Source organism: Macaca mulatta, chromosome 6 (genome assembly GCF_049350105.2).
Source record: "Macaca mulatta isolate MMU2019108-1 chromosome 6, T2T-MMU8v2.0, whole genome shotgun sequence".
NCBI lineage: Eukaryota > Metazoa > Chordata > Mammalia > Primates > Cercopithecidae > Macaca > Macaca mulatta.
This window is the reverse complement of record NC_133411.1, coordinates 143210127-143354305: the sequence shown is the minus strand read 5'-3', so window position 1 is coordinate 143354305 and position 144179 is coordinate 143210127. Positions and strand designations below refer to the sequence as shown.

General features: G+C 42.6%; 3 protein-coding genes and 1 long non-coding RNA gene across 8 annotated transcripts; 2 read left to right on the top strand and 2 right to left on the bottom strand.

Moving 5' to 3' along the window:
* Window positions 1–14355: 14355 nt before the first annotated feature.
* Window positions 14356–22918, bottom strand: LOC144341541 (uncharacterized). Of its 2 annotated transcripts, none has more exons than XR_013418539.1 (2): window positions 22564–22918; window positions 14356–14634 (listed from the first exon to the last, which is right to left on the bottom strand). It is a non-coding gene; the product is annotated as an uncharacterized LOC144341541 (long non-coding RNA). The 2 variants fall into 2 exon arrangements; XR_013418540.1 differs by having other exon boundaries at window positions 22380–22613.
* A 226-nt stretch (window positions 22919–23144) lies between these two features.
* On the top strand, window positions 23145–32603 carry CDKN2AIPNL (CDKN2A interacting protein N-terminal like). 3 transcript variants are annotated; one of them, XM_078005209.1, is made up of 4 exons: window positions 23145–23410; window positions 25038–25137; window positions 25544–25622; window positions 31760–32337. In XM_078005209.1, the coding sequence occupies exons 1-4, from the start codon at window positions 23172–23174 to the stop codon at window positions 31840–31842; spliced, it is 501 nt and encodes a 166-aa protein (XP_077861335.1). In that variant the 5' UTR covers window positions 23145–23171; the 3' UTR covers window positions 31843–32337. The 3 variants fall into 3 exon arrangements, with proteins under 3 accessions (XP_077861335.1, XP_014996415.1, XP_014996416.1); XM_015140929.3 differs by lacking the exon at window positions 25544–25622 and having other exon boundaries at window positions 25038–25120; window positions 31760–32603; XM_015140930.3 differs by lacking the exon at window positions 25544–25622 and having other exon boundaries at window positions 31760–32603.
* An 8575-nt stretch (window positions 32604–41178) lies between these two features.
* UBE2B (ubiquitin conjugating enzyme E2 B) lies at window positions 41179–62779 on the bottom strand. 2 transcript variants are annotated; one of them, NM_001194433.3, is given in 6 exon segments: window positions 41179–43479; window positions 45666–45754; window positions 54164–54253; window positions 57843–57868; window positions 60102–60182; window positions 62314–62779. In NM_001194433.3, coding segments are annotated over 6 exon segments (459 nt in total). In that variant the 5' UTR covers window positions 62358–62779; the 3' UTR covers window positions 41179–43350.
* Window positions 62453–138374, top strand: CDKL3 (cyclin dependent kinase like 3). The gene is given in 11 exon segments (XM_078005208.1): window positions 62453–62557; window positions 115177–115289; window positions 117287–117426; window positions 121774–121835; window positions 121837–121860; window positions 125841–125994; window positions 126097–126425; window positions 127863–127956; window positions 130009–130171; window positions 134079–134176; window positions 138087–138374. Coding segments are annotated over 10 exon segments (1209 nt in total). The 5' UTR covers window positions 62453–62557; window positions 115177–115204; the 3' UTR covers window positions 138147–138374.
* The last annotated feature ends 5805 nt before the right edge of the window (window positions 138375–144179 follow it).

Genomic DNA, 144179 nt, shown 5'->3' with positions numbered 1-144179 from the left:
TTAGATCAGGCTTGTCCAACCCGTGGATTGGGACCAGGATGACTTTAAATGCCGCCCAACACAAATTCGTAAACTTTCTTAAAACATGAGATCTGGTTTATGATTCTTTTTTTTTTTTTTTAGCTCATCAGCTATTGTTAATGTTATTATATTTTGTATGAGGCCCAAGGCAATTCTTCTTCCAGTGTGGCCCAGAGAAGCCAAAAGATTGGACACCCCTCATTTGGATATACTTGCCTTACACTATCTTGCCTTACATTGAATGAACATTTTCTTCTCAGGAGAGCCAAGTTATATGTATATATGTATACACACACACACACACACACACACATTTATCTGTGAAATCCGATCCGTTGCCTGGGAGACTCCCCATCAATTAATCATGATTGGCCATTTGCATAAAATCTTTTCTCCCAAAGCACTTTTCTTTTTTCTTTTTCTTTTCTTTTCTTTTTTTTTTTTTTTTTGAGACAGAGTTTCACTCTTGTTCCCCAGACTGGAATGCAATGGTGCGGTCTCGGCTCAGTGCAACCTCTGCCTCCCAGGTTCAAGAGATTCTCCCACCTCAGCCTCCTGAGTAGCTGGGATTACAGGCACCCACCACCATGCCTGGCTAATTTTTGTATTTTTAGTACAGATGGGGTTTCACCATGTTGGCCAGGCTGGTCTTGAACTCTAGACCTCAGGTGATCCAACACCTCAACCTCCCAAAATGCTGGGATTACAGGTGTGAGCCACCACGCCCAGCCCTTTTTTAAATTTATTTTTAAATTTTATATATATATATATATATACACACACACACACACATTGTTTGAGACAAAGCCTCACTCCGTCACCCAGGCTGGAGTGCAGTGGTGTGATCTCAGCTCACTGCAACCTCTGCCTCCTGGGTTCAAGCAATTATCCTGCCTCAGCCTCCCAAGTAGCTGGGACTACAGACTGGTGCCACCATGCCCGGCTAATTTTTATATCTTTAGTAGAGATGGGGTCTCACTATGTTGGCCAGGCTGGTCTTGAACTCCTGACCTCAGGTAATCCACCCATCTCAGCCTCCCAAAGTGCTGGGATTATAGGCATGAGCCATTGCGCCCAGCCCCAAAACACTTTTCACATCGAGCCAAGCTCTCCTGCCCTGACAGAACTGTGGGCTCAGCTCCTGCCTCAGGACTGGCCTTGGCAATAGACTCGCATCCATGGTTCTCACTGGGCTCCATGGGACCCTGAGAGGCAAGCTGGAAGGAGCATTGTCCCCCATTTTTAAGATGAAAAAACCTGTTCACAGGAGATGAGGTGAGTGTCCAACAGCATAGAGCAAGTCAGGTATTTGTTTTTTTTCTGCTGGGTCACAGACTACCCTGCCCCTGCCTTCTAGGGCTGATATAAGGCCCTGTGGTGCCAACGCAGATCCTGGGAGGGTTGAGATGTACACCTCAGCCCTGTAGGTCGTCATACATCTTGTACGTCAGCTATTCTCTCAGATAGGCAATTAGTGGGACAGACACCCACCCAAACTGATTCAGGCATAAAGGAGGACTCTCATGGAACCCAAATGCAGGAAGTCATCTCAGGAACTGCAAGCTCATTGGACAGGCACTCTGTCTTTCTCACTGGACCACAATTTTTTCTCTTTGTATTCCTAATCTGTTACCTTTTACAGAAAATGCTTGGTTATCTTTTACAAGGCCCATTATGACTACCAGCCCTGGGTGTGCCTGCCTGAATCTGCCTGCCTGAGTCTGACTATGTCAGTGCCCACCTCTGTAGAAGCAGCGTCCAAGCCTTGGGAGCACTTGTTTGGCTCAGCCTAGGTGATGAGTACGTTCTCCCAGGTTAGGCTTTGAGCCCTGGCTCATCACCATAACATGGGAGGAAGGTTGGGTCAGCTGGTTCAAACAGGGCAGTAGGAACGTGCAGAAGGGAAATTCTAGGAGGGAGGGAGGTAGGGAACCAATTACAAGTGTAGGAAGAAACTGTGAACGATGTTGAAACTTGGGGGGTGTCCTGAATAACTTATTCATCCAGCTTATCTCTCGCTTTTGTTGTCTTTGACTAGACTATTTCTCAACCCTCTCAAGATATATTTAAATTGTAGAAACGTCATAGCAATGCAAATAATTCCTGTTCACAGAAATGAAAATTGTGTCTGGTGAATTGCAACTGACTACTGCCTCATGGATATTGACCAGTTTTACATCCATTTCTAAAATCAACGTTCTTTATCTGACTATTATTTGTGATACTTTTGAGTTCTCCTTTAAATTGGTTGTAATATTTTACTGGCTCCCTCATGAATTAAATATTTTTTTCCTTTTCCTTTATTTTTTTTTTTTTTTTGAGACAGGGTCTCACTTTGTCACCCAGACTGGAGTGCAGTGGCACAGTCATAGCTCCTTGTAACCTCAAACTCCTGGACTCAAGTGATGCTCTCATCTCAGCCTCCTCAGAAGCTAGGCTCAGCCTCCTGAGTAGCTGGGACTACAGGTAAAGCACGCCACCACGCCCAGCTAATTTTTGTATTTTTAGTAGAGATGGGGCTTCGCCATGTTTGCCAGGTTGATCTCAAACTCCTGACCTCAGGTGATCCACTCCCTCGGCCTCCAAAAGTGCTGGGATTACAGGCGTGAGCCACCTCACCCGGTCTGTTTGCACTTTTCTGACCGTATCTTATATTTTATAATTTTTTAAAAACCCAGTACATGTTATTAACTTTTGTATATTTTAGAGGAAAAAGCAAACCAAATAGGCAAAACTACATCTTGGCATATTGCCCCAAACCAGCCATGGGCAGCCGGAGGTGGTTATGACATGCTGCCTAACCTCAGGGAAGAGGCTAAGTTCACGCTCCACCCACAGACATAGGGTTTCAGGCACCCACGACACCCCTCTTGCATTAGAAGCTGCTCAGGTGAGAGGACTTCATCACTGTTCAACACCTGCCCCCTGGCAGCCCAACTCAGGGAACACTTGATAGAAGATTCTGCCAGACTGGGAACATCCGCTCTACAAGCCACTCCTCCCCTGGCAACTGGAGAGGCATTCAGCCCTTGATGACTTGCAGCTGAAAGGGGAGAGTCACTGCCAAACCATTTCTTGCACAACAATGCACTTCTGAGGAGGGTACACAAATTTTTGTCAACTGAATCGTGTCTTCCTCTGAACTTACATGATGGTCCAGATATGCTCTGGCTTCCGTGCTCATGGGTGGCTCCTCCACTGGTAACGGCTCCCAACACTTACTATTCTTCTGTCTCCACTAACCAACCTGTAAGTCAGTATTTAAGTACATAAGGATAGAACCTTTCTTCTAGGAATTCCTCCATCAGGTAAGCTTGGATGTTTGCCTCTGCTGTTTCCTTAGTGGGAAGGGAGGCCACATCCACAGGCAGCGGGGTCATCTCTCAGTCCCAGGAGCCTCCCTGACCTTTGACCTGGGAGTGGTGCAGTCCTCTACATTTAGCACATCTGCACACAGGTGCTTCAGTAATGAACTCCTGGCCAAGAAGGACGGCAGAAGAGGGAAGGCATGAGCCTGGTGCTTTCCCTTGTTCACTGCGCACTCTCAGCTGTCCTGGCTGGGACTGGCCCTTCCCATGCTTTCCATATGAGCAGAGTCTCAGGCACCTTCTGAGTGTGGAACTCGTGCTCCACAGGGGTAAACACCTTCCCAAGCAGCAAGCCACTGCTTGCCAGCTGCTGTGGGGAGGGGGAACCTTGCCCTCAGTGCCATCCCTCAAGGAGGCTTGAGCCCAGAACTGCCACGTCCTCTGATCACATCACTTTCCCTATGTCCAGGATCAAGTCCAAGCTGCATGGCCTGGTCTTTGACTCCCTTGCTTCTCAGTCTGGTCCTAGCTATGTCTCTGGCACCATCTCCCTACACCATGTACCCCATGGTCTAACCACTCATTTACCCCACACACGATGGATTCTGACTTGTGCATAAGCCTGATGGCTGTTTTCCAAGTCCTCATAGCTGCCAACAATGCCTCATTTCAATGGCAGCCTCTCTGTTATTCATTGATGTCATCAGAATTGCATTACTGTAGATGCAGACACAGGCAACACCAGTGCCCGTTCTAATATAGGGCCTCACCCTGCTGCTCACACCACTCCTCGGACTGCACCTGGGTGCACTTCACACAGACCACTTTCCAGAATGGTTCTGTCCACGGGAGCAGCTGCAGATCCCTCCTACCTTCCAAAAGCTCACTGCCGTGGAGAGAGGACACATCATAGCATCTCGCTGCCAAAGTGACAACTACAATTATGTTTTGGCCGACAGCTGGAGATGGAGAATGTACAGATAGCCAAGGCCTCATGAGTCTCCATGAATCAGCAGTTTGTGCTGCAAGTGCAGCCCGTAGGTGAGGTGGGCCTATCCGGCCAGTCATCCAGGCCCTCCCTTGGTGGGCTGCCTGCTGGTCACAGACCTCAAGTTAGCACCTGGGACCCTCAGGTGAAACCCTCCACTGGATGGTGACCGTTAATACCCCCAAGGCCACCCCAGGACATAGAGGAGCAGAAGCATCGGGGTAGTCGACCCGGGCAAGGCCCAGCCCCAGGGGAAAGGCACTTGGTTCCTAGGCAAAGGCAGAGGCCTGTCAAGCATGCCCGGGGTGAAGTCCACTATGTTTGGCAGCTTGATATGGGGTGTGTTTGTTGGGCAGAGGGTCTCTATTGAGGCCTCAGGGCACCACCTCCGCAAGGAAGCTCAGTGCCATAGACTGTGTGCAAAGAAGTGCTATCAGTACAGGGACCAAAACCCAGTAGTAAAAACAACTTCAACAGCAAAAGCAGCAGCAGCAGTGTCCAGTATCAAGTCTGTCCATGTGCTGGACGCTGGGCTGACCGCTATCCACATGTCACCCTTCACCACAGCCCAGTGAGGTAGGTTCTCTAATTATCCTCATTTTACCAATGAGAAAAACCGAGTCTCAGAGGGCAATTTGACTGAAGCCACGTGGCTGCAAGTGTAGAAAAAGAATGTGAACCCAGACAATCTGGCTTCAGAGCTCAGCTGGCCTCCTTATCCTGGTTTGGCCCTTTAAGTTCAGTTTGGTTGTGGGAAACTGAGAGACCTCCAGGGCATTCCTCACATAGGGTGAGTTGAGTTGGGTCCTCCAAGAAGACTTTGGCCTGGAAGCCAAGATGTTACTGAGGAAAATAAACAAAAGCTATTTCAGGTGACAGGTACTGGGCTGTGGAATTGTAGGGGGGGAAATGTCAAGCTGCAGGGGTTTCCTCATTGTACACTTTTGTGTGTTCAGCAGAACAAGCGTCATCAGAAAGCTGTTCTGTTGCCAGCGTCGCCCCTGGAGACAGAGGGCAGGAGCAGGAAGTGTCCTTTCTCTGTGACCGCAGGTCCTCCTGGGGCTTGCCTCTTACTCAGCCCTGCCCTGCGTTCCAGCTGAGGCCTCTGGGGGGTGGGCGGAGGTTCTCAGAGTGCTCCCGGGGTGCTGTTGCCCTTTGCAGGCTCCTTGTCGGGGCAGAACCTGCCTGTCCTCACATCCTGCCCAAACACATGCAGACTAGGATGCAGCAGGCTAGCAACTCTGCTTAACACACCTCCAAATGGGTGTGAAAGGCCAGCGGGGCTGAGGACGCAGGAGTGTTCATATTTTCAAGTGGCTGCTGCCCATGAATCACCAATTTCATTTTGTGCTCTCAGCTCTGCGAAGGCATCATTTCCACCCAGCCTCACATGGAGCTGGCGGCCAGAGCCTCTTAGTGGGGCTATAAATAGCAGATCATCAACTCACCTCCTCTGAGCTCATCACAGGCTCCTCGGTTTACTGTGCGTCTTCCAGCTGCCTGCACGTCACTGTCACTCAGATTTCCCAGGTGAAACCTGGCTGAGATACTCAGGGCATGCTTTAGGTGGCTGCAGGGTTTTGGTTCCCAGAGCTGTTCAGGGTAACAGTGAGTGCAACAGCAGACTTTTGAAGCACTTGACATTTAAGACGTCATCATTATAATCTCAGGTCTCTGTGCTCCTTTCCGATTAAATGCAGCAGGAAGGGTCTGTCATTTCTCTGTGGGTCCTAGAAACCAAAGGCAAAGGACTCACCAAACACACACCCAGAGAAAGCCATACGGAATGGGTAGCAGCAAATGAAAGGCTTCATGCTGGCTGGGCATGGTGGCTCACACCTGTAATCCCAGCACTTTGGGAGGCAGAGGCCGGCAGATCACTTAAGGTCAGGAGTTCAAGACCAGCCTGGCCAGCATGGTGAAACCCCATCTCTACTAAAAATACAAAATATTAGCCAGGCATGGTGGCATGCACCTGTAAGCTCAGTTACTCAGGAGGCTGAAGCACAAGAATCGCTTGAACCTGGGAGGCAGAGGTTGCAGTGAGCCAAAATCATGCCACTGCACTCCAGCCTGGGCAACAGAGCAAAACTCTGTATCAAAAAAAAAAAAAAAAGGGTTCGTGTCTTCTTGTGGACTTGCCTCCTTGCACTCTGAATGAAATACTTTATGGCTCCCTGGCTTCAGAAGTGAGATTGCATTTTTTAGTATTACCCTTAGAGCTTCTATACAGAGTCTCCCCTTGTGTCAGGCACTGTGTCCAGCCTCTGCATGCAGCATCTCATCGAGTCATCACAAAGCCATATTGAGTTAATTGCTGGCAACATTTTCTTTCTATAGGTGAGGAGGCTGTTGCTCACAGGACAGGTGACTCAGCCAGAGCCACAGAGATAGGATTTCAATCCAGGGCTGCTGGATTACAGAGCCCAGTCTCTGAATCACCACCCTTTCTGACTCCTGCAGAAGAGGGCTATGTTTGTGTCCATGCATGTGCCTACGTATGTTTGACTGAGGGATGTGAATGACAGTTTCCTTTCCCAGTTCTACATACTCCATGACTGTAAGTAGGAGCCAGGTGCTCACAGATTCACCATCCCCCAAGTCCCAGGCCCCTTTGTCACCTGGAATGTCCCATGTCATCTCCCAAATCTGATTTTCTTCTAAAATCAGAAGGCTGGAGGCTGGGCCCCAGTCTCCAGGCAGCTCTCCTGGCCCAATTTGATGGTCTTCTTCATGTTTTCCTCCCCTCAGCCCCCTAAGCAGGCAGAGGCCAGGTGGGGCTCCCCTCAGGGCAGCCTCCCCCGTCTATTTCCCCTCTCTCTCCCTAGACTCCCAGCCTCATATTTGGGGTCTGATCCCCTTTAGCGGCCTGTCACAATGACCTCTGCAACTGTGGAATGTTTTGAGAATGCAGATTGCTAGTTCCCTCCCCAAACCTCCTGAAACAAAATATTGAAGGGCAGAGGCTGGCGTGTGGATTTTTACAAAGTTCTCCCAGTGATCTGATCTAGAGCCCCCTGGACTCTAGCCTCTCCCTCTCTGAACCTTCTGACCTACAGCTATCAACTTAATTTTCCTTTTTTTGTTGTTTTTTTTTTCTTTTGAGACAGAGTCTCACTCTTTTCCCCAGGCTGGAGTGCAGTGGCACAATCTCAGTTCACTGCAACCTCCGTTCCCTGCAACCTCCAGTCCTGTGTTCAAGCGATTCTCCTGCCTTGGCCTCCCAAGTAGCTGGGACTACATATGCCTGCCACCATACCCAGCTAATTTTTGTATTTTTATTTATTTATTTTCCTGAGACAGGGTCTCGCTCTGTTGCCCAGGCTGCAGTGCAGTGGTGCAATCTTGACTCACTGCAACCTCCACCTTGTGAGTTCAAGCAATTCTCCTGCTGCAGCCTCCCAAGTAACTGGGACTACAGGCGTCTGACACTATGCCTGACTAATTTTTGTATTTTTAGTAGAGGTGGGGTTCTGCTATGTTGGCCTGGCTGGTCTTGAACTCCTGACCTCAGGTGATCCACCTGTCTCGGCCTCCCAAAGTGTTGGTATAACAGCGTGAGCCACTGCTCCCGGCCAACTTAATTTTCTGAAAGCACAGTTTATCTCATGTTACTCTCCTGCTCAGAATCCTTGGGTGGCTCCCACTGCCTGCAGAAAAATCCAAAGACCTGGTGTGGCATTCAAAGCCCTATCCATCTGGTCCACTCACTCTCCTGCTAACTTTTCCCTGTCACGGGCTCCCAGCCCAGCTTTCCCGCCTTAGTTTGTCTGGACTTTCTGCAGCAGGGCACAGCAGAGCACACTGAAATGGCAGCAATCCTTCCCTAAGACTGTGAGCCCTTCAATAAGAGGAATGACTGCTAAAGTGTCCTCATCATTCAGGGGCCTTGTGTGCAGCTTTACATGAAGGAGGTTTTCTGTGGCCTGCAATGAAAGGAGATTCACCAGCAGATGCAATGCAATAGCAGTAATGTGTCAACACAGGAGAGCAGAGAAGTGGAGCTCATGGTGAATTCAAAGGAGATGATATTTCAGCGTTCCGCTTGCTTTTTATTCATGCATAGGAGATTGACCAGAATGTCAAGCACTGGGGCAAAGGCCGTGCTGCCAAGCACCTCTCCAGCTTTTCCATCCCCCATTCCAAGACAAAAGCAGAGAGACATATTTGGGTCTTGCTGCTATTGTTTAAAAGGTCAAGAGTGTTTTACCAATACCATTAAACAAAGTGTGTGTGCTGGGTGTAGTGGCTCACGCCTGTAATTCCAGCACTTTGGGAGGCCGAGGCAGGTGAATCACCTGAGGTCAGGAGATCGAGACCAGCCTGGCCAACATGGTGAAACCCCGTCTCTACTAAAAGTACAAAAATTAGCTAGATGTGGTGGCGCATGCCTGTAGTCCCAGCTACTCGGGAGGCTGAGGCAGGAGAATTGCTTGAACCCGAGAGGCAGAGGTTGCAGTGAGCCGAGATCGTGCCACTGCACTCTAGCCTGGCGACAAAGCAAGACTCTGTCTCAAAAAAACAAAAAACAAAAACAAAGTGTGTATTTAGACTTTGATCTGCTTCCCATAAAGAAACATCTACCACAAAGCAAAATAAAAACCAACTGTGTTGACTGAAAGCAAGATTTCAGAACAGGGCCTGGAAAGTGTCCCCTGAAAATGCTTCAGAGTGAAAACTTACACAAAAGAACTTCTGGTTAAACATGGCAGAGGAGTCTCTTGTGAATCTGTCTGCTCCCTCCCAAGCGCTACCAAAGATAGCAACACAGGAGTAAAAAGAGTTAAAAAAAAAAAAAAAAAAAACCCTGACAAGGTCTCTGAGAATAGAAGAGGAGGCAGCAGCAGACGTGGATGTCACCACATTTTCGGAAGGTGGGAAGCAGAGGAAGGAGTGGAGTGGTGAGTCACACAGAGGCGTGGAGGGAGCTGAGGCCTGATTCCACAGAGGGGAGGAGAGAGGCAGGTGTAGCTGCTGGGAGACAGAGGACGGCGCTGTGAATGGCAGGAGTGTGGTGCCTGCCTGAGAGCTAGGTGAGAGGAGGCCTAGGCGGGCAGTGGGCTGTCTGCTCCTGCCCACTCCTGAAGGAGACCTGAGGTTTACTCCCTGGGGAATTTGGATCAGCACATCAGGTACTATGAAGAGCAGGTACGGGATACAGAACTGGAAATATGGGGAACAAAAGAAAATCTAGATACTAAAAGGTAAATTCTCAGCCCCTTTTCCTCACCCTGCTGCTAGATAACCTAGGAGCCAGGCACATTTCTCACCCCTTCACCCCACCCCAACCTGGCCCCTACTCCACAACCACCACCTGAAAATGAAAGAACCCTTTTCTGTAGAAACTGAGCAGGCTCAAAGGGAAGACCTTTAGATACAGGCGTTTGGGGCCCTCAATGGAACAGCAGCTCAGGGACCACCACCCTGCACAGGGAAGTCCCCCATTAGTCAGGCTTTACCCAAGCAGGCTGGCCATCCATGTAGTCATCTCTTCAGCACATAGTCCTTTAATATGATCAGAGAGAAGAAGAAAACTTTTAAAAATGCTATAAAATCCTCAGGGAGATAAAATAAGATTTATATCTCAAGGTTCATTTCCATGAACTGGCAGAAAACCAGGGATAAAGAAAAGACCCTAAAAGGATCCAGAAAGAAAACAGGTGACTCCAAAGGATCAGGAATGAGAATGGGAGTAGGTTTCTCAGCAGCAGTGCTGGAAGCTGGAGCAGAATGGAGCGAGGCCCTTCCGAATTCTGAGTGAGAATGACTTACAGCCTAGAGATCTAAACCCAAACCATTAGTCAAGAGGAATGGTGCAGTAAAAAGATGTTTTCAGGCTGGGTGCAATGGCTCACACCTGTAATCCCAGCAGTTTGGGAGCCCGAGGCGGGCCAATCACGAGGTCAAGAGATTGAGACCATCTTGGCCAACATGGTGAAACCCCGTCTCTACTAAAAATACAAAAATTAGGCATGGTGGCACGTGCCTGTAGTCCCAGCTACTCGGGAGGCTGAGGCAGGAGAATTGCTTGAACCCGGGAGGCGGAGGTTGCCGTGAGCGGAGATGGTGCCACTGCACTCCAGCCTGGGCAACAGAGCAAGACTCGTCTCAAAAAAAAAGAAAAAGAAAGTAGGTAATGTCCAAAACTGACAAATCAACAAAATAGCAGTATAGGCATTTTTAGGAAGATGGGAGGCAGTTAAAACTGGGAAAAACAACGGAAAAGGATGAACTGGCTACCTCTGGCAATCAGAGGAAGGATGGGATTGAGTGGGATTGGGTAGAACGGTGCACTGCTATTTTTCATTATATACCTTTTAGTACTTTTGACTTTTTTTTTTAAGTTGGGTTCTCACTCTGTCACCCAGGCTAAAGTGCAGAGGTAGGATCATAGCTCACGGCAACCTTGAACATTTGGGCTCATATAATCCTCCCACCTCAGTCTCTGAAGTAGCTAAGCCTACAGGTGCACGGTGCCATGTCCAGCTAATTTTTTTTTTTGTAGAGACAAGATCTCACTATGTTGCCCAGGCTGGTCTAGAACCCTTGGCCTCAAGTGATCTTCCCTCCTTGGCCTCCCAAAGTGCTGGTATAACCCACATGAGCCACTGTGCCCAGTCCCTTTTGACTTTTTAATTTTTGTGCGTATTTACATTATTTTCACAAAAATAAAAGGTAATTTTTAAAAGAAAAAAATTTAAATTTAAATTGAGAAAAACAAAATAGCAAAAAATGTTAGTCATTGATTACTTACATCTCTGATTTATTTCCATTCTGCTGACTTTTCTCTTTCTCTTTATCTTTCTTTCTTTCTTTCTTTCTTTTTTTTTGAGACAGAGGCTCACTCTTTTGCCCTTTTGCCCAGGCTGGGGTGCAGTGGTGTGATCTCAGCTGACTGCAACCTCCTCCTCCTTGTTTAAGAAATTCTCCTGCCTCAGCCTCCTGAGTAGCTGGATTACAGGCATGTGCCACCATACCTGGCTAATTTTTTTGTGTGTATTTTTAGTAGAGAGGAGGTTTCACCATGTTGGCCAGACTGGTCCCGAACTCCTGACCTCAAGTGATCTGCCCACCTCAATCTTCCAAAAGTATTGGGATTACAGGCGTGTGCCACCATGCCTGGCCCCAAGGCTTAACTCTTGATTGGAAAATATGATAGAGTTGCCAGATGAAATATATTTAGGATATGCTTACACTAAAAAGTTATTTATTATTTTTCTGAGATTCAAATTTAACTCATCCTCTTGTATTTTTATATTCTATTTGTTTGCTAAATCTGGAACCCTAAAAAGTGGACTCTTTTTTCTCTAACCCCGCAAGCTAGGACTGTGACCAAAGAGAGACATAAAACCAGAAAGTTCTTCTGCAATTAATATTCACAACTAACTGACTAAATATTCTGGTCAAGGATGAGCAGTGATTTGGTACCTAGTACAGATGTGCATGGTGTGATGCCAACCAGCCCCTGGCCAGTCTCTGCGAGCCTAGAAGCATACATACTTAAGGGAGTGCAGGTCTTGCCCTGCCACCTGCAGCAGCGCACCCCGCCTCCCCCACCTCTTTCCCCTCCGTCTGGTCCTCCTTTCTCCATCTGTCCCTTAGGGCTTAGGAGCTGAGCCCAAGGCTTCTGTAGGCTATCACCATCCCTGGGCTGCATTCTTCCTTCTGAGAGGGGGCAGGGCAGGATGAGAAGTGACCTCAATTTAGCTAAATTCAGGAGTGAGATGACATCCATTTCACTATCTTTTGCTTTTTATGGAAAAAACTATCTCTTTAGGCAAATTTCTTACATAGTTGCTTAATCTTGTCTACAATGTGCTTTATTTAAGAGTTTCACTCCCAGAGGAGGATTTTGTTCTTCAGTTGTGGAGTGATCTCTATCACCAGTGACTAAAGGTAGGAATGGAATAATTTTCTCCCTTTTATGCTTAGGAAGCTATCCTTTGGTGTTAATAGAATTAAGACTAAGGAAACAGATGAGTCCTCCTGAAAGCTAAAATCATCTCTGGAATATATAAATATGTAATTTGGAAATACATAAATTTATACAGTAAAAGAGAAACCGTTAAAATCTGGGTATGTACAAATACAGAAGAATACAAATATAAAGCATTTTTATTGTTTTGACATTAATTATTCCTTTTTTTGAGCAGATGTTGGAGCACAGAAAGCCATACCGCAAAATATGATGCTTCGGCATGCTGAGTGCTTTGAAAATTGAAAGGCCTCGGAAATAAGCCTCAGTCTAAGGTCTCCCTCTGACCTCCCCCTACCTCCCTTTCTCTCTGATCCCGTCTCTCCCAAAGCACAGAATGAAGCTGTTCGCTGAAGTTCTCTTATCTACCTAGAAACTGGACCCCCAAAGAGGAACACAATTGCCTTTTATCCCTTCCCTGAAATTTCATTAACCAGAGAAAATTAAAACTTCTATCACAGAGGAAGAGACTGAACATTAAACACCATAGCTACAGCCCAGACAAACTTCTTCCCAAACCATTGTTTGTTCTTCCGCCCCATTAAATTGCCAGAGAATCATTCACAAGATAAAGTCTGCCTTTGGGTCCATTCATTTCCCACTAAAAATCTTTCACTCCTACACCCTCATCTCTCCTTCCTCCATGAAGAAGTGTCTATAAACCTCTAAGCCTCATTGGGTTATTGGGTAATCATTCTCATGCAGTTCCCCTGTGCTCTGCATTTTAAATAAATTTGTATGCCTTTTTCTCCTACCTGCCTTTTGTCATTTTCAGTGAACCTTAAGAAGGTAAAGGCGGAAGCTTTCCTTCTTTGCCCCTACACAGTGTCAACAACAGCCAGCCAGGCAAAGGGTTTCAAAAACCCAAGTGGGATTAAGATGATTAGCCACATGGCTCTATTCTACAAACTAGTGGTCAGAATAACAAGAGTTTGCTTATTAGGAGGGCGAGGTGGGAGGATTGCTTGAGTTCAGGAGTTTTGAGACCAGCCTGGGCAACACAGTGAGACCCTATTTAATAAAAATAAAATAAAAGTCTCTATTTAATAAAAATAAAATAAAAATGTTTAAGTTTGCTTAAACATTTTCAAAGCTTTCTAAAAACAAATGACTGTGTCCATATATATATATATTTAATTATAAAGTAATCATGTGGCCGGGCGCGGTGGCTCAAGCCTGTAATCCCAGCACTTTGGGAGGCCGAGACGGGCAGATCACGAGGTCAGGAGATCGAGACTAGCCTGGCTAACACGGTGAAACCCTGTCTCTACTAAAAAAATACAAAAAACTAGCAGGGCGAGGTGGCAGGCGCCTGTAGTCCCAGCTACTGGGGAGGCTGAGGCAGGAGAATGGCGTGAACCCGGGAGGCGGAGCTTGCAGTGAGCTGAGATCCGGCCACTGCACTCCAGCCTGGGCGACAGAGCAAGACTCCGTCTCAAAATAAATAAATAAATAAAGTAATCATGTAAAATATTCAATCATGTTCAATCATTCATTTATTGTAGACCTGTGAGATGACCATTCTTTTGAATTCTCCCAATGAATTAGGAGCTCAGTTCAATCCAAGAAAGTTTTTGTATCTTTCACACAGCTCTAATTGTTTAAAGGTCTTCCATTTAAAGATGAAATCTAGCTTTATATAGCTCTCATTCTTTGGCCCTATGCTTGCCTTGAAAATTAAGGAAGAACAAGCCATCTTCTACAAAACAGCCTTCAAAGGTCTGAAGACATTACAGGGCTTCTGGAAATGCATTCTCTGCTCCTCCAGTAACCTGATCTGCAGTTCTCCTCCTCCATCTTCCTGTGAGCACTTTAGTTCACTGATGATAGGCTTAAAATAAGACACTCACACTGAAGTTCTCCTGGTATGGCCTGAGGCTAGCAAATAGTGAAGGACTGACTTTCTGTGATCTGAACACTGAATATCCATCCAGTAAAGTAAAAGCAGATAGTAGAGTACTGTTTTAAGAATACCAGTTTTAAGGTTTCTGGCAGAGGAAAGACTTGTCTGATTGAACAGAAAAAAAAAGCTTGTATTTACAACAGATTAAAACATTCACACATTTTGATATAGAAATGCCATTTTATATGAATACAAGTAATGGATTAACAGACAAGCTTTGCAAGACAGAAGCTAACCAACCTAATTTTAATCGTCACTACCTTTTCAGTCAGGCGCTGGGTAACTTCCTGCCGTAAGAAGCCTTAGGGGGATGCAATTTCCATTGCTTTGTGATGTTAATTTAAGGCAATTATCATAAGTAGACTCCTAAAAAGTTTTGCATATTATTTGTCCTTGTGAAAGCCCAGTGCTGTTGGAGAGTCAGGATGCTGGAGAAGCCCTAGGAAAGGAATAGTCAGAATTTATGTTTTGTTTTGTTTTTGTTTTTGTTGAGACAGAGATTCACTCTGTTGCCCAGGCTGGAACGCAGTGGCACAATCTCTGCTCACTGCAGCTCCCCACCCCCAGGGTTAAAGTGATTCTCCCACTTTAGCCTCCTAAGTAGCTGGGATTATAGGTGCGCACCACCATGTCCCGCTAATTTTTGTATTTTTGGTAGAGAGGGGGTTTCACCATGTTGGCCAGGTTGGTCTCGAACCCCTGACCTCAAGTGATCCACCTGCCTTGGTCTTCCAAAGTGCTGGCATTACAGGCGTGAGCCACCGCACCCAACCTACAATTTTTTTTTTTTTTTTTTAAGAGACAAGTCTTGCCACGTTGCCTAGGCTTGACCTTGGACTTCTGGGCTCAAGAGATCCTCCCAAGTAGCTGGGATTACAGGTGTGCACCACCACACCTGACTTAGATACTTCTGTAAGAGCTGAAGATCCCAAAGTTTGAAAGCTTTCAGTGTTTTGCAGCTTTCCTCTGAAAGGCTGGAAACCCTTCTCCAAGAGCACTCTCCACTTAGGTTTTTTTTTTTTTTTTGAGACAGAGTCTTGCTCTGTCGCCCAGGCTGAGGTGCAATGGCGCGATCTCAGGTCACTGCAACCTCCACCTCCCTGTAACCTCTGCCTCCCGGGTTCAAGCGATTCTCCTGCCTCAGCCTCCCAAGTAGCTGGGATTACAGGCGCCTGCCACCACACCTGGCTAATTTTGTATTTTTAGTAGAGATGGGGTTTCAACACATTGGCCAGGCTAGTCTCAAACTCCTGATCTCAGGCGATCCACCCACCTTGGCCTCCCAACGTGCTAGGATTAAAGGCATGAGCCACTGCCTCTGGCCTCCATTTAGTATTTTTGTGGCACCTGCATTTTCAGTTTTTTCTCGGCAGGAAGGGCAAGAATAAAACTGCTTCTCCAGTTCATTTGGCTGTATTAGAACAGTTTTGTTGTGTATGGAGGGGAAAAAAATGGGCATTTTTTTCTCCTTGACACTTCCGGGACCACTATGCATTTAAGTTACGTGCTGAGCTTGACTGTGGTGGGAAGAAAGGTGACCCTGGGGTCCATGGCTCAGTGGTCCCGTAACCAACTAGGAGGCCTCCTTGAGCCATTTCCAGGTGTGGGAGAGGATTCACCTGTTGGATTGTCCCCCCACCCCCTGCGTTGCATGGATCAAACTTGGAATAGAACAGCTGAAAGTGCTGGAGGATAAATAAGGACCAGCTGGAAGGCTGGGTGTGGTGGCTCACACCTGTAATCCCAGCACTTTGGGAGGCCGAGGCAGTGGATTGCCTGAGATCAGGAGTTCAAGACAAGTCTGGCCTACATGGTGAAACCCCATCTCTACTAAAAATACAAAAAGATCAGCTGGCCATGGTGCCGTGTGCCTGTAATCCCAGCTACTCAGGAGGTTGAGGCAGGGGAATTGCTTGAACCACAGAGGTGGAGGTTGCAGTGAGCTGAGATCACGCCACTGCACTCCAGCCTGGGCGACAGAGGCAGAATCCGTCTCAAAAACAAAAAAAACTGAAACGTGGGGCTGTCCACGTTTCACTTAGGTATAAACCTGGATTTGGCAAAACATAGTAAAATTTGGCAAAACATAGTAAAAACTTTAAAAGTGTGCATGAGGACTGGGCACGGTGGCTCACACCTGTAATCCCCAAACTTTGGGAGGCTAAGGCAGAAGAATTGCTTGAGCGCAGGAGTGAGTTCGAGACCAGCCTGGGCAACATGACAAAACCCTGTCTCTATGAAAAATTTAAAATTAGCTGGGCGTGGTGGCGTGCCTGTCGTCCCAGCTACCTGGGAGGCTGAGGTAGGAGGATTGCTTGAGTCCAGGAGGTCAAAGCTGCTGTGAGCTTCCACCAAAGTCTGTGTGTCCCCAGTTAAAAAAAAAAAAAAAAAAGCCTGGCGCGGTGGCTCACACCTGTAATCCCAGCACTTTGGGAGGCCGAGGCCAGCGGATCATGAGGTCAGGCGCTCGAGACCATCCTGGGTAACATGGTGAAACCTCGTCTCTATTAAAAATACAAAAAATTAGCCGGGCGTGGTGGCGGGCGCCTCTGCTGCCCAGGTTGGAGTGCAGTGGTGCAATCTTGGCTCACTGCAGCCTCTGCCTCCTAGGTTCAAGCAATTCTCCTGCCTCAGCCTCCCAAGTAGCTGGCATTACAGGCATGCACCACCACACCTGGCTAATGTTTTGTATTTTTAGTAGAAACAGGGTTTCACCATGTTGGCCAGGCTAGTCTTGAACTCCTGACCTCAGGTGATCTGCCCACCTTGCCCTCCCAAAGTGCTGGAATTACAAGCATGAGCACCATTTTTGTATTTTTATTAAGATGGGGGTTCATTTCATTTTGGCCAGGTTGGTCTCAAACTCCTGACCTCAGGTGATCTGCCCACTTTGGCCTCCCAAAGTGCTGGGATTACAGGCATGAGCCACCATGCCTGGCCTTGATTAATTTTTTATAGGGACAGAGTCTCACCATGTTGCCTAGGCTGGTCTTGAACTCCTTGGCTCAAGCAATTCTTACACCTTGTCCTCTTCAAGTGCTGGGATTACAGGCATGAGTCATCTTGTCTGACTAAGGATTTCTAATGTAAAATTTTTCAGGTAGAAGGAAAATGAAACCAGATGGAGGGTTAGAGATAGATAAGGAATGGAAAACAAATAAAGTGGTAAATATATATAAGATCTAATGTTTCATTGGATTAAAAAATATACCACAACAATAAGAAGGCCTAAATAATGGAGAGATACACCATACCATGTTCATGGATTGGGGGATTTGATATAATGATGTTGATTCTCCCCGAGTTGATCTATGGACTAAATATAGTCCCAATTAAAATACCAGCAGCCTATATTTCTAGAAATTGATGCTAATTTTTTTTTTTTTTTTTTTTTTTTTGAGATAGAGTCTCACTCTATCACCCAGGCTGGAATGCAGTGGCACGATCTCAGCTCACTGCAACCTCCGCCTCTCGGGTTCAAGCAATTCTCCTGCCTCAGCCTCCTGAGTAGCTGGGACTACAGGCACGTGCCACCACACTCAGCTAATTTTTTGTATTTTTAGTAGAGATGGGGTTTCACTGTGTTAGCCAGGATGGTCTCAATCTCTTGACCTCCTGATCTGCCTGCCTCGGCCTCCCAAAGTGCTGGGATTACAGGCGTGAGCCACTGCGCCCGGCTGATGCTAAAATTTATATCAAAAAGCAAAAGCTAAAACAGCCAAAACAGTTTTGTAAAAGAACACATTTGGAGAACTCATATGACCAGATTTTAAGACTTACTATAAATCTATAGCAGGATTGGCAAACTGGCCCGCAGGTTAGCCTGCAGCCTGTTTTTGCAGGGTTTAAAAGCTAAAACTGCTTTTTCCAGTTTTCAATGGTTGAAAAAGGAAACCAAACATGTATGTAGCAGGAATTATATGTAGCCCACCCTTTACATTTGCAAACTCATGAGCTGTAGTAATCAACACAGTATGGGTTGGGTGTGGTGGCTCATGCCTGAAATCCCAGCACTTTGGGAGGCTGAGGAGGTAGGTGGATCACTTGAGGTCAGGGGTTCGAGACCAGCCTGACCAACATGGAGAAACACCATTTCTAACAACAACAACAACAACAACAAAAATTAGCCAGTTGTGGTGGTGCACGTCTGTACAGCTACTTGCAAGACTGAGGAAGGAGAATTACTTGAACCTGGGAGGCAGAGGTTGGAGTAAGCCAAGATCATGCCACTGCACTCCAGCCTGGGTGACAGAGTAAGACTCTATCTCAAAAACAAAAACAGGCTGGGCATGGTGGCTCATGCCTGTAATCCCAGCACTTTGGGAGGCCGAGGCTGGTGGATCACCTGAGGTCGGGAGTTCAAGACCGGCCTGACCAACATGGTGAAACCCCATTTCTACTAAAAATACAAAATTAGCCGGGCATGGTGGCGCATGCCTGTAATCCCAGCTACCCGGGAGGCTGAGGCAGGAGAATCGCTCGAAGCCGGGAGGAGGTTGCGGTGAGCCAAGATAGCGCCATTGCACTCCAGCCTGGGCAACAAGAATGAAACTCCATCTCAAAAACAGCAAACAACAACAACAACAATAACAAATGCCACAATATTGTATTAGCAAAAGCAAGGACACATAGATCAGTGGAACAGAATACAGAGTCCAGAAATAGATTCACACATATATATGGTTACTTGATTTTTGACAAAGTTACCAAGGCAATTGAGCGAAAGAATAGTCTTTTCAACAAACTCTGCTGAAGCAATTAGATACTCATATGAAAAAAAAAAAAAGAAAAAAGAATCTCAACCTATGTGGAGAGACAGTTCTCCATGGGCCTTTCATATATTTGCACACTTTTTTTTTTTTGAGATGGAGTCTTGCTCTGTCGCCCTGGCTGGAGTGCAGTGGTATGATCTCGGCTCGCTGCAATCTCTGCCTCCCAGGTTCAAGCGATTCTCCTGCCTCAGCCACTGGAGTAGCTGTGATTCCAGGCGTCTGCCACCATGCCTGGCTAATTTTTGTATTTTTAGTAGAGACAGGGTTTCTCCATGTTGGCCAGGCTGGTCTCAAACTCCCGATTTCAGGTGATCAACCCTCCTCGGCCTCCCAAAGTGCTTGGATTACAGGAGTGAGCCACCGTGCTGGGCCTTTTTTTTCTTTTTTTTTGAGTTCTTAAGTTCATTTTATTTTTTTATTTTTTATTATACTTTAAGTTCTAGGGTACATGTGCACAACATGCAGGTTTGTTACATATGTATACATGTACCATGTTGGTGTGCTGCACCCATTAACTCGTCATTTGCATTAGGTATATCTCCTAATGCTATTCCTCCCCCCTACCCCGCCTTGTTTTTTTTTGAGACAGGTTCTCACTTTGTCACCCTGGCTAAAGTGCAGTGGCACAATCATGGCTCCCCACAGCCTCAACCTCCCAGTCTCAAGCAATCCTCCCACCTCAGCTTCCTGAGTAGCTGGGACTATAGGCGTGTAACACCACACCTGGCTACTTTTTTAGTTTTTGTAGAGACAGGGTCCCACTATGTGGCCCAAGTTGGTCTTGAACTACTGGACTCAAGCAATCCTCTCACTTTGGCTTCCCAAAATGCTGAGATTGGCCGGGTACTGTGGCTCATGCCTATAATCCCAGCACTTTGGGAGACTGAGGTGGGCGGAACACCTGAGGTCAGGAGTTCGAGACCAACCTGGCCAACATGGCAAAACCCCGATTAGCCAGGTGTATTGGCATGCACCTGTAATCCCAGCTACTTGGGAGATTGAGGCAGGAGAATCAGTTGAACCCGAGAGGCGGAGGTTGCCGTGAGCCAAGATTGTGCCATTGTATTCCAGCCTGGGCAACAAGAGTGAAACTCCATCTCAAAAAAACACCAAAAAACACCAAGTGCTGAGATTACAGGTGTGAGCCACTGTGCCCAGCCTATTTGTACATCTTAAGAGTTAAACAAAGGCCAGCATGTTGGCTCATGCCTGTAATCTCAACACTTTGGGAGGCTGAGGCAGGAGGATTGCCTGAGGTCAGAAGTTTGGGACCAACCTGGGCAAAACGGTGAGACCCTGTGCCTATGTTTTAAAGATATTAAAAAAAAAAAAAAGTTATATCTTTTTAAGGATGTTTGTCCTCGAAACAGCCTGGAGATAGTGTCTATCTCCAGAGCAAAGGGCAGGTGTATTTACTGTCCAGATAAAAGTAATTGCTCTGGAGAAAAGGTTGGGCAAATATGCTTGTAGTTCTTCTTTATTAATTATTGATGTCCTTTCAATTTGGGGTTCTTCGGCTGTGAAACAAACCCACTTCGTATACCTCATCTAACTGTGCCCCTTGGCATAGCGCCTGTGGGACTTGGGGGACAAGGGGAGGCAGGGCAAACATGAAGCTCATGCTGCTTGTTGTGCTGTGAGTAATGAAGATCTTTTCTTTGTCTCAGAATCTGTGTCTTTTGCCAGTATCCTTTGAAATTGTTGTATGGATACTTGTTAGGTTGAAATAGGAGTAAAATCTTACATCCTTTAGTGTTCTTTTTTTTTTTGGAGACGGAGTCTCGCTCTGTCACCCAGGCTGGAGTGCAGTGGCCGGATCTCAGCTCACTGCAAGCTCCGCCTCCCGGGTTCACGCCATTCTCCTGCCTCAGCCTCCCGAGTAGCTGGGACTACAGGCGCCCGCCACCTCGCCCGGCTAAGTTTTTGTATTTTTAGTAGAGACGGGGTTTCACTGTGTTACCCAGGATGGTCTCGATCTCCTGACCTCGTGATCCGCCCGTCTCGGCCTCCCAAAGTGCTGGGATTACAGGCTTGAGCCACCGCGCCCGGCCTTTTTTTTTTTTTTTTTTTTTTTTTTGAGATGGAGTCTCACTCTGTTGCCCAGGCTGGAGTGCAGTGACCGGATCTCAGCTCACTGCAAGCTCCGCCTCCCGGGTCTACGCCATTCTCCTGCCTCAGCCTCCCGAGTAGCTGGGACTACAGGCGCCCGCCACCTCGCCCGGCTAGTTTTTTTGTTTGTTTGTTTGTTTGTTTGTTTGAGACAGAGTCTTGCTCTGTAGCCTGGGCTGGAGTGCAGTGGCCGGATCTCAGCTCACTGCAAGCTCCGCCTCCCGGGTTTACGCCATTCTCCTGCCTCAGCCTCCCGAGTAGCTGGGACTACAGGCGCCCGCCACCTCGCCCGGCTAGTTTTTTGTATTTTTAGTAGAGACGGGGTTTCACCGTGTTAGCCAGGATGGTCTCGATCTCCTGACCGCGTGATCCGCCCGTCTCGGCCTCCCAAAGTGCTGGGATTACAGGCTTGAGCCACCGCGCCCAGCCTGTGATTTTTAGGGTAATTCAGTGGGCTTGAAGAACATGCAATGGCCTGGGACAAAGTCTGTTGGGCCTGCAGAGGAGTCAAGGGTTTGTGACAAAAGTCTGTCCTGGTGTGTTGACATACTTCAGTCTTTCCTCCTGCAAAACGAGTTCAGTTAATGAAAACTCAGGGAGGGAACCAGAGGTAATTGTTTCCTTTGGTGTTCTGGACTAAATTTAGGCAGATAAGGGAACAACTTCATCTTAGGCTTTGGGAGGAATAAAGAATTGACAGACAGGAGTGTGGTGGTGGGTGAGGTCAGAGAGACCTTGAGGCTTCTTCATCAGTTCAGCATGTCAAAATACATTTTGAGGTATTGGTTTCTGAGCCCCAACACCCAGTTACTGTACTTGAATGCTTCCAGGGATGGGGAATTCACCACTTTAAAGGAAGCTCTTTTGTCTCTCAGTGTGTCTGCTACCTGAGCCTAGAACAGACAGCCGAGTCATGCCAGCTAAATAGAAACTTTCAGGACTAGCCAGTCGCGATGGCTCACACGTGTAATCCCAGCATTTTGGGAGGCTGAGACAGATCACTTGAGCTCAGGAGTTCGAGACTCAGCCTGGGCAACATGGCGAAACCCTGTCTCTATTTAAAACCAAATCCAAACTTGCTCATTTCCTCTGGACACATTCTTTCTGACTCCTTCCAGCATCTTTTGTAAACCCAGGTGTCACTGTTCTGGTTAAAATCCTTCAGTGGCTCCCCATTCTTGGGATCTAGCCAGGATCCCTGCCTGGCCTACTGGCCTTGCTGACCTCTGCAACCTCATCTTCTCCATTCTCTACCTGCCCTGCCCCCCAGCCCCTCCTACCCCGTATCTTGCAATTCTCTTACCAGGCCATGCTCTTTCTTGCTCTGACCGACTCCCCTTTTCTCAGAAAATTGCTCATTCTTCAGTTCTCCAGGATCACTTCCCTGACCCCAAGACTAGATTGGGTCCCTTCCTTGCTTATTCATGGTTGTAGCACGCTGGACTTCTCTTTACTAGTACTTGTCAACGCTGAAATTCTCCACTTACTTGAGCAATTAGTTCACTAATGTCTGCTCCTCCACTCGATGGTAAAGTTCAGGCGAGCAGGGCTCCGAGTGTGCTCTCATTGCCTCTCCAGCACCTAGCAATGTGCCTGGCAAGTATTCACCGGATGGATGGATTACTCGCTCCAGGAAGGCGGGCCCCAACCTGCGTGGCTGTGGAGACCCCTGGAAGTGGACCTATCTATCCCTGACCCGGGCCCCCTGATATCCCTTAGGATGAGGCGGTGCCTGGGAAACTCCCAGGGCAAGAAAGATACAGCATAGCTCTGACTGGCATCCAGCTGCCAACTGGAAGAGGGCGCTCCGACTCTGTGCTTAGGGACCTCAGTTTTCCCACCGGTTCCCAGCAGGGTCGACCGCGAAGGGCCCTTGCAGCCCTGGGTAGACCCAGGGCATGCGCCGCGGGCTGCGGCGGTCTGAGGAGCCAGGAGCCGCTCTGTGCCCCCGCAGGCCGCCGCTCCGGGCGAGGGCGCTCCAGGCTGGTCTTCTGGAGCAGTCGTGCGCTGACGGGGCCCCTCTGGCTGGCAGGTGGTGGCGCAGTGCGCGACGGGAAGGCGGCGGGCTATCCGGTCTTCGGCTGCAGCGGGCACCATGGTCGGTGGCGAGGCGGCAGCTGCAGTGGAGGAGCTGGTCTCGGGGGTGCGGCAGGCGGCCGACTTCGCGGAGCAGTTCCGCTCCTACTCAGAGAGCGAGAAGCAATGGAAGGCCCGCATGGAATTCATCTTGCGCCACCTGCCCGACTACCGCGACCCGCCCGACGGCGGTGGCCGCCTGGACCAGCTGCTGTCCCTCTCCATGGTCTGGGCCAACCATCTCTTCCTAGGCTGCAGGTGCGGACCCCTGCCGGCCGGCTGATCCTGTCCCCTCTCTTCCGACCCTCAAGCCCTCTTCCAGGGCTCACCCCTGACCCGAACCTCTGCCCCAGACTGAACCCGCTCCCAACCTCCATCCGCATTGCCCGGCCCGAAGACTGATTCCCACCCTGAAGGCCCCTTGGAACGATCCTTATCTTTGAGCCTCAGTTTTCTCTTCTGGTAAAAGGGTGGTTATGATGACTGTAATAATTAAAGGGTGAAGAGCTAAATACATGGCGGGTTCAAAAGTTGCTATTGTTATATGTATTACTACCATTATTAGCTCAAACCATCACCTTTGCAGTGTGCATTCGAAGTCCGTTAGCCTCTGTCACCTACATGGCAAAGTGCAGAGACAGAAACGGAGATCCCCATTTTACAGATGAAAAAGCTTAGGGAGGGAAGTGATGTAACTAGGACCATGCAGCTTCTGGCAGGTTTGATGGATTTTAACCACTAATGACAGGATGTAATCTGTATCCTGTGCCTTTTTGTCCTCACTCCACAGCCCACTGGGTCCTAAGTAGGAACCAGCTTTACCTCTTTGTTTTCCCTCTTATGAAAATGACCGATGCCTTTTTGTCAAGGTCCCAAAGCCCACTTCATCCTGGCTGCTGCACCAAAAGGACAAAGACTCGCTTTTGAAGTGCCTGATAAGGCATTCCCTTCACCCCTCCATGAGGAAGGTGGCAAATCTTGAGACTCCCTGTTAGAGAGCCTCCATTTTCCTGAAATTGTGTTAGGAAAATAGGGTGACTTGGTTTGATCTTGGTTTCTATACCTATTATGGTTGCCTGACTCTGGTCATTTGGCCCCTCCAGGCCTAAGCCACTTGGTTTTGCTTCACATATTGGGGTTTATTAGAACAGTACGTAGGGAACCAATGCCAGAGGCACCCGTCCCTTTTCCCTGCCTTCTAGGTGCTCCTGGGAAATCCTGGTTTTCCATGGTTAGGCGAATGTCAGAGAATTGGGCAAATAAATAATGTTTTTGTTAGACTGACATTCCATGTATTTAAAAAATAAACAAAAATATTTTGGCCCTCATCCCGTATCTGAGAATATCTGTTGTTAGATGTACAGTGCCTCTGTTCTTCTAAATCTTGAAACATTTGCTCTACTGGTATTTATAAAGTCCACTTCTGTATCTACAAGCAAGAAGTGTTCACAGGACCAGGCGCAGTGTCTCAAGCCAGTAATCCCAGCACTTTGGGAGACCGAGGCAGGAAGATCACTTGAGGTCAGGAGTTCGAGACCAGCCTGGCCAACATGGTGAAACCCTGTCTCTACTAAAAATACTAAAATTAGCCGGGCATGGTGGCACATGCCTGTAATCCCAGCTACTCAGGAGGCTGAGGCAGGAGAATTGCTTGAACCTGGGAGGTGGAGGTGGCAGTGAGCCAAGATCACACCACTGCACTCCAGCCTGGGGGATACAGCAAGACTCCATCTCAAAACCTTGTGCTGAACATGTATAGGTTTGCCCTGCAGTATCAGATCAGTTCTCTGAGAGTTGATTTTATGGTTGAGCAACCTGCAGTTTCTTATTAATTCACAATGACAATTCTTCCGAGGTTTTTACCTTATTACTTTTTATTGTGCAGTTACAATAAAGACCTTTTAGACAAGGTGATGGAAATGGCCGATGGGATTGAAGTGGAAGACCTGCCACAATTTACTACCAGAAGTGAGTTAATGAAAAAGGTAAATAGGATTTCCAAGTGTATGTGATGAAATGGTGTAGAGTTAACAGTCCCTGCTTTGATGACACTATATTAGAGTATTGTTTTTGAGTGCTCTTGTTTACTACCCCAAAGACCTATACCTTTTCATTATTATTTCCCCATAATTGGTATAACCTTTTCATAAGTAGTTGACAACACATTGTGATAAATTATGCGTTGTTGATGAGGTAACACATAAGCTTAACTTCTTCTGGGTGATTAGGAACATTGTTTTGAGATTTTTGCTTGATGTTTAAAAAAATGTTGGCTAGAATACTTGTTTCCTACTTGTTAAAAAATCTTGTTGGTAATAGAGTAACTAACTCATCCTTACCCTGGCCGTGAGTGCTGACCTGACTAGTTTGGCTTCTCTGATTTGCTGATAGGAATGTGGCTGGAGCAATGTCGATACCATAGCTGTTCTCTATCCTGTGGGGTCTGATCTCAGGCGATGGATTTTTTACAGTGAGTCTTGCCTAGAGTCTTGAATCTGGATGCTGGAGCTGGGCCTATAGAGAGTGTGGCAGAAAGAACCTCAGAGTATGGAGCTGGGCATCCCAGCTATTAATACTTTACAGAATCACCCCCAATATGTACTTGTTTCACATTTATCTGCTCAGGCAGCAGAATTAATTGCTCGCTTATCTTCCAAAATTCCTTTGGCACTTTATCCAGACCTCTTTTAAAGCAGTTGTGACCTTGAGGGAAGAGATGGTGTCTAAAGTTTTATTTAGTCTTTAGTACTCCCAAACCTAGTATACTTATACCCCAGAGAAGGTACTCAGAAAATACTTATAAAATCGACTGAAGCAATAGAGTAAAAAGCTACTGGTCCCTTTTTGGGTCTGCCCTTAGAAACATAGGTAAGCCCATTCCTCCACATTCAGGTCTTGTCTTGGGAGGTGGGGCACATACAGAGGTCCTCTTCCGAATGGGTGTCAAGGATCTAATCAAATCCTCAGTTGCTCGTAAAGTATTTCAGTCCCAAACAGCACACCCCACTTGATTTTCAGGATGGTTTGTTTTTCTTAAAAAAGTATGCTTTTAGTTTTAATCTGAACCTGGGGAAAAGCTTCAGGTTGGTTTTTGAGATGCTATTATGTTTTTAAAATTGGCTGTTATCTCAATGCAGTACTCCTGACAAAAAATAAATAAATAAGTAAAACCAGCTGTTACAAAGGGGCTACTGTTTTTAGCCAGGGGGCAATGTGAATTGCGAGTTTGTGGCTTTTTGGATCTTCTCAGGTAATACTTAAAAACTTATTGGGCAGTCCTTGGGTGTCCTATAGTGAGGTTCTTGGGGCCCAGCCAGGGAGGAGCTAGTTTCTGGCTGCTGGAGTATACCTTATGGGGCAGGGGCAGAGGCAGAGGTAGGCAGGGAGTGAGGTGAGCCTTTATTTTTAATTTATTTTTTAGACAGAGTCTCACTTTGTCACCCAGACTGGAGTGCAGCAGCACGATCTCGGCTCACTGCAACCTCTGCCTCCAAGGCTCAAGTGATTCTAGCACCTCAGCCTCCTCAGTAGCTGGGATTACAGCCGGGTACTACCACACCCAGCTAATTTTTGTATTTTTAGTAGAGATGGTTTTGCCATGTTTTCCAGGCTGGTCTTGAACTCCTGGCCTCAAGTGATCTGCCCACCCTCCCAAAGTGCTAGGATTACAGGCATGAGCCACTGCACCTGGCCGAGCCTTTATTTTTTAACTGCTGTGGTAGATTCTTTCCTTTTTGTTTCTAAGAGATTTTCTGATTTTCCTTTTTTTTTTGAGACGGAGTTTTGCTCTTGTTGCCCAGGCTGGAGTGCAATGGTTCAGCTCACTGCAACCTCTGCCTCGCAAGTTTAAGTGATCCCTTGCCTCAGCCTCCCGAGTGGCTGGGATTACAGGCACCTGCCACCACGCCCGGCTATTTTTTGTATTTTTAGTAGAGATGGGGTTTCACCATGTTGGCCAAGCTGTTCTCCAACTCCTGACTTCAGTTGATCTGCCCACTTCAGCCTCCCAAAGTGTTGGGATTACAGGCGTGAGCCACCATGCCTGGAAAGGTTTTCTGGTTTTTTATATCAGTTCTCCATTATACTTCTCTGTCTTATATGTTTTCTGAAAGGTATCTGAACTCCTTCCAGTCATGTTGGGTATTAGAGATCAGAACACCTAATGACATTGGGCTGCAGACCCCAGTAGGAGACTGAGGAGGTTTGGCACGTCCCAAACATTATAGACCAGTGTGAAATGTGTGTGTGTGTGTGTGTGTGTTAGGATCTTTCTGAAACATCCTAAAGGGGTCTTATACTTAAAAAATGTACAGAGCCCCTGCCCTGGGATGTTCATTCTTGACACTGTCATTGCACAGTGTGAGTCTACAGAGAAGAGTCCTCAGGCATGAAATTATCATCTTGAAACCAGTGCTGCCATCTTACTAATCATTAGCAGTTAGCTATGTGGAAGAAACCTGTACAGAGGCCATACTTCTATAGCATTTTTATATTATTTTATTTTTGTTTTTTGAGACAAGAGTCTCGCTCTGTCACCCAGGCTGGAGTGCAGTGGCTGGATCTCTGCTCACTGCAAGCTCCGCCTCCCGGGTTTACACCATTCTCCTGCCTCAGCCTCCCGAGCAGCTGGGACTACAGGCGCCCACCACTACGCCCGGCTAGTTTTTCGTGTTTTTTCTAGTAGAGACAGGGTTTCACCGCGTTAGCCAGGATGGTCTTGATCTCCTGACCTCGTGATCCACCCATCTCAGCCTCCCAAAGTGCTGGGATTACAGGCTTGAGCCACCGCGCCCAGCCAGTCTCTAGCATTTTTGAATTGTGTGTTGCAACTTCCTTCAAATAAAACCTATATTTTTCTAAGTAGCCAGGTTTAACTTTAGTCTGTTGATGCCACTGTAAGTGAAATTCAGCTGATTCTGAAAGGTGAGATACTTCGTGGGTGCATAGAGTTTTGCCAGTTTTGTTTTGTGCATAGAGTTTTGCCTGTTGCTCAGGCTGGAGTGCAGTGACTTGCTCACAGCTAACTGCAGCCTTGACCTCCCAGGCTCAAGTGATCCTTGCACCTTAGCCTTCCCAGTAGCTGGGACTACAGGTGTGCGCCACTATGCTTGGTTAAGTTTTGTAGAGACCAGGTTTCGCTGTGTTCTCCAGGCTGGTCTCAAATGATCCAACTGCCTCAGCCTCCCAAAGTGCTGGTGTGAGTCACTGTGCCTGGTGAGTCTTTAAGACTTCTAGATAAGCCCATTCTGAGAACAAGTCATCTGATCTGTGTACCATGACAAATTTGTGTGGTATTGAAGGCTGTCCCCTCTCCATTGAAGGCCACTGGAAAGAGAGCCATGAGGACTTTGGAGCAGTTTTGTCCTTTGCCTGCAGTTTTTGCACACATGATAGAGGATGCTGATAAACATTAGGCAACATTGCCAGCCCATAGACAAAATACTCCTGATGTCCAGCCATACACCTGAAAACGTCTGTTGTTGTTCTGCCCAGAATTGATCTTTAGCTAAAAAATTAGAGTTTAGTTGAGTTTTAAAGCTAGCTACCAAGTGGGAGTAAATTTCCTGGCATTGTTGGTATCTCAAGACAGACAGTGAAGATGATTTGGAGGCACAGGCTCTTTAAGATTTTAAAAATACTTTATGGCTATTCTGCAGCTTTGAGGCAAGTACAGCTCTGCAATCTGTCCAGCTCTTTTTTTAAGTCTGAGAAAAGAAATGAGCATTGGTTTCTGACAGGTGGGATTTGTTGGACAGTTGCAGTATATGATTTTTTTTTTCTTTTGAAAGGGGATTGAAACACACATACATTGAGTAAGCAATCTTGATTATCTAACTGCCATCCTAGGCTCCTGCTAGCAGCCTTTGTGGTTGCTCACCTTACCAATTAATGAGCGATAATTAACAAAGAGCAGCAGCTGACTCAGGAAAGGTGTCATTGCTATGACTGTCAGAGTTGATATGTCCAAGGTAATGTCTTAAGGAGAAAGGAGTGATTGACTAGGAAGCTATCATTACTGACTCAAAGAAGCTGTCAACCTAATTATGTGGTCCGTTTTTTCTGAGAACATTTTTATCCCAAGAGGGAAAATGGCAGTATGAAAAGTGACTATGAAGGCCAGGCGTGGTGGCTCACACCTGTAATCCTAACACTATGGGAGGCCGAGGCAGGCAGATCATGAGGTCAGGAGTTCGAGACCAGCCTGACCAACATGGTGAAACCCCCATCTCTACTAAAAATACAAAATTTAGCTGGGCGTGGTGGTGCGTGCCTGTAATCCCAGCTACTCAAGAGGCTGAGGCAGGAGAATCACTGGAACCTGGGAGGCAAAGGTTGCAGTGAGCAGAGATCACACCACTGCACTCCAGCCTGGGCAACAGAGCGAGACTTTGCCTCAAAACAAAAAATAATAAACAAAAAGAAAAGTGACTATGAAATTTGAAAGCCCAGGTGCATTGGCTCATGCCTATAATCCCAGCACTTTGAGAGTCTGATGAGGTGGGCAGATCATTTGAGGTTCAGAGTTCAAGATCAGCCTGGCCAACATGACAAAACCCCATCTACTAAAAATACAAAAATTAGCCAGGTGTGGTAGTACATGCCTGTAGTCCCAGTTACTGTGGAAGCTGAGGCAGGAGAATCACTTGAGCCTGGAAGGTGGAGGTTGTAGTGAGCCGAGATTGCACCACTGTACTCTAGCCTGGGTGATGGGGTGAGACAGTTTCAAAAAAAAAGAAAGAAAAAGAAATTTCAAAGAAAAGTAAGAAAAACAAGTGTGCCTGATTTTGTGCATTTTGTTATCTTGGTAAGCTCTGAGGTACTAGAGCTGCCGCTTCCTTGGTGGAAGCAGCTGTGATTCTAAGATGGTGCAAATGTTGGTGAGTAAAAAAAAAAAAAAATCAACCTGGCCTGGTGGCTCCGCCTGTAATCCCAGCACTTTGGAAAGCCGAGGTGGGAGAATTGCTTGAGCCCAGGAGTTCCAGACCAGCCTGGGTAGGATAGTGAGACTTTTGTCGCAACAAAAAATAAAATAAAAACTATCTGGGCATGGTGGCACATGCCTATGGTCCCAGCTACTCAAGAGGCTGAGGTGGGAGGATCACTTGAGCCTGGGAGGTTGAGGCTGCAGTCAGCCATGATCGTACCACTGCACTCCAGCTTGGGTGACAGAGTGAGACCCTGTCTCAAAGAAAAGTTAAAAAAAAAATCAGCCATCAGATTAGTTAAATCAGAGGTCTTGTTGTACCCCAAGATAAACGCTCATTGGAGCTACTTGTCTTTTACTCTTTATCCACTAGAAATAGAAGCCAGAAAAGGTGTGTCTCATCCCACAGACCAGTCTTGTCTGGAGCTCATGAGTCAGTAGTGGATCACCTGCAAACACCTGTGGAAAAGACGGTATTCACAGCAGCCCAAACCGGCAGCAGCTGTGTGCTTCCATAGCATTGGTCTGTCCTGTCATTTGAGAGATGACTTAGGGGATTTTTTTCTTTTTGGACTTAAGATGGTTACTTTAGGCATTCCCCTAAATGATGAAAGTCTTCTTATAATTTGCTTTTGCTGAGGAATTTTGTTTTTTTTCCATCTCAAAAAGACTGACTGGGACCGGGCGCAGTGGCTCACGCCTCTAATCCCAGCACTTTGGGAAGCCGACGTGGGTGGATCATGAGGTCATGAGTTCAAGACCAGCCTGGCCAAGATGGTGAAACCCCGTCTCTACTAAAAACTACAAAAATTAGCCAGGTGCAGTGGCAGGCACCTGTAATCCCAGCTACTTGGGAGGCTGAGGCAGGAGAATTGCTTAAACCCGGGCAGCAGAGGTTGCAGTGAGCCGAGATCGTGCCACTGCACTCCAGCCTGGGTGACAGAGTGAGACTCCATCTCAAAAAAAAAAAAAAAAAAAAAAAAAAGCACTGACTGGCCTACCTAGGAAACAGGTCATACCTTGAAATCTCTGATTACTAAAAAGACTCTCCGATTGATTCACTTGCACTGCTAAATGTTAAGGAAATTCATTCAAATACAAGGTGACAGCCAAAGTGATTTTTTCACACCCTGCTTAAAAGTTGTCTAAAGCCAAGTTTAAATTTACCAGAGGTGCTAGAGAGTACCCAGAAAGAATAGCTCTGCTTCATTTCACCACTATTTGAAGACATGCTTTTACAGTTTCTAATAGTGTGAAATCCAGAAATATATAACCTTCACATCTAAATATCCTGACTCAATGTGAAATGTTGTGAATTACTACCTGAATTGACTGCTTTTAATTTAGAACAATAAGTGTTTGTGTGACACTGTTTTTAGAACCTTTGACTGCAAAGCATGCCAGGAAAAGTATTTTAAGCATTTCCATTATCACTTAAATTGTGAACATTTATAGATTGCAAGTGACGAGACAGGAAAATCAAGTTCTGGCTTCCAAATGGATGGTGTGGTCAATGTTTTGCTGAATTTTCTGTATGTTGTAAAATATTAATAATTTCTGAGTATACTTACTGTCTGGATAGTACATAAATATTACATCACTGCTATATTTTAATTTATGAAGATGAATTTGAGTCACTGGACTATGTGGTTATATAACTTTTTCTTTTCTTTTTTTCCCAGCATCAAAGCTAAGCCAGAAGATTTATCACATTTTCATCATCAGCTACAGGATTAGACAGGAGGCTGGGATGAATGTGACATAGACCACAGCAGCTCTCTTAAGACTCCTGGTATTACCAACATAAAGAGGCAGGTGGAATGAGAAGGACTCTGTCTAGATTGGCTTTTTTAACATTCTCATTTTTTCCAGTAGTTATCACTGTAAAAGTATGCATGGATATTTATGTATTTATAAATCATGTACTCTAAGATGAGTTCATCAACATTGTAAAAGCCCTCTTTTCTATTTTCAGTTTTTTTTTTTTTTTTTTTTTTCTTACCAACAAGGTCTCTGTCACCCAGGCGGGAGTACAAAGGTGCAGTATTGGCTCATTGCAGCCTTGAACTCCTGGCCTCATATTTTCAGGGTTTTTTGTTTTTCGTTTTGTTTTTTTGAGACAGAGTTTTGCTCTGTCACCTAGGCAGGAGTGCAGTGGCGTGGTATATTTTCAGTTTTTAAATGTCAGAATTTTTGTTTAAAATGCCTTTTTGGGCTGGGCACAGTGGCTCACACCTGTAATAATCCCAGCACTTTGGGAGGCCGAGATGAGCGGATCACCTGAGGTTAGGAGTTTGAGACCAGCCTGGCCAACACGGTGAAACCCCGTCTCTACTAAAAATACAAAAAAAATTAGCTGGGCGTGGTGGCAGACATCTGTAATCCCAGCTACTCAGGAGGCTGAGGCAGAAGAATCGCTTGAACCTGGGAGGTGGAGGTTGCAGTGAGCCAAGATCGCACCGTTGCACTCCATCCTTGGTGACAAAAGTGAAACACTCTCAAAAAAATAAAAATGATAAAATAAAATGCCTTTTTGTTGTTGATGTAATGGCAGGTAATGAATTTTATAGTTTAGATTTTTCGACAATGTACCTTTAAGTGCAATTCTCTTTTATGGCCTTTTTCTTCCCCCACCAAGGCAAATCATATCCTTTAATTCCTATTTCCACCTGAAATTTATACCATACCTATACCCAACTACCATACATACTCATCCTTTTTTAAGAAATGAGAATCAAATCATAGACTTGAAGTACCCACCAGCTCATGGAAAGAGGCGGCCTACCAAAAAGCATCTGGCCTTAGTTTAAAACGCATTGACACAGGATTCCAGGGCTTTGTCCGGTCAGCAAGTTGATTTGTAAATTCTGTCTCCCAGTCTGCTTTTCTGGAGGAAGCCTGAGGCTTGGGTCTTCTAGACTTGAGGAACCACCTTGCACATAGCCTCTTAAGAAATGCTTGTTGCAGTCCTGCTTTGCTCTGAAATTTTGCTGTTAATGTTCCTCAACTAAGTGTCTGTTCTGTACCCCCTCTCTGCTCCTCTTTCTTGTTTAGTCCGCTCCATTAAGTAAATAGGTCTAGGCGTAAATACTGGGAGAGGGGCTTCATTTGGGAGGCAGTAGTGTAAGTTTATCACAGGAGGGGTCGCTCAACAGTGGCAGGCGCTGTGCTTGGTACTAGCGATAGTGGCAAATAAGACGTTGGACCCTGCAATCCGGGCATGGTGGCTCACGCCTGCAATCCTAGCACTTTGGGAGGCAAGGTGGTCAGATCACAAGGTCAGGAGTTTGAGACCAGCCCAGCCAACATGGTGAAACTCCACCTCTACTAAAAATACAAAAATTAGCTGGGTGTGGTGGTGTGTGCCTGTAGTCCCAGCTACCCAGGAAGCTGGGGCAGGAGACTCACTGGAACCCAGGAGGCAGAGGCTGCAGTGAGCCAAGATTACACCACTGCACTCCAACCTGGGCAGCAGAGCAAGACTCCATCTTAAAAAAAAAAAAAAAAAAAAAGCATTTTCTTAGTCTGAGTAGGATGCTATGAAGAAAATGCATTTCCATTGGTTTCTCATGAATTCCATTTCTTTATATGATATGATGCCCTGATAAAATAATAATAGCCTTTCAGGAATGCATGCACTACATAAAGCAAGTTTAAATTGTGGAATGATTTCCCTTCCATTGCTTTTATTTATTTTTGTTTTTTCAGAGCCGGGGTCTATCACTCTGTCACCCAGGCTGGAGTGCAGTGGTGCAATCATAGCTCACTGCAGCCTCAGACTACTGGCCTCAAGTGATTCTCTTGCCTCAGCCTCCCAAAGTGCTAAGAATACAGGCAGGAGCTACTAAACCTGGCCTCCTTTAGTTTGTTTTTGAAGACTTCTCTAGTTAATCAAAATCAAGTTTTGTTTCAATTTTCTAATAGGTTTTCTCTCATTGTTTCCTCACTTAAACTGCTTTTCTTCTCGTGTTTTACAATTTCTGTGGCTATCTCACATATAAAATTAACCAGTATTTTAGAATTTCATCCTTTATTTCTGGAATAGAAAATGGCAAAGAAATCTAAATGTTTGCATTTCAGCAATAGTCGTATAGGTAAAATGGCCCACTGTCAGCCTTGAAACAGTACCTCATATCACATAGAAGTTCATATACAGTGTCTTGAACAGATTGCTTGGAAATCAAAGAACAGAAAATAAAAATTGAGGCTGGGTGCAGAGGCTCCATGCCTATAATCCCAGCACTTTGGGAGGTGGGAAGATCGCTTGAATCCAGGAGTTCAAGACCAGCCTAGGTAACATAGTAAGACCCCATCTCTACAAAACAATTTGAAAAAATAGGCATGGTGATGCACACCTGTACGTAGTTCCAGCTACTTGGGAGGCTGAGGTGGGAGGATTGCTTGAGGCCAGGAGGTTGAGGTTGCAGTGAGCCATGATAGAGCTGCTGTACTCCAGCCTGGCCAATGAGTGAGACCTTGTCTCAGAAAAGAAAGATGGAGAGAGGATGAGTGACATTGACACTATTTAGCCCCTATTCTCACCTACACTAGAGCTAGAGCTTTTTTCCTTGATGTTGTGTCAGACAGGGATGCCTCTTTAGAATATAAACCAGTGGTCCTAACCCAAGTCCTTTCTTTCCCAGCCTTATAGACTAATGAACCAATGAACCCAAAGTATCCTTGAATGTAGCCCCCTCCAGCCTCATTTGCCTTGGAGAACGTTGCTGTTAGGGGTCTGAGGCAGGTCTTGGTCCTCACCTAATATGACAGAGAGGCAATGAACAGTAAAGAGGTCAACCTTGAGCTGTGTGGACCTAGTGACTAAAGTTCTTGCTTTGCTATGAAAGTTGGCACCAAAATCTCATGCTTCTAGGGCTGCATTTTCCATTCCCTCTGACACTTTCATAGTAAGAATGTTGAATTGTCACTAGTAGGTGTGAGCTGATAGATAGTCCTTCAAATTGAGTGTACTTTACCTCAGTGTAGGCATTTGCAAAGTGGGGATGATTCTTACTTCAAACTTTATTGGAGGATTCAGTGGAAAAATGAATGTCTATTAGTATCTGGCACTTAGTAGGCTCTCACTGCTTCATTCCTGCCCTGGTTTCCCTCTAAGCCCAAGGAGGAAAGATAGGAAAGCTTTTCAACTAACTTAGATTTACACAAAACAGGTGCCCACAATCATCCCATTCAACCAGGGTCCATCCCTGCAAAGGGCTGCAAAAGTGGACCTTTTCGGTTTCATTTGTGGCGCAGAGCCCAACAGGCAATCTGGCACCCATTAGATGCTAGGTAAATGTCAGATACTAGGTGCATTGTCACCCCTGTACCGCTGGATCTAGGAGGTCTGGAGCTTGTGCAGCCTGTGGGTATGCGCCTTTCATTGTGAGCATGGCCTTTGCTCCAGCACAGGAGGCTTATCCTAGAGTTTGTTTTTGTTTTTGTTTTCTTGAGATGGAGTTTTGCTCTTGGTGCCCAGGCTGGAGTTCAGTGGTGCGATCTTGGCTCACTGCAACCTCTGCCTCCTGGCTTCAAGCGATTCTCCTTCCTCAGCCTCCTGAGTAGCTGGGATTACAGGTGCCCGCCACCACACCCAGCTAATTTTTGGTATTTTTAGTAGAGACGGGGTTTCATCATGTTGGCCAGGCTGGTCTCAAACTCCTAACCTCAGGTAATCCACCAGCCTCACCCTCCCAAAGTGCAGGGATTACAGGCATGAGCCACCATGCCCAGCCTGTCCTGGAGTTTTGTCCTATAAACTGACTAGATTCCTTATCACTCTGGCTGTGAATTTTGGGCCCCAGCTCACTACAGAACCCAATTCCCCTTAAATCAGCTATTTTCAACATCTCAGGTGGTAAGACTATGACTCAGATTCCTTCTTTTTGTATTCACCAAATTATCTTTTATGATGATTTTCTACTTTTTCAACAAAAAACAGAACTGCTATTTAAGCCGGGAGTGGTGGCCCATGCCTGTAATCCTAGCTACTCAGGAGGCTGAGGCACGAGGATTGCTTGAGCCCAGCAGTTTTGAGTCCAGCCTGGTCAACATACGAGACCCTGTCTCTAAATAAATAAATAAATAAATAAAATTAGCTGAGGTGGCACGTGCCTGTAGTCCCAACTACTCAGGAGGCTGATGTTGGAACTGCTTGAGCCCAAGAGTTCCAGGCTGTAGTGAGCTGTGATCATGTGACTGCATTCCAGACTGGACAAGAAAGTGAGACCCACTTAAAATGTGCCCAGAAGCTCAGAGCTTGGACCCTAGAGGTCCCGTTACTCTACAGGACTCCTGCCGACAGCCTATGCATGCTTGGCCGGAAGCTGTCTGGAAACTAGTTCTCAATCTTTGGCTTTAATAAAATTTCAGTCTTTTGTACTTGTATTGTTATTCTTTTTTTTTTTTTTTTTTGAGAGACAGAGTCTCGCTCTGTCACCCAGGCTGGAGTGCAGTGGCCGGATCTCAGCTCACTGCAAGCTCCACCTCCCGGGTTCACGCCATTCTCCTGCCTCAGCCTCCCGAGTAGCTGGGACTACAGGCGCCTGCCACCTCGCCTGGCTAAGTTTTTGTATTTTTAGTAGAGACGGGGTTTCACTGTGTTAGCCAGGATGGTCTCGATCTCCTGACCTCGTGATCCACCCGTCTCGGCCTCCCAAAGTGCTGGGATTACAGGCTTGAGCGACCGCGCCCGGCCCTTGTATTGTTATTCTTAGAGCCTAATCCCTGACTTGGTTTTGAGAGGAAGCCATAGTGATTGTAGTCTCAAGCTGCCCTGTGCAAAAGAAGACCAAGCCCCAGTCAAAGAATTAATGTAGCAAGACCCTGTCTCTACCAAAACAAACAAACAAACAAACAAAAACTGTCTAAGCACTAAGACAGGAACTTTTTCCTACAGATTAGTTTATCAAACTCGCCACCTCCAAGCCCTGGTATTGCCTTGGCTGGCTTGCAGAAGGTTCTTTGTCTTTATTCTAAAGGCAACTTTCCAGCTGATGTTCCAGGGTTTCCACCTCAAACCACAATCTTATGGCCCATACAGGAATACTCCTACGACCAAAGATCTCTGCTACACAGCAAGGTTACCAGTTTAGCTTTTCTTTGGAGTGCTATTTCTCATCTGTAGCTGAAACTAATAACACGGGCTGAAGTCTCTGGACTTCACCCTGTTGTCTGCCCAGTATGGTCATTAGGCCAAGCAAAAGCATTTTTTTTCTATAGGAAGGGGAAAATATCCCTCAGATTTAAAATGAGGTTAACAGCTAAGCAACTTCCTGTTGTTTTCTTTGTACTAACATCAACACAAAAACATAAAATTTCCAATTCGATCTTATACAATGACTTTATATAGGGGCCAGCCAAAGAACTTCAACCCTGTTTGATATTCTCCTGTTCAGGAGTACTGCTAGTCCAGCACTCCTGTACTGGTGAGTTACGGTATTGGCAAAAGATCTTGTTTGTAAAGGGGAAAAGGAAGAGGGCAATATATCCCTTGGGCTTCAGAAATAAAGCAGTAAAACCAACCCTTTGCTCTTTATTTGAGATGGAGTCTCGCTCTGTCACCCAGGCTGGAATGCAATGGCGCAATCTCAGCTCACTGCAACCTCCGCCTCCAGGGTTCAAGCAATTCTCCTGCCTCAGCCTCCTGAGTAGCTGGGATTACAGGCGCCCTCCACCACCCCTGGCTAATTTTTAATTTTAGTAGGGACGGGGTTTCGCCACATTGACCAGGCTGGTCTCCAATTCCTGACCGCAGGTGATCCACCTGCCTCAGTCTCCCAAAGTGCTGGGATGACAGGCGTGAGCCGCCACGGCACCCAGTCCCCTTTGCTCTTAGGGGGATTTGCCTCAAGTGCTTTTATGTTTGCATTTTGGCAGTCTTAAAGACACAGTAGAGAACAACTCCTGCATTCCAGAAGAATGACTAAATTGTTCAGGTTGATGGAACCCGAGGGGAACTTTTCAGAGGGGGATCTTTTCAGAGACAGGCTTCAATTCCCTTTACAGGAGTTCCCAGCCCAGTGGCACTTTATGAATCTGTCTTCCAAATAAGACTTCAGAGGAGCCAGCCTCCCCTAAAAGACTACAGAAGTATCATACTTGTAACCAAGACTGTTACTATTATATAAAGACTTTCTCTAATTGGCCAAAAGGTTACTTTGCTTTCTCCAGGCAGAGCCCACTCTATTATATATTAGAGTCTTCCCAAATATATTAATCCAGAAGTCACTGATGAACAAAAGCAACATGTGGCCAAGCTTTAGCATTTACTTCCTGAAAGTTATTTCATATGCAAGTTTCTCACGCAAGTCTGAATCTTCCATATGGCAAAGAGAACTCTGGAGCCCAAGTTCTTCCAGGGTTCTTGATTTCAGCCATCAAGGAACTAATGTTGAGCTGTGGAGCAGTCAGATAACCAACAAGGTTTGTAATGGGCACAGCTCATTCATCTTTTTGGCTCAACTAAAAATTCCTAGGCCATCCTGTGAACACAAGCAGCACTGAAACCTCAAGGTATTTCTGACAAAATTGTTTTAAAAAGCTGTAGTGATGGTGAGGAGAATTCATTGAAGGAAGAATGGCACACATTTAATTGTGTCTTCTTTGTTCAAACAATAAAGTCCTCTCAACAATAAAATTTAGTTTCTAATATCTTTGCTGTCATATACTAGAATGACTGATGACAACTAATCTTTCCCGCATCTGGTAACAGTTAATTCCCCCCATAACTAGATGGGAACTAAAGTAATAGAGCTACCATCTTGGCATAAGGCCTCTGTCCTACGGATAATTTCATTTACCATGAATAGCTTTCCAACTATTCACTTTTCTATTTAAATACATGATTCTCACATAACTCAGATTCCACTTGGACTCTACATTGTTGAATGCAATGGAGAAGAACTGTCATAAATACCATCAAGACTACAAAATTTGATCCCTACTTCTTAAAACCTGGGAGAACTGAAATATGAAACACCTTAGACGTAACTCTGAAGTATACTATGATCCTCAGGGTTATCTCTTAAAGAATACTAAATGAATAAATAGGCAGTTAACTTTGTTTAATGAGCATTAAACAGACGGTTACTAATACCACACCTTTAATAACTTACTTCTCTGCTATCTTCCACCTACATGAGTGAATTTAGAGCTGTGGAGCAGTCAGATATCAACAAGGTTTGTAATGGGCACAGCTCATTCATCTTTTTGGCTCAACTAAAAATTCCTAGGCCATCCTGTGAACACAAGAAGCATGGAAAGTTATTCATATTAATGAAACTTGGTGTGTGGGGTGGGGGGGGGGGGTGGAGGAGAGAAATCCTACAGACTCAAGGATATTTCCAGGAAGGGGAAAAATGTGGCTTATTGATAAGTCAGTCTTTTATATAGAAACCAGAAAGTGTTCCTAAAGTCAGTGGAAAACAGTAGTCAAGAAAGCACTTTCAGCTGAGTGCAGTGGCTCATGCCTGTAATCCCAGTGCTTTGGGAGGCTGAGACAGGATGATCAGTTGAGCCCAGGACTTTGAGACCAGCCTGGCCAACATAGTGAGACACCATCTCTACAAAAGTAAAAAAATTAGCCGGGTGTGGGGGCATGCACCTGTAGTCTCAGCTACTCAGGAGGTTGAGGTGGTAGGAGGGCTTAAGCCTGGGAGGTTGAGACTGCAGTGAGCTGCCTGGAGGCACTGCATCCAGCCTGGGAAACAGAGCAAGACCCTGTCTCAAAAAAAAAAAAGGTCGGGCGCGGTGGCTCAAGCCTGTAATCCCAGCACTTTGGGAGGCCGAGACGGGTGGATCACGAGGTCAGGAAATGAGACCATCCTGGCTAACACGGTGAAACCCCATCTCTACTAAAAAATACAAAAAACTAGCCGGGCGAGGTGGCGGGCGCCTGTAGTCCCAGCTACTCAGGAGGCTGAGGCAGGAGAATGGCGTAAACCCGGGAGGTGGAGCTTGCAGTGAGCTGAGATCCGGCCACTGCACCCCAGCCTGGGCGACAGAGCAAGACTCCGTCTCAAAAAAAAAAAAAAAAAAAGGAAACCTTTTCACTGGAGTAGACACAAGTCTGTATAAAACTAAATAAATTAAAGTATTTCCACAAATTGGGATGAATGTTGAAGTTCTATAGAATTTCTAAAACCAATCTCAGCCTCTGAAAAGATAGCACATTTCTGGATAAGACCACATAGGGTTCAAATCCTAGTTCTATAACTTACTGGCTGGTTGATCTTGAGCAAGTCACTTCATCTATCTGTGCCTAGTTTCATCATCATCTTTGTTGGTTTTTTTTGAGCCGGAGTCTCGCTGTTGCCTAGGCTGAAGTGCAGTGGTGAGGTCTCGGCTCACTGCAACCTCTGCCTCCCAGGTTCAAGTGATTCTCCTGCCTCAGCCTCCCGAGTAGCTGGGATTATAGGCACATGCCACCATGCCTGGGTAATTTTTGTATTATTAGTAGAGACGGGGTTTCACCATGTTGGCCGGGCTGGTCTTGAACTCCTGACCTCAGGTGATCGGCCCACCTCAGCCTGCCAAAGTGCTGGGATTACAGGCGTGAGCCACTGTATTTGTGAATTTGAAACGAAATAACGTATGTTAAAAGTGCTTAGAATAGTGCCTTTCGCAGATTATTCTGTGCTAGGGGTATTGTTACAGGGAATTGCACCACATATGCATTTAAACTTTTTAACATGAATCCATCAATATAACTTTGTACCAACATAAATAAATGTATTTTAGTTCTAGCCCTAGCATACATTTATGAAACTGACCTAGAGTTTAAAGTAAACACTTTGTACAACTCAACTTTGTAAATCGAAGGTTTATATCTGCTACTTAACCAAAGAAATAGGAATCTGTTCGAAGGCTGCAGAAAAAAGTGAGGATTGAAAAAGGCGTATAGATTGAACCTTCTTAAGGATTTTCTCGAAAAGGAATGTGGACGCTATGAGTTTTATGCATGTGTTGAATTTTGTTGGTTAGAACTCACTGACCTCCCTGCAAAGTAACTTCTTTATAATAATCTACCAATACTTGAAATGTTCCTGTTTTAAACTGGGAAAGGCAAAAACAGGTCAAGAATAAAAATCGATGTTGAAGTAGTAACCAGATAGCATTTAATGAAATAAGAGGGCAGACCCTCATGGCTACTGTATATTTAATCTAGGAGTTACTGGAGTGAATGTCTATAATTTGTTTTGGAGCTAAATTATAAAAGCACCACACAATTAAAGCATCTTTTTGGGAGCCACGATTCCAGTGAGTGAATTCCCATTGGTATCAAAGTTCCCTAAGATCATACACTTACCCCAGAATTTGCCAAGTAATAGCTTTTATTTTTAAAGACAGGGTATTGCTCTGTCACCCAGGCTGGAGTGCAATGGCATAATCATAGCTCACTGCAGCCTCAACCTCCTAGGCACAAGCTATTCTGCCACCTCAGCCTCCTAAGTAGCTGTGACTACAGGCAAGCGCCACTATGCCCAATTGATTTTATAAAAATTTAAAGTAGAGACAAAGTCTTATTATGTTGCCCTGGCTGGTCTCGAAGTCCTGGCCTCAAGTGATCCTCCTGTCTTTGTCTCCCAAAGTGCTGGGATTACAAGTGGGAGCCACCTGGCCCAGCCCATAATCATTTATCCAATCAATGTTAAACATTGCATAATGAATAGAAGCTGTAGATATTGCCATACTGTAACCCAATCTTATGGATATGACAAGAAACTCTTGGGGTTACTGAAATAGCTGTTTTATCTACTAGAGAGACTACACAGGTGGTTCAACAGAATTTACTTGTATATTTTCCATTTTCTATACTATTTGAAGGCATAGGATAGTTTTGTATTAGCTTTCTACAATACTGTGTTTTAAATTTATCCAGTAAACTAAGATGCAGTACAACTTTTATACAACTCAGGAGATTAAAAAAAAAAATCTCCACAAGAAGAAGCAACTCAGCAGGCCCTGGCATTAAAACATTTCCCAGAATAAACAGATATGCATTGCATTAAAGGTAATTTTCAAATATTTAAGTTACACCAAGATTTCCCTCCAAGATGTGCCTTTCTCAAACCAATGCAATCAATTCATTGCTAATACTGGGGCATGAATTTTTGGCAAATGTTTATGGTTTTACTTTCTTCATTAATCAAAAAATTTTTAAAGTGCTACCAAACAGCAAAACAAGTCGCATTAGTTCTCTGCTCGTGGCAGAAGTGCTAACTGTGAAACCGCAAAAGGTACAGTTTTTTTTTTTTTTTTTTTTTTTTGAGACGGAGTCTCGCTCTGTCACCCAAGCTGGAGTGCAGTGGCCGGATCTCAGCTCACTGCAAGCTCCACCTCCCGGGTTCACGCCATTCTCCTGCCTCAGCCTCCCGAGTAGCTGGGACTACAGGCGTCCGCCACCTCGCCCGGCTAGTTTTTTGTATTTTTTTTAGTAGAGACGGGGTTTCACCATGTTAGCCAGGATGGTCTCGATCTCCTGACCTTGTGATCCGCCCGTCTCGGCCTCCCAAAGTGCTGGGATTACAGGCTTGAGCCACCGCGCCTGGCCCAAAGGTACAGTTTTAACAGTAAGTAATGCATGAAGAAACTGTAACAAATGGCCTAAATACAGAGTTGGACAGAACCAAACCAGTTATGTCTAGAATTACTCAATTGAAACTAATATAGGTACATTCAAAATAAAGTTGGAGATTATAATTGCTATTTAGAATCAAATTTGAAGACTTCCTTGATAAAATGTAAGAATGTTCTTTTGAAATTGTAAATGAAACTATCAATAGATGGAGAGCTAGAGACTTATTAACCCCTCCTACACACATAAGGAAATAAGTGACAAAGTCTCTTGCACTGAAGTTATGTATTTTAACAGCTTTACATGTAATATTCATATATAAAAAACTTTAAGTGCTTTTCTCCAATTTAAAAATCTAAAGAATTCAAAAATAAGGCATTCAATATTTGAAAAAAGTACAGATTTACAAAATGTGTATATTCTGTCATGAAAACTCCACACCAACATTATACACTTGGAAAAAAATACAAACAGGATATATTACAAATTTATGCAGCAATAACTTAGTTCACACCATGCAATAAAAAGTACATTAATCAAGATACACAAGCTTTTGTAGGTTCTAAACTGAAGGACTTTTTTCTTTTTTTTCTGCAGAATCCTTAAAACCTGTGGCACTTAAAATTTGTTAGCCTTTCTACTGAGAGGTAAATTATACACAACAATGATGAAAAAGATTAACAGACCAGTTGTCTATTATGAATCATTCCAGCTTTGTTCAACAATGGCCGAAACTCTTTTCTCATATTCTCGTTTGTTTTCCTGATAAAGCTGTGCTGCCTGGCTATTGGCTGGACTGTTAGGATTCGGTTCATCCAGCAGAGACTAGGAGGAAAGAAAAGAAAAAACAGATTTGCTTAGTTATTCTTTATACTAACGGGTCAGATATGGAATATATTACAGAGAAGTTATACAAAACAACAAATTACTTCAGAGATTAACATGTCATATAATTTTGGGTCTAAATATTTTAGAAATGATTTGATAAATACTATGAGGTTTCCTGCTGCTAAGGAACTTAAGCTTCTGAAATAATGTTCTCAATTGCCTTAAGACCTACAGTTTCGGCTGGGTACAGTGGCTTGCGCCTGTTATCCTAACACTTTGGGAGGCCGAGGCAGGAGGATCCCTTGAGCCCAGCAGTTCAAGATCAGCCTGGGCAACATAGGGAAACTCTGTTTCTATTTAAAACGAAAAAGAGGTCAGGTGTGGTGGCTCATGCCTGTAATCCCAGCACTATAGGAGGCCGAGGCGGGCAGATCACCTGAGGTAGGGAGTTCGAGACCAGCCTGGCCAACATGAAGAAAACCCCATAATTTCTAAAAATACAAAATTAGCCAGGTGTGGTGGTGTATGCCTGTAATCCCAGCTACTCAGGAGGCTGAGGCAGGAGAATTGCTTGAACCTGGGAGACAGAGATAGCGGTGAGCCGAGACTGCGCCATTGCACTCCAGCCTGGGCAACAAGGGTGAAATTCCGTCTCAAAAAAAGAAAAAAAGAAAAAAACACCTATAATTTCAAAGAAATCAGAAAAGAATATTCTTAAGCATATTGAGATTTTCTCATTAAACCAAGGAAATGAACAGCTTAATTTGGTTAAGCTATAGTATCAATAAATCTGTCAGTATCCAACATTTTCCAAGGTTAAACTCTACTACTGCAGTTACTTTGCAAATGTCTGACAGTAAAAGTTGGGGGATAAGTCTTATCTCCTTTAATCAACAAAACATATATATTTAGCAGGAAGAGAATGAGATAGGAAGGTTGAAAAACAATGCTTGTAAGATGACCAGAATTGGCCTGGCACAGTAGCTCATGCCTGTAATCCCAACACTTTGGGAGGCCGACGTGGGCGGATCATGAGGTTGGATAGAGACCATCCTGGCTAACACTGTGAAACGCCATCTCTACTAAAAATACAAAAAACTTAGTTGGGCGTGGTGGCATATGCCTGTAGTCCCAGCTACTCAGGAGGCTGAGGCAGGAGAATCACTTGAACCTGGGAGGCAGAGGTTGCAGTGAGCCAAGATTGAGCCATTGCACTCCAGCCTGGGCAACACAGCAAGACTCTGTCTCAAAAAAAAAAAAAAAAAAAAAAAAAGGCCAGAATTAAAGAAGTGTGACAGAAAAAACTTTAAAAAGAACATCACAAACCAACATATTATTTCTGCTCCTCTCAAATCCACAAAACCAAAACACCCCTCACTCCACCCCTCCTAAATTTTCATTCAAAGATCTATTCTGAAATATTCTGCCAGACTGCTTCGGCAAATGGTTACATTAATTTTCCTTTATTTTATTTTATTTATTTATTTATTTATTTATTTATTTATTTATTTATTTATTTATTTTTTTGAGACGGAGTCTCGCTCTGCCGCCCAGGCTGGAGTGCAGTGGCCAGATCTTGGCTCACTGCAAGCTCTGCCTCCCGGGTTCACGCCATTCTCCTGCCTCAGCCTCCTGAGTAGCTGGGACTACAGGCGCCCGCCACCTCGCCCGGCTAGTTTTTTGTATTTTTTAGTAGAGATGGGGTTTCACCGTGTCAGCCAGGATGGTCTCGATCTCCTGACCTCGTGATCCGCCCGTCTCGGCCTCCCAACGTGCTGGGATTACAGGCTTGAGCCACCGCGCCCGGCCAATTTTCCTTTTTTTTAAAACAGAATTTCTTGGATGGGGTAACACATTCAATGCTTATCTGCGCTTGGCAGTTTCTTTAGGTTCCTATGGTTTTTCCAAGCCATTTTTTTCTTTTCCACAACCGTTGGCTATGCTTCATGGACACAAATTAGGTTTGACCTGTAAGAACATGTAACTTACACAATCAGGAAAGGGACTGCAGACTGGATCCCATGTAGGCATTACTGAAAGAGAAGTTAGCTGAAAAGCATGGATTCTTGCCCAAGCTCTGCCATTGGTTACCTGTGTGCTAAGCAGGTTACAGTGCTCCTAAAGGAGCTGACTGTATCCTACAGAATACTGACAAACTATAATACATCTTAACACATACTTACCTGAATTGATGTTAAGATAGAAGATACATCGTATGTTGGACTCCATCGATTCTGAAGGATATCTAAACATATGCTACCATCAGCATACACTGCAAAGACAACACTAAAATTGGTTACACATTCACTTTGTCATATCTAACAGTTAAGAGAAATCTTTACCACAAACAGAATGCTTGGCTTAGATTAAATATTAGGTAATAACTAAATTCTTCTGTATCAAAGGAAAACCTGTCTTAAAACTAAAGTCTCTTTTGTTTTTTTTTTTGAGACGGAGTCTCGCTTTGTCGCCCAGGCTGGAGTGCAGTGGCGCGATCTCGGCTCACTGCAAGCTCCGCCTCCCGGGTTCACGCCATTCTCCTGCCTCAGCCTCCCGAGTAGCTGGGACTACAGGCGCCCACAACCGCGCCCGGCTAATTTTTTGTATTTTTAGTAGAGACGGGGTTTCACCGTGGTCTCGATCTCCTGACCTTGTGATCCGCCCGCCTCGGCCTCCCAAAGTGCTGGGATTACAGGCGTGAGCCACCGCGCCCGGCCAAAACTAAAGTCTCTTATTCTGCACCTGCTATAGTTTGAATGTTCTCTCCAAAACTCATGTTGAAATGTAATTGCTGGAGGCTGGGCGCGGTAGCTTATGCTGGTAATCCCAGCACTTTGGGAGGCTGAGGCGGGTGGATCACCTGAGGTCAGGAGTTTGAGACCAACCTGGCCAACATAGTGAAACCCCGTCTCTACTAAAAATATAAAAATTAGCCAGGCGTGGTGGCGCATGCCTGTAATCCCAGCTACTTGGGAGGCTGAGGCAGGAGAATCGCTTGAATTCAGGAGGCAGAGGTTGCAATGAGCCGAGATCACACCACTGCACTCCAGCCTAGATGACAGGGTAAAACTCCGTCTCAAAAAAATAAAAATAAAAAAAATTAAGTAAAGAAAAAAAAAAAAAGAAATTTAATTGCCACTGTAACACTTGAGAAGTGGGACCTTTAAGAAGTGCTTAGGTCATGAGAGCTGATGGCAGGAGTGGACTCCAGATAAAAGGATGAGTCTGGCACTATTTCTCATGTCTTGTGTGCTCACTTGTCATTCTGCCTTCCACCATGGGATGTCACAGCACCAAGGACCTTGCTTAGGTGTTGGTGCCATGCTCTTGGACTTCCCAGTCTCCAGAACCATGAGCCAAACAAACTACTATTGTTGACAAATTATCAGTTCCTGCTATTCTGTTGTAGCAGAAAATGAACTAAGATTCATTTTCATGTTCTTTCACAGCATGTTATGATCAGGAGGCTTTGAGTTAAATTTCTTCAACACACATGATTTAGCAATCTATTTAAATTCCGTATTTCTAAATATTCTTAAAGCTTTTAAAAAACTGCTTCTTTTTGACATAGCAATTACACTCTTAGAAATTAAGGAAATAAACGTGGATATGCACGAAAATTGACTTACAGGTTGTTCACTATAATACTACTTATAAGAGTAGAAGACCAGGTGCACTGGCTCACGCCTGTAATCCCAGCACTTTGGGAGGCCGAGGCGGGTGGATCATGAGGTCACGAGTTCGAGACCAGCCTGGCCAGCATGGTGAAACTCCGTCTCTACTAAAAATACAAAAATTAGCCAGGCACGGTAGCGTACGCCTATAGTCCCAGCTACTCAGGAGGCTGAGGCAGGAGAACTGCTTGAACCCAGGAGGCAGAGGTTGCAGTGAGCCGAGATTGTGCCACTGAACTCCAGCCTGGGTGACAGAGCAAGACTCTTATCTCAAAAAAAAAAAAAAAAAAGTGAAAAACTGAAAACTACCTTGTGGTCCATAAAAGAGGGAACTGGCTAAATAAACAATGACTGATACATTCATATAAACAATAGCAACACAATCACCAGCAATGATACATATCTACTGTTTTATAGAGTAAGATATCCACAGAATATTACCTTAAAAATGTTTTTATTTATAATTCCCTATTTTGATTAAAAAATTTTATATAAATTCATTTAAAGTATATGTAGTCACAAAAACATTCGTAAGACTGAATGTCAAAATGTAAGTAGTGGATATTTGTAATAGTAGGGTTATGGATGATCTTATTTTCTTGTCCTTTTTTTTTTTTTGAGACATAGTTTTGCTCTTGTTGCCCAGGATGGAGTATAATGGTGCAGTCTCGACTCACTGCAACCTCTGCCTCCCAGGTTCAAGGGATTCTCCTGCCCCTCCCACGCAGCTGGGACTGCAGATGCCCGCCACCACGCCCAGCTAATTTTTGCATTTTTAGTAGAAACGTGGTTTCACCATGTTGGCCAGGCTGGTCTCGAACTCCTGACCTCAGGTGATCCACCCGCCTCAGCCTCCCAAAGTGCTGGCATGAGCCACCGTGCCCGGCCTTTTTTTTTTTTAAGATGGATTCTCGGTCTGTTGTCCAGGCTGGAGTGCAGTGGTGAGAACTCAGCTCACTGCAACCTCTACCTCCTGGGTTCAAGCAATTCTCCTGCCTCAACCTCCCAAGTAGCTAGGGTCACAGGCACATACAACCACACCCAGCTAATTTTTGTATTTTTAGTAGAGATGGGGTTTCACCATGTTGGCCAGGCTAGTCTCAAATTCCTGACCTCAGGTGATCGGCCTGCCTCAGTCTCCGAAAGTGCTGGGATTACAGGCATGAGCCACTGCGCCCAGCGGATGATCCTTTTTTTTTTTCGAGATGGAGTCTCGCTCTGTCATCCAGGCTGGAGTTCTGTGGCGCAATCTCGGCTCACTGCAACCTCCGCCTCCTGGGTTCAAGCAATTCTCCTGCCTCAGCCTCCCAAGTAGCTGGGATTACAGGCACACGTCACCATGCCCGGATAATTTTTTATATTTTTAGTACAGACAGGGTTTCACTATGCTGGCCAGGCTGGTCTCGAACCCCTGATCACGTGATCCACCTGCCTCAGCCTCCCAAAGTGCTAGGATTACAGGCGTGAGCCACCGTGACTGGCCTATCTTATTTTCTTTATCCTTCCTTGTGTTTATGATTTATTTGTGCAATGAGTATACATATTCCTTTCATTAAAAAAAAAAAATCAAGTGACAGGTATCAAAAGTCCTAACATATGGGAGGGTTCTTCCCCTTTTAGACTGATTCTGTGAAAATACAAGCAATGAATATAAATATTTGCCCAAGTGTGAGACTATCTGTAGAAAAAATTTCTAGAAGTGAACTGCTATGTAAAACAAAGGGTAAATGCATTTAAATGTTACAGATACCACTTCATGGAGCAAACCATAACAGGGAGTGGGGAGCAAATCACACTTAAACACTGTGATTCTTCCAGACTCTATCATAGGCCCTTTTCCTTCTTACCCTTTATACACACACTGGGCTGTATTATTCACTCCTGTGGCCTCAGTCACCATCCATGTGCTCAGTACTCCCAATCATTGGCCTTAGCCTAGATCTATCAGCTTCAAAGCCAACTTACTGTCCATCCCACAAAAACATCAAACTTAGCCGCCTAAAGCAAAAATTGGCAACTGTGTAAAACCCATAAAAGTATAAAACAATTTTAAAGTTCTGAGTAACTATTTCTGAGAATCCAAAAGTAAACCAGAACTCAAAACATCTTATCAACTGATGAATGAACAAAATACAGAATATCCATACAATGGAATATTATTCAGCAATAAAAAATGAATCACAAATACTATTATGTCACAACACAGATGAGCCTTGAAAACTTCATGCTGGGTGACAGAAGTTAGTCACAAAGGACCACATGTTGTAAGATTCCATTTATATGAAATGTCCAGAATAGTCAAATCTAGAGGGAAAACAGATTAGGGGTTACCTAGGACTGAAGCAGAGAGGATTAGGACAAACACAGTTGACTGCTAAGATAATAGTTATGGGGCTTTTGTTGTTTTTAAAGTGGTCATGGTAATGGTTGTGACTATGCTAAAAACCATTTGAGCTGTACAATTTAAGTGGGTGAACAGCTTGGTGTGTAAATTATATTTCAATAAATGTTTTTTAAAAAGTAAACCAAAAAGTTAAATTATAAAAATGGACTCGTAACAGAAAAAAAGGGAAACCATGCTATAAATATGAAGAGATGTGAAAACCAAATACACTGTGTTTTCTTAAAAATTTGCTTAAGTTGATAATCCTACATTTATACCCCTTACTCATTCTACCATCTTTCCCACCTTGATTTAAAGACCCTCTTACCATAACTGGTTTGGTTTGACTCAATAACAAGTCTAAGTAAGATAAAGCTACAGTGGAATAAATGGTAAATGACTTGGGAACTTCCCCAAAAAGAGAAACAGAAAATAAAATTAAACCTGTCTTAGACCAAAAAAAAAAGCAAAAAAGGCAACTAGAAGGAAAAAGCAACTTCATAGCAATGAAGCGCCAAAAGTAGTATCTATTACTGAAAAGTCATCTTGATTCCAGACACAAACAAAACACATCCGTCCTCTGGGTAGGGAGCTCTATAATGTATTCTGCAGCACTAGAGACATGACCAAGAGGACCTCTGAAAATGTTCTTCTTGAAAGTGAGTTGGCTGATGGGGAACACCACATTTAAATGAGCAAAGGCTGTAAAACTGAAGAGGAGCTTCAAGAATTTGGAGAAGTCTTTCACGTGGTAATTAATAATCCAGAAATATAAACGTAATAGATGTAAACAGCAAGATGTCAAGGAAGACCAAATGTATTACAAAGTAATTAGCCATCATTTAATGAAGAGTAGTAACAAACTACTCTACCAAGTGAAAATGAAGGCCGGGCGCGGTGGCTCACGCCTGTAATCCCAGCACTTTGGGAGGCCGAGGCGGGCGGATCACAAGGTCAGAAGATCGAGACCACGGTGAAACCCCGTCTCTACTAAAAATACAAAAAATTAGCCGGGTGCGGTTGTGGGCGCCTGTAGTCCCAGCTACTCGGGAGGCTGAGGCAGGAGAATGGCGTGAACCCGGGAGGCGGAGCTTGCAGTGAGCCAAGATCGCGCCACTGCACTCCAGCCTGGGCGACAGAGCGAGACTCCATCTCAAAAAAAAAAAAAAAAAAAAAAAAAAAGAAAATGAAAACAATTCCACTGAAGGAAAAAAATGGAAAATGATATTAAAGCTTTAAAAACACACAAGCCTCTGACCCAGTAATCCCCACATTTAAAAAACTTAGTCTATTTGTTATGCAGCAATTAAAAAAACAAACAAAAAACTTAGTCAAAAAATAATTAGTATCTGGAAAGATTTACTTTCAGGCCAGGCACAGCAGCTCACACCTGTGATCCCAACACTTGGGAGGCCAAGGCAGGCGGATCACCTGAGGTCAGGAGTTCAAGATCAGCCTGACCAACATGGTGAAACCCCATCTCTACTAAAAACATAAAAATTAGCTGGGTATAAAGCCACTTGGGAGGCTGAGGCAGAAGAATCACTTGAACCTGGGAAGCAGAGCTTGCAGTGAGCTGAGATCCTGCCACTGCACTCCAGCCTGGCCAACAGAGCAAGACTCTGTCTCAAAAAAAAAAAAAAAAAAAAAAAATTAGCTGGGTATGGTGGCACACGTCTGCAGTCCCAGCTACTCAGGAGGCTGAGGCTAAAGATCGCTTGAACCCAGGAGGTAATGGTTGCAGTGAGTCAAGGTCACACCACTGTACTCCAGCCTGTGTGACAGAGCGAGTCTTTTTCTCAAAAAAAAAAAAAAAAATTTTTTTTAAGATTTATTTTTAAGAATGTTCAAAGTGCTATTTAAAATTATGAACAATTAAAAACTATCGGCCGGGCGCAGTGGCTCAAGCCTGTAATCCCAGCACTTTGGGAGGCCGAGACGGGCGGATCACGAGGTCAGGAGATCCAGACCATCCTGGCTAACATGGTGAAACCCCGTCTCTACTAAAAAAATACAAAAAACTAGCCGGGCAAGGTCGCGGGCGCCTGTAGTCCCAGCTACTCGGGAAGCTAAGGCAGGAGAATAGCGTAAACCCGGGAGGCGGACTTGCAGTGAGCCGAGATCCGGCCACTGCACTCCAGCCTGGGCGACAGAGCAAGACTCTGTCTCAAAAAAAAAAAAAAAAGAAAACTATCAACAATTGGACACTGGTTAAAAATACAATAAATCTATGTAACAGAACATTTTGCCATTAAAAATGATGTATCAGAATACTTATTTTTTTGAGATGAAGTCTTGCTCTGTTGCCAGGCTGGAATGCAGTGGTATGATCTCAGCTCACTGAAACCTCTGCTTCCCTGGTTCAAGCAATTCTCCTGCCTCAGCCTCCAGAGTAGCTGGGACTACAGGCACGCGCCACCATGCCCAGCTAATTTTTGTATTTTTGGTAGAGATGAGGTTTCACCATGTTGGCCAGGATGGTCTTGATCGCTTGACCTCATGATCCGCCCGCCTTTCCCTCCCAAAGTGCTGGGATTACAGGCGTGAGCCACTGTGCTTGGCCCAGAATATTTAATAAGGGAAAATGTTCACAGTATATTAAAACAAACAAACCACCACCTCATTTTATACATAAATGATCCCAATTTTCTTTTCTTTTTTTTTTTTGAGACAGGGTCTTGCTTTATCACCCAGGGTGGAGTGCAGTGGTGCAATCATGGCTCACTACAGCCTCAACCTCCCAGGCTCCAGCAATTCTCCCACCTCAGCCTCCCTAGTAGCTCGGAAGACAGGTATGCACCACTGTGCCCAGTTAATTTTTGTATTTTTTGTAGAGACAGGGTTTCATCATGTTGCCTAAGCTGGTCTCGAACTCCTGTGCTCAAGCAATCCACCTGCCTCAGCCTTCCAAAGTGCTGGAATTAATAGGCATGAACCACTGTGCATGGTCACTGACTCCAATTTTGTATATGCAAAATTGTACTTTTGAGATAGGATCTTGCTCTGTTGCCCAGGCTAGAGTGCAGTAGGACAGTCATGGCTCACTTGCAGCCTTGACCTCCTGGGCTCAAGTGATCCTCTCACTTCAGCCTCCATAAGTAGCTGACGCTATAGGTGTGCACCACCGTGCCCTGCTACTTTTTAAATTTTTTATAGGGATGGGACCTCACTATGTTGCCTAGGCTGGTCTCTAACTCCTGGGCTCAAGCAACCTTCCCACCTTGGCCTTCCAAAGTGCTGGGATTATAGGTATGAACCACTGTGCCTGGCCAAAATTGTATTTTTGGAAAGCTTAATTTCAGCCAACACATTTTTCTTGTTATTTTTCACAATTCCACAAATAGATAGATAATACTTTTATCTATTTAGTTTAGTAGAGACAGGATCTTGCTATGTTACCTAGGCTGGCCTCAAGCCACCCTCCTGCCTTAGCCTTCGGAGTAGCTGGGACTACAGGTGTGCACCACTGTGCCTGGCTTAACACATTACCTTTGTGTTTTTGGAGACAGAGTCTTGCTTTGTCACCCAGGCTGAAGTGCAGTGTTGTGATCTCGACTCACTACAACCTCCGCCTCCCAGGTTCGAGCGATTTTCCTGTCTCAGCCTCCTGAGTAGCTGAGATTACAGGTGCCCACCATCATGCCTGGCTAATTTTTGTATTTTTAGTAGTGATGGGGCTTCACCATGTTGGCCAGGCTGGTCTCAAACTCCTGACCTCAGGTGATCCGCCCAACTTGGCCTCCCAAAGTGCTGAGATTACAGGTATGAGCTACCATGCCCGACCACATATTACTTTTAATTCAGGGGTTATTAAAACAACTTGACCTCAAATTTGGAAGCTTCATAAGATTCTAGCTACAGAAACATAGCTAAAGGCTGGAAAAGGTGGCCCATTCCTGTAATCACAGTGCTTTGGGAGGTCAAAGTGGGAGGACTGCTTGAGGCTAGGGGTTCAAGGACCAGCCTGGGTAACACGCAGAGACTTTGTGTCTACAAAGAAGAAAAAGAAAACAAAAAAAATTAGCTGGGCATGGTGGTCCGTGCCTGTCATCCTAGCTACTTAGGAGTCTGAGGCAGGAGAATTACTTGAACCCAGGAGTTTGAGGTAACAGTGAACTGTGATTGCACCACTGCACTCCAGAAGGGGTGACAGAGTATAACCTTGTCTCTGAAGAAACAAGAAACAAACCAAAAATCCACAACAAACCCAGCACTTTGGGAGGCCAAGGTGGGCGGATCACGAGGTCAGGAGATCGAGACCATCCTGGCTAACACGGTGAAACCCTGTCTCTACTAAAAATACAAAAAATAAGCCAAGCGTGGTGGCGGGCGCCTGTAGTCCCAGCTACTCGGAAGGCTGAGGCAGGAGAATGGCGTGAACCTGGGAAGCGGAGCTTGCAGTGAGCCGAGATTGCGCCACTGCACTCCAGCCTGGGCAACAGAGCCAGACTCCGTCTCAAAAAAAAAAAAAAAAAAATCCGCAACAAAATACATGGCTAACATGGACATGGAAGCAACACCTGCAAGTGAGTCCTAACAGTGAAGTGTAAGGTGAAAGAGCTAAAAGGAGGGAAACAACTCTTTTCCCCACTATCATCTGCCAAATCTATAAAATGCTACTTACCATTTGGATGAAACATTTTGGATAAAAACCTAACAGTTGGTGGTTTATTTGGATATTCTTCAGAAAATTCTATTACTAGTTTAAAAGTACCTAGAGAGAAAATAAAATAATTACAGTAAAGACAAGCATGACTTTTTAATCTCTTCATCAATTCTCAACTGCACACTGGTTTTTGTACAACCACATAAAAGTTGGTATGTCAACTTTGGTTCGGCACACAAAACATACTAAATATACTCTATTTATGTTAGAATGATAGCACGCAGCATTGGCAAGCAGTTGGGGAACAAGCACATTCATGTTGCTATTGGTGGGAGTGTTAACTGTCATATTTTTGGAAGGCAACTAGGCCCTAGCTACCAAGATTTAAAATGCATATTTGAAGAACTACAAATAGTTTATTATTGCTTAGAATGAGGGGTGGTCAAAGGATTTTGAGAGGGGCTGACTACTACATGGCAAAGGACGCTCCCAGGAGGTGGAGGTTGCAGTAAGCCCAGATCATGCCGCTATGCTCTGGCATGGGCGACAAAGCAAGACTCTATCTCAAAAAAAAAAAAAAAAGTTTAACTCAGAAAATCTTCATTAAAAACAACTGTAGCCGGGTGCGGTGGCTCATGCCTGTAATCCCAGCACTTTGGGTGGCTAAGCGGTGGGCGGATCACCTGAGGTCAGGAGTTGGAGACTAGCCTGGCCAACATGGTGAAACCCCGTCTCTACTAAAAGTACAAAAATGAGCTAGGTGTGGGGGTGCCTGTAATCTCAGCTACTCAGGAGACTGAGGCAAGAGAATCGCGTGAACCTGGGAGGCAGAGGTTGCAGTGAGCAGAGATTGCACCACTGCACTCCAGTCCGGGTGACATGAGCAAGGCAAGACTGTCTCCAAAAAAAAAAAAAAAAAGGTAGGTTAAACTGCAAACCCATTACACATAATATAAATTAAAATTATATTTCTCCCCAAGTTGGTGGTAAGTGTAAGCATTGTTTTACATATTTGCAACTGTCTCTTTAATGATTGGTTTAACAGAAGACTGCTGGATTCGCTTATCTGCTTCTGCACTCAATCTATCCGCCTTCCAGGTTCAAGCATTTCTCCTGCCTCAGCCTCTGGAGTAGCTGGGATTACAGGCACACGCCATCCCGCCTGGTTCATTTTTGTATTTTTAGTAGAGACGAGGTTTCACCATGTTGGCCAGGCTGGTCTTGAACTCCTGACCTCAGGTGATCCGCCCACCTTGGCCTCCCAAAGCGCTGGGGTTACAGGCATGAGCCACCGCGCCCGGCAAAAAAAGTAGTATTTTAATAGCTTTTTCAGGTAACTGTAGCTATTCTGTTTTGATATTATACCAAAGAACAAATGGTAGTTCTTTTAAAGGTTTGCTGCAATATAGAATCTGAAATTATTAGTCAACTTTTTGTACTCAGTTACATTAAAATCTGTTCATTTCACATACGTTTTACCCATTCATGGTTTTGTATTATTACTCCTGGGACATCTGCAAAATATTGGGTGACTCAACTTTACCGATCTTCCAAATGTTGCCATATTCCATTATATACTATCAAAAAAATCACAACAGGTAACACTACCCACTAACATGAAAAAGTAAGTATCAGGAAGCTGTCATTTTATCAACAGCAACAAATATCTTCAGTCGTTATCCTTAACCTAACAACCCACTTAGATCTCCCCCCACTTTTTATTTTTATTTTTTTTGAGATGGAGTCTTGCTCTGTTGTCCAGGCTGGGGTGCGATGGTGCGATCTCGGCGCACTGCAACCTCTGTCTCCCAGGTTCAAGCAATTCTCCTGCCTCAGTCTCCCGAGTAGCTGGGATCACAGATGCCTGCCACCACACCAAGCTTATTACATCACTTCTGAGAATATGTCTGCCATATATTCAAACCTGAATAACCATAGCTTGTCTGTATTTTCAAGTAAAAATGTTCCATGAAAAAAGTAGTTCAAATTGCAACTTCAACAACTGCAGAAGTGCTTTTCTTCCAGACAACTATCATACTATGACATGCAGAAGTGCTTTGTTCATACATCTTACTTCCTATCATACAGAATATTAAAAAGACAGATACTTGGCTGGGCATGGCTCATGCCTGTAATCCCAGCACTTTGGGTGACCAAGGCGGGCAGATCACCTGACGTCAGTAGTTTAAGGCCCCAGCCTGGCCAACATGGTGAAACCCTGTCTCTGCTAAAAATACAAAAATCAGCCGGGCATGGTAGCGCATGTCTGTAATCCCAGCTACTTGGAAGGCTGAGGCACGAGAATCACTTGAACCTGGGAGGCGGAGGTTTCAGAGAGCCAAGACTGCACCACTGCACTCCAGCCTGGGTGAGAGGGCGAGACAAAAAAAAAAAAAAAAAAAAAAAAAGATACTCAAGGGTCCAGAGCTTCCTAATACTAATAAAAATGTCTTTAAGAAATTAAGAAAAATTGGTAATTTAAGACAGGGTCTCACTCTGTCACCCAGGCTGGAGCACAGTGGCTCCATCAGGGCTCACTGCAGCCTTGACCTCTCGGGCTCCAGTGATCCTCCCAAGTAGCTAGGACTAAAGGCATGTACCACCATGCCTGGCTAATTTTTTGTGAAGACGGGCTCCCCCAGGCTGGTCTCAAACTCCTGGGCTCAAGTGATCCATGATCCACCTGCCTAAGCCTACCAAAGCGCTGGCTATACAGGTATGAGCAACTGCCCTGGCCAACTGGCATCTTTTGTACCTCCTTCAACTCCTTACCCCCACCTGCAGATAATCACTGATAACAGTTTGATATATAACCCTTTAACATAGACACACATGCATGTATGTATTTACTAAAAATGTGATGCTACAACAAACATTATCCTGCAGTTTTTTTTGTCCTCTTAAGACAGTATGTCCAAATCTGCCTTATTCTTTAACAGGTACATATTCCAGAATCCAGATACATCATAATTTGCTTAACCATTTCTCCTACTGGACATTGAGATTACGTCCTTACAAACAGAGAATTATCAATATTCTCGGATATTTTTGATGGATTAATTCTGAAGTCATTTTGTTAATAACAAAGCTGTTTAATAATTTCTTAAAATCCAATACTATAATTAGGAAAACTCTAAGTACCTGGTTAAAATCAATTTGATAAGCTCAATTATAAATACGTTATTAGAACTTGTTTCCCATTTTCCTCGCCCCGATGAAAATACGCAACTTGAGATGCCAAAGATTATGCAAAATGGTAACTACTTATGGGTGTTAAATGCTGGTAGTACTTGAAACTACTGGCAGCTATGTATGTTTATGAAAAAGTTCAGCTCAACACCCTGTCAAATATCAAAGATAACAAAGTAAAAAAGCATGATTTACTCTTCTGGTGTTCACCTCAGAGATATCTTTATTAAGGCCACCTAAATTTAAACTATTCTCAACATAAACATTGCCAACTTGGCTTACAGTTCTACACAAAAATATTAAAGTAACCTTTAATACCGGTTACGAATGGAGGTGACCAAGCTGCTGTGGGAAAAAGTCCCTTATAAAGTATAAATTTTCCATAGCTTTACTTTTAACTTGGCCTATTAACCACAGAAAATGGCTTCAAGTAGATATGTTGGTGTTACAATTTTCTACCAAAAAGTAACCTCATAACACTATAGAAAACATAATGAGTATGACTTACCATCTTCAAAAGGTGTCCCTTCTGGTCTGAAAACAAGAAGATTTCTGATTAAAAGAAGTTTCTCATTCTGCTTTTTCTTGATTTTCAAGAATGGGAAAGGATAAATTTACTCCAACAGAAAAAGAGGGACTCATTCTGATGATTTGTGGAGTTTTAAGATAGAGTTTAATAACACTTTAGCCCTGAATTTTCATAGACCCAGGCATAAAGTATAACTTTCATTCTAAGCTTTCTTTTTAGGGTGGTTTTACAAAACCAAACAAAAAAACTTGCCCATAATTTTAGCACAAAAAAACTTTTTTTTTTTTTTTTTTGAGACGGAGTCTCGCTCTGTCGCCCAGGCTGGAGTGCAGTGGCCGGATCTCAGCTCACTGCAAGCTCTGCCTCCCGGGTTTACGCCATTCTCCTGCCTCAGCCTCCTGAGTAGCTGGGACTACAGGCGCCCGCCACCTCGCCCGGCTAGTTTTTTGTACTTTTTTAGTAGAGACGGGGTTTCACTGGGTTAGCCAGGATGGTCTCGATCTCCTGACCTCATGATCCGCCCGTCTCGGCCTCCCAAAGTGCTGGGATTACAGGCTTGAGCCACCGCGCCCGGCCTAAAAACTTTCATTAATGCTGACCAGTCATTTTGTACATATGTATATTCTTTTTTTTTTTTTTTTTTGAGATGGAATTTTGCTCTTGTCCCCCAGGCTGGAGTGCAATGGCACATTCTTGGCTCACTGCAACCTCCTTCTCCTAGGTTCAAGCAATTCTCCTGCCTCAACCTCCCGAGTAGGTGGGATTACAGACGCCCAGCTAATTTTTGTATTTTTAGTAGAGATGGGGTTTCACCATCTTGGCCAGGCTGGTTTTGAACTCCTGACCTCAGGTGATCCACCCGTCGCAGCTTCCCAAAGTGCTGGGATTACAGGCATGAGCCACTGCACCTGGCCCACATGTATATTCTTAAGAGGGAAAGTCATCTTTTCATTTTACAGCAATAAGAAGTAAAGCAATACTCTAGTTATGATGCTAAACCCAAGTGTCCTGCTTTCCAATGGAGCCACAACTTTTGTTCAAATAGGCTAAGCATAGTTGATGTCACCAAAGAGCCAGATTTGTTTGCTCAGATCCTTGCCCCCACATCCCAATTTCATCTTTCCTAAGCAGCAGCATAAAGCTTAATTATTACTTGCAAGGCATATTCAGGATCTCAAAGCAGCAGGATAATATCCTGAAGGTGCCATGTATTCAACTCAGATTCAGAAGTACTTTATGAGGATGAACTTCACTCATTTTCCACTAGTCTTTAAATGTAGACTCTTGTAGCTGATTCTGTAGTGTCAGAATTCTGTTTATCAACCTATTCCTTTTACTTTTTAATGCAAAACTCTAGTATCAAAGGAATGAAAGAAAAAAATAGATCAAGTCTAGAAAAAACAAAAAAAAGCATAAGGAAATTTTAAATTAAAAAGCATATATGCAATATATATAGTAGGTAAAATTTACAGCTGCTTCTCAAATGGCTGCATTCTGTTATTTTACACTGGGCTGTGAATCATTTTCACTTAAATTCTTGCAGCAGTGGAAGTTCTTAATATTTTTGGTTCCAAACCTTTTAACAGCTCCAACAGAATGAGAGCATTTGCATGATATGTTTTATACAAAGTAATGTATTGTTTCTCCTTATTATTCCATTCCATTTAGTTTTGAGTAGTATCTTAAAAGTAAAACCCCAAGTGATTATAAAACCATATGTAATAACATCAAAGAGCAAATAAACTTTGTATAACTGCTGAAACTTTTTCCCTTTTTTTTTTTTTTCTTTGGATAGCTGGCTGCCCAGGCTGGAGTGCAGTGGCACACTGCAGCCTCAAACTTCTGGGCTCAAGTGATCCTCCTGCCTCGGCCTTCCAAGTAGCTGGGCACCACCATGCCCAGTTAGTTTTATACTTTTTGTAGAGACAAGGTCTCTCACTATGTTGCCCAGACTGGGCCAAAACTCTTTTTTTGGTGGAGAGGGGACAGAGTCTCACTGTCTCACTATATCGCCCAGGCTGGTGATGAACTCCTGGGCTCCAGCGATCCTCCCAGGCGTTGAGCTACTGTGCTGGGCCAAAACTCTAATTGAAAAAAATTTTTTTCTAATTTATCTTGCAGTTTTAGTCCTTAAGATCTCTCATTCTACCTCAGTTTCTTTTCCTAGACAGTTGTTATATGTTCACTTTTCTTAAAGATTCAGCACACACCTATTATTTGTTAAACCTTTCAACTCACCCAAATATAACTGCATTCCACTGCATGATGTTGTTTTCAGATGGTGCGCCACTGACACCCACAGGTGGGTCCTCTTGTAACCTAGAAATCCAGCGTTGTAATTTAAAAAGTTGAACATTAAGGCCACTAAGGAGGCCACATAAACACCTACAGACACTACACCATCTATTTTGAGACACAGACTAACTCCATTTCCTTGTTATTGTGAACTAAAATGAACCATATGACTTAGATATATTAACCAGGTATATATACTTATTAAATACCTCTCCAAATTACCTAAAAATCCGAAGGGCTTGAGAATCATCCCTCTTTCAATATTATCAAGAGTATCTCTTCAAGAATTGATGTATATAGACTGTCCTCTTATACCAAAAAAAGTTTAAAACCTCAAAAGCAAGTAATATTTTTACAGAACCATTGATTTTGCTGCTCTAAACATGCAAAGACTGTGTATCCTAACCACGGCTACTTCTGCAAAATGGCTACAAGAAAAAAAAAAAAAAGCAAACCTCAGTGTAAACACGAAATGACTGAAAACACATTAAATTTAACTAGGAAACTAGTATTAGGCAGCAGATTTACTCTATCCCTTTTGCTTCAAACAGCAATGGCTTTAAAAAGTAATCAGTAGGTTTTCCGCCAGTCCCTATTTTAAAGGCTCTGCACTAACATCAAATCTACCTCTCAAATCAGGAGACTCAATACAAGGCTTTCCCACATTCGTCATAGTCAAATTCTTGTAACCTATAGATCTCTGGAAAACTACAAAAGGTGCCATGTATTCAACTCAGAATTAAGCAGAGCATTACAGTAAGGAGCCAGGGCGACAATGACATGAACTAGTTTACTATCTGAATTTTAGTCATGAGTGCTAATCAGATACACTGATTTCAAGCTTTAGAAAAATGACTTTTGCACCAAAAAGGGCATCTCCTTTCAGAGACTGTAACCTCAATTTAAAAATGCTACATTATACACACTCACAAATACATATGGAGTTGTTTTCATGGGGCATCATAATTTGCAACTAGTCCACATAAAAAAAAAGGTTTTTAGTCAATCTCAAGCAAATTAGGCCACCACAAACAGAAGCCTTAGAAGAACTGCACTGCTTGACGCCTACCTTTAAATGGCTAAGAGAAGCTACGAATGAATTAAATAAGTTGGCCAAATCCAAATGCCTCACATAGGCTTTATAATAGCTGAGAGGTGACTTCCTGAGCGACAAATCTATGTTTTTATGCTATTTTGTTCAATTAGGGTAGGTGTCCCCAGAAAAAATTTTAAGAAAAATGTGCAGAATATCAAAATGTTTTCTCACTTATTTTGTTTTTTCTACGTTATTTTGTTTTTTCTACGTCTCTAAGTATCCAATAAAAGGTAAACTAACGGAATAATCATTTTCTTCCTCACAACCCCAATACCTCCTAACAAAACCCTATTTTATTTACCAAAGAAGGCCCAGGGAGTATCAAATTAGCGCCAGTCTAAGGGAAGGCATTTTTCCAGACTCGGGAGGCTATAGATAGGGCTTTCTTCACCAGCCAGATCTGAGTTCCAGAAGGCACTGGCAGCCGGGGTGGCCAGCTCTAAGGTCCCAGATCTCTAAGTCAGTTCCCAAGGTCTTTTCAGGCGGGCGGGGACAGAGTCGGGTTTCGGGGGATGGGTTAACCTCCGAGCCTCACGCACTGGACCCCACCCTCACGGCAGAAATGGAAAGGACTGGCGGGGGTGGGGGGCTGGGGAGGTTCACCCCAACCCGGCTCCTCGGAGAAGACTGAGGGGCCTTGAAACAAAGCTGACTGGTGCTGCCGGAGAAGAACAAGCTCCCGCGGGAGCTCACTTTGAGGGGACAAGAAAGGGTCTCCGCAGGGTGCAGGGGCGGGAGGATGATGTCTGATCCCCGTCTGATCCCCTGGACGAGACCCCGGGCAGCTGGCCGAAATGGGCAGCGGGGAACCCTAGACCAGTCGATCGACATCGTTTTACTTTTTGGGGGGAGGGGAAGCAGTATCGAAATTTCTTCGGGCGCCAGAGCGAGCGGCAAGGATAAGGAGAGTAGGGGCCGAGGTAGGACCCGGCTTCCGCCAGTCCCCCTGGGCCCACAGCCGACCCTCTGAGGGTCACAAGGGGAAGGTGTCCGGGATCCACGCCCTGCAGCCCCGCAGCTTTGAGAGGCCGTCATCTATGCGAAGCTGAAGGCCCTTACCGCTTGAAATCCCGCATAAGCCTCCTTCGGGCCGGGGTCGACATGCTCCGCAGCTGCCCCGCGGTCAGTCTGAAAGAAAAGAGTCCCGCGCAGCCCCCCCACCCCCCGGCGCGGCGGCCGAATCACTGTGGATCGCCGCTGCCGCCGCCGCCGCCGCCGCCGCCGCCAAGACTGACAAACAACCCTGCAATGACGTCTCCCTCCGCCGCCTCCGGATCCCTCCGCCCTCCGCCGCTACCACAGAGTGAGTGCTGGGGGAGGAGGGGGCGGGACGGGGGAGCGCGCGTTCCCTGAGCCCTTCAGCGGGGCGTGGTTCTTCCTGGGCTTCCTGAAGTGATCGACAAATTTGTGTTCTCTGTGTTCAGACTAGAGGTTGTGGATTCAGAGACCACGAAACCGACACACTATCCTGTCTGCCTCCCCGTCTCTAGTTTAGGCTCGGCGGGGTGGAGAAAGAAGGACGTATCCGGGCCAGGGATTTCAGGGAAAGGAGGTGGGATGATGTAAGATCACGTGACTGCCCGCGGCCTTGTCAACAATCCACCCCTGAGGGGGAGGGGGAGAAGTATCTAGAACCACGTGTCCCTGTGACGCGTTTAGAACGGGTCACGTGAGAGCCTCGCCTGGATGTGAGTTTCGGCCAGGTCTGTGAAGCGGGTCTAAGAGGGTGAGGGCTGGATACACCTTTATTAGTTGTTTTCGGTTTATCACAGGTATAGAGACATTACCCAAGAGGTCGTGGGAGGATCAACAGCTTGTTTTGTTTTCTTTAAACCGGGACCAAAAATAACTCCCCTCTGGTTGGTTCAGTGGCTTATGAACTCTGGTACTTGGGGCAAGAAGAGAGAGGATCGCAAGATCTTCTAAGGCAGCATTGAATACTGAGGGCCACACAACAATCTCCTGAAATGGTTCCTTGAAGCTACCAAATAGTCTTTCTGCTTTGCAGTGGGGTTTCTAGTATTGGAAATTCTGGGCAAACATTAAAGGATGGTGTATTATGCAGTTTTTCCTTTCTGGGTCTGCTTTCAATTGAAGATATGTGTCAGAGTCCGGGGACTTGCCTATGGGGGGGAGTACCATTGTATTTTTAAGAATGTGGGGGTGCAGTCTTCCAAGCATATCAATGAGTGGTTGGTTGTCAAAGAAACCTACAAATATGATTCATATGTGGGGGAGAGCTCCAGCAGACCTGAGTGAGGGTTATCTATCCAGCCTGAGACAACTTCAGGTTTTTTACACTAGCAAGAAAGGTGCAAATGGGCGAGAAGTGCCCCCCCACCACCAGGGGGTTCAGAGGTGTTGACCTCCCACAGACCTTGAATATTTTTTGTAGTTACTGTCTTTCCCTGTATTGCTGCTAATTCCTACTTTCAGGACTTTGTTATACTAAGGACTCTGAGTACTTTTGTATCCATTTGGGGAATTGTTCGGTTCAACAGGTAAAGGGAGGGTGGAATGAGGACCTTAGCATTGCCTCAACCTTGCCCCTAGTTCTATGGAAGCAGAGTTAACTTTTCCGACTTTCCTTGTACCTCTTTCTTCAAACCCTGAATTCTCTCAGCTTCCAGTGACTGCCTTAGTGATCAAGTTAGCCAGGCCTAACTCTTGATAGGTCCTGTTAGACATTCACAATGTGTTTTCTAAGTTAAAAGCTGAATATTCTTAATGTTTTTGCTTTTCTGCCATTGCAGTCCTAACCCTTCCAATAGCAAAGGAGGAAGACACACAGGCAGGGTTACATGGAGAAAAATGGTAAATAGAAACTATATCTTAAAAATATCCCTCATGAGCTGGGGCATTAGCTCATGCCTGTAATCCTAACACTTTGGGAGGCCAGGAGTTGAAGACCAGCCTGGGCAACATAGGAGATCCTGTCTCTGTGCACACGAGTAGCCCCAGCAACTCAGGAGGCTGAGGCAGAAGAATCGTTTGAGCTGCAGTAAGCCATCATCATGCCACTGAGACCCTGTCTCAAACCCTGCAACAACCAAAAAACCCTTATAATTTATCAGTCTAGGCAGTCACTGAAAGCAGAGACAGAATTCAGGGTTTGAAAAAAGGGAGGTACAAGGAAAGTGGGAAAAGTTAACCCTTTCTGGTTCCATGGAACTATGGGCAAGATTAGGGCAATGCTGAGGTCCTTCTCCTACCTCCCTTTCCTTGTTGAGCTGAAGAATGGATACAAAAGTGCTGAGTCCTCCTGACGCACCAACAAAGTCCTAAAGATGGGAACTGGAGGCAATGGAATTTAGGAATTCCGTGACTACAGGGATTTATAATTGTTTCGGAAACAGTTTAAATTTTCCAAAATGAATTAACACTTTTAACTAATTCAGTGCATGTGCATCATAAAGTCTTACAGCTGTGTATTAGCAAGAATCACTGGCTGTTCTGGTTAACCAGGCCTGCCATAACCTACTTGTAGAAGGAATAATTTTAAAGCTATTAATTGTATGCTGTTATCAATTCTGTAGCTCTGGATTATGAGTTCATTGAGGGCAGGGACTGAGTTTGGTTCATCTTTGTCCTGGGCAATGTTTTTTTATTTTTTGAGACAGAGTCTTGCTCTGTCACCCAGGCTGGAGTGCAGTGGTGTGAAGAGGGCTCACTGCAGCCTTGACCTTCCAGGCTCAAGCAATTCTCCTTCAGTTGCCCAAGGAGCACAGGTGTGCACCACCACACCCGGCTAATTTTTTGTAGAGACGGGGTTTTGCCCTGTTGCTCAGGCTGGTCTGGAACTCCTGGGCTCAAGTGATTTGCCCACCTTGGCTTCCCTCGGATTACAGGTGTGAGCCACTGTGCGCAGCCTCCTTGCAAATATTTTGCCCACAGCAAATAATATGCTTACACGAAGTTTGAACCCACTATAAGATTTACTATGACATTCTTATTTATAGAAGGTGTTTTATATTGTGGTTGAATAACATTCTCTTTTTTTTTTTTTTTTTTTTGAGACGGAGTCTCACTGTCACCCAGGCTGGAGTGCAGTGGGGCGATCTCGGCTCACTGCAAGCTCCGCCTCCCGGATTCACACCATTCTCCTGCCTCAGTCTCCTGAGTAGCTGGGACTACTGGCGCCCACAACCGCGCCCGGCTAATTTTTTGTATTTTTTAGTAGAGACAGGGTTTCACCGTGTTAGCCAGGATGGTCTCCATCTCTTGACCTCGTGATCCGCCCGCCTCGGCCTCCCACAGTGTTCAATTACAGGCGTGAGCCACCGCATCCTGCTGAATAACTTTCAAATAAGACAATTCTGAATATTTTAGGTGATCAGTGAAAACGATGACCACTTCTCCTTTCTCTCAATATAAACCGTAGCAGCATAGAAAACTTGAGAAGCTTCAAACATACTAATTTATTTACCCTATCTCAATTAAGTCAGGCTCTCTGGTGTTGGGGCGGGGGTGTGGATGTGGGAGTTGGGAGTTGCTTTCTAAAAGCTCTCCAAGTGTGATTTAAATATGCATGCTGGGGCGGTACCCACCGGACTAGAATTTATTAAGTATTGCCTTTTCTCTTATTTAGTGGAAGCATGGCGAGATTTCGCTTTTTACATTTAACTCATTTTATAGAAAAAAAGCAAAGAAAGCCCTATTCAATAAAGAAAGCACTCCCTAGGCACTTGCTCTAGTGATACGGTGGTTATTCATTAGGGACTGTCACTCCAGCTGAACTCTATGTCTACTTAAGCAGTTAAACACTGGCCTCTTTATTTCTGCGCTCTTGTACATCATTTCGTATATGGTGGAACCCTTCGAATTACTTGCTTCCCTAGAGTTTGACACGTGGTGAGGGAGTTTTTTTCCTTTAAAAAACAGCAGTTGGAAAAAATTTAAAGGCGTATGGCAGGTGTTCAAGAAAAGTTTTTAAGAACCATCTTGACCGGGCGCGGTGGCTTAAGCGTGTAATCCCAGCACTTTGGAAGCCTGAGGCAGGCGGATCACCTGAGGTCAGGAATTCGAGACCAGCCTGGCCAACATAGTAGAAACCCGGTCTCTACTAAATATACAAAGCCGGGCGTGGTGGCGCACGCCTGTAATCCCAGCTTCTCGGGAGGATGAGGCAGGAAAGTCACTTGAACCCGGGAGAAGGAGGTTGCAGTGAGCCGAGATCGGCGCCACTGCACAATTCTCTCAAAAAAGCAAACAACAAAAAAAGGCAGACCCTCCCTATCCCCATTCAAAAGCAACGTTGTGAGGAGGCTCAGCTGTGACAGCGACCTGTACTCCCCGCCCCCATTCCCAAGCGCAGCACTCTTCCACCCTCTGCCTACCCAGAGCAGGTTTCCGTTTCTTCTCACTTCCCCTTCCGGGTCAGGACCCTGCCCATGTTCCGGTCTTGCGCACGAGGGCTAGAACGCAGCAACTCTGCTGGCGTTTCCATGGTAGCGAGTGGCCTGATCTTTGCGGGGCTAAGCAACGAAGTAGTATCAGAGTTCCGTAGCCCCACTGGAACTACGCAGAGCCAGGCCAGCGGGACCACAGAATGGGCTGAGGCGGCGGCTCTTTGGATAAAGTCGACAGCGGGACGTGGGGCGTGACGCCGGTCCGGCATCCTAAGACGTCTGGTTTGAGTTGCGGGCGGGATCAGGCTTTTTTTAGGACCTTGGGCCTGATAAGCGGGCGACTGCAGTAGTGCGGGAACCTATTATTTGACAGGAACATGACAGGAAGTGTGGGGACTCCATGCTTGATGATGGTGACTTATAGTGAAGTAATCTCAGTGTTGATGGGCATGACCGAAACAGCAGGAGTACCCGTAAGTTCTGGTGAGAGTTGGAGCCTCAGAAGGACACTTTACTCAAGCAGTCTTTGGTTCCCAAAGACAAAAAGGCTCAGTGGAAAAGATTCCTTTTTTTTTTTTTTAATGTCTCTATATTTTAAACTATGAGTTTATTGTGCATATACATTATCTAGTTTGAATAAATAAAAGTATAAACGTTTAACATTTTCCATTTTCTTTCTTTATTTCTATAAAGTAGTAAAAGCCCAGCTTGAAAATGGAGATGTATGAAACCCTTGGAAAAGTGGGAGAGGGAAGTTACGGAACAGTCATGAAATGTAAACATAAGAATACTGGGCAGATAGTGGCCATTAAGATATTTTATGAGAGACCAGAACAATCTGTCAACAAAATTGCGATGAGAGAAATAAAGTTTCTAAAGGTTTGCTTCTTTTGCCTTAATCATCTAAGTCAAAAGAAAAATTGTTATGGAATAAAAAATTGCATAAAAATATTTTAGTTCACACATGTACTGATTCATATTATGTAGAAACAAGTGTAATACGCTATCTTGTCTACCTTTTGTAATTTTATAGTGATACAAGATATATGTGTTTTGGGGTATGTAACAAAAGCTATGCCAATATTATTTAATAATTATTCAGAAATATTCAAGTATAATAATAAAAATTTCTGCTTTGTGCAAGGCATGGTGCTAGGTACTGAGAATATAAGGAGGTGAAAGATAGTTCCTGCCCTTAAAGACTTCTATAATTTAATCAGAAAGGAGAGTATATAAAAAATCATACTGAATAAAAAGTGGCTCATAATAAATGCCAGGGAATCAACACAAAGTCCTTTCCCTGGTAGGGAAAGTTTTCCTGAGGAACTGGGACATGAATTTGGCTTTGAAGGATGTGGAGGGTTTAGATAAGAGGGAGAAGCTGTTGTGTTCTAGGTTAGAGGAACAACATAAACTCAAAAGAGACTAGAGAGGGACAAAGGATAAAGGGCAAAGTGGAAAGGACAAAGAGCAAAGACATTTGCCTGTAGAGTTTTCTGAGCAGAATTGGAAAGAGGTATATTAGAACAGTAAATTGGAGGTAGATTTTAAAGTCTTTTAGGCTAAGGAGTCAAAAACTTGATTTTGTAAGAGGTGGAAAGTCAGTGAAGGTTTTGAATTCAGTGTAAAGAAATGTTGTAAATTTTAATCTACCCCTATTGTGCGGAATAGATTGGAGGACTAAGAGTAAAAATAGGTCTGTTAGGAGTTCAATTCAGGAATTTTGGGAAATGTTTGAGGGCCCTTGCTAAAATGCAGCAATGTGAATGGAAAGTAAAGTCAGAACATGCTATATTGTAAAAAAAAAAAAAAAAAAAAAGGACATGAGGCCGGGTGCAGTGGCTCATGCCTGTAGTCCCAGCACTTTGGAAGGCCGAGGTGGGTGGATCACCTGAGGTCACGGGCTCAAGACCATCCCGGACAACATAGTGAAACCCTGTCTCTACTAAAAATTAAAAAAAAAAAATTAGCCAGGCATAGTGTCACGCCCCTGTAATCCCAGCTACTTAGGGGGCTGAGGCACGAGAATCGCTCGAACCTAGAAGGTGGAGGTTGCAGTGAGCCGAGATCACGCCACTGCACTCTAACCTGGGCAACAGAGTGAGACTCCATCTCAAAAAAAAAAAAAAAAGACATGAAAGAGTGTAGAAGACTATAGAAGACTAGAAAAAGTATAGAAAGAGTCAAAGGTCTCTTTGAGGTTCAGTGATTGCTACAATTGATAGAAATATGAAATACTCAAAAGAGACATGGTTTGGGAACTACTTTGATTTTAGAAATGTTGAATTTGAGCTGACAGGAGTACATTTAAGTAAAGATGATCAATAGGCTTTTAGAAATGAGGAACAATGTCAGGAGAGATCAGGGAACAAGATAGAATCCTATGTAAGTGTGACGGTTAAACCCAGAGGAAACAACTGAGGAGTGTGGAGAAAGGAGCATTAACATTCCTTGGGGTCTGGGTAGAAAACTAATGATTTTAAAAATATTTAAATATGGATATATTCTATTTATTTGAATCTATTTACATCTTTTAAGGTTTATGATCTTGACGATATAGTATAGCTGTTTTATATGCCACAGATGTTCTTGTTTGTCTTTATCTGATACAAAAATAATATTTTCTTCTTTCTTTGTAAGTCTGTATGAGATATAATGGATCAATTTGCTTACTTTCTCTTTTTTTTAGAAATGGAGTCTCACTCTGTTGCCCAGGCTGTGGCACAGTGGCATGATCATAGCTCACTGCAGCCTCCATCTTCTCAGCTTAAGCGATCTTCCTGTCTTGGACCTGTGAAACAGCTAGGATTACAGGCATGAGCCACTGTGCCTGGCCTAATTTGTGGAAATATTTTAGGCGTCTGTGGATTATTAGAATGGCTCTACGCTGGGTGCGGTGGCTCACACCAGTAATCCTAGCACTTTGGGAGGCCGAGGCGGGCAGATTGCCTGAGCTCAGGAGTTGGAGACCAGCCTGTGCAACACGATGAAACCCTGTCTCTACTAAAATACAAAAAATTAGCTGGACATGGCAGTGTGCGCCTATAGTCCCAGCTACTTGGGAGGCTGAGGTAGGAGAATTGCTTAAACCCGGGAGAAGGAGGTTGCAGTGAGCTGAGATAGCGCCACTGCACTCCAGTCCCACTGACAGAGTAAGACTCTGTCTCAAAAAAAAAAAAAAAAAAAAAAAAAAAAAATCAGCCGGCCATGGTGGCAGGTGCCTGTAATCCCAGCTAAACAAGAGGCTGAGGCAGGAGAATCACTTGAATCCCGGAGATGGAGGTTTCAGTGAGCCGAGACCACGCCACTGCACTCCAGCCGGGGCAGCAGAGCAAGATTCTGTCTCAAACAAACAAACAAATAAATAAATAAATAAATAAATAGAACAGCTCTGTTTCTAGACAATGAAAAGTTAGTCAGTAAAGATGTTATGATTTTGTGAAAGATATCAGTTCCTGTCCTGATGACCTAAAACGTAATAATACTATAAATAAGGCAATTGTGTACTGTGAATGAAAATCTGATTAGAAGGAGATTTTTTCCCCCAAGGCAGTATCTCTTGCTCTTCAACTGTTGCAATTAAACTGATTATTTTTTTTCTCCTTAATCATTTTGTAAAACTAACCAGTATGTGACAATACAGAGATGAACTTGAGTATGTATTTTACTGTAACAACTGTTATGCAGATAATTTTGAGATACCCTAACTATTCTCATTGGCTTTTTGTTATTGTTGTTGTTGTTTTGAGACAGTCTTACTGTGTCGCCCAGGCTGCAGTGCAGTGGCACGATCTTGGCTCACTGCAACCTCTGCCTCCCAGGTTCAAGCAATTCTCATGCCTCAGCCTCCAAGTAGCTGGAATTACAGGCGTGTATGACCACGCCCGGCTAATTTTTGTATTTTTAGTAGAGATGGGGTTTCGCCGTGTTGCCCAGGCTTGTTTCGAACTCCTTGCCTAATGTGATCCGCCCACCTCAGCCTCCCAAAGTGCTGGGATTACAGGTGTGAGCCACTACACCTGGCTCTCATTGGCTTTTTATAGGATTTTAAATTTGATGTAATCTAATTCCACTAGAGAGATTTCTTGGACTAGTTAATATCCTTAGTCTAAAAAACTTGTCATAATGACTTAATTCAAATTACCTTTTTTTTTTTGGAGACAGAGTTTCACTCTTGTTGCCCAGGCTGGAGTGCAATGGCGCAATCTCAGTGCCATGTTGGTCAGGCTGGTCTTGAACTCCCAACCTCAGGTGATCCACCTGCCTTGGCCTCCCAAAGTGCTGGGATTATAGAAGTGAGTCACTGCGCCCAGCCCAAACTAAATTTTGTGCTAGAATTTCATTAAATAAATTGCAGTTTGGGTAATTAGTGAGAATATCTGTAGAAAAGTTGTCTAGTAATGGAGAAAAACAACTTGAAGAGGGGTACTAGAGCATTTCTAGGAATTTCATTTCACAGTTTATCTGAGTAAGTACTGTACCTAATCCCTCATCCCTGAATGGATCTTCTACAATGCTTATTCATATTACCCTTTCCCTACTTTCACTGCTTTTGCCTTTAAAATAAAGACTGGACAGGAAACCAGTAATTTTCCTTAAGTAGAGGATTAATATTGTAGTGTCCAAAAGCAGTCAGTTCTTGTTTTGTTTGAGACGGAGTTTCACTCTTGTCGCCCAGGCTGGAGTGTGATGGCACAATCTCGGCTTACTGCAACCTCCACCTCCTGGGTTCAAGCGATTTTCCTCTCTTAATCTCTCTAGTAGCTGGGATTGCAGGTGCCCACCACCACGCCCAGCTAATTTTTGTAATTTTAGTAGAGAGGGAGTTTCACCATGTTGCCCAGGCTGGTCTCGAACTCCTGATCTCACGTGATTTGCTCGTCTCAGCCTCCCAAAGTCCTGGGATTATAGGTGTGCACCACCATGCCCAGCCAGCAGTCAATTCTTTTCACCGCTGCCAGTGTGCTATTGCTGCAGCACTCTGGCATCTTGCCAACCAGGGAAATTTGGAGCAAAAAGGAAAGGAATCTGGCGTTATATTTTGGATGTTTTTCTCTAGTCATGTTTTTTTTTTTTTTTTGAGACGGAGTCTTGCTCTGTCGCCCAGCCTGGAGTGCAGTGGCTGGATCTCAGCTCACTGCAAGCTCCGCCTCCCGGGTTCACGCCATTCTCCTGCCTCAGCCTCCCGAGTAGCTGGGACTACAGGCGTCCGCCACCTCGCCTAGCTAGTTTTTTGTATTTTTTAGTAGAGACGGGGTTTCACCGTGTTAGCCAGGATGGTCTCGATCTCCTGACCTCGTGATCCACCCGTCTCGGCCTCCCAAAGTGCTGGGATTACAGGCTTGAGCCACCGCGCCCGGCCTCTCTAGTCATGTTTTAAGGACTTTAGTCTGTTCATTAGTTACAGAGAAGTAGAAAAATTGACATTGCATTTTTGGAATAAAGGCAAATATATTTTCATAAAGGTATAGTTTTCTAGAGCTAGGAACAGTGGCTCATGCATGTAGTCCTAGCAACTTGGGAAGCTGAGGCAGGAAAATCACTTGAGGCCAGGAGTTCAAGACCAGCCTGGCAATATAGCAAGATTCTTTCTCTTAAAAAAAAAAAAAAAAAAAAAAACCCTTCATTCTTAGCTAAATGAACACATATTCTTGATAGTTTGAACAAAATGGTTACATATTTCAGAATTGATTATAATTAGGTCACTGTGATGAAAAATAGAATAAGTAGCATACAATATTAAATCTCATTTGTTTCCTAAGCTGATACGTGGGCATAATTTACATTTTAAAATTATTTTAGCAATAATTGTTACCAGTCTAAAAAGGTGGTTAGTTGTTTAATAGAAGAGTAAAGACAACGAAAAATCGTTTACCCACAAATAATTATATATTTATGTAAAGTTTCTATGGTTATAAATTGGTAGTTCACATATCTGAAGATTTCGTATATATTTTGATGTTCTTTTGTTATAGTCTAATGAATTTATGATGCCCCCTAGAACTTATGGTTTACTTTCTAGAGTTTAGGATTAAAATTAGAGATCAATTAATTTATATAAATTCAGGTCACATACTTAATCGTGTTGAAATCCATGCTCATTTGAAAACATAAGGGCCTTTTAAATTTTGGGTCTTAAATTTAACCACAAACCAAGTTTAAAAATAGCAGGATGTCTCTCAAGAGAATACTGTTATAGTACATTAAATTATTATTATTATTATTATTATTATTATTATTTTATTTTTTGTTTTTTGAGACGGAGTCTCGCTCTGTGGCCCAGGCTGGAGTGCAGTGGCCGGATCTCAGCTCACTGCAAGCTCCGCCTCCCGGGTTCACGCCATTCTCCTGCCTCAGCCTCCCGAGTAGCTGGGACTACAGGCGCCTGCCACCTCGCCCGGCTAGTTTTTTTGTATTTTTGTAGTAGAGACGGGGTTTCACCGTGTTAGCCAGGATGGTCTCAATCTCCTGACCTCGTGATCCGCCCGTCTCGGCCTCCCAAAGTGCTGGGATTACAGGCTTGAGCCACCGCGCCCGGCCTAAATTATTTTAATAAGCAACCAAATGCCAACTTGAGATAAAGTAATATATCTCACTTTGTCCTGTAAATATTGATTATAAAATGGATTAAAATTTTCTTAAAATAGGATTGGAAGCACATTGGTTGAGAAATTTCAGTTGAAATGCATGGAACATAGGCTGGGCATGATGGCGCACACCTACAATTCCAGGAGTTTAGGAGGCTGAGGCAGGACCTCCTGTGTTGAGGTCAGGAGTTCGAGACCAGCCTGGCCGACATGGTGAAACCCTGTTTCTACTAAAAGCACAAAAATGAGCTGGGCATGGTGGTGCACGCTTGTAATCCCAGCTGTTCGGGAGGCTGAGGCAGGAGGATTGCTTGAAATGGGATGGCGGAGGTTGCACTGAGCCAAGATTGTGCCACTGCACTCCAGCCTGGCGACAAAGCAAGACTCCATCTCAAAAAAAAAAAAAAAAAGGATAAAGAAATGTATGGAACAAAGCTAAGAATATTCCTGTTTCTTTTCAAAATTTATACATGTTATATGTACAAATTGTTAAACTTGAAATAATTAAAAATTTGTGTTGTTTCTTTTGTCAATAGCAATTTCATCATGAAAACCTGGTCAATCTGATTGAAGTTTTTAGACAGAAAAAGAAAATTCATTTGGTATTTGAATTTATTGACCACACAGTATTAGATGAGTTACAACATTATTGTCATGGACTAGAGAGTAAACGACTTAGAAAATACCTCTTCCAGATCCTTCGAGCAATTGACTATCTTCACAGTAATAATGTAAGTGCTTCAGAATAAGCCAATTTGTAGGATGAATATGAATCATAAGTGCTCCTTATACATTGTTTTATTTTTATGAAGGTGGCTAACAGTATTTTTTTATACAATAATAATAGACATCCTGAAAATGGGGATAGGGAATAGGGAGCACTACCTTTTGGTTGTAGAACCAAAAAATATTGAGCACTCAGTAATTCCAACTGTAAGGCAGACCAAGTATGGGATAGTAAAGGCAGTATCAATAATTATGTTTAGTAGAATCAGTAGTCAGCTGGGGCACTATTATTAGAGAAAGTATTAAAACGTTGGAAGTCAGGTCTGTGGCTTAATGGAGAGTTGCTCATATAAAGGGAGGTTTAGCGAGACTCCGCCTCAAAAAAAAAAAAAAAAAAAAAGGCAAGTTTAGTGTTGGGAACTGGAAATTAGGCCAGGGGAATAGCAAGTAAATGTGGAAGCCTTTAGGGGAAGAAAGGAGATATAAAGTGGCTGAGCTGTGTGAGGCCTTGTCATTTAACCTATGAAAAATCAAGGAAGAGGAAAGATCACAGCTATTTTGATTTTTAGTGTTGACTTTAGCATTGGCTTGTAAGCTTTTAGCTCAGCAGGTTTTTTGTTTGTTTTGTTTTTGAGATGTTTTGTTTTTATTGCCCAGGCTGGAGTACAATGGTGCGATTTCGGCTCACCACAACCTCTGCCTCCCGGGTTCAAGCAATTCTCCCGTCTCTCCTTAAAACATCTCGGTGTTTGTCCGAGATGATGGTGCTCCTCCTCTATCAACCACCACACCTGGCTAATTTTTTGTAGAGATGGAATTTCACCATGTTACCCAGGCTGGTCTCAAACTCCTGGGCTCAAGTGATCTGCCCGCCTCAGCCTCCCGAAATGCTGGACTACAGGTGTGAGCTACTGCACCTGGCACAGATTTTTTAAAAGATCAAATTAGGTACTAGGTATAAAGCATTTAAACTGTGTCAGGCCCATTTTAAATGCTCAACAGATAGTTCTGGTAGGCTGGCCATAGTAGCTCACACCTCTAATCTCAGTATTTTGAGAGGCTGAGGCAGGGGGATCACTTGAGCTCAAAAGTTCAAGCCCAGCCTGGGCAACATAGCAAGACATCGTCTCTACTAAAAATAAAAAATAAATTAGCTGGGCATCAGGCATCGTGGCACAATACTGTACTCCCAGCTACTTGTGAGGCTGAGGTGGGAGGATTGTTTGAGCCTGGGAGGTCAAGGCTCCATAGCAGTGAGCTATGATCATACCACTCCATCCTGGTTGACAGAGCAAGATCCTGTAAGTAAGTAAGTTAAATAAATAAATATAGCAAGCTGGTTTGGAGTCAGGAGAATTAATAGTTGTGTTAAGGAAAGAAAAGGAAAACAAAAGAAGGAAAAGAAAAGAAAGCTGGTAGGGATTCAAGAATAGTTGTGTTATCTTTGTATCTTTTTAGAGCCTTGTCTATATTAGACTCTAAAAATGTTTCTTGAATAAAAGGAGATATCGGTCTGGGCTAAACTGACAGTAGAAAACTTCCAAGATGATGTAAAACTGAAATAAGTAGAATTTTGAACTGTAGTTAGGATTTTGTTGGAATAGAGAAGAAAATGCATTCAGGTGGGGTTCCATTGTGAAAATAGAAGTAGACCGGAGTGGGGGACTGTAGAGAGTGCTGTTAAGTCAGGTTACAGGGAACAACAGGTAGAGGAAGATAAGATTACACAGGTTCCCAGGGGAGAGATTTTCTAGAACCTTGAAATTTATCCACAGGAGGGTGGACTCTTTCCTGAGGATCCTGGGCAACTATTGCAGATTTTGTTGTTTTTTGTTTGTTTTTCTTGAGACAGGATCTTGCTTTGTTGCCCAGATGGGAGTGCAATAGCATGATCATAGCTCACTGTGGCCTCCAACTTCTGGGCTCAAGCGATCCTCCTGCCTCAGCCTCCCAAGTTACTAGGATTACAGGCACATGCCACCCCACCCAGCCCATTGAAGGTTCTTGAGCATTGCTGTGACTAGATGAAAACAAAATCTAATTTTATTTTAACAAGAGTAGAAGATATGAGTAGATAGAGACCCAGAGAGATCAGGCGGGAAACTGTTGTGACAGTCTAGATGTGTGGGTGGTAACGGTTTGGACTAAGTAGCAATGGGAAGGAGAGGAAGGATGGCAGAGGGATAGGATGGAAATACTTCAAAAGGAAAATCACAGGACTTGGGAACTAATTAGGTATGAGAGAGATGAAAACAAAGGGTGAAATCAGAGGTTATTACAGTATTTTTTTCGAGACGGAGTCTGTCTCTGTTGCCCAGGCTGGAGTACAATGGCAGGATCTCGGCTCACTGCAACTTCTGCCTTCTGGGTTCAAGCATTTCTTCCAGTTTCAGCCTCCCGAGTAGCTGGGATTACAGGTTCCTGCCACTAGGCCCAGCTAATTTTTGTATTTTTAGTTTAGTTTAGTTTAGTTCAGTTCAGTTTGAGACAGAGTCTTGCTCTGTCGCCCAGGCTGGAGTGCAATGGCGTGATCTCACTGCAACCTCTGCCTCTTGGATTCAAGCGATTCTCCTGCCTCAGCCTCCCGAGTAACTGGGATTACAGGTGCGTGCCACCATGCCCGGCTAATTTTTGTATTTTTAGTAGAGACGGAGTTTCACCATGTTGGTCAGGCTGATCTCGAACTCCTGACCTCATGATCCGCCTGCCTTAGCCTCCCAAAGTGCTGGGATTACAGGCATGAGCCACCACGCCTGGACAATTTTTGTATTTTTAGTAGTATTACTGTATTTTTAATTGGAGAGCAGAAGTGCCATTGTCAATAACTGAATTTAGAAGTGGGAATTGCATTAAGATATATTGATGGATTTTAAGGGATAGTGAGAATTTCTAAGTAAAAATAGTGGCTAACCAATTATATCATGACTTTGGAAGTTTTCAGAACTGAATATACAGATTTGAGAATCTTCCTCTTAGAGACTGTGGTTGAAGAGGTAAGAATAGATCATTCTCGGCCGGGCGCGGTGGCTCAAGCCTGTAATCCCAGCACTTTGGGAGGCCGAGACGGGCGGATCATGAGGTCAGGAGATCGAGACCATCCTGGCGAACACGGTGAAACCCCGTCTCTACTAAAGAAATACAAAAAACTAGCCGGGCAAGGTGGCGGGCGCCTGTAGTCCCAGCTACTCTGGAGGCTGAGGCCGGAGAATGGCGTGAACCCGGGAGGCGGAGCTTGCAGTGAGCTGAGATCCGGCCACTGCACTCCAGCCTGGGCTACAGAGCGAGACTCCGTCTCAAAAAAAAAAAAAAAAAAAAGAATAGATCATTCTCCCAGACATGGAAGGAAAAAATAAGAGGTAGTTCTCATCACCAAGCATGGAAGAGATCTGTGGAGTGTTGGAGAACAGCAGAGAAGGAGGCCTAGACAGAAGTACCCACATTCTTTTATTCTCTTGTTCTTATCTGGAACCTGGAGTAAAATTATCCCTGTCCCTTACCTCACAGAATTTTGTAAGGCTAATTACCTTTGAGAATTAAGGCAGCCATGAGTGAAGTGGCTCTTTAGACTAGATATTATTTATTTTTATTTATTTATTTATTTTTGAGATGGAATCTCACTCTGTCACCCAGACTGGAGTGCAGTGGCGCGATCTTGGCTCACTGCATCCTTTGCCTCCCGGGTTCAAGCGATTCTCCTACCTCAGCATGCCGAGTAACTGGGACTACAGGCGTGCGCCACCACATCCGGCTAATTTTTGTATTTTTAGTAGAGATGGGGTTTCACCATTTTGGCCAGGTGGTCTTGAACTCCTGACCTCAAGTGATCCTCCCACCTCGGCCTCCCAAAGTGCTGGGATTACAGGCATGAGCCACTATGCCTGGTGTATATAGATATTTTTTAAGAGATGAGGTTTCAGTCTGTTGCCCAGGCTGGAGTACAGTGGTACAATCATAGCTCACTGTAGCCTTGAACTCTTGGGTTCAAGTAATCCTCCCAACTAAGGCTCCCGAGTAGCTGGGAGTACTGGTGCATGCCCCCAAGCCCTGCTAAAACTTTCTTTTCTTAATATTTCCAAATTTCAGATGATGATTTTTTTTTTTTTTTTTTTGAGATGTAGTTTCACTCTTGTTGTCCAGGCTAGAGTGCAATGGCGCAATCTCAGCTCACTGCAACCTCCACCTCCTGGGTTCGAGCAATTCTCCTGCCTCAGCTTCTGAGTAGCTGAGATTACAGGCATGTGCCACCACGGCCCAGCTGATTTCATAGTTTTAGTAGAGATGGGATTTCTCCATGTTGGTCAGGTTGGTCTCAAACTCCTGACTTCAGGTGATCTGCCTGCCTCAGCCTCCCAAAGTGTTGGGATTATAGGTGTGAAGCCACTGCACCCGGTGACATTTATTAATTAAAAAATTTTTTTGCTGTTTTCGTTTTGTACATCAGAGAAAGACTTTTTTTTTTTTTTTGAGACAGAGTCTCCTTCTGTCACCCAGGCTGGAGTGCAATGGCACAATCTCAGCTCACTGCAACCTCCGCCTCCCGGGTTCAGGCAATTCTCCTGCCTCAACCTCCTGAGTAGCTGGGACTACAGGCACATGCCACCATGCCCGGCTAATTTTTGTACTTTTAGTAGACACGGGGTTTCACCATGTTGGCCAGGATGGTCTTGATCTCCTGACCTCATGATCCACCTGCATCGGCCTCCCAAAGTGCTGGGATTACAGGCGTGAGCCACCATGCCCGGCCCCTGAAGCGGTATCTTAATGTGCTTTTTAATGTCTGTTTTTGTTCACATTATATCCTTAGGTCTTGGAATAGTGCCTGGCATATAGTAGGCACTCAATGAAAATTGTGGTAGTGCCGGGCGCGGTGGCTCAAGCCTGTAATCCCAGCACTTTGGGAGGCTGAGACGGGCGGATCACAAGGTCAGGAGATCGAGACCATCCTGGCTAACACGGTGAAACCCCGTCTCTACTAAAAAATACAAAAAACTAGCCGGGCGAGGTGGCGGGCGCCTGTGGTCCCAGCTACTCCGGAGGCTGAGGCAGGAGAATGGCGTAAACCCGGGAGGCGGAGCTTGCAGTGAGCTGAGATCCGGCCACTGCACTCCAGCCTGGGCGACAGAGCCAGACTCAGTCTCAAAAAAAAAAAAAAAAAAGAAAATTGTGGTAGTAAAAAAGGATTTATATATTTTGGCAGATGACAACTTTAAAGTGGCTCAATTAGAAAGGCTTACCCTAAATTAATTTTTTGGCTATTTATGGAGGGAGATTGAGTCAGAACAAGAGCCAGTCTCAAAGATTTATGGTAGTAAGTTGTATAAACAAGGAAAGATCCCAGATTTCTGTCACTGAGACATTTCTACTTCTGCTATGATACTTTACAGGTGATGAGTATGTGCTTCTGTAATTCTTTTGATAAAATTTGTAAATGCCTTCTTTGTTCTAGGCACTGTACTGAACACGTATTAATTGAACAAGACAGATGTGCATCTTGCCCTCACGGAGCTTATGGTTTAGTGGGGGTTTCAGACAAGTAAACAGGCAGTTAACAGTACTGCATGACAGATGCTATGAAGGGGAAAGTGCAGATTGATGTGAACATATAGAAGGAGCATCTAATACTAACATACAAGCTGAGTCCTGAGGAAATAGCTGACTTGGCCAAGTAGTTGGAGTAGCATCAACAAATGCACAGAGATTAGACAAACCCTGGCAAATTGGGAAACTAATACTCTATAGGCTAGGGAAAGGAGGTTAAGAGGATAAGTAGGGGCCAAATCTCACAAGGCCTTATAAGCCATTTTAGGGAGTTTTAAATTTATCCTGCAGGATGAGGAATCCTTGAAGCAGAGAAGTGACATGGTCAGGCCTAGCACGGTGGCTCATGCCTGTAATCCCAGCACTTTGGGAGGCCGAGGCAGGCGGATCACTAGGTCAGGAGATCGAGACCGTTCTGGCCAACATGGTGAAACCCCATCTTTACTAAAAATACAAAAATTAACTGGGCATTGTGGTGCGTGCCTGTTGTCCTGTAGTCCTAGCTACTCAGGAGACTGAGGCAGGAGAATAGCTTGAACCCGGGAGCCGGAGGTTACAGTGAGGCAAGATTGTGCCACTGCACTCCAGCCTGGTGACAAAGCGAGACTCCGTCTCAAAAAAAAAAGTGACATGATCACACATCTGATTTTAAAATAGTTCTGTGACTTCATTGTGGAGACTGAATTGGAGAGCACGAATGTGAATTCAGGGAGACCAACTGATAGACTTGTGTATTAATTTTGTGAGACAGCTGAGGAGACCTGAACTAGGAAGAGCAGTAGATAGGTTAAGGGAGTGTGGGGAGGGAGAAAAATGCCCTTGGTTTCTGGTTTGATTTATGGAGTAAGTTGTGGTTCCATTCACTGTAATAGCAGATTGTTGAGAACCAGTAGGTTTGGGGGAGAAGATGTGTTTAGTTTTAGATTTGCTGAATTTAAAGGACCTGTACCTAGTTTGTGGGATTTATTGTGGACTTTCACTTCTTGTGGAAACCAGGAGAAATATCTGTTAGACATAGAAATGTTGAAATTATCAGTAGTATATGGACAGTTACTAAAGCTATAAGAGTAGATTAATCTTATACAAATGTAAACTAAAAATAGATTAAAGATTTAAATGTAAGATCTGAAACTGTAAAACTACTAGAAGAAAACTTGGGAAAAGTTCTATGACATTGGATCTGGGTAATGATTTTGTGGATATGAACCCAAAAGCACAGACAACAGAAGCAAACATGGACAAATGGGATTACATCAAACAAAAAAGTATGCATATCCAAGGAAACAATCAATAGAGAGAAGAGAGAACCCACAGAATTAGAGAAAATACTTGCAAACCATACATCTAATAAGAGGTTAGTATCTGGAATATGTAAGGAACTCAGATAAATCAATAGTAAGAAAACAAATAACCTGATTAAAAATTGGGCAAAGGACCAGGTGCAGTGGCACATGCCTATAATCCCAGCACTTTGAGAGGCCAAGGTGGGAGGATAGTTTGAGTCCAGGAGTTCAAGACCAGCCCAGGCAACATGGTGAAACCCTGTGTCTTTAAAAAATAAAAATAAAAAATGGGCAAAGGAGGCTGGGTGCAGTGGCTCACAGCTGTAATCCCAGCATTTTGGGAGGCTGAGGCAGGCAAATCACTTGAGATGAGGAGTTTGAGACCAGCCTGGATAACCTGGTGAAACCCCATCTCCACTAAAAATACAAAAAGTAGCCAGGCGTGGTGGCGTGTCCCCGTAATCCTAGCTACATAGGAGGCTGAGGCAGGAGAATTGCTTGAACCCAGGAGGCAGAGGTTGCAGTGAGCCAAGATCATGCCAGTGCACTCTAGCCTGGGTCACAGAGCAAGACTCCGTCTAAAAAAAAAAAGAAAGGAAAAAAAAATCAACCTAAGTGTCCATTAAGGATGAATGCATAAAGAAAATGTGGTATGTATACACGATGGAGCACTATTCAGCTGTAAAAATAGAAGGAAATCCTGTCATTTGTGATGATGTGGATGAACCTGGAGGACGTTATGGTAAGTGAAATAAGTCACGCACAGGACAAATACCGCGTGATCTCAATTACATACAGAATCTATAAAAGTGCAACTCATAGAAGTAGAGCGTAGAATGGTAGTTACCACGGGCTAGAGTGGAGGTGGTTGGGGAGATATTGGTCAAGAGATATGAAAATTCAGTCAGAAAGAAGGAGTAAGTTCAAGAGATCTGTTATACAAAATGGTAGCTAGTTAATAACAATGATTGTATTCTTGAAAATTGCTGAGAGTAGAATTTAAGTGTTCTCACCCCAAAAAAATAAGTATGTGAGGTAATGTTAATTAGCTTGATTTAGCTAATTTTACAATGTATACATATTTCAAAACAACATGTACATAATATATACAATTTTAATTTATCAATTAAAATTAACAAAATGTGAAAAAGTAATTCAGGCTGGGTGTGGTGGCTCACACCTACAATCCTAGTGCTTTGGAAGGCTGAGGCGGGAAGATCGCTTCAGCCCAGCACTCATGATCCGCCTGGGCAACATAACCAGACCCTGTCTCTACGAAAAAAATGTTTAATTAGCCAGTAGTCCTAATACTGTAGGCTGTAGGACTACAGGCATGCGCTTGTCCTAGCTACTCAGGAGGTTGAGGTGGTAGGATTGTCTCAGGTGGTAGGCTCCTTGCTTGAGCCCAGGAGTTTGAGGCTGCAGTGAGCTTCGATTGTGCCTTTGCACTCTAGTCTGGGCAATGGAGCAAGACCCTATCTCTTTAAAAAATAATTTCTTAAAAAGAGTTGATCAGATTGAGATGGAGCAGCCAGTAGGTGGGGAGAAGCCCAAGAGTGTTGTCCCTATAACCAAGTGACAAAAGTGGCTCCCACACCCCCCAAAAAAGAGAGTACGTGAGATTGACCGGGAAACTTGAGTTTCCCGGTCAATATATATCAATATATGAAGAGAGGAAAGCCTAAGACAAGGACCCTATGTTTTAGAAACAGACAGAGAAAGAGTCGCTGCCAGGTAGATAGGAGGAGATTGGGAACATTTTAGGTCCGAGAAACCAGGAATGGAGGAACAGTTGGCATTGTTTTTACGCTAAGAAACCAAGTAAATATGGGCGGAGAGATGGCTATTGGATGTAGGAAAAATGTAGATGACTTTTTTCCTATGGCTAGAGAAGTTTAATGCAATGTAGGAGCAAAAGAGAAGGTTAATTATCTTGAGTGACTGGGTCAGAAAGTGAAGACTGTGAGTACAGATAATGTCTTCAAGAGGTTTAGCTGTGAAGGACATGAAAGGGCCGGAACTGGAGTAGGACATAGAGTTAAAGGAAAGTAAAATTTCAATAAGTTCTTTTCCTTTCTTTCTTTCTTTTTTTTTTGGGGACAGGGTCTCACTCTGTTACACAGGCTGGTCTCAAACTCCTGGCCTCAAGTGATCCTCCTGCCTTGGCCTCCCAAGGTACTAGGTTTACAGGCATGAACCACCACTCCCAGCCTCATTAAGTTCTTTTGGTTTTTCTTACACGAATGTGATTTGCCTTTTTAGTATTATGTCTGTTTTTTTAGCTTCATTTTATTTTGAGGTGGCGGATGGAGCAAGAATTGAAAACATATAACTATATTTGCATTGTGTAATTAATCCTTTGCATGTGGTAAGGAAATAGCTTTACTATCTTAATTAGCTAGATTTTCTTAGTATCATTTTTGAGAGGTTCTGGATAATGAAATCTCATTTTAATGTATTTTGTATTCTGTTTGTTTTTAGATCATTCATCGCGATATAAAACCTGAGAATATTTTAGTATCCCAGTCAGGAATTACTAAGCTCTGTGATTTTGGTTTTGCACGAACACTAGCAGCTCCTGGGGACATTTATACGGACTATGTGGCCACACGCTGGTATAGAGCTCCAGAATTAGTATTAAAAGATACTTCTTATGGAAAGTATGTATATTTTGGGGTCCTGTCAGCCTTTCTTAGGTATCTTTCTTTTTTTTGTTTTTTGAGACAGAGTGTTGCTCTGTCGCCCAGGCTGGAGCGCAGTGGTACAATCTCAGCTGACTGCAACCTCCGCCTCCCAGGTTCAAGCAATTCTCCTATTTCAGCCTCCCGAGTAGCTGGGACTACAGGCGCACACCATCACTCCTTTTGTATTTTTAGTAGAGACGGGGTTTCACAATATTGGTCAGGCTGATTTCGAACTACTGACCTCAGGTGATCTACCCGCCCCGGCCTCCCAAAGTGCTAGGATTACAGGCGTGAGTCACCGTGCCCAGCCTCCTAGGTATCTCTTTTATCCCTTGGTATATTCTTGTATATCTGTCACCCTAATACTGACACACTCTGCCCTCTGCATCTAGGTTGGGGCTAAGAAGAGGGACACCTTTAAAGATAACATAACAGATTCTTTAGGTACCTGCATTGCTGGCTACTGCTACTGCTGCGCTCTCTCAGCTCTCACGGGTTGAATGAACACAGCCCCAGAAGACCTATGCAGACATCCCTCAGAGTGTATCTATATTTGCTTTAAGCTGTGCCATGCCCTCAGCAGAGTTCCCTCTTCTGTTTATCTTTAGCCTCGACATTCTGCAAATATTTGAAATCATTTATCTTACTCTGCCAGTGTTGCAGTAGGAACTGCCGAGTTTCCCATTTCCTGGAAAAATGGTACCCTCTTTGTGAAGACTGGCAAATAATTTTAAATTCTACTGTTTTAGGTGCAAAAATTAACCAGGTGTGGTGGCGTGTGCCTGTAGTCCCAGCTACTTGGGAGGCTGAAACAGGAGAATTGCCTCAAAAGTAGCATGATCTCGGTCTAACATAAAACAGCAGCCTAAAATATAAATAATCAATCTTGAACATAAAGAGATAGAAGTATGTAATTTAATACCTGATTTAATGGAATACATGGAGGAGGAGAATTCTCATGTGCTTTTCCTAGAAATTATTATTCTGTTATTATAATAATATGTAATATTAATGAGTACTTACTTTTTGCCAGAAACTGTTCTAAATGCTTTATATACATCAAATAATTTAATCTTTACAACAACCCTGTGATGAAGTTGCTACTATTAGCATTCTCATTTTAAATAGTAGAACACTAAGGCACAGAGGTAAAGTAATTTGCCTGAAATCACATAGCTGCTTAATAGCAGAACTGAACCAGAATTCTAACCCAGGTGATCTGGATTCACAGTCCATTCCCCTGGGTACCTTTTCAACTGTACCTACCATTGATGCCCTGTACAGACTGTCTCTGTACCTCAGTTACTTCATCTATAAAATGGAAATTATAATAGGACTCACTTCGTAGGTTTGTGGTGAGGATTAAATGATTTGATACATGCTCAATAAATATTATCTACTCTTACTCAAAGTCCTAAAATATTTTTTCTTCATTTCTTTTTTGCCTCTGGGCATAATGTAGCCTGCATAAGATCTCTCTGTCTCGCCGGGTGCGGTGGCTCAAGCCTGTAATCCCAGCACTTTGGGAGGCTAAGACGGGCGGATCACGAGGTCAGGAGATCGAGACCATCCTGGCTAACATGGTGAAACCCCGTCTCTACTAAAAAAAAATACAAAAAAGTAGCCGGGCGAGGTGGCGGGCGCCTGTAGTCCCAGCTACTCGGGAGACTGAGGCAAGAGAATGGCGTGAACCCAGGAGGCGGAGCTTGCAGTGAGCTGAGATCCGGCCACAGCACTCCAGCCTGGGCGACAGAGCGAGACTCCGTCTCAAAAAAAAAAAAAAAAAAGATCTCTCTGTCTCATTTTTACCCTCTTTTCATGATGTAGCTTAAATTCCTTTTCTGATATACTCCCTAGCCCCCCAATCCTATTCTACATCTTTTAGTACATTGTCTGTAAATTTTGTGTCAGTTAATATTTAACATGGGCTAGTTCTTTCTCTAGCTCTTTTTTTTTTTTTTTTTTTTTTTTTTAACCTCTCACTAAAAGTTAAGTTCCTTGAGGATAGGCATAATCTCTTATATTATACATAACCAAACTTGGTGCCTGGCCCATAGTAAGATTGGATTCTAGGAGAATTCACATTATGTTTGAAACAAATTTGCTTGTGAGTCTGTTTTGATAACTTTTTTATTGTAAAAGAAAACACAGACACAGAATATCTCACGTAACAAATGGATAGCTCCACCACCTGATCAAAAAATAGGATTTTGCCCACTACCCCAGAAAACCCTTTGTGTGCCCTACTGCAGTTGTAACATGCTCCTTTCCCCACAAAGCAACCATGATACTGATTTTTATTGCAATCATTTCCTTGCATTTTTAAAAATAATAGAGACAGGTCTCGCTGTGTTGTTCAGGCTTGTCTCGAACTCCTGCCCTCAAGTGGTCCTCCTGCCTCAGCCTCCCAAAGTGCTGGGATTACAGGTGTAAGCCACCAGGCCTGGCCATTTCCTTGCATTTTAAAGATAGTTTTATCACCCAAATGTGCATCCATTTAGTTTAATCTAGGCTTTTTTGAGATATGATTCATATATCATACAAGTTACCCATTTAAAATGTACAATTAAGTGTTTTACAGTATATTCGCAGAGTTGTACAACCATAACCATAGTAATTTTGGAACATATTTATCACCCCAAAACGAAACCCTATACCCATTTTAACTCTCCATTTCCTCCCAACCCTTCCAGGCCTAGATAAACTCCTATCTGCTTTCATTCTCTATGGATTTGCCTATTCTGGACATTTCATATAAGTAGAGTTATATAATATATGGTCCTTTGGGACTAGCTTTTTTCACTTAACATAGCATGTATTAGTACTTCATTTCTTTTTTTTTTTTTAAAACAGAGATGGGGTTTTGCCATTTGGTCTCGATCTCCTGACCTCAAGTGATCTGCTCACCTCGGCCTCCCAAAATGCTGGGATTACAGGCCTGAGCCACTGTGCCCAGCCAGCACTTTGTTTCTTTTTTTTTTTTCTTTTTTTAGAGAAGGAGTCTCGCTCCGTCGCCCAGGCTGGAGTGCAGTGGCGTGATCTCAGCTCACTGCAGCCTCCGCCTCCCGGGTTCACACCATTCTCCTGCCTCAGCCTCCCAAGTAGCTGGGACTACAGGTGCCCGCCACCACGCCTGGTTAACTTTTTGTATTTTTAGTGGAGACGGGGTTTCACCATGTTAGCCAGGATGGTCTTCATCTCCTGACCTTGTGACCTGCCCGCCTCGGCCTCCCAAAGTGCTGGGATTACAGGCGTGAGCCACCACGCCCAGCCCACTTTATTTCTTTTTATGGCTGAATAATATTCCACTGAATGGTTAGAGCTCTTTTTATTTACCCATTCATCAGTTGATGGACATTTGGGTTGTTTTTACTTTTTAGCTATTATGGGTAATGCTGCTATGAGCGTTTGTGTACTTGTTTTTGTATGGACATATGTTTTCTTTTTTTTTTTTTTTATTATACTTTAAGTTCCAGGGTACATGTGCACAATGTGCAGGTTTGTTACATATGTATACTTGTGCCACGTTGGTGTGCTGCACCCATCAACTCGTCAACACCCATCAACTCGTCATTTACATCAGGTATAACTCCCAATGCCATCCCTCCCCCATCCCCCATCCCCATAATAGGCCCTGGTGTGTGATGTTCCCCTTCCAGAGTCCAAGTGATCTCATTGTTCAATTCCCACCTATGAGTGAGAACATGCAGTGTTTGGCTTTCTGTTCTTGCGATAATTTGCTGAGAATGATGGTTTCCAGCTGCATCCATGTCCCTACAAAGGACACAAACTCATCCTTTTTTATGGCTGCATAGTATTCCATGGTGTATATGTGCCACATTTTCTTAATCCAGTCTGTCACTGATGGACATTTGGGTTGATTCCAAGTCTTTGCTATTGTGAATAGTGCCACAATAAACATACGTGTGCGTGTGTCTTTATAGCAGCATGATTTATAATCCTTTGAGTATATACCCAGTAATGGGATGGCTGGGTCATGTTTTCATTTCTTTTGGGTATATACTTAGGAGTTAGAATTGTGGGTCATATGGTAACTATGTTTAGTCTTTGAAGAACTGCCAGATTGTTTTCCATAGTGTTTGTACCATTTTACATTCCCACTAGCTGAGTGTGAGGGTTTCAGTGTCTCCATGTCTTTGCTAGCACTTACTATTATGTTCTTTTGTTTAATAGCCATCCTAGCCTTTTTTTAAGTAAACTTTATTTTGGGATAATTTTAGATTTACAGAAAAGTTGCAAAGATAGTATAGTTTCCACATAGTCCTCACCCAGTTTCTGTTTACCCTAATATCATATTTCATTACTATGGAGGTTTATCATCTCTTTTTAATTTATTACTCGAATACTTTTATAAATGGACATTTCCCCTTATTTGGTTACCTAATGGTATAGTTCACATAGAGAAACTGGGTAAATGCTTGATTTATTTATCAATTTTAAAGATGAATTGGCTCCAAAAGGTGACCTCCAAAGGCAACTAATTAATTTTTTTAGAAATACCATTATGAACTCATGGACTTAAACGTATTTAATGGGTTTCAATGCATTGCAATTATTGGGGCAAAAAGATAATACCTTTTCCCGGCTGGGCACAGTGGTTCACACCTGTAATCCCAGAACTTTTGGGAGGCCGAGGTGGGCGGATCACCTGAGGTCAGGAGTTCAAGACCAGCCTGCCCAACATGGAGAAACCCCATCTCTACTTAAAATACAAAACTAGCAGGGCGTGGTGGTGCATGCCTGTAATCCCACCTACTTGAGAGACTGAGGCAGGAAAATTGCTTGAACCCGGGAGGCGGAGGTTGCGGTGAGCCGAGATCACACCACTGCACTCCAGCCTAGGCAACAAGAGTGAAACTGTCTCAAAAAAAAAAAAAAAAAGATAATACCTTTTCCCTACCTGTAACAAGAGTCACAGCCAATACCCTTATAACAAAAGATGGGTTAGCAAGAGAAAAATATGACAAATTTAACAAAGCTCTATGTGACATGGAAGCCTTCATAAATGAAAACCCAAAGACCCAGGGAGAACACAGTCTGATTTTATGCTAAGTTTGCTGAAAGGAGTGAATACTTGTAGAGAAACATGATTGAGCAAAAGGAGTATGATCTAATGGTAATAAACCCAGCAAGGCCTGTTTGTTCAGATTCTTCTTGGCCTCTCTGTTTTGCATTCCTTCCTTCCAGGTTTGGGCAGGACTTCTCTGGAATGAGGGTCTTACTTTCAAGGGAGGTGGATCAGAGAGTGACCATTCTGTTTTATGGCTTGCTTTCGGGAAGAGAAATTCTAGTTGCTCAGGAGGTGGGCAGGTGGAAGAGGAATCCTGGTTTCTTTTTTTTTTTTTTTTTTGAGACGGAGTCTCGCTCTGTCACCCAGGCTGGAGTGCAGTGGCTGGATCTCAGCTCACTGCAAGCTCCGCCTCCCAGATTTACGCCATTCTCCTGCCTCAGCCTCCCGAGTAGCTGGGACTACAGGCGCCGCCACCTCGCCCAGCTAGTTTTTTGTATTGTTTAGTAGAGACGGGGTTTCACCGTGTTAGCCAGGATGGTGTCGATCTCCTGACCTTGTGATCCGCCCGTCTCGGCCTCCCAGAGTGCTGGGAGTACAGGCTTGAGCCACCGCACCTGGCCAGGAATCCTGGTTTCTATGATACACCTTCGGGGAGAATGGAGGGCAGGAGAAGGTCAGAGAGATTTTGTTTCTGAGGCCTTTCTAATCTCCTTCAGTTCAAAGTATGTATCATGCCAAAGCACCATACTTTCGGGTATCATAGTCTAAGCCTGGACACAATTATTATTATTATTGAAGTTCAAAATCAATGGGTGCCGTCAGGCCTCTGAGCGCAAGCTAAGCCATCATATCCCCTGTGACCTGCATGTATACATCCAAATGGCCTGAAGTAACTGAAGAATCACAAAAGAAGTGAAATTAGCCTGTTCCTGCCTTAACTGATGACATTACCTTGTGAAATTCCTTTTCCTGGCTCATCCTGGCTCAAAAGCTCCCCCACTGAGCACCTTGTGTCCCCTGCCCCTGCCTGCCAGAGAACTACCCCCTTTGACTGTAATTTTCCACTACCTACCCAAATACTGTAAAATGGCCCCACCCCTATTACCCTTCGTTGACTCTCTTTTTGGACTCAGCCCGCCTGCACCCCAGGTGAAATTAACAACCTTGTTGCTCACACAAAGCCTGTTTGGTGATCTCTTCACATGGACATGAGTGAAGGGTGCCTTTCAAGGTGACTTTCCTTTTAACAGGACCTAGTATGTAGTCTCTGATACTTCCCTTGTGACCTGACTGACAAGATAGCAGTCCAGGCTCATTTTTTACATGTTTTTGCCCCAGACCTGGTATCAGCCATATTATATCTTTTTTAAAAACTGCATTATTAGGCCGGGCGCGGTGGCTCACGCCTGTAATCCCAGCACTTTGGGAGGCCGAGGCGGGCGGATCACAAGGTCAGGAGATCGAGACCATCCTGGCTAACATGGTGAAACCCCGTCTCTACTAAAAATACAAAAAATTAGCCGGGCGCGGTGGCGGGCGCCTGTAGTCCCAGCTACTCAGGAGGCTGAGGCAGGAGAATGGCGTAAACCCAGGAGGCGGAGCTTGCAGTGAGCCGAGATCGCGCCACTGCACTCCAGCCTGGGCGACAGAGCGAGACTCCGTCTCAAAAAAAAAAAAAAAAAAAAAAAAAAAAAAAAAAAAAACTGCATTATTGAGATATGTTTATATAATATGATTCATCCATTTGAAGTAAATTTCAGTGGTTTTTAGTGTATTCACAGATATGTACAACTATCACCACAGTCAATTTTCATCACCTCAGTAAAAACCCCATACCATTTATTTATGACACTCCTGTACCTCTGAACTCCCTCCCTAACCCTAAGCAATTACTACTGTCTTCTCTATCTTTATATATTTTTATTTTTATTTTTGTTTTTTGAGACAGTCTCTCTTTGTCACCCAGGCTGGAGTGCAGTGGTGCGATCTCGGCTCACTGCAACATCCACCTCCCGGGTTCAAGCAATTCTCCTGCCTCAGCCTCCTGAGTAGCTGGGACTACAGGCACATGCCACCATACCCAGCTAAGTTTTTTTTTGTATTTTTGTAGAGATGGGGTTTCACCATGTTGGTCAGGCTGGTCTCGAACTCCTGACCTCGTGATCGACCTGTACCGGCCTCCCAAATTGCTGAGATTACAGATGCAAGCCACTGCGCCCGGCCTATGGCTGGCTAATTTTTAATTTTTTCTTTTGTAGAAACAGGGTCTCGCTGTGTTGACTAGGCTGATTTTGAATTCCTGGGCTTAAGCGATCCTCCCGCCTCAGCCTCCCAACATGTTAGGGTGATAGGTGTGAGCCACCACGCTGAAGCCTGACTTTTTTATTCTAGCTACTCTAATGGGTGTGAAGTGGTATCTCATTGTGGGTTTGCTTTACATTTCCCTAATGTCTAATGAGGTTGAATGTCTTTTTTTTGTGTGCTTATTGGCCATCTGTATATTGTCCTTGGAGAAATGTCTGTTCAGATCCTTTGCCTATTTTTAAAATGAGTTTTCTTTTTATTATTGAGTTGTAAGAATTTTCTACATATCCCAGATACAAATTCCTTATCAGATATGTGATGTGCAAATATGTTCTTCCATGTTATGAGTTGTGTCTTCACTTTCTTGATTATGTCTTTTTTTTTTTTTGAGATGGAGTCTCACTCTGTTGCCCAGGCTGGAGTGCAGTGGCATGATCTCAGCTCACTGCAAGCTCCGTCTCCCAGATTCATGCCATTCTCCTGCCTCAGCCTCCCGAGTAGCTGGGACTACAGGCACCCACCACCACACCCGGCTATTTTTTTTTTTTTTTTGTATTTTTAATAGAGACGGGGTTTCACCGTGTTAGCCAGGATGGTCTCGATCTCCTGACCTCGTGATCTGCCAGCCTCGGCCTCCCAAAGTGCTGGGATTACAGGCGTGAGCCACTGCACCCGGCCAGTTATGTCTTTTGATTTTCAAATGTTTTCAATTTTGAGAAGTCCAATTTATCTGTTTCTTTTATTGCCTATGCTTTTGGTATCATATTTCAAAATTGTTTGCCAAATGCAGGATTATGAAGATTTACAGTTACATTTTCTTCTAAGAGTTACGACTTTAGCTCTTACATTTAAGTCTGATCCATTCGAGTTAATTTTTGTATATGCTATAAGGTAAGAGTCCAAGTTCATTCTTTTACATGTGGCTATCCAGTTGTTGTCCCAGCACCATTTGTTGAAAATATTGTTCTTTCCCTATTATGGTGTTGGGCCCTTTTTGGAATTCAGTTGACCATAGTTGTAAGTGTAACTGTTCAAGGGGTTCACCTTGCCCGCTGCCTAGACAGAGCTGATTCATCAAGACGGGAATTGCAGTAGAGATAGAATACCTTATGCAGAGCTGGCTGTGCTGGAGACTGGAGTTTTATTATTACTCAAATCAGTCTCCTTGGGCATTCAGGGAGCAGAGTTTTTAAGGACAACTTGGTGGGTAGGGGGAGGCCAGTAAGCTGGGAGTTCTGATTGGTCAGGTTTAAAATCACAGGGAGTCAAAGCTGTCTTCTTGCACTGAGTCAGTTCCTGGGTCCAGGATGGCCATGAGATCAGATGAGCCAGTTTAGCAGTGTGGGTGGTGCCAGCTGATCCATCAAATGCAGGGTTTGCAAAATATCTCAAGCACTGATCTTAGGAGCAGTTTATGGAGGGTCAGAATCTTGTAGCTTCCAGCTGCATGACTCCTAAACCATGATATCTGATCTTGTGGCTAATGTTAGTCCTACAAAGGCAATCTGGTCCCCAGGCAAGAAGGAAGTCTGCTTTGGGAAAGGGTTATTACTGTCTTTGTCTTAAACTACAAACTATAAACGAAGTTTCTCCCGAAATTAGTCCAGCCTACGCCCAGGAATGAACAAGGACAGCTTGGAGGTTAGAAGCAAGATGGAGTCAGTTAAGTTAGATCTCCTTCACTGTCTCAGTCATAATTTTGCAAAGGTGGTTTCGTAAGGGCTTATTTCTAGAATCTCAGTTCTGTTCCATTGATCTGTAAGGCTGTCCTTTTTCCAGCAACGCACTTTCTTTCCTTTTTTTCTTTTCTTTTCTTTTTTTTTTGACAAGATCTCACTCTGTTGCCCAGGGTGGAGCACAGTGGCATGGTCTCAGCTCACAGCGACCTCCACCTTCCAGGCTCAAGCAATCCTCCCACCTCAGCCTCCTGAGTAGTTGGGATTACAGGGGTGCACCACCAAACCTGGCTAATTTTTAAATTTTTTGTTGACACAGGATTTCACCATGTTGCCTCAGCTGGTCTTGAATGGCTGGGCTCAAGCAATCTGCCTGCCTCGGACTCCCAAAGTGTTGGGATTATGGGCACGAGCCACCACACCCAGCTGACACACTGTCTTAATAACTATTGCTTTGTAGTAAGTTTGAAATCAGGAAGTGTGAGTCTTTCTACTTTACTTACTTTTCCAAGATTGTTTTGGCTATTCTAGGTCCCTTCCAATTCCATATGAATTTTAAGATCAGCTTCTCAATTTTTGCAAAAAAGACATCTGATATTCTGATATGGATTACATTGTATCTGTGGATTAGTTTGGAGATACTGCTGTCTTAAAAATATTAACTCTTATTCTAATCTGTGAGTTTAGAGTGTTTTGCCATTTATTTAGATCTTCCATAATTTTTTCAACAGTTTTGTAGTTTTCAAAGCATACATTTTGCACTTGTTTTGTGAAATTTATTCTTAAGTATCTTATTCTTTTTGATGCTATCATGAATGGAGTTTTCTTAACTTCATTTCAAATTGTTCATTGCACGGGCATAAAAATACAACTTATTTTTGTATACTGAGTTCATATTGAAGTGGTGTCATTGTCTGGGGTAAATACCCGGGGTTCATCATCTCGTGCCAAGGAGATAAAGGACATAGACATGCATGAAGAGTGAGTTTAGGAGCAGAGGTTTAATAGGCAAAAGAAAGAGAAAGGAGAACAGCTCTCTCCCTGGTGAGAAAGAGGGGCCTCCTAAAGGAAAATCTGGCCTGCGGCAGACTGCATGAGATTTTATAGGCAGACTTGAGGAGGTGATGTCTGATTTATGTAGAACTCACAGATTGGTTTGACCAGGTATGACAGTTACATAAGCAAGGGGAAGGCTGGTTGCCCCACTCTAATCTTATTATGCAAATTGAATCTTTGCCTGACTGGGGCCATATTGTCTTCTCCTTACTGTACATGTGGTTTGGCAAAGAGAAGGGAAGATAGAACCACCATTTTGAACATGCCTAGTCCCAGGTAGCCTTTTCCTGTTGGCGCAACTGCTGGCATTCACCTTTGCAAGCTTCCAGCTTGTGTGTCTGTGTCTGCAGCACAATTTTACAGGCTGCTTTTTGTTAGAAAAGAAAATGATTTGGGGCTGCTTTTCATTAAAAGGAAAACCTTACTGAGGATCCCGTACCCTCACTGCCTGCCTAAATAATTTGTTCTTAACTCATATCATTATCATACAACCTTGCTGAACTTGTTTATTTGTTCTCATAGTTGTTTAGTGGATTCCTTAGGATTTTCTGCATAGAAGATCATGTCATCTGTGAATAGATATAGTTGTACTTTTTTGCTGGTCTGGATGCCTTTTATTTCTTTTTCCTGTCTAATTATGCTGACTAGAATCTCCAGTACAATGTTGAATAGAAGTGGCAAGAGCAGACATCCTTGTCTTGTTCCTAATCTTATGGCGAAATCATTCAGTCTAAGTATGGTATTAGATATGGATTTTTCATAGATGCCTTTTATTAGGTTGAGGAAGTTTCCTTTTATTCTTAGTTTGTTGAGTGTTTTTATCATGAAGGGGTGTTGGATTTTATCAAATGTTTTTTCCTTGTCTATTGAAATGATCAAAATGAGAATTTTTTTTGGTTTTTATTCTATTGATGTATTATGTTACATTTATTGGTTTTTGGATATTGAACCAACCTTGTGTTCCTGGAATAAATCCCAATTGGTCACAGTGCATAATTCTTTTTATATGATGCTGGATTCAGTTTGCTAGTATTTTGTTGAGAATTTTGTGTTCACATTCATAAAAGATATTTGTAGTTTTCTTTTCTACTGGTTTGGGTATCAGGGAAATATTGGTTTTAAAAAATGAGATAGGATGTGTTCCTTCTGTTTTTTGAAAGAGTTTGTGAAGACTTGGTATTAATTCTTTAAATGATAGAATTCAGTAGTGACATCATCTAGGCCTGGGCTTTTCTTTGTGGGTAGTTTTTTCAAAAAATCATGAATTTAGTCTTTTCACTTGTTAAAAGTTTATTGAGGCCAGGCACAGTGGCTCAAGCCTGTAATCCCAGCACTTTGGGAGGCCTAGACGGGTGGATCACGAGGTCAGGAGATCGAGACCATCCTGGCTAACACAGTGAAACCCCGTCTCTACTAAAAAATACAAAATAGCCGGGCGAGGTGGTGGGCGTCTGTAGTCCCAGTTACTCGGGAGGCTGAGGCAGGAGAATGGCGTAAACCCGGGAGGCAGAGCTTGCAGTGAGCTGAGATCCGGCCAGTGCACTCCAGCCTGGGCGACAGAGCGAGACCCTGTCTCAAAAAACAAAAAAAAAGTTTATTGAGATTGTCTATTTTTTCTTGAGCCAGTTTCAGTAGTTTGTGCTTTTCTGGGAAACTATTCATTTAATCTAAGTTATCTAATCTGTTGGCAAACAATTATTTATTCCTTTATAATCGTTTTAATTTCTGTAAAGTCAGTAGTAATGTCACCTCTTTCATTTCTGATTCTAATAATTTGAGTTTTCTCTCTTTTGTTCTTGGTCATTCTAACTGTGTTTCAATTTTGTTGATTTATGAAAAAATAGCTTTTGGTTTCATTGATTTTCTCTTTCTCTATTTAATGAACTTTTACTTTTTAAATATTTCCTTCTTTTTACTTGCGTGGTTTAGTTTGCCCTTCTTTTTCCAGTGTCTTAAGGTGGAAGGTTAGGTTACTGATTTGGTATCTTTCTTCATATAGACATTACAGCTATACATTTCCCTCTCTGCTTTACTGCATCCCACAAATGCTGGTATATTGTGTCTTCATTTTCATGAGTCTCAAAGGATTTCCTTTTTTTTTTTTTTTAAACAGGATCTTGCTCTGTTGCTCAGGCTGGAGTGCAGTGGTATGATCTTGAATCACTGCAGCCTTGACTTCCCCAGCTTAAGTGATCCTCCCACCTCAGCCTCCCGAGTAGCACACACACAGGTGTGTGCCCTCATGCTTGGCTAATTTTGTTCATTTTTTTGCAGAGACAAGGTCTCACTACATTACCCAGGCTGTTCTCAAACTCCTATACTCAAGTGATCCTCCTACCTCTGCCTCCCATAGTGTTGAGATTAAAGGCATGAGCTACCACGTCCAGGCTCAAAGTATTTTTTGATTTCTCTTTTGATTTCACCTTGTACCCATTGGTTATTTCGTCGAATGTAGTTTAATTTCCATATATTTGTAAATTTCCAAAATTTTTCCTGCAATTAATATCTAATTTTATTCCACTGTAACAAGAGAATATAATTTGTGTAATTTCTGCCCTTTTAAATTTACTGAGGTTTATTTATGGTCCAGCACATGGGCTATCCTGGAGAATGTTCCATGTGACTTGAGAACAATACATAAATGTATATTCTATTGTTGTTCTGTGAAGTGTTCTACAGATAGTTATTATGTCTAGTTTGTTTATCATGTTGTTCATATTTTCTCTTCTTGATTTTCTAATTGGTTTAGACATGCTTATCATTATTATAGTTTTCTGATAGATTTCCCCCTTTATTATTATGAAATTTACCTCTTCATCTCTAGTAACATTTTTTTGTTAAAAGTCTATTTTATCTTATATTAGGGCAGCCTTTTTAGTTTTCTTGTGGTTGTTGTTTACATATCTTTTTCACAACCTTTACTTATAATGTTTGTATATTGAATATAAAGTATATCTTGCCTAAACAATATATAGTTAGATCATGAGGTTTTTTTCCCCCCTCCAGGCTGACAGTCTCCGCCTTTTGCTGGACGGATTAATCTGTTAACGTTTAATGCCATTATTATTTTCATTTATTTATTTTTTTGAGACAGTCTCACTCTGTCACCCAGGCTGGAGTGCAGTGGCACAATCTTAGCTCACTACAACTTCTGCCTCCCAGGTTCAAGCAGTTCTCCCTTCCTCAGCCCCCTGAGTAGCTGGGATTACAGGCATCCACCACCATGCCTGGCTAATTTTTGTATTTTTAGTAGAGATGGTGTTTCACCATGTTGGCCAGGTTGGTCTCAAATTCCTGACCTCAAGTGATCCACCCACCTAGGCCTACCAAATCTCTGGGATTACAGGTGCGAGCCACCGTGCCCAACCACATTTAATGTCATTATTGACATAGTTGTAATTACATCTGCCATTTTAGTCTTTTGTGTTTGTCTCATGTTGTTTTCTTGTTCCTCCTTTGCTGCATTATTTTGCATTAAATGGTTGTTTTCTAATTATTTTAATTCCTTTAATAATTTTTTTTTACTATCTTTGTGTGTGTGTGTGTGTGTTTTGAGATGGAGTCTAGCTGTGTCACCCAGGCTGGAGTGCAGTGGGGCATTCTTGGCTCACTGAAACCTCTGCCTCCTGGGTTCAAGCAATTCTCCTGCCTCAGCCTCCTGAGTAGCTGAGATTTCAGGTGTGTGCCACCAAGTCTGGCTAATTTTTGTTGTTTTTTTTTGTTTTTTTTTTTAGCCAAGATGGGGTTTCAGCATATTGGCCAGGCTGGTCTCGAACTCTTGGCCTCAAGTGATTCTCCTGCCTCAGCCTCCCAAAGTGCTGGGGTTACAGATGTGAGCCACTGCACCTGGCCTTTACTATATTTTTGAGGATTTTTTTTTTCTTTTTACTGGTTGCTCTAAGGTTTACACCTTATCAGAATCAACTGGTAAGTTCCTATTTATATTGGTTTAATTCCAGTGATACAGATATAGGAAAGTTATTCTTATGTCATTCTATTCCCTTTTCCATCTTTGTGTGGTATATTTGTTGTACATATTACATCTAATAATGTTATGAACCGTTATTACTTTTTCTTTATAGTCATTTCTCTCAAACTCAATACAGTTTTGCTTCGTCTCACTTCCTTTTTGATGTCATTGGCAAATATGTTACACATATTACATTTGTAATGTTATAGGGCCGACAATGTATTGCATGCATGTTATTTTTTCCCTAGGTAGAGGTAGCTCTAATGGCTTGCATATTATTTGGTACGAAGTGCCTTCAAAAAGTTCATGGAAATACATATTATGAAAAAACTATGCATGGCTTTAACTTTTTTTTGCACCAAAATAAACTCACACTAACTTGTTATAACATGTCTGGATAGGATCTAGTTTGAGGCGTTAAGAAGGATAATACATCAGTTGGAAAAGAGCCTCTATCAAAACAATATGAATTCTGCTAAAATTGAAGTAAGAACAAGCATCAAATTTATGATGAAGCTTGAGTGGGAGAATGGTGAAAGCATTGATGCTTTATGAAAAGTTCTCTTTTTTCCAATTTTTAATATTTTATAATTTTAATATAGAAACAAGGTCTTACAGTGTTGGCAAAGCTAGTCGCAAACTCCTGGGCTCAAGCAATCCTCCTGCATCAGCCTCCCAAAATGCTGGGATTACAGGCTTGGCTTTATGGAAAGTTTTTGGAGACAATACCCCAAAGAAACCAGCAGCTTATAAATGGATAACTTGTTTTAAGAAAGGAGGAAATGGCGAGAAAACACCAAGATGACTAAATAGGAGTAGCTCTGGTCTACAGCTCCCAACAAGATAGATGCAGAAGACAGGTGATTTCTACATTTCCAACTGAGGTACCTGGTTCATCTCACTGGGACTGGTTGGACAGTGGGTGCAGCCCACTGAAGGCGAGCCAAAGCAGGGAGGGGCATTGCCTCACCCAGGAAGCGCAAGGGGTCGGGGGATTTCCCTTTCCTAGCTAAGGGAAGCCATGAGTGACTGTACCTGGAGGAACGGTACACTCCTACCCAAATACTGTGCTTTCCACATGGTCTTTGCAACTGGCAGACCAGGAGATTCCCTCCCGTGCCTAGCTTGGCAGGTCCCATGGCCATGGAGCCTTGCTTGCTGCTAGTACAGCCGTCTGAGATTGACCTGGGACACTGGAGCTTGGTAGGGGGAGGGGCGTCCACCATTTCTGAGGCTTGAGTAGAAGGTTCTGTGCTCACAGTGTAAACAAAGCGCAGGGAAATTCGAACTGGGCAGAGTGCATCACAGCTCACCAAGGCCTACTGCCTCTCTAGATTCCACCCCCAGGGGCAGGGCATATCTGAACAAAAGGCAGCAGACAGCTTCTGCAGACTTAAACATCCCTGCCTGACAGCTCTGAAAAGAGCAGTGGTTCTCCTAGCATAGCGTTTGAGCTCCAATAACGGACAGACTGCCTCCTCAAGTGGGTCCCTGACCCCCGTGTAGCCTGACTGGGTGTCACCTCCCAGTAGGGGCCGACAGACACCTCATACAGGCAGGTGCCCCTCTGGGACGAAGCTTCCAGAGGAAGGATCAGGCAGCAATATTTGCTGTTCTGCAGCCTCCACTGGTGATACCCAGGCAAATAGGGTCTGGAGTGGACCTCCAGCAAACTCCAACAGACCTGCAGCTGAGGGGCCTGTCTGTTAGAAGGAAAAATAACAAACAGAAAGGAATAGCATCAACATCAACAAAAATGACATCCACACCAAAACCCCGTCCATAGGTCACCAACATCAAAGACCAAAGGTAGATAAAACCACAAAGATGGGGAGAAACCAGAGCAGAAAGGCTGAAAATTCCAAAAACCAGAATGCCTCTTCTCCTCCAAAGGAACACAACTCCTCGCCAGCAAGGGAACAAAACTATACGGAGAATGAGTTTGACAAGTTGACAGAAGTAGGCTTCAGAAGGGCAGTAATAACAAACTTCTCTGAGCTAAAGGAGCGTGATCTAACCCATCGCAAAGAAGCTAAAAACCTTGAAAAAAGGTTAGACGAATGGCTAACTAGAATAACCAGTATGGAGAAGAGCTTAAATGACCTGATGGAGCTGAAAACCACAGTACGCGAACTTCATGAAGCATACACAAGCTTCAGTAGCTGATTTGATCAAGTGGAAGAAAGGATATCAGTGATTGAAGGTCAAATTAATGAAATAAAGTGAGGAGACAAGATTAGAGAAAAAAGAGTGAAAAGAAATGAACAAAGCCTCCAAGAAATATGGGACTATGTGAAAAGACCAAATCTACGTTTGATTGGTGTACCTGAAAGTGACAGGGAGAATGGAACCAAGTTAGAAAACACTCTTCAGGATATTATCCAGGAGAACTTCCCCAACCTAGCAAGGCAGGCCAACATTCAAATTTGGAAATACAGAGAACACCACAAAGATACTCCTTGCGAAGAGCAACCCCAAGACACATAATTGTCAGATTCACCAATGTTGAAATGAAGGAAAAAATGTTAAGGGCAGCCAGAGAGAAAGGTCGGGTTACCCACAAAGGGAAGCCTATCAGACTAACAGTGCATCTCTCGGCAGAAACCCTACAAGCCAGAAGAGAGTGGTGGCCAATATTCAACATTCTTAGAGAAAAGAATTTTCAACTCAGAATTTCGTATCAAGCCAAACTAAGCTTCGTAAGTGAAGGAGAAATAAAATCCTTTACAGACAAACAAATGCTGAGAGATTTTGTCACCACCAGGCCTGCCTTACAAGAGCTCCTGAAGGAAGCACTAAACATGGAAAGGAACAACCGGTACCGGCCACTGCAAAAACATGCCAAATTGTAAAGACCATCAATGCTGTGAAGAAACTGCATCAATTAACAGGTGAAATAACCAGCTAGCATCATAATGACAGGATCAAATTCACATATAACATTAACCTTAAATGTAAATAGGCTAAATGCCCCCAATTAAAAAGCACAGACTGGCAAATTGGGTAAAAAGTCAAGACCCATCAGTGTGCTGTATTCAGGGGACCCATCTCACGTGCAAAGACAAATATAGGCTCAAAATAACAGGATGGAGGAAGATCTACCAAGCAAATGGAAAGCAAAAAAAAAAGTAGGGGTTGAAATCCTGGTCTCTGATAAAACAGACTTTAAACTAACAAGGATCAAAAGAGACAAAGAAGGCCATTCCATAATAGTAAAGGGATCAATTCAACAAGAAGAGCTAACTATCCTAAATATATATGCACCCAATACAAGACCACCCAGATTCTTAAAGCAAGTTCTTAGAGACCTACAAAGAGACTTAGACTCCCACACAATAATAATAGGAGACTTTAACACCCCACTGTCAGTATCAGACAGAGCAACAAGACAGAAAATTAACAAGGATATCCAGGACTTGAACTCAGCTCTGGACCAAGCAGACCTAATAGACATCTACAGAACTCTCCACCCCAAATCAACAGAATATACATTCTTCTCAGCACCACATCACATTTATTCTAAAATTGACCACATAATTGGAAGTAAAACACTCCTCAGCAAATGTAAAAGAACAGAAATCATAACAAACTGTCTCTCAGACCACAGTGTAATCAAATTAGAACTCAGGATTAAAAAACTCACTGAAAACTGCACAACTATATGGAAACTGAACAACCTGCTCCCGAATGACTACTGAGTAAATAACGAAATGAAGGCAGAAATAAAGATGTTTTTTGAAAACAATGAGAACAAAGACACAACACCCCAGAATCTCTGGTACACAGCAGAAGCAGTGTATAGAGGGAAATTTACAGCACTGAGTGCCCACAAGAGAAAACAGGAAAGATCTAAAATCGACACCCTAACATCACAGTTAAAAGAACTAGAGAAACAAGAGCAAACAAGTTCAAAAGCTAGCAGAAGGCAAGAAATAACTAAGATCAGAGCAGAACTGAAGGAGACAGAGACACAAAAAGCTCTTCAAAAAAATCAGTGAATCCAGGAGCTGGTTTTTTGAAAAGCTGAACAAAATAGATAAACTGCTAGCAAGATTAATAAAGAAGAAAAGAGAGAAGAATCAAATAGATGCAATAAAAAGTGATAAAGAAGATATCACCACCAATCCCACAGAAATACAAACTACCATCAGAGAATACTACAAACACCTCTAAGCAAATAAACTAGAAAATGTAGAAGAAATGGATAAATTCCTGGACACATACACTCACCCAAGACTAAACCAGGAAGAAATTGAATCTCTGAATAGACCAATAACAGGTTCTGAAATTGAGGCAATAATTAATAGCCTACCAGCCAAAAAAGTCCAGGACCAGATGGATTCACAGCCAGATTCTACCAGAGGTAGGAAGAGGAGCTAGTATCACTCCTTCTGAAACTATTCCAATCAATAGAAAAAGAGGGAATCTTCCCTAACTCATTTTATGAGGCCAGCATCATCATGATATGAAAGCCTGGCAGAGACACAACAAAACAGAATTTTAGGCCAGTATCAATGATGAACATTGATGCAAAAATCCCCAATAAAATACTGGCAAACTGAATCCAGCAGCACATCAAAAAGCTTATCCACCACAATCAACTCTGCTTCATCCCTGGGAGGCAAGGCTGGTTCAACATACGCAAATCAATAAATATATCCATCACATAAACAGAACTAACGACAAAAACCACGATTATCTCAGTAGATGCAGAAAAGGCCTTCGACAAAATTCAACAGCCTTTCATGCTAAAAACTCTCAATAAACTAGGTATTGATGGAATGTATCTCAAAATAATAAGAGCTATTGATGACAAACCCACAGCCAATATCATACTGAATGGGCAAAAACTGGAAGCATTCCTTTTGAAAATCGGCGCAAGACAAGGATGTACTCTCTCGCAACTCCTGTTCAACACAGTATTGGAAGTTCTGGCCAGGGCAATCAGGCAGGAGAAAGAAATAAAGGGTATTCAATTAGGAAAAGAGGGAGTCAAATTGTCTTTATTTGCAAATGACATGATTGTATATTTAGAAAACCCCATCATCTCAGCTCAGGATCTCCTTAAGCTAATAAGCAACTTCAGCAAAGACTCAGGATACAAAATCAATATGCAAAAATCACAAGCATTTCTATACACCAAGAACAGATAAACAGAGCCAAATCATGAGTGAACTCCCATTCACAATTACTACAAGCAGAATAAAATACCTAGGAATCCAACTTACAAGGGATATGGGCCGGGTGCGGTGGCTCAAGCCTGTAATCCCAGCACTTTGGGAGGCCGAGACGGGCGGATCACGAGGTCAGGAGATCGAGACCATCCTGGCGAACACGGTGAAACCCCGTCTCTACTAAAAAATACAAAAAAACTAGCTGGGCGAGGTGGCGGGCACCTGTAGTCCCAGCTACTCGGGAGGCTTAGGCAGGAGAATGGTGTAAACCCGGGAGGCGGAGCTTGCAGTGAGCTGAGATTCGGCCACTGCACTCCAGCCTGGGCGACAGAGCCAGACTCCGTCTCAAAAAAAAAAAAAAAAAAAAAAACAAGGGATATGAAGGACCTCTTCAAAGAGAACTACAAACCACTGCTCAAGGAAATAAGAGAGGACACAAACAAATGGAAGAACATTCCATGCTTATGGATAGGAAGAATCAATATCGTGAAAATGCCATACTGGCCAAGGTAATTTATAGATTCAGTGCTATCCCCAAAAAACTACCACTGGCTTTCTTCACAGAATTGGAAAAAAACTACTTTAAAAGTTCATATGGAACCAAAAAAGAGCCCACATAGCCAAGACAATTCTAAGCCAAAAGAACAAAGCTGGAGGCATCACACTACCTGACTTCAAACTATACTACAAGGCTACAGTAACCAAAACAGCATGGTACTGGTACCAAAACAGAGAGATAGACCAATAGAACAGAACAGAGGCCTAAGAAATAACACCACATATCTACAACCATCTGATCTTTGACAAACCTGATAAAAACAAGCAATGGGGAAAGGATTCCCTATTTAATAAATGGTGCTGGGAAAACTGGCTAGCCATATGTAGAAAGCTGAAACTGGATCCCTTCCTTTCACCTTACACAAAAATTAACTCAAGATAGATTAAAGACTTAAATGGAAGACCTAAAACCATAAAAACCCCAAAAGAAAATGTAGTCAATATCATTCAGGACATAGTCATGGGCAAAGACTTAATGACTAAAACACCAAAAGCAATAGCAACAAAAGCCAAAATAGACAAATGGGATCTAATTAAACTAAAGAGCTTCTGCACAGCAAAAGAATCTATCATCAGAGTAAAGCAGGCAACCTACAGAATGGGAGAAAATGTTTGCAATCTGTCCATCTGACAAAGGGCTAATATCCAGAATCTACAAAGAACTTAAACAAATTTACAAGAAAAAAACAACCACATCAAAAAGTGGACAAAGGATATGAACAGACACTTCTCAAAAGAAGACATTTATGCAGCCAACAGACATATTTAAAAATGCTCATCATCACTGGTCATCAGAGAAATGCAAATCAAAACCACAATGAGATACCATCTCATGCCGGTTAGAATGGCGATCATTAAAAAGTCAGGAAACAACAGATGCTGGAGAGGATGTGAAGAAATAGGAACGCTTTGGAACGCTTTTACACTGAGAGTGTAAATTAGTTCAACCTTTGTAGAAGACAGTGTGGCAATTCCTCAAGAATTGAGAACTAGAAATACCATTTGACCCAGCAATCCCATTACTGGGTATATACGCAAGGGATTAAATCACGTTACTATAAAGACACATACACAAACATGTTTATTGCGGCACTATTCACAATAGCAAAGACTTGGAACCAACCCAAATGTCCATCAATAATAGACTGGATAAAGAAAATGTGGCATATATACACCATGAAATACTATGCAGCCATAAAAAAAGGATGAGTTCATGTCCTTTGCAGGGACATGAATGAAGCTGGAAACCATCATTCTCAGCAAACTATCACAAGGACAGAAAACCAGGCCGGGCGCGATGGCTCACGCCTGTAATCCCAGCACTTTGGGAGGCCGAGGCGGGCGGATCACAAGGTCAGGAGATCGAGACCACGGTGAAACCCCGTCTCTACTAAAAATACGAAAAATGAGCCGGGCGCGGTGGTGGGCGCCTGTAGTCCCAGCTACTCGGGAGGCTGAGGCAGGAGAATGGTGTGAACCCAGGAGGCGGAGCTTGCAGTGAGCCAGGATCGCGCCACTGCACTCCAGCTTGGGTGACAGAGCGAGACTCCGTCTCAAAAAAAAAAAAAAAAAAAAAAACAAGGACAGAAAACCAAATACCGCATGTTCTCATAAGTGGGAGTTGAACAATGAGAACACATGGACACAGGGAGGGGAACATCACACACTGGGGCCTGTTGGGGGCTGGGGGAGGGATAGCATTAGGAGAAATGCCTAATGTAAATGATGAGTTGATGGGTGCAGCAAACCAGCATGGCACACGTATACCTATGTAACAAACCTGCATGTTGTGCTCATATACCCTAGAACTTAAAGTATAGTAATTAAAAAAATAAATGAAATTTAAAAAAGAAAGAAAGGAGGAAATGATGTTAAAAATGAATCCTGCAGCAGCAGACCACTCACATCAATTTGTGAGGAAAACATTTCTCTTGTTTATGCCATAATTGAAGGGGATTATTGCCCTAATTGAAGGATGATTAATAGTAGAAACAATAGCCAACAGTATAGTCATCTCAGTTGGTTCAGCTTACACAATTATGACAGCAAAATTAAAATTGAGCAAACTTTCCACTTGATGGATGCCAAAACCATTGCACCCAGATCAGCTGCAGACAATAGCAGAACTTTCAATGGAAGTTTTAAACAGGTGGCATCAAGATCCTGAAGCATTTCTTTGAAAAATTGTAACAGATGATGAAACCTGGCTTTACTAATATCATCCTGAAGACAAAGCACTAGCTACCAAGAGGTGGAAGTGGGCTGGTCAAAGCAAGAGACTGGTCAAGACGAAAGGTCATGGCAACATTTTTTTGGGGATGCTCAAGGCATTTTGCTTGTTGACTTTCTGGATGGCCAGAGAATGATAATATCTGCTTCTTGTGAGAGCGTTTTGAGAAAGTTAGCCAAAGCTTTTTTTTTTTTTTTTCTCTTTCAGACAGAGTCTGGCTCTGTCACCAAAACTGGAGTGCAGTTGTGGGAACTTGGCTCACTGCAGCCTCTGTTTCCTGGGCTCAAGTGATCCTCCCACCTCAGCCTCCCAAGTAGCTGGGACTACAGGTATGTGCCACCATGCTCAGCTACATTTTGTATTTTTTGTAGAGATGGGGTTTCACAATGTTGTCCAGGTTGTTCTCGAACTCCTGAGCTCAAGCACTCTGCCTGCCTTGATCTACCAAAGTGCTGGGATTACAGGCATAAGCCACTGCACCTGGCCGAAAGTTAGCCAAAGCTTTAGCAAAATAAACGTCTGAGAAAGGTTCACCAGAAGTGCCTTCTCCACCATAACCATGCTCCAGCTCATTCCTCTCATCAAACAGGGGCAAATTTTTTTTTTTTTTTTTTTTTTTTTGAGACGGAGTCTCGCTCTGTCGCCCAGGCTGGAGTGCAGTGGCCAGATCTCAGCTCACTGCAAGCTCCACCTCCCGGGTTCATGCCATTCTCCTGCCTCAGCCTCCCAAGTAGCTGGGACTACAGGCGCCCGCCACCTCGCCCGGCTAGTTTTTTGTATTTTTTTTTTTGGTAGAGACGGGGTTTCACCATGTTAGCCAGGATGGTGTCGATCTCCTGACCTCGTGATCCACCCGTCTCGGCCTCCCAAAGTGCTGGGATTACAGGCTTGAGCCACGGCGCCTGGCCCCCAAGGGCAATTTTATAAACATTTTGGTGGGAAATTATTAGGCATCTACCTTAAAGTCCTGATTTAGTTCCTCCTGATTCTTTTTTTTTCTCCTAATCTTAAAAAATCTATAAAGGGCACCCATTTTTCTTCAGTTAATAATGTAAAAAGGACTACATTGATGAGGTTAAATTCCCAAGACACTCAGTTCTTTAGGGACATACTAAATGGCTGGTATCACTGCTTACAAAAGTATCTTGAACCTTATGGATCTCACACTGAGAACAAAGTTTATATTTTTATTTTTTCGTAGGGTATCATTATTATTATTATTAATTTTTTTTTATGAGACAGGGTCTCACTCTGTTGCCCAGACTGGAGTGCAGTGGTGCGATCTCACCTCACTGCAACCTCTGCCTCCCAGGCTCAAGCAATTCTCCTGCCTTAGCCTCCCAAATAGCTGGGATTACAGGCACATGCTATCGTGCCCAGCTAATGAGAATGAAGCTTATATTTTAATTTTTATCTTTTAATTCCATTATCATGAACTTTTTGAAGTCCTCTCATATAATTGCTTTTTAAAATTAACAGAAGAAAAGAGAAAATTATGCATTTATATTGCCTTTTATAATTACATAATTACCTTTACCAGTGCTCTTTGTTTTTTCATGTGAATTTTTTATTTTTTTGAGACAGGATCTCACTCTGTCACCCAGGCTGGAGTACAGTGGAGTGATTGTGACTCACTGCAGCCTCAACCTTCTGGGCTCAATCAATCCTCCTGCTTCAGCCTCCCAAATAGTTGGGACTATAGGCATGTGCCACCACACCCAGCTAATTTATTTTTTTGTAGAGACAAAGTCTCACTATATTGTCTAGGCTGGTCTCAAACTCCTGGCCTCAAGCAGTCTTCCCACCTCAGCCCTCAACTGTGCTGGGATTACAGGTATGAGAAACTGTACCTGGCCTTCCTATGGATTTGAATTACCATCTGGGGTCACTTGTTTTCAGTCTTAAGAACTTCCTTCAGTATTTCTTGTGAAGTGGATTGGTTAGCAACAGATTCTCTCAGTTTTTGTTCATTTTGGAAAGTCTTACTTTCACCTTCATTTTTGAAAGATATCTTTACTAGATATAGGCATTTTTGTTGAGAGGTCTTTTTTGAGCACTTTGAATTATACCACTATCTACTGGTCTCAATTGTTTCTATTGAAAAGTCTGTTGTTAATCTTACCAAAGTTCTCTTGTAAGTGATGATTTGTTTTTCTCATGATGCTTTCAAGATTTTTGTCTTGTATGATGTGTGTGTTTGTGGATCTCTTTGTGCTTTTTGTTCTTGGAGTTTGTTGAGCTTCCTGTATTTGTGGATTATTGTTCTGCAATAATTGTGGGCAGTTTTCCTCCTTTTTTTTTTTGAGATGTAGTCTCGCTCTGTCGCCCAGGCTGGAGTGCAGTGGCATGACCTCAGCTCACTGCAAGCTCCACCTCCCAGGTTCATGCCATTCTCCTGCCTCAGCCTCCCGAGTAGCTGGGACTATAGGCGCCCGCCACTACACCAGCTAATTTTTTTGTATTTTTAGTAGAGACGGGGTTTCACCGTGTTAGCCAGGATGGTCTCAATCTCCTGACCTCGTGATCCACCCATCTTGGCCTCCCAAAGTGCTGGGATTACAGGTGTGAGCCACCACACCTGGCCTCCTCCATTATTTTATAAAATATTTTTCTGTTCTCTCCACTCATTTTTGTATTCCCAGTATACATATTTTGGTGTTTCACATTTCTCTGAGGCTCTGTTATTTTTTTCATTCCTCTTACTTTCTATCCTTCAGCTTACATAATTTCTATTGGTCTTGTCTTCAAGTTCATGAATTAATTTTTCTGCCTGTTTATTTATTTATTTATTTATTTTTTTTTTTTTTGAGACGGAGTCTTGCTGTGTCACCCAGGCTGGAGTGCAATGGCCAGATCTCGGCTCACTGCAAGCTCCGCCTCCCGGGTTCACGCCATTCTCCTGCCTCAGCCTCCCGAGTAGCTGGGACTACAGGCACCCGCCACCTCGCCCGGCTAGTTTTTTTTTGTATTTTTTAGTAGAGACGGGGTTTCACCGTGTTAGCCAGGATGGTCTCGATCTCCTGACCTCGTGATCCGCCCGTCTCGGCCTCCCAAAGTGCTGGGATTACAGGCTTGAGCCACCGCGCCCGGCCTTTTCTGCCGGTTTAAATCTACTGTTGATTTCCTCTAGTGAATTTTAAAATTTCAGTTATTGTACTTTTCAACTCCAGAGTTTCCACTTGGTTCTTCTTTATACATATATGTAATTTATATCTCTTGATTGATATTCTCTATTAATATTTGATGTGACACTGTCATTATACCTTTCTTTACTTCTTTAATCATGCTTTCCTTTAGTTCTGTGAACATATTCATGACTGTTATTTTGAAATATTTTTCTGCCAAATCCAACGTGTAGTTACTCTTATAGGCAGTTTGGGTTGCCTGCTTTTTTTCTGGTGTATGGGTCATATCTCATAGATTCCTTTGCATGCTGTGTAAGTTTTGTTGGAACTTGAACATTTTAGATAACATATTGTGGGAACTCTGGGTATGGGACCCCTCCTTCTGGGACTTGTTACTGTTTTTTGCTTGTTTGTATCATAGAGACTGGCTGAATTATTTTCATGGAGCCAATACTCCCAACCCCCCACCCCCACACACAGTATTAAACCTTTTTAGTTGCTCCTCAGGGAGGCATGGTTTTGGGCAGGCCCACAGTCACTCTGAGATGACAGTGGTATTGGTAGGGTTATCTTCCTTTCTTTCCCTGGCTACTCCTAGCTGTTAAACTCCACTCACTGATTTATTGCTCTATTATTTTAAACATTGCCCTGGGACTTAAATAGCTCTACAAACTGTTCCAATCAAATTGTGGGTCCTTTGAAGGAGTAGTTTCTGTGCTTAATATTTAATATTTGTCCTGACCCCAGGAAAGCATCTGTGTTATTCCATGGTTCTTTCCCACAAGCTAGCTGGCCTATACTCTAGACTGTAGCTTCATTAAATTGATGAATCTCCACCCAGTTGTCTTTTACCACATTCTGTACTATTGTTGAGAACACCTTTCAGTTGGAACTTCTCTATACTCTGTTGCAAATAATGTCAGTTCCTTTGAAAGAGATTAGGAGCCATCTAATTTATGGCTTGCTTCTTCCCCCAGGCAAAATCTCTGAGCCCAGTTTCTGGATCTGGGTTGAATTCATGGTAATTTTCTCTCTAAGTTAATATTGCTGTTCTTAAGAGCTGGCTACTTAGTGAGATATGGAGATCAGCAACCTGAGGTCCCTTCAGCTTGCTTTTCCTGGCATGAAACCTCTGCCTTATGAGTGGAGCAAGTGCAATTTGGGCCCCAGTAGTCTCTGCACTGCATTCAAGGTAGAACCATTGTTCCATGAACAGGGGCTGGTTGGAGGAGTGTCTCCCTCCTCTTGACACTAATCACCCAGAACTTAGCCTCAGCAACAGGCAGCTGGGAGAATGATGAGAAATGGTGAAGTTCCACTTCTCCTGGGAAGAAAGCTCTTCAACTGGGAGCTGAAGGAAGAGGGAGCCCTAGAGTGGAGTCTTTGCCTCACCAGGCAGAGAGTGGGGAAGGAAAAAGTTGTCTTGGTTCAAGTACACAGACTCATCTTTCTTATACTGAAGTGCATAGTTTCTAGGGGATAAATAAATCTTCATTTTATGCTTAGCCTCAGGACTACAAGGACTATGTATATATATACATATCCTTTAAGTATTTGTATTTAAAAAAATAATTCTGAGGCAGGAGAATCACTTGAACCCAGGAGGCGGAGGTTGCAGTGAGCTGAGGCTGCGCCATTGCACTCCAGCCTGGGCAACAAGAATGAAACTCCATCTTAAAGAAAAAAAAAATACTAGTTTCAATGATAAACTAGTAAGAGAGTAGGTCAGCTGATCTCTTCACTCTGTCATGCTAGAAGTTCATATCCCTGTTTGTTTGTTTTTTTAATCCTCCCTTACCCCTGCATGTTAAACCTAAGCTTTTTTGGATCTACTTTTCCTGATCAAGGCTTGAGTCTAATATCTTTACTTTCCTTAGTAGGTTAATTTTGTTTTCGTTTTTTCGACTGGACAGCTCTTTTTCTGCAAAATGTTGTAGTTGAAGTGAAGGGGAGAAGTTTTCTCTATAGCTAACTAGGACTTGCTCATATTTCAGAAAATCCCTTTAAGATTACTGCTGCAATGATAATTAACTAGACATGGTCTGTCTTCTATTGCTCTTTGAAAGGCCTGCCTAGATAATACTTTAAATTTCTGCAGATAATGGCTTACCTTACTAAACTGTACTGTGAAATTTCATGTCAAGCTGGGGAAAAGCGAACTGCTTTGTGTAGGAATGTTTTTAGTGTCTCTTTTGGTAGTGGAGGAGGTGCATAGAAATTGCATTCTGTGGAGAGAGTACTTAAAAATAATTAACTTTGGCTGGGCGCGGTGGCTCACGCCTGTAATCCCAGCACTTTGGGAGGCCGAGGCGGGCGGATCATGAGGTCAGGAGATCGAGACCAACCTGGCTAACACGGTGAAACCCCGTCTCTACTAAAAATAAAAAAAAAATAGCCGGGCATGGTGGCGGGTGCCTGTAGTCCCAGCTACTTGGGAGGCTGAGGCAGGAGAAGGGCAGTAAGCCAAGATCACACCACTGCACTCCAGCCTGGGTGACAGAGCGAGACTCCATGTCAAAAAAAAAAAATAAATGAATAAAAAAAATTAAAAATAGTAATAATAATAAGTAACTTAAAGCTTGAGAGTTAAAACTTGTTTTTTTTAAAATGTGAAAGCTCATACTTTTATTAGTCATCAGAAAGATGCAAACTCATATCACAAGGTGGTACCAGAATGGTTAAATTGAAAAAAAGACAGTAAATACCAATGTAAGTGGAGCATTTAGAACTCACATACACTGTTGGGGAAATGTAAACTTGTACAATCACTCTCGAAACCTGTTATTAAATAACAATTAAATTAAAACTTAACAATTAAAATTTGTGAAATAAGCAAGTTTATAAGTTACTATTATATCATCCATGGTTATAATGTAGATCTGAAAAACTGTATGTATTATAATTAATTCCTTTATTTCTTAGGTCATTATCTAGCAGTGTACGCACATACATACGCATACTTCTCCATCTTCTTCCTTTTGAACAGAAATAGGAGCATACTATATACATAGTATAGAATCTTGGTTTCCCTCCCCACTCTTCTTTATTTACTTATGAGATAATGTCTCATTCTGTCTCACAGGCTGGAGTACAGTGGCATACTCATGGCTCACTGCAGCCTTGATTTCCCAGGCTCAAGTGATCCTCCTGCGTCAGCCTCCCAAGTTGCTGGAACCACAGACATGAGCCACCAAGTCCTGCCACTTTTTATTTGTTTATATTCAGAGGCTTTAATTTTTAGACCAATTTTAGGTTCCAGAAGAATTGAACAGGAAGTGTAGTTTCCTTATGTCCCCTGCACCCTACTCTACACATTTCTCTATTACTAACATCTTGTATTAGTGTGGTACATTTGTTACAATTATGTATCAATATTGATACATTATTAACTAAATTCCATAGAGTTTACTCTGTATTGTATTTCCTGGGTTTTGATAAATGTATAATGTCATGTACCCATCATTATAGTATCATACAGAATAATTGTATGGTCCTAAAAATCTTCTGTGCTTCATTTTTATTCTTCCCTCCTTCTCCCAAAACTCCTGGCAGCCATTGATCTTTTTACTGTTACTGTACTTTAGGCTTTTCTAGAATATCACATAGTTGGAATCACATAGTATGTAGCTTTTTCAGACTGGCTTCTTTGACCTAGCAATATATATTTAAGGTTCCTCCTTTTTTTTTTTGGTGTCTTGACAGCTCACTTCTCTTTTATTGCTAAATAATATTCCATAGGCCAGGCGTGGTGGCTCATGCTTGTAATCCCAGCACTTTGGGAGGCCAGGGCAGGCAGATCACAAAGTCAGGAGATCGAGACCATCCTGGCTAACATGGTGAAACCCTGTCTCTACTAAAAAATACAAAAAAATTAGCCGGGCATGGTGCAGGTGCCTGTAGTCCCAGCTACTCGGGAGGCTGAGGCAGGAGAATGGTATGAACCCGGGAGGCGGAGCTTGCAGTGAGCCGAGATCGCGGCACTGCCCTCCAGCCTGGGTGACAGAGTGAGACTCCGTCTCTAAAATAATAATAATAATAATAATATTCCATTATATGTATGTACCACAGTTTGTTTATCCACTCACCTATTGAAGGACATCTTTATTGCTTCCATGTGTTGGCAATTGTGAAGCAAGCTGTTATAAGCATTCATGTCCAGGTTTTTGTGTGGAGAGAAGTGTTCTACTCATTTGGGTAAATCCCAAGGAAAGCAATTGCTGGGTCATATGGTAAGACTATGTTTAGCTTTGTAAGAAGCTGTCAAATTGTCCTCCAAAGTGACTGTATAATTTTGTGTTTCAACCAGCAGTGAATGAGAGGACCTGTTGTTTGCCATCCTCACCTGCATTTGATGTTGTCAGTATTTTGGATTTTAGGCGTTCGTGTGTAGTGGTATGTCATTATTGTTTTAATTTGCAATTATCTGATGACATATGATATTGGGCATCTGTTAATATGCCTCTTTGCCATCTGTGTATCTTCTTTGGTGAATTGTGTATTTGTTTATTTTGCCCATTTTTTAATTGGGTTATTTTCTTATTGTTGAATTTTAAGAGTTTTATGTATTTTGGATACAAGTTCATTATTATTTTGCAAATATTTTCTCCCAGTTTGTGGCTTGCTTTTCATTTGCTTAACGGTATTTCTCATGGAGCAGAAATTTTTAGTTTTAACGAAGTTCTACCTATCAATTTTTTCTTTTGTGAATTATACTTTTGGTGGTGTATCTAAAAACTCATTACCTAAGGCCATGTAGATTTTTTCCTATGTGATCGTCTAGAGGTTTTACAGTTTTGCATTTTATATTTAGGTCTATCATCCATCTTGAGGTAATTTTTGTGAAAGGGGTATGATCTGTGTCTAGATTTAGTTTTTTGTATGTTCCAGCACTATTTGTTGAAAAGACTATTTTTTAAAAAAATTTAATTGCCTCTGTTCCCTTGTCAAAAATCGGTTGATCATATTTGTGCAAGTCTATTTCTAGGTTCTTTATTCTGTTCCCTTGATCTATTTATCTATTCTTTCAACAATACCATACTATCTTGCTTATTGTTTAAAACATCTTGAAGTCAAGTAGTTTTGATCTTTATTCTTTTTCAAATTGTGTTGGCTATTCTGGGTCTATTGCCTCTCTATATAAACTTTCCAATCAATTGTCAATATCTACAAAACTATTTCCTAGGATTTTTTTAAATTCACAGATTAAATTGTATGTATATATTGTGTACAGCATGGTGCTTTGAGGTATAAATACGTTGTAAAATGACTAAATTTGGCTAATTTACATATGTGTGTTACCTCACATAATTATCAATTTTTAATTTACTGGAATTTTGATAGGGATTGTATTGACTCATTACATAAAGCTTGGAAGAACTGACATCTTGACAATATTGAGTCTTCCTATCAATGAACATGGAGTATCTCTCCATTTATTTAGATCTTTGATTTCTTTTATGAATTTGCTTTTTTCATTTGACAATTTATCTTGGACATCATTCCATTTCAGCACATATAGATAGATCTACCTCATCAATTTCTTTTTTTTTTTTTTTTGAGACAGAGTTTTGCTTTTGTTGTCCAGGCTAGAGTGCAATGGCGCAATCTCGGCTCACCACAACCTCCACCTCCCAGGTTCAAGTGATTTTCCTGCCTCAGCCTCCCGAGTAGCTGGTATTACAGGCATGTGCCACCACGCCTGGCTAATTTTGTATTTTTAGTAGAGACGGGGTTTCTCCATGTTGGTCAGGCTTGTCTCGAACTCCTGACCTTGTGATCTGCCTGCCTCGGCCTCCCAAAGTGCTGGGATTACAGGTGTGAGCCACCGTGCCCGGCCAGACCTCATCATTTTTAACAGATGAATAATATTTTATTGTGGGTTGGTACAAAAATTTTCTTAGCCATTCCCTTATAGGTGGATGTTTAGGTTGTTTGCAATCTTTTTCTTCCACGAACAGTGCCGCAGTGAAATTCTCATGTAATTTATATTTGTGCACACATGTGAGTATATCTTAGGATAAATTCCTAGGAATAAAATTGTACAATCAAAAGCATATACAATTCCAATTTTGGTGGCTTTTGCCAATTTTTCCTCCAAAGAAGTCATATAAGTTTACACTCCCAGAACAGTACTTGGGACTATTTCTTTCTGATAACCTCACCAATATAGCAGTTACCAATTCTTATAAAGTTGGTATATGATCTACAATAAAAACTTACAAATGGGCCGGGAACGGTGGCTCATGCCTGTAATCCCAGCACTTTGGGAGGCTGAGGCGGGTGGATCACGAGGTCAGGAGTTCAAGACCAGCCTGGCCAACATGGTGAAACCCCGTGTCTACTAAAAATACAAAAATTAGCCGGGCATGGTGGCATGTGCCTGTAGTCCTAGCTACTCAGGAGGTTGAGGCAGGAGAATTGCTTGAACCTGGGAGGCAGAGTTTGCAGTGAGCTGAGATTACGGCGCTGCACTCCAGCCTGGGTGACAGAGCAAGACTGTCTTGAAAAAAAACAAAACAAAACTTACAAATGATACCACTTGTTTCTTTAGCCTTCTTTAAACATATTTTTAAGAATATATTTATATATTTCTACATGAAAAAGTGATTTGTTTTTCCCTGATCTGTTTCAGACCTGTGGATATCTGGGCTTTGGGCTGTATGATCATTGAGATGGCGACTGGAAATCCCTATCTTCCTAGTAGCTCTGATTTGGATTTACTCCATAAAATTGTTTTGAAAGTGGGTAGGTATTACTGAAATAGCATGAGTTACATGTCTAAAATAAATATTGCCAGATCAATTCTGCTTGATTTTCAAATTTAGCTATTCTGTGTAAGAACAGGGAAGCATATTGTTTTGATAGATGACAGCAGATGGGTTCCTTGGGCTGATAAAGAAGGCAGAAAATTCTCTGTTTTTGCAAATAATATTTTCTTTGCTAGGATATAAATAGCTAAGCCATGTGTTGATTGTTGATGCTAAGAAGAATAGTACAATAGGAATGTACTTTAATTTGTCTAAAAGTTGTTTTTAAATTAGGCTTTTTCAAATATTTGTACCTCTATATAAGGACTTCAAATAGTAGAGTTGAGTCAGATGCTTTTTTAAAGGACTGGGAAATAGAAAATTAATTATTTACTCAGAAACCACCCTTCTTTTTAAAGAAAACAATAATAGACAGCCAGATAGCTAAATAACTTATTCAAGAACATATTTGATGAAGGCTGGGCATGGTGGCTCATGCCTGTAATCCCAGCACTTTGGGACGGCCAAGGCAGGCAGAGCACCTGAGATCAGGAGTTGGAGACCAACCTGACCAACATAGTGAAACCGCATCTCTACTAAAAATACAAAAAAAAAAAAAAAAAAAATTAGCCAGGTGTGGTGGCAAGCGCCTGTAATCCCAGTTACTCAGGAGGTTGAGGTATGAGAATCGCTTGAACCCAGGAGGCAGAGGTTGCAGTGAGCTGAGATCACGCCACTGCACTCCAGCCTAGGCAACAGAATGATACTTTGTCTCAGGAAAAAAAAAAAAAAAAAAAAAAGAATATATTTGATGAGAGTTTATTTGATGATCTGCCTTGGCCACCAAAACATTATGATGGTTAGCCTTGAATGTGCTATTTCAAGATTTGTGGGTTTTTTTAATTTTAAATTTTAATTTTTTTGAGACAAGGTCTCACTTTGTCACCTGGGCTGGAGTGCAGTGGTGCAAGCATGGCTCACTGTAGCCTCGACTTCCTGGGCTCAGGTGATTCTCCCACCTCAGCCTCCCGAGTAGCTGGGGCTACAGGCATGTGCCATCATGCCCGGCTAATTTTTGCATTTTTAGTGCAGCCAGGGTTTTGCCATGTTGCCCGCCTCCCAAAGTGCTGGGATTACAGGCGTGAGCCACCGTGCCTGGCTAAGATTTATTTTTTACTATTCCTGACTGAGAAGCTTGAGGAGCTCTTTGTGTGGTGGGGAAGGTATGCATAAATTTGTAATTACAGGCTTATGAGGAAGATACTATGAACAATTCTAAAAACAGTGAAACCTGGATAATTATTGATTTAAGATATAGTTTAGAGCCTTAAGACACCTCACTTTTTTGTGTCTTTTAAGAAGTTCTGGTTAAGAGATTAATATCAGAAGGAACCTTAGATGGTGGGGTTTAATCCTATCATTTCACAGATGAGAAAACCAAGCACAAAAAGGAAGAGATTTACCCAAGGTCACAGAACTAGTTATAGCAAAACTGCTAGAACTTAGTTCCCTCCACTCATATTTATAGTTCTTTCCATTCTGCTACTACTCTAGCCTTGTTTCTTTTTTTGCAATATTTTGATTTCTACATACCTTTAATATTTTAGCTACTTTGAGTAAGGTTTCAATGTATTTTGCTGAGGAACACTTAATAGTAAAATCATTTGGATACCCACATGGAAATGCATAAAAGTTGGAATGTGCATTTTCTGACAGCGTTACATATTATGTCTTATAGTTTGGGAAAAGCAAGTAAACCTGGTGGTTTTATATCTTATGTTGCCTGTGGGCTATCAGCAGATAACTGAGGAAACCTCAATTTTTTATGACATGTTCAGATAGTTTTTATTCAACTTCAAAAAATTAAAAGACATAATTGATATTCTTCCTTATATCAGTTTTTAGTATCTAATTTAGATCACATAGCAGTTTGATTATTTTGATTATAGACTAATTTCTCTGTTTTTAAAATATACATTTTTTTTCTCTTTTCAGGCAATTTGTCACCTCACTTGCAGAATATCTTTTCCAAGAGCCCCATTTTTGCTGGGGTAGTTCTTCCTCAAGTTCAACACCCCAAAAATGCAAGAAAAAAATATCCAAAGCTTAATGGATTGTTGGCAGATATAGTTCATGTATGTCTTTTTTTCCCCCGAGACAGAGTCTTGCTCTGTCACCCAGGCTGGAGTGCATTGGAGCAATGTCAGCTCACTGCAACCTCCGCCTCCCAGGTTCAAAAGATTCTCCTGCCTCAGCCTCCCAAGTTGTTGGGGTTACAGGCGCCTGCCACTGTGGCCGGCTAACTTTTGTATTTTTAGTAGAGATGGGGTTTCACCATGTTGACCATGGTTGGCCAGGCTGATCTGGAACTCCTGAGCTTAGGTGATCTGCCCACCTCAGCCTCCCAAAATGCTGAGATTACAGGCGTGAGTCACCGCGCCCAGTCAGTTCATGTATGTTGAGAAATTAAGAATTTATATCTGAGAAATTTGCATAAATTATAATACAGTTTTAAATTATCACTTTAATGAAATTCCAAAAGGATTCCTAAAGTAATGTAATCTGTAGAAAGTTATGTCTTTAGTACAGAGAAATTAAAATTCATAGACTGTCAGAGCTGAACGCCCCCTAAGATAACTATGTTCATTATATTTAATTTATCTCTATTTTAATGATAATTAGGTATAAACTGGAGAAATGGGCCAGGCACGGTGGCTCACGGTGTAATCCCAACACTTTGGGAGGCCGAGGCCAGCAGATCACGAGGTCAGGAGATTGAGACCATACTGGCTAACATGGTGAAACCCCGTCTCTACTAAAAATACAAAATAATTAGCCGGGCATAGTGGCATACACCTGTAGTCCCAGCTACCCGGGAGGCTGAGGCAGGAGAATCACTTGAACCTTAGAGGCCAAGGTTGCAGTGAGCCAAGATCAGGCCACTGCACTCCAGCCTGGATGACAGAGAGAGACTCTGTCTCAAAAAAAAAAAAAAAAATGGAGAAATTCTAAGGACTTACTATGTTTATCACTACCTTTTAACATTTAGTTTAGCCCTGTTAGGGACATATTTTTTGTACTAAAATATCTACAGGACCTCAGCAGCTATAGTTTTAATGTCTGAAGATACACCAAGGCCAAAATCTGTCTTGAACTGGAGAAAATGAAAACATTATATAATTCCTTTTTATTATTTTAAAATTTAATTTTTTATTTATTATTTTTATTTTTGTTTTTGTTTTTTTTGAGATGGAGTTTTGCTCTTGTTGCCCAGGCTGAAGTGCAATGCTGCGATCTTGGCTTACCACACCCTCTGCCTCCCAGGTGTGGCATGAGGCATGCCTTGGCAACATAGTAAGACCCTATCTCTAATCAAAAGCGTAGGGTGTCATGGTACCCACTTGTAGTCCTAGCTATTTGGGAGGCTGAGGCAGGAGGATCCTTTGAACCCGGGAATTTGAGACTGCAGTAATTTATGCTTGCACCACCACACTCTAGCCTGGGTGACAGAGCAAGACCCTGTATAAAAAAAGAAAAAAAGAATCCTTAACCTGTGTGTCAACTAAAATATTTCTCTCATTGATTTGTGAAAAAAGCACATTAATCTTTTGTCATAAGTTTTGCAATACATTTGCAAAACTTGCAATATGCTTTTTTTTTTTTAAACAACTAGAATCATCCAATGATTTGGAATGCTACATTTATCATAGACAAAAAGCTTATACATGTGTGGGTTTGTTTCTGTTACATTGATTTTTCTCTTTATTCTAGAAGTAGTACAACTTTGATTTATTATTGTAACTTTAAAATACACCTTGATATCTGATGTAGGGCACTTTTTTTCCTAGATATAAATTTTCTAAACAATGTTATTGGGGTATAATTTATGAACAGTAAACTACACATACTTAAAATGTACAATTTGAAGAGTTTTGATACATGTATACACACATGAAACCACCACCACAGTCAAGATATCTAACACACACACACACACACACACACACACACGATACCTAACATTTCCATCACTCTCCAAAATTTCATTGTGTCCTTTTACAATTCATCTTTTCTTCCATTTCTGTCCCCAGATAACCACTGTTTTGCTTTCTCTTCCCATAGATTAGTTTGAATTTCCTAGAATCTTATATAAATAGAATCGTACAGTAGGCACTCTTTCATGTCTGGCTTCTTCCACTCAGCATAATGGTTTAGAGATTCATTCATGTTTTTGTATGTATCAGCAATTTGTTCCTCTTTTGCAGAGTAGTAGTTCATTATATGACTATACTACATTTTAAAAAATCCCTTCACTGTTGTTGGACATTTGGGTTATTTCCCATTTTTCGCTATTACAAATAAAGTTGCCATGAGAACATTCATGTTCGTCTTTGTGTGGAACACACAGTGTATTTTCATTCCTCCAGCAGAAATATCTAAGAACAGAATGGCTGGGTCATGGGTAGGCATATGTTTAATTTTTTAAGAAACTGCCAATCTGTTTCCCCAAGTGTCATATTTTACACTTTCCAAAGTAGGGCATATATTTAAATTTACTGAATTATATTTGCAGAAGGACTGCCTCTAATTGTCTGCCTCTATGATTTGGTCAGACCTTTTAGCATTTTTTATATTAAGTTTTAGTGATAGATTACCATTATGTTCTAAAATGAGCACATATTTTTAACTATTTTTTTTTGTTTGTTTTGTTTTGATTTTGAGATGGAGCTTTGCTCTTGTTGTCCAGTCTGGAGTGCAATGGCACGATCTTGGCTCACCACAACCTCCTGCCTCCTAGGTTCAAGTGATTTTCCCGCCTTAGCCTCCCGAGTAGCTGGGATTACAGGCATGTGCCACCACGCCCGGCTAATTTTGTATTTTTTTTTAGTGGAGACGGGGTTTCTCCCTGTGGTCAAGCTGGTCTCTTAACTCCCAACCTCAGGTGATCCACCCGCCTTGGCCTCCCAAAGTGCTGGAATTATAGGCATGAGCCACCACACCTGGCCAACTAGTTGCAGTCTTAAAGACTGCCACATCATTAAGTAGGTAATAGACTTAAATAATTTCTCTTTGTGAATCAATGTTTTTTATTTTGGTTAAAAAAAAAAACCCCACATAATATGGAATCTACCTTCTTACAAAATTATTAAGTGTACAGTATGGCATTTTTAACTATATGCACATTATAGTACAGCAGATCTCTAGATTTTTTTCTGTGAATCAGTTTAAATATGCATTTTGAAATAAACAGAAACATAATATTATATACAATTATCTTGGATTTGCTGGATTTTAGTTGTGGCTCCTCTCCTTATGAGATCTTAGACAAATTACGTGATCTCTCTGGGCCTCAGTCTCCTCATCTGTATAATGAGGATAATAATAATATTTACTTTGTAGGATTGTTGTTGGGATGGAATGGAGAAAAAGACTGGAGCATTGTCTGGTATGTAGTAAGCATCAATAAAAGTTACTAGTCAGGCATGGTGGCATGTGTCTGTAGTCTGAGCTACTCAAGAGGCTAAGGAAGGAGGATATCTTGAGCCAAAGAGTTCAAGGCTCCAGTGAGCTATAATTGCACCACTGCACTCCAGCCTGGGCGACTGAGTAAAAGCCTGTCTCTAAAAAATTTTTAAAAACCAAACATGGTGGCTCTATTCCGTAATTCCAGCAGTTTAGGAGACTAAGGCAGGAGAATCACTTAAACTCAAGAGTTTATCAGCCTCACAACATAACAAGACTCCTATCTCTACAAAAAGAAGTTAACTATTATTGTTTTACCTCCTTTCACGGGAGGAATGAAAATTATAAAGCAGATGCTTTTTATTCAAAACGTGTCTTCAATATTTTGATTAAAGAAATGTGTTCCATTTATAATTATTGTTATTTAACTACATACAGATTTGTTATGTACAACTTAACATTCAAAACTTCCTTCCATATTTTGTTTGTTTGTTTCTATACCAAGAAAGGGAAACAGAAAAGAGCTGATTTAATAATGGGTTAATGAAAGATTTAGAGACTTGAATATTTGCAAAATGGTATTATGCTATAGAAAGAGTGCTGGATTAGGAGTCAAGACAACATGGGTTAAAACTCTTGTTTGGCAAACTACTAATCATGCTTCCAGATCTGTAAAATGCAAATGATTATACATGAACTTTCCACCTCACAGGGCAGAAAAGAGGATCAAAATGAGCTAATTAATTTTTGCTAATTTCAGCGGAAACAGACTGACCTCTGTTTTGGCTAGAATCATGGGACATTTAACCTATAATAATGTTCTGCAAGTGCAAATTCCTTAAGGAAATAAACAGTCAGAACTTACTACCAGAAATTCCTGAGGTCTAATTCCATCTTTTCAAGAATGCTTTTTGATCTGGATTATTAATTACTTCTTAATTTGTAAAATAAATTTAATTTTTACCATATGGAGCCCTGTTGAGAGCTCACTTATCATTACAATCTTTTTCCTTTCCTAGGCTTGTTTACAAATTGATCCTGCTGACAGGATATCATCTAGTGATCTTTTGCATCATGAGTATTACTAGAGATGGATTTATTGAAAAGTAAGCACTTTGAGTGAATGTGGATTTTTTTAAAGCATTTTGTATTGGGAAATTTTGCTAGCAGGAAAATTGCTGTATAGGTTACTTTTACATAACAAATAATTCAGTTTAACAAAAATTTATTGAGTTATTGTATCAGGTATTGACTAGAAAGATAGTAGACTTAACAAGTGTCATGAATGAAAAGCCTAATAATAGGATGCGCACAGTGGCTCACACCTGTAATCCCAGCACTTTGGGAAGCTGAGGCAAGCAGATTGCTTGAGCCCTGCGGTTCACGACTGGCCTGGGCAACATAGGGAGACCCCTGTCTCTACAAAAAATACAAAAATTAGCAAGGTGTGGTGGCACACGCTTGTAGTCCCAGCTACTCGGGAGGCTCAGGGGGGAAGATGGCTTAAACCCTGGAGATAGAGGTTGCAGTGAGCTGAGATTGCACCACTGCGCTCCAGCCTGGGTGACAGGTTGAGATCCTATCTCAAAAAAAGAAAAAAAGTCTAATAATAAAAAGTAATTGCAGCTAACATTCATTACACAGTTACTATGTCCTAGGCAGTGTGCTCAGCTCTTTACATACTACAGTTTCAGTGTTATCATAGACCAGAGATAACATTAAATAAGCAATCAGTACTTCTTAGCTTTATTCCTGTTCGGACCCCTGACTCAGAGAATAGTCTGGTTTTTCCTCTTCTGGTGACATTCATTTATCATAATTAGCATGCACTTCCCAAATGATTTTTTTTGTTTTTGTTTTTGTTTTTTTTGAGACGGAGTCTCGCTGTGTGGCCCAGGCTGGAGTGCAGTGGCACAATCTCGGCTCACTGCAAGCTCCGCCTCCCAGGTTCACGCCATTCTCCTGCCTCAGCCTCCCGAGTAGCTGGGACTACAGGCGCCTGCCACCACGCCCGGCTAATTTTTTGTATTTTAGTAGAGATGGGGTTTCACCGTGTTAGCCAGGATCTCCTGACCTCGTGAACCACCCGCCTTGGCCTCCCAAAGTGCTGGGATTACAGGCTTACGCCACCGCGCCCAGCCCGAATGATTTTTTTCTACTTATTCTCTGTTGTAGTGCCTGTTGTCTGTCTTTTTTTTTTTTTTTTTTTTTTGAGACGAAGTCTCACTCTGTTGCCCAGGCTGGAGTGCAGTGGCACAATCTCAGCTCACTACAAACCTCCATCTCCCAAGTTCAAACAGTTCTCCTGCCTCCGCCTCCAGAGCAGCTAGGATTAGAGGCACATGCCACCACACCCAGCTAATTTTTTGTATTTTTAGTAGAGACGGGGGTTTTACCATTTTGGCCAGGCTGATCTCGAACTCCTGACCTCAGGTGATCCACCTGCCTTGGCCTCCCAAAGTGCTGGGATTACGGCCCTTCTGTGCCCCACATTGCTTATGACATGCCCAGCATATAATCTGTATTACAATTTAGATTCATGAATCAGCCGTATTTCTAAAAAAACACTATTTTCTATTTGGACTTTGAAAAAAACAGGAAAAGTTTCTCATTAACTGTAAAACCATTGAGCTTGTCTTTGGACATATTAGAAAGATGGACATCCGTTAAAAATGTGATGGAGCTAAGGTCAGATATGGAAAAGTCCAGGAACTGCTATTGGAGATAGACTAAGTAGAAAAAAGCAAAAGAATCCTTGAGGGCAACTAGAACTTCGAGCCTTTCAGGAGTTTTACTCTAAAACAAAAAATAAGATGATATATTTAAAGTGCCATTGGCGAGGCGTGGTGGCTCATGCTGTAATCCCAGCATTTTGGGAGGCCAAGGTGGGCAGATCAACTGAGGTCAGGAGTTCAAGACCAACCTGGTCAAGATGGTGAAACACCATCTCTACTAAAAATGCAAAAACTTAGGTGGGCGTGGGCATGCGCCTGTAGTCCCAGCTACTCAGGAGGCTGGGACAGGAGAATCGTTTGAACCCAGGAGGCTGAGGCTGCAGTGAGCCGAGATTGCACCACTGCACTCCAGTCTGGGTGACAGAGCGAGACTCTGTCTCAAAACATAAAAGAATAGGCCGGGCGTGGTGGCTCATGCCTGTAATCCCAGCACTTTGGAAGGCCGAGGCGGGCAGATCACGAAATCAGGAGATCAAGACCATCCTGACTAATGCGGTGAAACCCTGTCTCTACTAAAAATACAAAAACAAAATTCGCCAGATGTGGTGGCAGGCACCCTGTAGTCCCAGCTACTCAGGAGGCTGAGGCAGAAGAATGGCATGAACCAGGGAGGCGGAGCTTGCAGTGAGCGGAGATCATGCCACTGCACTCCAGCCTGGGCGACAGAGCAAGACTCTGTCTCAAAAATATAAAAAATAAAAGAATAAAAAATAAAAAAATGAAGTGCCATTGATAAAAAGCAGCAGTTATCGGCCGGGCATGGTAGCTCATGCCTGTAATCCCAGCACTTTGGAAGGCCGAAGCAGGCAGATTGCTTGAACCTAGGAGTTCGAGACCAGCCTGGGCAACATGGCAAAACCCTGTCTCTACAAAAAATGCAAAAATTATCTGGGTATGTTGGTGTATACCTGTAATCCCAGCTACTAGGGAGGCTGAGGTAGGGGATTGCTTGAGCCCAGGAGGTCAAGGTTGTAGTGAGCCATGAGTGTGTCACTGTACTGCAGCCTGGGCAACAGAAACACTGTATCAAAAAAAAAGATGTCAGTTATTGAATTAAAAAGTTACTTCATATCAGTTCTACACAGACTAAGTTTATTTTTCTTGGACATTTAGATATCAGGCTTTTACTTTTGTGGGGTGAAAGTACCTTGAGTTCAATTTATAGAATCCTTAGAAAATATTTGGATAAGTCCTTTTCCTTTGATAAGGTGCCTCTTTATTTCATGTACCTTCTGCAGTTCAAGGGTGATTTAACAGGAGTATGACATTTTCTCATCTAGCCAAACTAATCACACTGATTCTTTTTTTTTTTTTTTCCATCACACTGCTTGTCATCAGGCCTGTGCCCTGCACAGCACTAGCAAGAGTTTGCTGGACTAGGGAAGAATTCATTCATGGGCTGATATTTTAAAACCTTCCCAAATTGATAGCTGTAGCTGCTTCAAGGAAGGGACTTGTGCAGTTCAGGGAAGGGGTGGGAAGGAAATTTTTCAGTATAGACTTTTGAACTTTGAACCACATGAATGGACTTTCTAATCAAAAATAACTTTTAAAAAGAAAGAAATCAAACTAAAACCAAAATAATCTCTCTCCAATATGAATGTATTCTGTTACATTTCTCTAGAGTAAGATTTTAGAAGCTAGTTAGTCCATTTTTAAAGTTCTATTACTTTAAAGAACCACAGCCGAGTGCGGTGGCTCACGCTTGTAATTCCAGCAACTTTGGGAAGCTGAGGCAGGCGGATCACCTGAGGTTGGGAGTTAGAGACCAGCCTGACCAACATGGAGAAACCCCATTTCTATTAAAAATACAAAATTAGCCGGGCATGGTGGCACATGCCTGTAATCCCAGCTACTCAGGAGGCTAAGACAGGAGAATCGCTTGAACCCAGGAGGCAGCGGTTGTGGTGAGACGAGATCACGCCATTGCACTCCAGCCTGGGCAACAAGAGCAAAACTCCATCTCAAAAAAAAAAAAAAAAAGAGAGAACCACAGAAAAGGTCAAAGTGGTCTGAGTCTTCCTTAAAAATAATAGTATTTTTATCAACATTAAAAGCAGTATTTTTCTGAGTTGAGTTTGCATCGCAAAAGGAATCTAATTAGTATAAATCTATTTTGTAAAAGTTTTATATAGTAGGTTCCCATAGCATAATTTTCGAAAGATGTAGCTTTACCAGAAAGCAATTTTTATTAGGTAAATTGGGCCATCTCTTGGCATGCATTGTAATTAGATAGCATTATTTATGCTGTAGCTGAAATACAAATTAATTGATGAAATGGTTTATTCAAGATAAAATACTTTATCTGCATATATAAAAAGATTACTCGTTGATATTGCTTGTTTTATCAGATTCATGCCAGAACTGAAAGCTAAATTACTGCAGGAAGCAAAAGTCAATTCATTAATAAAGCCAAAAGAGAGTTCTAAAGAAAATGAACTCAGGAAAGATGAAAGAAAAACAGTTTATACCAATACACTGCTAAGTAGTTCAGTTTTGGGAAAGGTAAGAACTTTGGCTTTTGTTTCAGCCAGTATAATTATAGTTAGACTCTAATGACAAAAATAACTGTTATCATGACTCGGATTTTGGATGTATATATTCCAGGAAATAGAAAAAGAGAAAAAGCCCAAGGAGATTAAAGTCAGAGTTATTAAAGTCAAAGGAGGAAGAGGAGATATCTCAGAACCAAAAAAGAAAGAGTATGAAGGTGGACTTTGTCAACAGGATGCAAATGAAAATGTTCATCCTATGTCTCCAGATACAAAACTTGTAACCATTGAACCGCCAAACCCTATCAATCCCAGCACTAACTGTAATGGCTTGAAAGAAAATCCACATTGCGGAGGTTCTATGACAATGCCACCCATCAATCTAACTAATAGTAATTTGATGGCTGCAAATCTCAATTCAAATCTCTTTCACCCCAGTGTGAGGTGAGCTGTAACAGAGAAGAAACCTAAATAATACAATATTCCTGTATAATGGTGTTTCGAGGAATCATGTTCATAGTGTCTGTATGTAAACTGAACTTGAAGAAAATATGTTGAAATTAAAGCTGTATAATGGGCCATTTACTGTTTCTTACAAATGCTGTAGAAGAAATTAACTTTTCTTGCCCATATAGATGTTTAAATTTTCACTAATGTCTTTTGGAGAAACCTCATTTAAAGAAAAAAAAAGACCCTTTGAAAAATGTTTTTATTTTTGAAGAAAAAAAACGTTGATATGCCCTAAGTTCTGGTATCAGTGTGCCTTGGTATAACAAAATAAGCTTTATTTCTATATCATAGCAAATTCTCTAAGTGGAGAAAGGATAGTAAAAAATAATCTTTCGTAAGTCAAATAGCCTTTCAAGGTGAAATATTTTGGGAGAAAAATAGCATATTAGGCCAGTTTTAGATTTAACCTCTGATACAGACTGAGAGACTGGTCCGTGAGTCTGGTTAATCAAGGGCAGTGTGATGGATGGTGAGGGTCTGTCCAACAAGGCAGTAGGGCCACTTCAAAATTTAGGAAGACTACTGTCATTCTAGGGGAAAAGGAGACTGGATTCATTAGCCCAAGAGGATTCTAGCAGACTGGTTTGGGCTACAGGTTTTGAAGCCCAGTGGTCTGCAGAGGTGAGCAAGTGGACATGTCCATATCAGTCCAAAGGTACAGCAGGCTATAGACTGCAAGAGCCCAGTTGTTCTTGAGGTGATGCCAAAACCATATACTAGTAACAATGGTTGCAAGCCAGTCAGTCTTGGACAGTAAGCTCATAAATTGAGAAAGCTGGTAGTGAAGAGATCTAAATTCCGAACAGATAGAAGGGAGCAAGTAGGCCAGCAGGAGTAACCCCACAACATGCCTGTCACCACTGATGTTAACATGCACTAATTGTTCTCTGCCCTGTTACCACCTCTCTCTTTAGGGTAATTGGTAGGTAAGGACTCACTATTGCATTTTGGTACTCAGTGTTCAAAAAATAGACTTCCATGCCATAATTTATTAATTCTTGAAGCTAAAACAAAGCCATTTCGCCTGGGCATGGTGACTCGTGCCTGTAATCCCAGCAATTTGGGAGGCCAAGGCGGGTGTATCAGTTTAGCTCAGGAGTTCGAGACCAGCCTGGCCAACATGGCAAAACCCTGTCTCTACAAAAAATAGAAAAATTAGTTGGCCATGTTGGAACGCACCAGTAATCCCAGCTACTTGGGAGGCTGAGGCAAGAGAATCACTTGAACCCAGGAGACAGAGGTTGCAGTGAGCCAAGATCATGACACTGCACTCTAGCCTGGGTGACAGAGTGAGATTCTGCCCCCCCCAAAAAAGAAAAAAAGGCATTTCTGGGGAGTTCTAATAACTTCTCATTCATTTTTAAATAATAGGTTAACTGAAAGAGCAAAAAAGAGACGCACTTCTTCACAATCTATTGGACAAGTTATGCCTAATAGCAGGCAAGAGGATCCAGGTCCTATTCAAGTAAGGCAAGAAGCCACGCATTAAAATATGGCCTCTTTTAACATTACTTCTGTTTTCTTTTTCTGTATCTTTAGGGCTCTAATACTTTTTTGTTTGTCTGTTTGTTTTGTTTTTTTGAGACAGAATCTCTCTCTGTTGCCCAGACTGGAGTGTAGTGGTACGATCTCAGCTCACTGCCGCCTCGACCTCCTGGGCTCAAGCAATCCTCCCACTTCAGCCTCCCAAGTAGCTGAGACTTCAGGCACATGCCACCATGCCCAGCTAATTTTGTTCATTTTTTGTAGCAACTAAGTCTCACTATGTTGCCCAGGTTGGTCTCAAACTCCTGGGCTCAAGGGATCCTCCCTTCTCAGCCTCCCAAAGTACTAGGATTACAGGTGTGAGCCAATGCACCCAGCCTCTCACACTTTTAAAAATGTACTTTAAGTTTCTTTTTTTTTTTCCTGAGATGAAAATAGGCCATTATTTTCTAAGTGCTTTCACAATTAATTAAGTTCATATATCAATTTATCACAGTTAATTAAGTTCATATATCTTAATTTATGTATTTAATATGTGACTTAGGCAGAGTAAGTTAGGATTTCCACCTTTGAAAGTCAGAAGTAGTTTTGTTTTTTTTCACTTCCAAAAAATGTTTTTAATATCTTTATGGATTAAAAACAATCGCCAAATAAACACAATTTATTTTCACTAGAAAAAATAATGTAGTTCATCCCTGTCCCAACTTTTGTTTTTGTTTTGTTTTTGGCTTATTTTGCATTATTCATCTCTAATGGGACCTCACAACTTTTTACATAGGAAGGTGATTTATTCAAAATTGAAGCAAAATGTTAATTATAATAACAAAAAACTGAAAACAGTACAAACTTGTCCAAGAGCCAGTGACTAAGTACATTAGTGTACATTCATACAGTGGAATACTACACATTACATTGTGGAAGAGTGTTCATTGACCTAGACAGGATTTTATGATCTGTTTTCAAATGAACAAAAATCTGGTAACACAGAACGTTTCCCAGATGCTGGATGTGCAATTAATTTTTTTTCCTTTGGGTTTTCCCAGTGTTCACAAAGCATATCATTTTGTAGGTAGATAAGTAAGTTATTAAGAAAATGAACTGAAGCAATTTGCTCAAAGTCAGAGTGCAGTGAATAGTATTAAAAATGAAAAGTTAAGTTTGTGGTTCTGGCCAGGCACAGTGGCTCTAACCTGTAATCCTAGCATTTTGGAAGACTGAGCTGGGAGGATTGCTTGAGCCCAGGAATTTGAGTTCAGCCTGGGCAACATAGTGAGACCCTGTCTCCATAAAAAATGAAATAAAATAAATTAGTTGTGTGTGGTGGCGTGTGGCTGTGGTTTCAGACTGGGTGGGCTGAGGTGGGACTATGGCTTGAGCCCAAGAGGTTGAGGCTGCAGCCATAACGGCACTGCTGTATTTCAGCCTGGGCAACAAAGCAAGACTCTGTCTCAATGATAATAATAATAATAATAAGGCCAGGTGCAGTGGCTCATGCTTGTAATCCCGGCACTTTGGGAGCCCAAAGCAGAAGGATTGCTTTAGCACAGGAGTTTGAGATCAGCCTAGTTTGAGATCAGCCTAACAAGACCCCATCTCTACAAAAAATTTAAAAATTAATCAGGCGTGGTGGTGTGTGCCTGTAGTCCCAGCTACTTGGGAGACTGAGGTGGGAAGATCACTTGAGCCCAGGGGGTTGATGCTGCAATGAGTCATGATCATGCCAATGCACTCCAGCTGGGTGACAGAGCAAGACCCTGTTTCAAAATAATAATATTATTATTATTGTTATTATTGTGGTTCTCATGATCAAGACTGTTATGCTCAGAATATTAAATATGCTAAAAATGTTTGCTTTATGAAACTTGTTGGAGTTTGATCTGTTGATATGTTCAATAGTATTCTAAATCTTCTTAATTATTAAATTAATTGTTATGTCTATCTTATACCATCCAAATGGCTAGCAATTCTAGGATTGTCATTCTACAGATAGTTAGACACATTTCTTCAAACTAACTCTTGTTTGTTTGTTTAGAGCCAAATGGAGAAGGGTATATTTAATGAGCGAACAGGTCACAGTGACCAAATGTCTAATGAGAACAAAAGGAAGCTGAATTTTTCCAGATCTGACAGGAAAGAATTCCATTTTCCAGAATTGCCTGTCACAATACAGCCAAAAGATACGAAAGGAATGGAAGGTACACATTTGTTGTATAGCTTTACAATTATGATGATATCATTTATAAGATTTTTTCATAATATAACTTACATTTTAGTGTGATTTAGGTAGAAAACAGTGCATTGGTAAGGAAAACATTTCAGCTGATGAGATTTTGTCCCCATTGTCAAATAAGGGGTACGATTTTAAGGAGATAATTTTAAAGAGGCGTAAGCTTGTAATCCTAGCATTTTGGGAGACCAGTGCAGGAGGGTTGCTTGAGCCTAGGAGTTTGAGACCAGCCTGAGCAACATAGCAAAACCCTGTCTCTACAAAAAATAAACTAGCTTGGTGTGGTGGTGTGTGCCTGTAGTCCCAGCTACTTGGGAGGCTGAGTTAGGAGGACTGCTTGACCCAGGAGGTTGAGACTGCAGTGAGCTGTGGTCACACCACTATACTCCACTCCAGGATGACACACAATGAGACCGTGTCTCTAAAAAAAAAAATTAATTAAAAAGAAAAAGAGAGGTTAAGACAGCTTTAAAGGGTAAATTTTTAATTTTTTAAATTTATTTACTTATTTTTATTATACTTTAAGTTCTAGGGTACATGTGCACAACATGCAGGTTTGTTACATATGTATACATGTGCCATGTTGGTATGCTGCACCCATTAACTTGTCATTCACATTAGGTATATCTCCTAATGCTATCCCTCCCCCCTCGCCGCTCCCCCCTCCCCACAATAGGCCCCAGTGTGTGATATTCCCCTTCCTGTGTCCAAGTGATCTCATTGTTCAATTCCCACCTATGAGTGAGAGCATGCGGTGTTTGGTTTTCTGTTCTTGCCATAGTTTGCTGAGAATGATGGTTTCCAACTGCATCCATGTCCCTACAAAGGACGTGAACTCATCCTTTTTTATGGCTGCATAGTATTCCATGGTGTATATGTGCCACATTTTCTCAATCCAGTCTGTCACTAATGGACATTTGGGTTGATTCCAAGTCTTTGCTATTGTGAATAGTGCTGCAGTAAACATACGTGTGCATGTGTCTTTATAGCAGCATGATTTATAATCCTTTGGGTATATGCCCAGTAATGGGATGGCTGGGTCAAATGGTATTTCTAGTTCTAGATCCTTGAGGAATCGCCACACTGTTTTCCACAATGGTTGAACTAATTTACAGTCCCACCAACAGTGTAAGAGTGTTCCTATTTCTCCACATCCTCTCCAGCACCTGTTGTTTCCTGACTTTTTAATGATCGCCATTCTAACTGGTATGAGATGGTATCTCATTGTGATTTTGAATTGCATTTCTCTGATGGCCAGTGATGATGAGCATTTTTTCATGTGTCTGTTGGCTGTATGAATGTCTTCTTTTGAGAAGCGTCTGTTCATATCCTTTGCCCACTTTTTGATGGGGTTGTTTGTTTTTTTCTTGTAAATGTGTTTGAGTTCTTTGTAGGTTCTGGATATTAGCCCTTTGTCAGATGAGTAGATTGCAAAAATTTTCTCTCATTCTGTAGGTTGCCTGTTCACTCTGATGGTAGTTTCTTTTGCTGTGCAGAAGCTCTTTAGTTTAATTAGATCCCATTTGTCAATTTTGGCTTTTGTTGCCATTGCTTTTGGTGTTTTAGACATGAAGTCCTTGCCCATGCCTATGTCCTGAATGGTATTACCTAGGTTTTCTTCTAGGGTTTTTATGATTTTAGATCTAACATTTAAGTCTCTAATCCATCTTGAATTAATGTTTGTATAAGGAGTAAGGAAAGGATCCAGTTTCACTTTCTACTTATGGCTAGCCAATTTTCCCAGCACCATTTATTAAATAGAGAATCCTTTCCCCATTTCTTGCTTTTGTCAGATTTGTCAAAGATCAGATGGCTATAGATGTGTGGCATTATTTCTGAGGACTCTGTTCTGTTCCATTGGTCTATATCTTTGTTTTGGTACCAGTACCATGCTGTTTTGGTTACTGTAGCCTTGTAGTATAGTTTGAAGTCAGGTAGCATGATGCCTCCAGCTTTGTTCTTTTGGCTTAGGATTGTCTTGGCAATGCGGGGTCTTTTTTGGTTCCATATGAACTCTAAAGCAGTTTTTTCCAATTCTGTGAAGAAAGTAATTGGTAGCTTAATGGGGGTGGCATTGAATCTATAAATTACCTTGGGCAATATGGCCATTTTCGTGATATTGATTCTTCCTATCCATGAGCATGGTATGTTCTTCCATTTGTTTGTGTCCTCTTTTATTTCACTGAGCAGTGGTTTGTAGTTCTCCTTGAAGAGGTCCTTTATATCCCTTGTAAGTTGGATTCCTAGGTATTTTATTCTCTTTGAAGCTATTGTGAATGGGAGTTCGTTAATGATTTGGCTCTCTGTTTGTCTGTTACTGGTATATAAGAATGCTTGTGATTTTTGCACATTGATTTTGTATCCTGAGACTTTGCTGAATTTGCTTATTTATTTATTTTTTTTAAAACAGAGTCTCACTCTGCCACCCAGGCTGGAGTACAGTGTTGCAATCTCAGCTCATTGCAACCACCACCTCCTGGGTTCAAGTGATTTCATGCCTAGCCTCCTGAGTAGCTGGGACTACAGGTGCCCGCCAGCATGCCTGGCTATTTTTTGTATTTTTAGTAGAGACAGGGTTTCATCATTTTGGCCAGGCTGGTCTCGAACTCCTGACCTCAGGTGATCCACCTGCCTTGCCCTCCCAAAGTGCTGGAATTACAGGCATAAGCCATTGCAGCTGGCTGCAAAGCACGAATTTTTTTATTAGCTCAATGTTGTTGAAATGTTAGAGCAGTATTTGAGAAATCTGGTTTAGTATATGACCTGGAGTAAATTGCCTTTCTATGTTTCTTCATGATCATTTACCCATATAGTAGCAGAAATTTTATATGTATTTTGGGCATCCAAGGATTAAATATATAAGATTTATAGGCTGGGCATGGTGGCTCACACCTGTAATCCCAGCACTTTGGGAGGCCAAGGCGGGCGGATCACCTAAGGTCAGTAATTTGAGACCACCCTGGCCAGTATGGCAAAAACCCATCTCTATTAGCCAGGCGTGGTGGCTCATGCTTGTAATCTCCGCTACTTGGGAGGCTGAGGCAGGAAAATTGCTTGAAACTGGGAGGCGGAGGTTGCAGTGAACCAAGATCACACCACTGCACTCCAGCCTGGGTGACAAAGTGAGACTCCATCTCAAAAAAAAAAAAAAAAGATTTATAAACTTAAGATTTATCTCAGAATGAACACACTTTTGTCTTGAATAAATGTTCTTATGTTTCTTTGAAGAACAGTGACACCTTGTGAAAAGTTAATATAATAGCAAGAATATAATCCTTGTACAGTTCAAGAAGAATTTTCTGATCCACTTAACAGTTACACTGAGAATAATAGGCCGGGCGCGGTGGCTCAAGCCTGTAATCCCAGCACTTTGGGAGGCTGAGACGGGCGGATCACGAGGTCAGGAGATCGAGACCATCCTGGCTAACACAATGAAACCCCGTCTCTACTAAAAATACAAAAAAATTAGCCGGGCGTGGTGGCGGCGCCTGTAGTCCCAGCTACTCGGGAGGCTGAGGCAGGAGAATGGCGGGAACCCGGGAGGCGGAGCTTGCAGTGAGCCGAGATCGCGCCACTGCACTCCAGCCTGGGCGACAGAGCGAGACTCGGCCTCAAAAAAAAAAAAAAAACAGTTACACTGAGAATAATAAAATAAAATAAAAGTCTTATTTTAATACTTAGTAGACTATTTGTAAAGTTATAAAACAAATAATTTACCATATTTTACCATTACAACTCATAACTTATTTTGTTCCTTTGTAATAAACTGAGAAACTGACTTAGTGGATATCAGAATCTCTATTTGAAATTCTTGGAAAGTAAAATTTCAAAGTAGGAATAACAAATTTTCATTGTTTTGTATATTTTTACAAAAGTTAAACAGATAAAAATGCTGAAGAGGGAGTCAAAGAAAACAGATTCATCTAAGATACCAACTTTACTTAATGTGGATCAAAATCAAGAAAAACAAGAGGTAACTCTTTTTGTATATAGCTTTTACTAAGGCATGTTGTTTAGAGGACTTGACTCAGTGTATAAATTTAGTTATTACTATTGGAAAGCTATATAAAAATTCGAAATTTTATAATCTTTGAACTCAAGAAATAGATCTGTATTTTCCTAGAATAACCCATTAATAAAAGTTTCTAAAAGTTATTTTTTAGTGGGTAATGTTGAATAATTAGAATGCATGGCACCCGGGGAAAATAGTATCTATATTGTGTGTAATGTCAGATATCAGGCAGGTAAGCCAGACTAGTGAAAATGAATAATGGTATAAATATACAGTTATATGGCCACAAGCATGTGTGTCTCTGTCTTAGAGCCTCTTCCTTCCTTCTTGTTTTCTCTCCAGTTTATTCCCCTGTCTATCTCTGCTGTCTGCCTACTGTCCTATTTTAACAAATATTTGCTCTCAGCTAACTATCAGGTAATCTTGTTGAAATATTCCCAGTCCCTACCCACCAGAGAGATTCTCAAATTTTATTTGAAAATCTTAAAGCCTGTAACATCCAAATGAATGCTCTATAAAGACAATCTTTTAAGAGAAAGAGATTGTGCCAAGCACCCACTGAATTAAATCATATTGATGGCCGCCTATTCTGCACTTGTGAGGTCATTTCTGTATGTGATTTATCAACTTCTGTTTTTGTTTTTTTTTTTTTTTTTTTTGAGACAGAATCTCACTCTGTCGCCCAGGCTGGAGTGTAGTGGCGCAATCTTGGCTCACTGCAACCTCTGCCTCCCGGGTTCACAGCATTCTCCTGCCTCAGCCTCCCGAGTAGCTGGGACTACAGGCACCCACCACCACGCCTGGCTAATTTTTTTTTTTTTTTTTAATATTTTTAGTAGAGATGGGGTTTCACTGTGTTAGCCAGGGTGGTCTCGATCTCCTGACCTCATGATCTGCCCACCTCGGCCTCCCAAAGTGCTGGGATTACAGGCGTAAACCACTGTGCCCGGCCCAACCTCTATTTTTTTTAAAAATAATATTACAGTTTTACTCATGATAAAATTAGTATATACTTATTAAGAAAATTTGAAGAAATTAAAAATGTTTAAAAAAATCTGAAACTCCGTAAGAAGGCATTTTAACAAGGCTACTTGATCTCTATAATATTTGGATAAGAGGGTTATCAGACGCTATTAGATGTATTCTCACTGTGACATTTAGGGCTATCTCTTTAGTCTTGGTCTAGAGCTTGTTAAGAACTCCACAGTCCACTTTGCAGAAAAGAAATGTTGTAGAACAAGAACGCCATTAGGCCAGGCACAGTGGCTCACACCTGTAATCCCAGCACTTTGGGAGGCTGAAGAGGGTGGATCACCTGAAGTCAGGAGTTCAAGACCAGCCTGGTCAATGTGGTGAAACCCTGTCTCTACTAAAAATACAAAAATTAGCTGGGCATGGTGGCGCATGCCTGTAATCCCAGCTATTCGGCAGGCTGAGGCAGGTGCTTGAACCTGGGAGGCGGCGGTTGCAGTGAGCCGAGATCAAACCATTGCACTCCAGCCTGGACAACAAGAGCAAGACTCTGTCTCAAAAAAAAAAAAAAAGAAAAAAAAAGAAAAAGAAAAAGAAAGAAAGCCATTAATAGGCATCTTTCAGTTCATTATAAAAAGTAATAAGATGGCTTTAAACTTTTAAATTTGGGTGACATACTCATGTCACAGCATGTTGCACAGCATACCATTTGCACATTTTTTCAATGATTTGGGTGAGTTAGGGCTCCTGAGGTAGGCAGACTATTAATGTGCCTCATGTTTATCCCGTTGTCCTATGTGAGTCCCCAGGAACTAAAATTACTTTCTAGTCTAGGAAAAAAGGAACTCTGCAGGAAAAAAGACCCTTCTGTGATTTTTAGGATAAATAATAAATTACAAAGGGAAAACATCTTCTTGTTCATATGACACAGAACTCCAGAAAAAAATGAAGTCATCAGTGTTTGTTATAGTTTATTTGTACTGCTCATTCAAATGCAGCTCTGACAAGTGACTGAAATTGCATATAAGGCTAGTACAACTGGTTTTAATAAATGTCAGAATTAAGAAGATGTCTTAAATTTTGAGTCTGTAGTTTATTTTAGAGCATGAGAGAATATGACATATTTTTAAAAACATAAGATAGGGAATTGCTAGTTATTTTTTCTGTTCTTGGCTCTGTATTGACTTGGTTTATGAATTATACAATCAGATCCAAGCACTTCTCAGGTTTACTTTCTTTTTTATTATTATTTATTTATTTATTTATTGAGACAGACTCTCCCTCTGCCACCCAGGCTGGAGTACAGTGGTATGATATTGGCTCACTGCAACCTCCGCCTCCTGGGTTCAAGCAATTTTCCTGTCTCAGCCTTCTGAGTAGCTGGGATTACAGGCGCCCACCACCACGCCTGCCTAATTTTTGTATTTTTAGTAGAGACGGGGTTTCACCATGTTGTCCAGGCTCATCTTGAACTCCTGACCTCAGGTAATCTGCCTTCCTCAACCTCCCAAAGTGCTGAGATTACAGGTGTGAGCCACCACGCCTTGCCAGGTTTACTTTAAACTATTTCAGGCATCTTAAATGTGCATGCATGCTTTAATTAGGTTCTGTAACCAGAGAGAGACTCTAAATTACTGTGAATGAGTGAGTTAGGCAAGAGAGAAAGAGTCCATACAAAGGCCACCTTTTGTTTTGTTGGATAATAATAATAAGGAATTCATTGCTAAATAGTTTCCCTGTACCTTATGAAACAACCCGTAGAGGCAAAGTACAAGTATTTATCTCTGGCTGTATTTCCTTAGCCAAAGACTCACCATGTCCTCAATTAAAGACCTGTTTCTATTTACTTTTTAGAATACAGGAAATGCACAAACTGAAAGGAAGAAGAATCTACCAGATGTAGAGTAGAAAATGCAGCAGCTGAAAATTCAGGGAATCCCAGAATCACTGTATGGTTTTAAAAAAATCCTTTTTATTAATGTTACATACACAAAAATACTAACTAGAGAATTCTACAGGTATATTGTAAATCCTTTTAGTTATATGTACATTCACCTAAATTTGTTTTTAAATTTATTAATCTTTAAATTATTCATGTTTTCTTAATTTGAGCATGAATTTATAAAAACTACCTGACTGGTACATCCTAATAAAATTTCAGCTTACATTTAGTCATATAATTTTATTTGATCACCTATTATTTCAATCACACTTGATTAGTGGTCATTCTTAGCATTGGTTTAGAGCTTTATCATTACAGAAGGAAAAGTTTCTAAATATGTAATAAAGTAAGATCCCGATGCCTGGGAACACCAAACATTTCTGAGCAAACAAATATACTTGATAAGCATGCAACATGGGTTTGGCTTCACACTGAACTTTCTGGGGCAGTATTTAAATATATCATGAAGATTGTTTAAAAGGATGGAAATTGGTCGGGCACAGTGGCTCACGCCTGTAATCCCAGCACTTTGGGTGGCTGAGGCAGGTGGATCATGAGGCCAGGAGTTCAAGACCAGTCTGGCCAGCATGGTGAAACGCCATCTCTACTAAAAATGCAAAAAATTAGCCGGGCATGGTGGCGCGCACCAGTAATCCCAGCTACTCAAAGGCTGAGGCCGAAGAATTGTTTGAACCTGGGAGGCGGAGATTGTAGTGAGCTGGGATCACGCCACTGCACTCCAGCCTGGGCAACAGAGAGAGACTCCATCCTGCCGCACCACCCCCGCAAAAAAAAGGATGGAAGTTGAGCAAGGCATTGAAGCAAATCTTTTGGCTTGACTAGCATGTTTATAATTTAGTAATTTATATGTAATTTAGCATTAATAAAGTCAGAGTTTTGGTAGTATATATTTACATTCTAGTCCCTGATTCTTACTAGCTTGGTTTCTAATTTTAGGGTGGAGATGGCCATTGTGAGGGGAAGAATTTGAAGAGAAACAGGTTTTTTTTCTGGTAGTGTCTTTTCTTTTAAATAGTCCTAAAAATACAAGATGACAACTCTTCCCTTTTTATTTATCTACAATAGAAATGTGATGTGAGTTATTGTTAAGACAGCCATCCATGTGCATGAGCATCATCCAGCTTTTTTTTGTTAGCAAAGCCGTTACTGTTTTCTTCTCCCTTTTAAGACTCTGTTGATGTGATAATTTGATTTGGAATTATAAAGTCATCTTTTCTCTGCCTACTTCTTTTTTTGCCATGATTACTGGGTGGGTAACACATGCCATGACATGATACAAACTGTACTTACACTTAATGATCTCTGCCTTCTCATAGCCACATAACCTCGAGTCAGTTATCTCCTATAACACATAGGCCTCTTTAAATAAGTTCTTAATAAAATATTTGAGCCATTGTTTTAAAAACTGTTTGTGATTGGTTGCAATGGCTCATGCCTGTAATCCTAGCACTTTGGGAGGCTGAGGCGGGCGGATCACTTGAGGTCAGGAGTTCGAAACCAGCCTGACCAACATGGTGGACCCCCATCTCTACTAAAAATGCAAAAATTAGCTGGGTGTGGTGGTGCACGCCTGTAATCCCAGCTACTCGGGAGGCTCTGAAACAGGAGAATCACTTGAATCCGGGAGGCCAAGGTTGCAGAGAGTCAAGATCATGCCACTGCACTCCAACCAGGGTGACAAGAGCAATACTCAAAACACGCACACACACACACACACACACACGCTATTCATGGTTGGGCACAGTGGCTCATGCCTATAATCCCAGCACTTTAGGAGGCTGAGGTGGGCAGATCACCTGAGGTCAGGAGTTTGAGACCAGCCTGACCAACATGGAAAAAGCTCGTCTCTACTAATAATACAAAAATTAGCTGAGTGTGGTGGCGCATGCCTGTAATCCCAGCTACTCGGGAGGCTGAAGCATGAGAATCGCTTGAACCCAGGAGGTGGAGGTTGCAGTGAGACGAGATTGCGCCATTGCGCTCCAGCCTGGGCAACAAGAGCAAAACTCTGTCTCAAAAAAAAAAAGATAAAAGAAAAAAAAAGCTATCATTACATTACATGGTTAAAAATATGTTCTACTGGTCAGCAATGAAAGCACTTATTTATAATTTAGCAGCATCTCTGATCTAAAAATCAAGAAAATATATAATGTTTATAAAATATTTAAAAATAATATGGTATTCAAAGGTTAAATTGTTTTATCTGTGATTTGAGGGACCAAAATAGATGCCCCTTTATCAACTAAGGTGAGGGCCCTAACATTAAGGAAACAAAAGTTACCTCTGGGTTGAGGGTTCAGGGCTGAGCTGGCATGACAACTTTCTAAATTCCTAGGCTGTAAGAAAAATCACAGTCTTGCTGGGTGCAGTGGCTCACGTCTATAATCCCAGCACTTTGGGAGGCCAAGGCAGGCAGATCACCTGAGGTCAGGACTTCGAAACCAGCCTGACCAACATGGCAAAATCTTGTCTCTAGTAAAAATACAAAAATTAGCCGGGTGTGGTGCCAACTACTCTACTCGGGAGCCTGAGGCAGGAGAATCGCTTGAACCCGGGAGGCAGAGGTTGCAGTGAGCTGCACTCCTGCCTGGAAGACAAGAGTGAGACGACGTCTCAAAAAAAAAAAAAAAAAAAAGAAAAGAAAAAGAAAAACCACACTCTTGCTAAACTCCCTAACAACACAAGCTGTGAGGCAAATTCCTAATCCTGATTTACAACCTAGACTGCTACACCTCTGATTGGATAGAGATCCGTGTGTGTGTGTGCGTGTGTGTGTGTGTGTGTGTGTGTGTGTGTAGAGACAGGGTCTTGTTCTGCTGCCCAGGCTGGTCCTGAACTCCTGACCTCAAGCAATCCTCTCACCTTGGCCTCCCAAAGTGTTGGGATTACAGGCATAAGCCAGCATGCCTGGACACAAACATTCTTTCCTGATAAGCAACTATAGACCTTAAGTAAGTTTCAGCCAGTTTATAGAGACTGCACGAACTGTCTTTATGTCTTATAGTTCACCTTTTGATGTAAAGAGACAAATTCTACCTCATCTTTTTTTTTTTTTTTTTTTTTTTTGAGACAGAGTCTCACTCTGTCGCCCAGGCTGGAGTGCAGTGGCCGGATCTCAGCTCACTGCAAGCTCCGCCTCCCGGGTTTACGCCATTCTCCTCCCTCAGCCTCCCGAGTAGCTGGGACTACAGGTGTCCGCCACCTCGCCCGGCTATATTTTTGTATTTTTTAGTAGAGACGGAGTTTCACCAGGTTAGCCAGGATGGTCTCGATCACCTGACCTCGTGATCCGCCTGTCTCGGCCTCCCAAAGTGCTGGGATTACAGGCTTGAGCCACCGCGCCCAGCAATTCTACCTCATCTTAATGCTTAAAGTCCCATTCCAAAGTGAACATGGGATGTATATTACATTTATATGTGTTTGTCCATTGCACATGTGCTCTGTTCTTCTCATAAATATGTATAACTTTCCCCGCAAACCTGCTGAATATGTATGACTGTCTTGTGTTGTACAGGCCCTGTGAGGCACAAAACCCAGCCTGCTCTTTTCCTCTTTGAAGAGAAAACACCTTCAGTCCATGCTGGAGATTGTCTCTTCCTGGTTTGCAAACTGATATCACCAATAAAACCCCCTTTTTCTACTATTTAGCCATCTTGGTGGTCTTTTGGATGACATATTCTGTTAAATAATTGTCAGCACTCAGCTGGGCATGGTGGCTCACGCCTGTAATCCCAGCGCTTTGGGAGGCCGAGGCAGGCAGATCACGAGGTCAGGAGATCGAGACCATCCTGGCTAACATGGTGAAACCCCGTCTCTACTAAAAAATACAAAAAATTAGCGGGCGTGGTGGTGGGCGCCTGTTGTCCCAGCTACTCGGGAGGCTGAGGCAAGAGAATGGCGTGAACCCGGGAGGTGGAGGTTGCAGTGAGCTGAGATTATGCCACTACTGCACTCCAGCCTGGGCAACAGAGCAAGACTCCGTCTAAAAAAATAAAAAATAAAAAATTGTCAGCACTCTTCCAGTTTCCTAGTTCCATCTGATGATGCCTTCTGTGTGGTACAGACTTGTTCTGTTTCATGAAGTATACAATGTACAACCCAGCACTACTAAAATTCTGAATTTTCCTGTTCTTCAAAAAATAATTAAATTGGATTACCTAGTCTTTTACCAGGACTCTACCAAATTTTATATTTACTAAAGAAACCTGAAAAACAAAGGAAAACATAATTTATTATAATATTGTGATCTCTGTTAATCTCGAAAAAGCTTAATTAGAATTGCTAGCTGAGGTCATTATATATAATATACCTTTCTAACAGACTCCCTGGTGGCCTCAGCAACTATTGGGTTGGTGCAAAAGTAATTGCTCCTCTAGGGTAATTAAGAGTTATTCCTGTGGTAGGTTCAACAGGTATAAATCATAAAACAGATTGCCTGTTTTATGTATATATTTATTGATCCTTACACCAATATCAAAGATTGTCCATTTTCAGGAGTCAATTTCTACAAAAATGCCTACTGGAATTTTGATGGGATTGTGTTAAATCTGTACATCAATTTGAGAATGGATATCTTAACAATATCAAGGCTGGGCTTGGTGGCTCGCACCTGTAATCCTAGCATTTCTGGAGGCTGAGGCAGGCAGACTACTTGAGGTCAGGAGTTGAAGGCAGCCTGGCCAACATGGTAAAACCCTGTCTGTACTAAAAATTAAAAAAATTAGCTCTGTGTGGTGGCAGGCACCTGTAATCCCAGCTACTTGGAAGGCTGAGGCAGGATAATTGCTTGAACCTGGGAGGTGGAGGTTGCAGTGAACCAAGATAGAGCCACTTCGCTCCAGCCTAGGCAACAGACAGACCCCATCTCAAAAAAAAAAAAAAGAAAAAAAAAAATCAAGTCTTCCAATTCACGAGCATGATACAAACTCTTTATTTAGATCTTCTTTAATTTTCCTCCACAATATTTTGTAGTTTTCTGTAGCAATCCGATACATCATTTGTTAAATTTATTTTTATATATTTTGTTTTTTGATGCTGCTGTAAATGGTATTGCTTTTTAAAATCTCATCTTCCAGTTGTTTGTTGCTAATATACGGAAGTACAATTTGTTTTTCTATGTTGATCTTGTATCCTGAGACCTTGCTAAATTCACTTATTAGTTCTGGTAAGTTTCTGGTTTTTCTTCTTTCTCTCCTGACTCCCTCCCTTCCTTCCTTCCTACCTTCCTTTCTTCTTCTCCTTTATCTTCTTTGTTTATTTTTAGGATTTCCTATATAAATTGGCCCATGTAGGATGCCTCCCTATATAGGCAATCATGACATCTACAAATAATAATAGTTTCACTTCTTCTTTTCCAGTGTTATGCCTTTATTACTTTTTCTTGCCTTATTGCACTGGCTGGTATTTGTGATACAATGTTGAGCAGAACTCATGACAGTGGACATATGCTTTTTTTTCCTGTAGCAGAGGGAAAGCATTTTTATTCCACTAAGTATGATGCTAGCTATAGGTCTTATGTAGATTACCTTTATTAGATTGAGGGAGGTTCCCTCTGTTCTAATTTCCTGAGTCTTTACCATGAATGGGTGTTGAATTTTGTCAAATTCCCTTTCTTCATCTATTGAGATGGTCTTATGATTTTCCTTCCTTCTTTTTGTTAATATGAATTATATTAATTGACATTTGAATGTTAAACCAACCCTACATTCCTGGGATTAAAATCCATTTGAGGCCGGGCACGGTGGCTCAAGCCTGTAATCCCAGCACTTTGGGAGACCGAGACGGGTGGATCACGAGGTCAGGAGATCGAGACCATCCTGGCTAACCTGGTGAAACCCCATCTCTACTAAAAAATACAAAAATATAGCCGGGCGAGGTGGCGGATGCCTGTAGTCCCAGCTACTCGGGAGGCTGAGGCAGGAGAATGGCGTAAACCCGGGAGGCGGAGCTTGCAGTGAGCTGAGATCCGGCCACTGCACTCCAGCCTGGGCGACAGAGCAAGACTCCGTCTCAAAAAAAAAAAAAAAAAAAAATAATAATAATAATAAAATCCATTTGATTCTTTTTATGTATTATTGGATTCAATTGATAAATATTTTATTTCTTTTTTTTTTTTTTTTTGAGACAGATTCTTACTCTGTGGCCCAGGCCAGAGTGCAGCCATGTGATCATAGCTCACTGTGATCTTGAACTCCTGGGCTCAAGCAATCCTCCCACCTCAGTCTCCCAAGCGGTCACTGCAGCCATTTGCCCCATGCCCAGCAATTTTCATTTTCTTATTTTTGTTGAGATGGAGTCTTGCTTTGTTGTCCAAGCTGGTCTTAAACTCCTGGACTTAAGCTGTCCTTCTGCTTAAGCCAAAGGGCTGGGATTACAGGCATGAACCACTGTATCTGGCCTATTTTATTTTTAAATTTTTTTTTTGTAGAGACAAGTTCTTACTCTGTTGCCCAGGTTGGAGTGCAGTGGCACAATCATAGCTCACTGCAGCCTTGAACTCTTGGGCTCCAGCAGTCCTCCTAACTCAGCCTCCCAAGTAGCTAGGACTACAGGTTTACACTGCCATATCCAGCTAATATTTAAATTTTATTTTTGTAGAGTTGGGGTCTTGCTTTGTTGCCCAGGCTGGTCTTGAACTCCTGGCCTCAAGTGATCCTTCCACTTCGGCCTTCCAAAGCACTGGAGTGGTTAATATTTTAATGAAGGATTTTGGTTCATTTTTGTCTTGTATTATCCTTGTCTAGTTTTGTTATCTTTGTTAATGTTGCTTCATAAAATGAGTTGGGAAGTATTCTCCCATCCCCCAGGACTCCCCCATTTCCTGAATTTGTGAAGGATTGGTTTTATTTCCTCCTTAAATGTTTGTTAGAAATTGGCAGTGAGGCCAACAGGGCCTGGAGTTTTCATTGTGAAAGGATCTTAATATACAAACTTAATTTTCTTACATTTATTTAATAGAGATATTCAGATTTTCTTTTCCTCCTTGTATCAGTTTGTTTGCCTCTTTCAAGGAATTCATTCATCCCAACT

What these genes read in the sequence shown, in the direction of transcription:
- UBE2B (XM_078004205.1), bottom strand. Translation starts at nt 62,357, where the DNA reads ATGTCGACCCCGGCCCGAAGGAGGCTTATGCGGGATTTCAAGCG. An exon ending in CTTATGCGGGATTTCAAGCG is followed by an intron (nt 60,183 to 62,313) that starts GTAAGGGCCTTC and finishes CTGGATTTCTAG; the next exon opens with GTTACAAGAGGACCCACCTG. An exon ending in TGGAATGCAGTTATATTTGG is followed by an intron (nt 57,869 to 60,101) that starts GTGAGTTGAAAG and finishes TCTTGTTTTCAG; the next exon opens with ACCAGAAGGGACACCTTTTG.
- CDKN2AIPNL (XM_078005209.1), top strand. Translation starts at nt 23,172, where the DNA reads ATGGTCGGTGGCGAGGCGGCAGCTGCAGTGGAGGAGCTGGTCTCGGGG. An exon ending in CATCTCTTCCTAGGCTGCAG is followed by an intron (nt 23,411 to 25,037) that starts GTGCGGACCCCT and finishes TTTATTGTGCAG; the next exon opens with TTACAATAAAGACCTTTTAG. An exon ending in GAAGTGAGTTAATGAAAAAG is followed by an intron (nt 25,138 to 25,543) that starts GTAAATAGGATT and finishes ATTTGCTGATAG; the next exon opens with GAATGTGGCTGGAGCAATGT.